We start from the raw sequence: 140,307 nt of genomic DNA, 5'->3' as shown, positions 1-140,307 counted from the left end.
TTCACACACACACACCCCTCAACCCTCTTCTGCCTGACTGATCTGGCCAGTACATTGGCGACCTGGCAATCACTCCAACCAGTGGAAAACTGTGGCATTGTGTCGGGGCTTGGGACAGGCCTGTGTTCAGGTTTCCTCCCCACCGTGGATTTACACAGGCGGGGTGGGGGGGTCCCCACTGCCGTGTGCCTGGAGTCCACCCAGAAGCCTAGCACCACAACTGTGCATTCTGCTTTGTGCAGCGTGGGGACACCCGTCCAGGCCAAGGGATGTCAGAGGGGCATAAACTGCTTCCTGGTCACCACTCGCCCGCCTAAGGGCCAGCCACAGCATGGCTCCATCCTGTACCCCAAGGCTGCCAGGGCCACCCTTAACCAGCAGTTCTGATTTGGGTCCACTGGCCAACCACATCAGGGTTCTGGACCCAAGTAAGTAGCAACACAGGCCTCAGCCTGGTGAGCCAGGGTCTCCCTGGCTTTTTATGCACGTGCCTAGCCAGACACAGGCCAAGAGAGGCCCCTGCTGACTGTAGGCCTGTCATGAGGGCAGGAGGCATCCAGGACTTCAGATCAAAGCTTCCACCTTGTCCCCAGCTTTGGGCCTGCGGTTGTCCCCAGGGACATAGCACAGGCCCTACTAGGGCCTCTCCACAGCCACAAGGGTGCCGAGTGGACTTGGGAGATCAGAGCCTCGGTCTCCCTGACTGTAGAATGGGCACCACCTCCTGGCGGTGCGATGACATTGACCAGGACTGGGCCACACATTTCTTAGCAGTGAGCACTCCTTCCATCCTGGTTTCTCAGTGGGGTTGCCATGGCTTTGTGTTCTTAGGGCAAACACTTTGGGTGCCCCAGGATAGGAAAATGGCAGGTGGCTTTCTGCCTCCTGAAACTGGGGCTCCCAAGTAGGGAGAGAAAAGCCTTGTTGGCAGAGAAAGCCTGGGCCTTTGTACAAGAGACAGGGAAACTAGGAAAGGGTGGAGCTGGGTCTCGGCAAAGCTGGAAGGAGTGGGGACTGCTGCCTGGGGCCACGGGCCCATATCTGTGGATCTCACAGCGACTTGGGAGCCCAGCACCCGGGCCAGCTCTGTGTCTTGACCCACTTCACACAGGGGAAAGGCCCTCCCTCGCAGCCTCAGGGTCTGGCTCCCAGCCCAGCACCTGCCCCATGCACATCCGGCCTGCTCCCACGTTCCCTGGCTGGCGGCTCCGTGGTCAGGGGTGGCAGTCCATGCTGTGGCCAAGAATAAGGCACCCTTGTCATTAGTGGTTTGCTAAGCACAGGCTGGGCCCAGGGACACCGGGAGGTCAGATAAGGAGGGCAGTACCAGGGCAAGGGCAGAGGTCTGCACCCCATGGGGGTTCTGAGATGGACAACCTCTGTCCAGGTTGGTCCTCACCAGGATGCTGGTCTTGGGTAAGGGGCAGACCCCACACACACACGGACCAGGCAGACAGAGGGGCTGACCATTCAGAGATCTGGGGTGGGCTATTCGACTTGAAGGAGAGGGCATACAAGGATCCTCGGGCGGAAAAGTGGTTGATGGAGCAAAAGGAAGATAGTGGAGGGGGCCAGTGCGGTGGCGTAGCAAGCTAATTCTCCACCTGTAACCTCAGCATCCCATCTGGGCACTGGTTCATGTCCCAGCTGTTCTACTTCCGATCCAGCTCCCTGGTAAAGGCCTGGGAAGGCAGGGGAAGATGGCCCAAGGCCGTGAACCCTGCAACCACGTGGGAGATCTGAAGAGGTATCTGATTCCCAGCTTTGGACCTGTCCAACTCTGGCCATTGTGGCCATTTAGGGAGTGAGCCAGCAAAGGGAAGATTTCTCCAAGTCTTTCAAGTAAAATAAATAAATGTTTAAAAAGAAGAGGGAGGAGGAGGAGAAGAGAGGAAAGGCTGGGCGGGGTTCAGAGTGAGTGACCACACAAAGCTGGTCAGTGGCATAGTGTGATTTTTTTCAAAATCGGATTCAGATTGGATGGGAGTAGTAGGAAAAAACAAAATCGCAACAGGTTTAACATAAGATAGCTTTCTGTAACTTCGCTGCAATCCCCTACCACCTTGCACTTAGAAATCCAGAGGGAGGCCTGTGCTCCAAGTGGTGGGGATGCACCTTTGCCGGACTTTGTCTCCTCATGCCCAAAATGTCTCCTCATGGTCCAAAATGGCTGCTGAAGCTCCAGCCATTTATCCGGTTTCCATCTAGTAGGAATGAGGAAATAAGAAAGAATGGCGCACCTCCTCTGTTTAAGGTTCCTTCCCCACGTTGCACACACTTCTTTCATTATCAGAAGGCGGCCACGAGGCATGCATTGCTGCGTGGGAGACTGGGAAATACATCTCTAAATCTGGAAGCTGAGGTAAAATTGTCTGTAGCTGAGAGAGAGAATGGGGTGACTACTCTCTCTGCCACCGTGCTGGGGGGGCACAGGCACACAGAAATGTGAGGTGGCATTGGCTCCCTGCCTGAGCTTCAGGAAGCTAGGGGGAGGGGGAGGAGCTAGAGCAGAGCCAAGAGCAGACAGCAGCAAAGAGGGAGCCGGGAGAGCTTCCCGCCCCTCTCTCCTCTCTGTCCACACAGCCAGCTGCCCTCATTCAGCCCCTGGACAGCTGCAGAATGCTCCTGGTAGCCATGGTTATCACCCCCTGGGCTGTACTGCCCCCCCATGGACACCTGCCTGATCTGCTGTCCTGCCAGCAGCCCTGCCCGTACCGCCTCTGCGCTCCCTGCTCTGGTGGCCATCGCAGTGGCATCTTTAGAATGGAGGTGATGGCCTGGCACCTCTTTTTTTTTTTTTTTAAGATTGATTTATTTATTGGAAAGTCAGATATACAGAGAGGAGAGACAGAGAGGAATATCTGTCCGATGATTCACTCCCCAGGTGACCGCAACGGCCGATGCTATGCCGATCCGAAGCCAGGATCCAGGAACTTCTTCCAGGTCTCCCACACGGGATCAGGGTCCCAAAGCCTTGGGCCATCCTTGACTGCTTTCCCAGGCCACATGCAGGGAGCTGGATGGGAAGCGGAGCTGCTGGGATTAGAACCGGGGCCCATATGGTTCTAGCCCCAGACTGTTTCCAGCCCCCTCCTCCTGCCCTGGTGGCGGGCTTGTGCGGGCAGCTGCATCCACCTGGGCCACACGCCACCTCCCTAGCCTGTTCTCCCTTCTGCGCTACCCAAGTGTGGCTCTATCTGAGGTCGTGACAAGGCGGAAGGCTGTCCAGGTCTGAGGCACCTGTGTCCACACAGACCGTGCTCGGTGTGGCTCCTGGGGCGGCAAGGGTGCAGGAGGGGCCTGGTCTTGGGGTTCATCCTTGGAGCCTGTTCCCTGCCAAGGCCTGCTTAGTGGGAGGGCCTGTGCCAGAGCCTGCTGCCCTCCCAGCCTGCTGGGAACCCGTGGGGTGCCCAGGACCACGTGATGTGCCCGGCTTCTCACTCTGAACCTGCTCCATCCTCCATCCGAGGATGGGCCAGGAGGGAGGCCTGTGCCACTCACGTCCTCCGCCTGGTGTTCCCAGCTCACAGACAAGGAAATCTGCAAGCAGGTGTACAGTGGGACCCTGTGGACTCTGTCCCTTTAAGACATGCCCAAGGCTGGATCCAGTAGAGGGCAGCCAGTGAGCAGCCCTGAGGCCCTGGGAAACATTTCACAGCAAAGGGAGATGACGCAGCAAGCCTTTGGGAAGTCTCCCGCGCAGGCTGCCGAGTAGGGGAAGCCCCGCGGGCCCAGGAAAGCGAGCAGCTCCAGCTTAGGCAGCCACACCCCGGCAGCCAGCACCCAGTGGTGGACTTCTCCGGGCCGGTTTCCCAATCCTCAGCCACCGGCTTCCTGCCTCGGGAGCAGCGGAGAACAAGACTGGGGTGGACTTGTGTCCACAGCCTTCCCATCCAGTACGCACACTTCCTTCCAAAGCGTGCTCTCATCCCGCTCCCTGTCCCCAGCCCTCCAGGGCCAGCGTTTGTCCCAGCTCTGGACAAGCACAGCACAGGGACCTGGGGGAGCAGGACAGGATGGGCTGGGCTAGCCTGGAGCTGCCCTGTCTCATCTACCCCCAGGGAAGGCTGTGCCCGCCCCCCAACACCCCACCCCTACACTCCAGAGCCCAGACAGGTACCCCAGGGAGGAACAGACACAGAAACCCACAGGCAGCCCCAACCCCCCGGGGGTCCTGAGCCTGGACCAGAAGGTCTCTATTTTCTGGGAAATTGCTCTGGAAGGTTCCCAGAGATGGTTCTGGGAGGAAGAGGCCTCCCAGCCTGCTTCAGGGCCCTTCACCCCCCTCTCCGGAATTACAGAAAGAATGCCCAAGGCTGGGGGCTGTGGAGGAGTGTCTGGGGAGACCACACGGAAAACGCACCGCGTGTCGATGCCCGCGACCCCGCCTTCCCAGGGAGATAGTGTTCCCTCCCCTCCGCATCCCACCTGGCTTCCCACGCCTCCAAGAGGCCCCAGGGACACCCTGGGGAACAAGGGCCCATTGATGCAAGGGCTGGAAGAGCCCCGCTCTACCCCTCACCCTCAAGGAAGTAGTCTGGCCGCTGCATTAAGGGGCCCCTCCGGTTCCAGAGAGGGCTGCTGCCGCACCAGGCTCGGGGCCGGTCACTGCCACGCCGTTTCTCAGGCAGGAAAACCAGGGCTCAGGCAGCGGGAAGCCAAGACACAAGATGGCCCAGATACAGGGTGACCGGGTGGACCCTCGCCTGAGCGCTGCTCTGGACAGCTCTGCACCCCCAGGGCCAGCCCCAACATGGGAAAATAAAAAAAAAGGACAGCGCCATTTCAGGTTAGTTCCTGGTTCCTTCTTATAGATTGAAAGTGTCTGTAGCGTGGGGAGGGGGTGCTGCACAGGTGCTCTGCTTTGCTCATGCAGCCATGCATGACCATGCAGACCATGCAGCCAGCATGCCGGGTGGCCTCCAGGTCGGGCTGGACCCGCCCCGGCGGAGGCGGAGTTGTGTGGGGGCGGAACGGCCGCGCAGCCGGGACCTGAGGCCGGGGCGGAGGCGCGGGCGCGCTCAGGCGGAGGAGGCGGCCTGGAGGCCACAGCATGGACTCAGGCCCCGAGGAGTACGAGCTCAACGGCGACCCGCGTCCTGGCTCCCCCGCCGCCTCGGTAAGAACCCCCCGCGCAAGCCAGATCTTGGCCAGCCCTGCGGGCAGCTGTGCACGCCACATAACGAAACTTGGGCTGGCGGCGTCGCACCGAGTCCTGCCCGACCCCTCGGGGAGCAAACGGGGACCGAACTTGGGTGGGTTACGGCCACTCGGGGGCGAGGGAGAGGCGCGGGATCCTAGGCTGCTGCTGCTGCTGTGGCATGCGCCCCTGGCCGAGCGCCGAGGTCTCCTTCAGCAGCCTGCCTACCTCCCGCGCGGTTTCCTGTGCGCCCGAGGTGAGCAGAGCCCAGCACCGCCAGCCTCTGGCTGCTGGCCAGCGGCGGGCAGACAGCGACGTCAGCCGGTGACCACACGGTCCGAGCCTGCCCGCGGGAGAACCGCTGTGCTGAGTTGCCTGGGAGAAATCTCACGCCTCCAGGCTGTCCATCCACAGGCCCCGAGCCTGTCCTGAGCCTGCCCTGGCTCCAGGCAGGGCTGGCAGAGGCCTCTGTCCCCCACCTCGGAAGTGGGGTACCTCCTCCTGTCCTCCTGTCTTCCTTCCCCAGTGCTGGTTCTGAGGCTGAATCTCCGTCCCAGGACCCATGGGTTTCCAGGGCTTGGCTATCTCCACGCCAGGACCAGCGCACTCCCCAGGCCTTGGCATGGCCCTCTGACTTGTTGACTTTTGAACATTCCTTCCTTTTCCCACCCTGGTGTAGGGGGTGGGGACTGGCAGTCCTTGGAGATGTCCTAGGCTGCGGGTCACAGTGGCCAGGTGGTGACTCCAGGCCTCGGCTGCTGAGGGAGGTGGGGTCTGGACTTGGAAAGCCCGCAGGCAGCGCAGCCACACAGGGCCTGTCACCTGGGCAGACGTGAGGTCCACTTGTCACACACAAACGGCCAGCCAAGCGTGGGAGACGTCAGGGTCTGCCTGCCTGGTGGGTGAGCACTGTGGAGCCGGGCATACCCCTGGTGTGTGGGCTTGGCAAGGTCGCCTCCCCTGTCTGGGCCTTCTGCAGTGGCCTTACACTGACCCTTGCCTAGAACTGACCCTTGCCTGCCTCCAGGGCACGGGGCAAGGCAAATCAGATCACAAAGGGACAGGTGGCTCAGAAGCTGTTGGAAAGGAGGGTACCAGGCCCCACCTTTGCTCTTGCCCAGCTGTGCCCTCAGCACTGCCTCTGCTCACCTGGGCAGGCAGCTGGGTGGGCGGGTGTTCTGGGCATATCTCAGGCCATGGGAGGGAGATTGGAGGGGAACTGCTTGGGGGGAGGAGTGACAGTCTAGGCTCTGAGGCCAGAGAGAGGTGCTGCAGCCCTCTCCAGCCCTGCCACCCCTACCTGCACCCAAGCTGATTCAGGGAGCAGCCCCAGCCCTGGGTGGGGAGGGAATGGGCAGCCCCAGGGGGCTGGCAGGCTGCTGTGGGAACAGCATCTGGGCAGAGGGAACGGCAGGGCACCCCTCTCCAGGCTGGGGTATATCCCTCCGGGGGAGTCTCTGTTCCCAGGTAGAGGCTTCCTGGGGAGGTTGCCAGCCCCCAAGGCTGCTCGGTCCGGTCCCTTCACCTGCCCGATGCCCCTCATTGTCCCCTTCCCCCCTCAAGCCCTGTCCTGCTGTTTCTCGGGCATATTGTGCCAGCACCGTGGGCCTCAGTTCCTCACCTGTGAAATGGGGATGACAGCAGCACGTTCCAGCAGTCAGTGAGGACAGAGGCTGCCGGCTGGAGGGTGCTGGGAGTAGGACCCGGCACGTGACAGTGACATCATGATAACTGTCTCCCAGGGTGACACCAGCAGTGGTTCAGCAAGGGTCGCTCTTTCCCCAGAGAGGGGCCTCCGTGGACTCTCATGTCCAATGAGAGTGGCTTACCTGGGCCAGGGCCGTGAGCAAGCTGCACCCACACTGCCTGAGCCCGGGGCCGGCTGAGTCCCATTGGGGCGAGAGGGCAGGAAGCCCCATGAACTGCCCCCACAGCACTGGTACCGCCTGTGGTGGTAAACATCAATTTCCACTTGGAGATGGTCCACAGCCACGGGGCATCTCTGGGCACTGGGCACAGTGGAGGGTGAGATCTTACAGCAGGAAGTTTGCACACAAGCTGAGAGAACCACCCCCCCTTGCCAGCCTCACCATTCGCTGACCCTAACAGCCCCCAGGGCGAGGCTCCTGGAGCCACAGCTTGGTCACATGCTCTGGAGAAGAGAGTGCCGCCCTGTGCTCTGGCTGGCCTGACCATGCGTGCCCGCAGCTGCTGGGCGTTTTCCTGTTTTCCTCACTTCTGCTTTCCTTGCGGGGTCTTGGCCAAGTCCTGATGTTGACGTTGCTGTGGACTTGAGGGCCTTTCTGCCCATAGGAAATGGGTCTGCCTCGCCCCACCCAGCCCTGCCAGCCCTGGCCCAGCTTCTGTGGGGATGCCGCTCCTGGCGGGGCCTCTCGCCAGGCACACAGGCCTAACGCTGGAAGGTGTTTTGGTGCTTACCTTCCAGGTGGGTGGAGATAGAGGGGACATGATGACAGCATGGGACTCAGAAAGGTGGGCTTCCTAGACCCCACCTCTGGCCTGGTTGTGGGACCCACGACAGGTTGTTTCAGCCGAGCTGAGCCTGAGGCTGGGCTCATGCTCTGGGCAGGTCCTGGCCTGGGGGTAACGGAAGGACTCAGTTCTAGGTCTTCCAGTTTCCATGGTGCCCAGCTGGTGACCTTGAGGGCCAGGGTCGCTGAGCAGACAGTGCTGGAGTCCAAGGCAGAGGCACATGGGTGCCAGGGCCTGCTCAACGTGAAAGAGCCATGCCAGGGTGGCTGTTTCTGCCCTTGCTGCTGTCTGCAGGTGCAGCAGCCCTGACTGGTAGGGTTTGCTGGGGTGGTGGAGTCTTGCAGTAGGGAGACATGGAGGAATCTCCTCTTACTGCTGTCCCCTGCCGTGGCCCTGGATGGTTCTGGTGCCATCTGAGTCCCTGGCTGCCTTACTGAGGAGACTGAGGCACAGAGCGGTCACCTGCTGGCTGCTGCTGTGGGCACATGGGCCACCACCGCTCCCAGCCAGCCCCAGTCCATGCAGGCCTTGGGGCAAGGACAGCTGCTGTGGTTGTGGCTCCCCAACCCCCCACCCTATCTATTCCCAGGCAAACCTTGATGGGGATGGGCCGCCTGGCTTAGTGCCTTCTCCTCCCGCCTGAGCTGGTGTGCTCAGCAGGTGGTCCTGGAATTGCACCGACTAAGACTGCTTGTCCACAGGAGGCGGCAGGGAGTGTGGGCCCTGCCGCCTTCTTCCCAGCCCAGCTCCTGGTTGCTGCTGAGGTTCAGGAGAAGGCCTGCTGCCTCTGATGAACATTAACCAGGGGCTGTGTTCCCTCAAGTACCGGCGCCATGGCGCTGTGTTCTTGGCAGTGGGTCAGGCCGGAGAGCTCTCTGGCCCATGGGGCTGGGGCCACTGGCCACATTCCTTGGGACTCACCTGTGTAGGGATCAGCTTCAGTATGGCCCCACTTCCAGCCTGCACAAAGCCTCCTCCAGGACCCTGACTGGGGACATGAATAGTTTGCATCGTGTGGCTTCAGGGCACACACAGGCCTGGGCTACAATGCGGGCCTGCTCCTTCCTCAAGGTCTTCCAGGTCGGTCCTAGCTAAGTCTCAGTTTCCTGGTCTGTAGGATGGGAGAATGACATATGCTGTCACTCAGTGGATGGGTGGCTTTCCACAGGAGGCCTGAGGTGTGAGGACAGGGAGCCTGAGGGAGTGAAGGGCATCTGCTGTGTGGTCCACAGAGTCAGGCTGCGGGGGCTGTGGCTGACCCCAGGCACAGTCCTGCAGCCCAGCTGTGCTGCTTATCATGGTGTAGGTCCAACAGGAAGCAGATGGCCGGAAGAGCCAGAAGCAACCTCACCACAAGGGACACTGAGTCGCTGGGGCCCACCTTCAGTGACCCCTGCGGGCAGTGGTGTCATTCAGCAGGACTCTGGCCCCCCAGGGCCTGGAGTCAAATCCCAGGGCAGCTCTCATTTGTTCCATGGCTCCAGAATGGGTAGCCCCCCGCACCAAGCCTCAGTTGCCCACCTTGGCATGCAAACAGCGGGTCCACAGACCCTGTGGCTGGGGGAGCCGAGAGCTGGGGCTGTGCTGCTGCTGCATGGCCACAGGCCCCTGAGACCAAGGACTCAGGGCTCTGCAGTCTTTGCCGAAGGCCCGTGACTGGCAGGTCTTCCAGTGACTCACAGAGCCTTGGATGAAAAAGAATTCTTCCTCTTGCCAGAGAGCACCATAGCTAGCCTGTGCATTTGTGTGTTCATGGGCATGTGTGTGCCTGGGTCGTGTGTGTGTTTTTTTGTGTTGTAGGTGTAACTGTGTGGACACATGTGTGTTCAGGATGTGCACACATGAGAAGGCATTGTGTAGTCTGGGTATCCATGTGTGTACATATATGTTGTGCTGTGTGCATACTTGTGAATAAATTGTGTGTTTCTGGATTTTCATGCACATGTAACTATAGGCACACGTGGGTTATATTGGTGCATGCCTGTGTGTTTCTGTGGCCGTGTGTGTGTGTACTTTATTTGTGTGTCATGTAAGCAAAGTGTAGTTTGTACACTTTCCATGATTGTGTGGGTGTGTTTGCCTTTGCATATGTATGTATGTGTAGATGTGTCCACAGGTAATGTCTCCGCAGAGGGTGGGGCCTCCCCATGGCGTGTACACCCGTGTTTCCTCTCACCATCAGGTCCTGGGGTGGGGACCAGATGGGCATTAGGGTGGCTTCGAGCCATGGCGCTTGGGCACTTCTGGTTTATGCAAGTAGGAGCAGGTGCCCACAGTGGACCAGCAGCCTCCAGCCAGGGTGTGGCCAGCCAGGTGGCTTTGTAAGGACTAAGGACAGAGCTGGGGCTGCACGTGGGGCCAGGCTCAGGCTCCTGAGGGGAGGGAGCAGCTGTGCCCTGGGCCTGGGGGAGCCCCAGGGTCCTGGGGGGCAGCAAGTCTGGCGAGCGTCGGGCTCCTCTGTGTCTCTGTGGCCCTTGTTCCCTTACTCCTGGGCATGGCATTTCAGGTGACCATGAACTTTTTTTTTTTTGTGGGTTACCCAGATTTTGATTACATTGATGAAATAATTCAAGCACTTTATCTATAACCTGATTCGAATATGCCAGATGAGAATCAATACTGTACAGTTTTTTACATAAAAACTTTACATCTGCACCATATACAGTTTATCTATGTGAAGACATTTTCTCCACTCACTGTTAATACGGAATGCTTCACACGCTTGTCTTTAACCGTCCGAGCACAGTTCACAGTATGAATGCATTTCTACTAAATCTAACCTCTGCAAACCATGCCAGATTCGAATATATTCAACAATAAATTCTGTACTTAGTGTAAAATTCTACATGAAGCCCAGCCAGCCACCCTAAAGGAAAAGCCAAACCCAAACAAAAAAACTCAACCAAACCAGCAACCTAGATTCATTTTGCAGCAATTCAAGTTTCAGCCCATGAAGGATCGTTCATTTCAATGGCTCATCCTGAAAAGCCCTACAAGAGTTTATTACAGGTGTCACTGTCAGGAGGGTTATTCTCTTTGTTTTTGTTTTGTATTCCTCTCCGTGATCTTGACAAGCCAGGACAGCATCCAGGCGTGCCAAACCCTCAAAATTACCACCCTCTCATTAAGGCAAAACCAAAAAAAAAAAAATCCCACAAAGTACACAAGACAGTAAGTTCAACCAAAACGCTTAGTGCATCTGACAAAATATTAGGGGTATTTAAGCAAGTAGGTAAGAAAAGAAAGCTATAAACCAGTGCAGGAAGGAGTCAGTGTTCACGACTTTGCATCACAGACCTGCATCTCCGTGTGTTTTCACAGAAGGATGATCACCAGTGTCTCAGGCAGCCTGAGCATGAAAATCAGAATACCATAGTTACTAAATATTTATTTTTCCATGAACAATAAGCTCTTCTTCCTGGACTTTCTGAATTAGAAACATTTTAGCCTTCCAAATACAGCTTCCCTGAGTTGTACTTCCTGTAGTGGTTCTGCCTTTACATCTGTCTGGTTCTTTGGGTGGGTTCCGCTTGTACAGCCTGCCCTCACCAGGTGGGATAGGGACAGGACAGGAGCATAAACTGACACTTTTTATTCATTTAATTAAATTAATTAATTAATTTATTGGAAAGGCAGATATAGAGAGGAGGAGAGACAGAGAAGATCTTCCGTGCGATGATTTTCACTTCCCAAGTGGCCGCAACGGCCAGAGCTGAGCTGATCCGAAGCCAGGAGCCTGTTCTGGGTCTCCCATGTGGGCGCAGGGTCCCAAGGCTTTGGGCTGTCTTCGACAGTTTCCCCAGGCCACAAGCAGGGCGCTGGATGGGAAGCGGGCCTGCCAGGATTAGAACTGGGCATATGGGGTCCTGGCGTGTGCAAGGAGAGGACCTCAACCACTACGCCATCGTGCTGGGCCCACACTGACACTTTTTAAACAAGCTTCCTGTTTCCCCCAACACAGGGACTCCATCCCATTTTTAACAGGGATTGAGCTGTTTAAAGTTTACCAGTAGCCCTCAGACCTTGCTAAAGCCAAGCTCTGGCCCCCCATCTGTTCTGCAGAGGTTACCCCTGGTATTTTTCCTTGTGAGCACTCGCAGCCTGAACAGCAGCAGCCAGATCCCTGGGTCTGCCCCTCCCTGCATCTTTCATGAGTCCCGAAACAGGAGCTCCTGGAGTGGCTCCAAGAGGCTGGCCGTGCACCAGGCCCTAGCGCTGCCCGTGCTCTGACCAATGTCCCAAGTGGTTTCCGTTCAGGAACTGCCACTTGGGTACTCTTGCACAGAAGGCCAGGATGAGGGGGCAGTAGATTTGTCCCAGGTGCCTGGGTTGGGGCACAGTGGTGCAGCCTGAGATGGGGGCTGCCAGGCGTGGTCAGGAAAGAACCTGGGGCAAGAGACAATTGTGTGCTGCTAGGGGAAGTCTTGGGAGGCTTCATGGAGGCAGTGGCCCACAGTAGGGCCTCAGAGCATGGGAGTATCTGACAGTGGGGCAGAGGGCCTGGCCAGGCTCCCCATGACCAGCTGGACTGGTGGGCTGGGAGCAAAGTGGAAACTGGCCTGGAGCGTTGGGTGGGGGCTGGGAGTGCCCCCAAGGCAGGGGATGCTGTGGGGCCAGAAGTGATCAGAACTTTCCTTGAGGTGGAGGGAGCAGCTGAGCCCAAGGGCTCTGCTGAGTGCCCACTATGTGCCATGGATGCCCAGCAAGGTGGCTGGGTATGTACAGTCGCTCAAGGATGGGATATGGCCCGGGCCGGTCAGCCAGGAAGAGCTGGTTTCAAGCACTGGCCTGTAGTGCTGTGGGGGAATTCGTCACTTCCCTTCTGGCCAGCGAGAGGGGAGGCTTGCAAAAGGACAAGTGTGCCCCCTCAGCCGACCCCCACAGCAGGAGGGCAGGGTCCTGCCCACTGGCCTAGCTGTCTGTGTCTCCTGTCTCTCCAAAACTTTATTCTAAGGAAGTTTAGAGAGAGCCAGCACCCTCTGTCCTCACGAAAGTGAGCATTTTCCCCAGGTCTGGGCGCGGGGAGTCCCCGCCCTGGTCCCTGACCGCCCTGTTCTCCACAGCCGTCCCGCTGGGGCTGGAGGCACCAGCCCATCAACGTGAACCACTATGCCAACAAGAAGAGCGCGGCCGAGAGCATGCTGGACATCGCGCTGCTCATGGCCAATGCGTCACAGCTGAAGGCCGTGGTGGAGCAGGGCCCCAGCTTCGCCTTCTTCGTGCCCCTGGTGGTCCTCATCTCGGTGTCGCTGGCGCTACAGATTGGTGTAGGTGTGCTGCTCATCTTCCTTGGTAGGTTCCCCGGGCACCCCTTGCCCACCCCTGAGGGTGGGTGCCACCCTGCAGCTCTGCTGCTCCCCATTCCAGGGCCACCTGGGTCAAGGTCATCAGACTAGGGATCTTTGGTCACCTGGCTCTCCCTGCTGCCTTTGCTGGCCCTGGTGACCAGCAGCAGCTGCCCTACAAGGAATTCAGAGTAGCTGAGTTACCCAGGAGGGGAGTGAGGGACCCCTAGACACTGTCCCCCCAAAAACCCTCCCAGTGGACAGGGACCAGCCCTGCAGCCCTGCTCTGCTGAGTGCAAACCCTGAGCCTGGCTGCTGCCTCCAACATTGGTCTCCGCCAGGCTAAGACCTGGGGGTCTGCACCTCAGATCTCTGGTAGACAGAGGTTGGTAGTGGGGCAGGGCTGATCTCCCCTCCTGCTACAGAGAACCGGGGACCCCCTGGCTGCCCATGCCCAGCTGTGAGAGAGAATGTGGGCAGCTGGGGGATCTGGAGGTGCAGGGCGACACTGTGGTTAGCCTGGCCCAGGGCAGTTTCCCATCTAGGAGGGCGTGAACTCTGGCCCCTGACCCACTGGGATTCCATTCATGGTGGAGAAAAGGGGCTATGGAAGGTGGGGTACACACATTGGACTGGGCCACCCCTGTATGCAACCCCATTGCCAGATGAGGTGTCAGTGTCCCCATCTGGGGTCTAGGCTGCCTCAGTACCACCTGTTCCTCTCTCACCCACAGTCAAGTACGACCTGAATAACCCAGCTAAGCACGCCAAGCTGGACTTCCTCAACAACTTGGCCACGGGCCTGGTGTTTGTCATCGTGGTGGTCAACATCTTCATCACAGCCTTTGGAGTCCAGAAGCCGTTGCCAGATACAGCGCCCCGGCAGTAGGTGAGCCATGATGGCCGATGGTGGGGGGCTCTGGGGTGTGCCAGCATCCACCAAGCCAGTCCTGCCCCAGCACTGATTGCCTGGGGTTTCAGTGGTCTCTTGTGGTTGGACAGACTGCTGACATACCCCGTGAGTTCACACAAACATGAGATTTGGGGGCTCCCCTCCCCTCCTCAACCCCATTCTCATGCAGACTCCCCCGCCGAGCTGCCCCACATCTCTTTCTTTCTGGGCCTTGCAAGGTTTGCATTTGCTTCCTGCTCTGAGATGGACCCTGGCTCTAAGTGGGGCAGTTTCAGACTGAGTGGGAGGCACTCACACCATGATCAGCGCTGCTGCCAGCAAGCACCTGGCAAGGGATGCTCAGTGCAAGCACAGGAGCCAAAGGCAGGCTCTGGTGGCTCAGTCCATGTGGCCGTAGGCCAAGTGCGTCCCTCGGCTCCTTCTGTATGTAGGCATGCCTAACAGATGACATCACAGCAGGTTAGAACATGAGCCTCGTGTGCTCAGGGCAGAGTGCCTGTGTTGGGGAGGATGGCAGAGCCAACACTCCAAGTGGCCACAGTGGATACTGGGAGGTAGGCATGCAGCTGCACAGCTGTGTTGAGAGTGCCTGGCTCCCCAGGCACCCATGCCATGCGTGGTAGCTGAGTTACACAGTTACACAATCCCTGGTGCCTTGACCATGGAGCCGTAATGGTAGGATCTGGGCAGCCCCACGTGGCATTTATTGTTGATTGCCTGGTTGCCACCTGGCTTGTTGTTGAAGCCGCCTCCTGCAGAAGCCTGGTGCCAGCCCCTTTGTCCCTCATAGCTTGACCAGGCCTTTTATCATCAACTGCTGTGTGTCCTCAATGTCAGCCTCAGGTGCCTCAAGTGCCGTTCGCCTGCCAGCTGGGAAGAGAGTCCAGGCTTGTGGGTACATGGCCTGCATCCTTGGAGACCCTGCAGTGTCCTCAGGGTGGTCCTCGGGGTGGGGTACTGAGCTGGAAGCACCAAGGAGCAGAAACCTGGGCCCCATAGGTGGCTGTGGTCACAGCTGCCTTGGGGCCTGGCCTTTAAGTGCTGGCCAAAGGCATGCTGTGTTCATCGCATTATCAGAGAGAGCCTGAGACTGGGAGCCCAGGAGATGCCCCCCAGCCGGCAGGCTCTTACTCTGGAGTCTGAGTGTCTGCTGGACCCCCAGTGGTGCAGGCTGCTTGCCAGGCAAGCTCAGGAACCCGTCTGGGTCCTGCTGTTCACACCTCTTCCGCCCACCTTTCAGAAACCTGGATTGTGCCTGCCCAGCAGTCCGCCCACCCAGCCCAGGTGGTCACTGAGCTCTTGAGGCGTCCATTTATGGTATACAGCGCTCTGCAGGACCTCTCGTGCCCAGGGCCCAGCTGCTGCTCTGATTGGACGGCGTGCAGGAAACCATCATGGTGTGTGGGGCCCAGCAGGAGGCCCAGAAGCTCAGAACTGGAAAGCTGCAGAGATCTGTGTCCAGACATGGGTCACGGCCCCCCTGGAGACACACAGCAGGTCCATGGACAGGCCAGACCAAGGGCCCCGGCCAGCCACTATCTCAGGACATTCCTGAAAGATGAGGAGCTCTCCCTGCTCCCACCTGTTCACCAGCATCCCCCTCCTCCAGGGAAGTCTGCTGCCATCTTCCCCTTAAGCCTCAGTGCCTGGGCTTGGCAGCCATCAAGAGGGAGCCGGGCCCAACATGTGCTTCCCTGGCAGTGCTGGGCAGAGCCTCTGCCCTCTACTCGGCAGCCGAGTATCACCCTCCCCATTTCTAATCAGGAATGATGAATAAAACCACCACTCCCTCCCTGCTGGCCTCCATGTGCCCCAACCCTTGTGGGCAGCCACAGGCATGGGAGCCTTCCCCAGATGCACTTTGTTTCAGAGTGTTGCCTGGGGGAAATGGGGGCAGGAGGGTGAGCTGGAGTTATCTCAGATGCCCAGAGACTCCCTTACACATCTGATAGTGCCTCATCTGGGTTCCTGGCCATCTTGCAAGTGCCTGTTTAGAGGTACCCCTTCCACCCAGCCACAGGGTCAGAACTAGGGAGACCTGCAGGGCACTGTAGGGCAAGGGCACATGGGTTCCTCACTGATCCAGCCCCAGCTGGCAGCTCAGTCCTGATCCACATAATGGGGACCCTGTGGGCCTCACCACCCTGCCCTGGTACCCTGGTGCCTTGCTGTGCCAGTTAGAGCAAAATAACTCCCCACACTCACCCCTGGCCACCTGCACCGCAGATTCTCGCTCCTCCTTGGGCTCCTGTGGCACGAAGTGAAGCAGTTCCAGGACTTGGGAACCAGGGGCCTCCTTGCAGGAGCCTAGAGGGCAGTCTGGAGTCTGAGGACTCAGGGCCTTGGCCATCTGTTTCTGGGTCCCCTCTGCACGGAGCAGCAGCGTGAATGAAGAACTGGGGTGGGGAGGCAGCCATGTTGGAATGCCCAGGTTCTGCAGCCCCTGGCCTGGACAGGAGTCACATGTGGAGCCTGCTGTGTCCATTCCATATGAAATTTCTGCTCTCAGCAATCATTCCCGGATGTTGAGGTCCTGGTCCACATCTTGGCTCGGCCCTGAGTCTGATGCTCCCCCGACAGCAGGGTCTGGTGTAGGGACATTGTCCATGGGAAGGAGGTCAGCTGAAGGCCAGTCTGGGAGCCACCTTTCTGCAGCCCTCATCCAGTGGAAGCCCAGCTCCTAGACCCAGCCTTTAAGTCTTCATTCTCTCCTACATGTTCCCTTTCCCAGACCCCAGCAGCCAACTTGTCCTCCCCACCACACCTTCCAGGCCATCCCTGCATCTCAGCTTGTGCTGGCCCTTGGGGGCCTTGGGTGGAGCTGGGGTCAGCCCTCTAGCCCGGCTTCCGACTTTGCCTCTGCATCCTCTGCAGGTGCCCCCACTTGGTCCCCTCTAGGAGATAACTCTCACAGGCTTTTACTCCTCCTCAAAGCCTTCTCCTATTTTCCTACTCTCCCTCTGGCTGGCTGAGCTGTGGGCCCTGTTCACCTCCAATTCTTTCAGGTGGTTATGCATATCTTCACTACTGCCCTTAGTGTATGTGGCTGATCCATCCTTCCTGGCTTTGCTTTGGACTAAAGGGAGAGGTGGGCCTTTGGCTCAGTGGTTTAAGATGCTGCCTGGGACACTATATCCCATATTGGAGTGCCAGGGTTCAAGTGGTGGCTCCACTTCCAATTCCAGCTTCCTGCTAAATGCACGCCCTGGGAGGCAACCCATGATGACTCAAGTTGCCTTCTGGGAAGCCAGATTGAATCCTGGGTACGTGGCCCACCCCAGCTATTGCCGGCATTTGGGGAATGAACCAGCAGTTGGAAGCATGCTCTCCCTCTACCCTCCCTGTCCCACTTTTAAAATGAATAAATATGTAGATAATAAAGAGCTGCAGGGTGAAAGTAGGAGAAGTTCTTCTGAGAGATGTTTGTAACTGTGGAGCCACATGTTTCCATGGCTTTTGTCTCTTGAAGCTTTATCACAGGAAATAAGAGCTCCATTTGGCTAGAGGAAGCGCCCCAGTCTGAGTCTAGGCCAAGGATGTGGGTCCCCCATCCTGTGGCTGCAGTGGTTGGGGTGACAGCAGTGAAAGTGACAGATGGGGCTGTTGCTATGGCTCAACTGACCAATCCCTCACCTGCAAGTGCCAGAATCCCATATGGGCGCTGGTTCATGTCCTGGTTGCTCCACCTCCCATGCAGCTCCTTGTGTCTGGCCTGAGAAAGCAGTCAAGGATGGCCCAAAGCCTTGGGACCCATACACACATGGGAGACCTGGAGGGGGCTCCTAGCTTTGGCTCAGCTCACTTCAGGCTGTCATGGCCCCATATGGGGGGTGAACCAGCAGATGGAAAAAATCTGTCTCTCCTCTCTGTAAATCTGACTTTGCAATAAAAACAAATCTTAAAAAAAAAAAAGGTGAAAGACATTTGATGAAAGTTTCACAGTTGGTGAAGGTGACATGCCTGTGTAACACAAACACTTAGTGAAAGTGATATGGCAGGTGCCTGGGTGAAGGTGACACCTTCTGAGGGAACAAAACACTTGGGTCAAGGATGTAAACTAGAGTTGGGCCTTTATGACACAGCAGGTAAGCTGCCATTTGTGATTCAGAATCCCGTACATCAGTGCTGGTTCAAGTTCCCGCTGCTCAACTTCCTCTCTAGACCCCTGCACCCATGTGGGAGACCAGGATGGAGTTCCAGCTCCTGACTTCACTCTGGCCCATGCCTGGCTATTGGAGGCATGGTGGGAGTAAATCACAAGATGGAAGACTCTTTTACTGGTTTCGGAGTAAGTATATAAAGTCATCTTAAAATGGTGTGTGTGCCAGTACGCACAAGATGTGGCGCAGGGAGAGGTTCTGTTGGAGGAGCTTGGGAAACTCCTCTGTTGGGACACAGTCCCTATGGATGAGTGCAAGAACTATGAGAGGGAGCAACCCAGACCAGGCCAGAGAAAGATACCCACCTGCATACATATGGCATAGGTGGGGGGCAGACCAGGTTGAACCCATTCACATCATCCACTGGATAATCTGAGCACCAGAATAGAGTGTGGGTCAGGCCGGGTTCGGTCGCGACACAAACCAGTGCATATTACAGAATGCCAAGGTGGGATGAGCCGTACCAGATGTGGTCGCATTGCCAAAACAGCACACATGAGAATCAGGGAGGGAAGGGGCAAAGCTGGCAGGGAATGTGGGCTCTCCCCCTGCTGGACAACCACTCCCACTGGAGAGCGTGAATTGGGATGCGGGCAGACCAGACCAGGCAGGGCTACAACACCTGTGGGCCTCATGTGAGCTAGATCAGGGAAGGGCCAGGCTGGGCTGATTATTCCTAGCAAAAATTAGAGTGGGTGAAGGTTGGTTGGGGCTTTGCTGTGATATCAGCTGGCAGAAGCTGGCACTGGGTGCTAGTTCTGTCAAGTCAAACTCCAGGACCACCTGGAGAGTGCTTAATCAGAGAGTGGGAGTAGCCTGGTAGGGAAAAAGTGGGCATCTTCCTCTTGCGTTACCAGTCCCACTGGAGAGCATGAAAACCAGGACAGGAGCAGGGGTGGCTAGACAGAAAGGCACCCGCCAGTATGTGTGTGGGTTGGATAGTAGGGTTGGTTGGGTTGAACTAGGCTTCAATGCCCATTGACATGTATGAGAGCTAAATGGGATGCAGGACAGACTGAACAAGTCTGCGGTACATACTGGCAAGCATGGGAACCAGGGTAGGGGGTAGGCCTGGTAGGGGTTATGGAGAGTTGCCCAGACTAGGTTGAAGTTCCCACTGGCTGCTGTGAGGGCTGAGTATGAAATGGGCAGGTTCTGGTTGGACTACAACACCCATCAGTTCGAGTGGAAGACAGGGCTGGAAACAGAACTGACCAGAAATTGCAACGACCAGCATGTGCATAAGCTGACTGGGGCAACAGACGTGCCAGACCCTGTACTGGCAAGCACACACAAGAATCAGGTCTGGGATCACCTTAGATGAAGTTTCTTTGGAGATCCCTGCAATTGAACTGCTGATCTCAGAACCCCAATCATGAAGAGCTTATGTCAGCCAGTGGATTCTGCATAGATTTCACGGTGAATGGAACAGCAAGATTGGCAGCAATTCAGAACTATTGAACTATCAAAACTGCTTGAGCAGGACCCTCGGAGCATGCCTCACATACGGGATCCGGGATGAGTGGGAGGCTGGGTGGGGCTTCTCCCTTTGTTTCTCCCCTGACTCCAGATACAGGGAAGAAAAATTGATGACATTAGTGTGGAAACAATGGTATTACCCACTTTCCTGTAGTCCTTGATCCTTTGTACCCTAATCAACTAAGTAAGAATATATACATATATATAAAAAAAGGTGTGTGTGTGGGAGAGAGGTTTCTAGAAGGGTCAGGAGGAGCCGCAATAGGTGTCCACACTCCATCCCTGCCAGGAATGTCCACAGATGGTCTGGGACCAGTCCCTCCTGAGACACTGCCTGGGATGAGCTGTGATGCTGAAGCCCTGGATCCCTCAGGCACAGTATCAGCCTCCGTATCCTGGGTATGGATCCTCATTCCTCCTGACTTTGTCACCATGTGCCCACCCTGGTCCTGCCCTGAGGTCCACAGGCTGATCAGGCAGCTGAGAGGTCTTCCAATCCTGACCACAGCCAGATACCTTCATGTCATCTACCTCCTGGTGCTGGGAGGTCAGCACGAGGTCCCTCTCCCCTGCCTGGTCCACTGGTGGCTGTGCCTGGGAATGCCTTGGTCTTCAGGGGAAAGCAGCCACCACAGGCCACATGCACCCGCACTGCCCTATGGGCCACCTAGGCTCCACAACAAGCACAGGGCACCTGCTACAATACTGGTGTTCATGAGGGCCCAGGCCATAGGCCACCTCACAGCCACCTGTCACACTGTGGGTCCTGGGTAAAGGACAACCTGATGATTTGAGACAGAACAGCCAACCCCTCCAGAGCCCTTGAGTTGGTAGTCCTGGGTGTATATTTGTGGGAAGTGCCGGTCAGGCAGGGGCTTCCACCAGCAGAGAAACAGTGGGGACGAGGGACAGGGGCTGTGGAGTATTCTGATGGCAAGTGTGATATGGGAGGATGTCAGAGGGGTAAGGGTGTGTAGGCTAGCAGCGACAGACGGCCACATGCACCCAGAACCCGGAAGCTCAGCTGTTGAGTTGTACAACACAGGGTGACGAACATGTTACTCCGCAGGCTCAGGGTCAGGTCTAGGGCGCGCCGACACTACGTTAATGGGGTTTCACTATTTCTGGCTTTTGCTAGTCAGTACCACTGGGCTGAGCTCTCTGACCCCTCGCAGACGACCTTGCCAGTGTCCACTGGGGCTGCCACTGCTGAGGTCTTGTCTGTCACCTGGGATCCCTGCCTATAGGTCTGCCCAATGGCAGAGCCTGGCCACAGGGCACAGTCCTGGACCCCTTTCCTGTGTGGATGGTGTGAGGGCCCATATGGGGCGCAGCCTTCAGCACCTGAGCACAGCTGTCGGGTCCCCTGGGGTCCTGTCACAGCTGAGCTTTGGTCTCCTAACCCATAAGGTGGGTGTGAGAATGGTGCCCCTTTCCAGGCACAGTGGTGTAGGACATGCCCCTGATGAGAAGGCCTGGCTCTGGGAAGCCCAGGCCCAGGTCTCAGGGCTCCTTAGATCCCAGTTCTCCGGTATGCCACCCTCACCCAGACATCTGCCACTTAGTGTGTGCTACTTCTCCCAGGTGTGGTGTCAGATGCACTTTCTAACATAACAGTTAGCTCACAAAATTGCTGTGGGACCGGGGCTCCACCTAGTTGTGCTGCTCTGAGCTATCCTACGGGAGGGATCCTAATTCACAGATGGACAAACTGAGGCCCAGCAACTCAGAGGTGGAGGAGTCAGTGGGATGTTCCTGGGGGCTGTCCACAAAGCCGCCCTCATGCTGGGGTGGTGACTGGCATGCCTGCAGGAGGATGTGGAGGATCTGTAGTCACACAGGAGGTGGCTGTGTGGTGATGAGAATGCCCCATCCCTGAGTGCCCGCTCTGCTTCCCAGCTCTGCATGCTCCAAGACCCTGGGCTGCAGTAGAGTCTCTCCTGGGAGGCCTGGCCCATCAACAGCGTGGGGCCTACCAGAAACCTTCTTGGAAAGCATCCACGAGCCTCTGAAAACTCCCTGCAGAAAGTGCATACTCATGGTGATTTTGCAGGTTGGCAAACAATCTTATTTCCCCATAATCAGGCCAGTGGGAGGAGGTACCAAGGAAATCACTGGGAGAGGGACCTAACGCTGGGGTCTTGTGTCTCTGTGCATGTGCTGTGACTATGCATGTAGTGTGCATATATGCACATGCATGTGTACTTGTGTGTATTTGTGCACATGAGCAGAGCCCTCTGAGCTGCCCCCTTGCCCCGTGTCAGCCCCTTTGCCGTGGTGCAGTCTTAGGCTCAACCTCAGCTTCCCTGTCCAGGAAGTGATGATAATGATGGGTCCCGTTGGTGGGGAGGGTCAGTGTGACCACTGGCATCAGCCTGGCACAGTTTGTGCCCACCATTGGGCCACAGAGAGGGTCTTAGAGCAGACCTTGAGGCTAACGGAAACGAAGGCTGAGCCAACTCGGCCAAGGCAGCAGGGTGTGGTCCCTGATGGGCAAGAGCCAGGACCAGGATGTGGAAGGCTCAGTGCAGCTTTTCATTTTCAAGGATTCTGGGGCTACCTGGATCCCTCTCCACCTGGGAGGGGTGGCCCTCATAGGTGACAAGGACTTAATGCTTAATCTTGCCAAGGCTCTGGCTGTGGCTGTGCTTGGCATGGCCAGCATCCAGCCCCTAGGCTTGTACAACCTCAGCCTCTGACTCTTTGGCCATCCTGATTCCTTCCCAGCAGGTAGTATGTGGCCCTGAGGGGGTCCTGGTGGGTTGGGATGCCCATTCCCAGCACACAGTGGCTGTCCATATGGGGAGCAGCTGAGAACTTGGGGGCCCAGGAAGAGACCTGGTATGGAGGGGTCACAAGTCTCCTTGGACGGTCAGGGGAGGGGAACAGAGGAGGACTGACCCAGGCTCAGACCAAGCCCACACTGGCTGAGGCCCCAGGAGCACTGTGCCCTCTTGGGAGCAGTTTTCCCATCGGGAAAATAACAGCCCCGCCCGTTGGGGGTGGTAGGGATCAGAGCTTGGAGCAGCTGCTTCCCCATGCGAGTCCCATGCAGCCCTGCCCTCCCAGCGCCAGCAGCAGCCTGGGCCTCTGGAGAAGGGCCACAGGAGCTGCCCAGCTCAGGCTGACCACCTGAGCCCATCCTGGCCACTTGGGGGTGGGGAAGGACCCTGGGCATGGATCAGCAGGGAAGGGTCATTGGGAAGGTTTAGGAGGGGACTAGGGGCAGATACCACAATGGGGGAAAGAGGGATGACACGCTGGGGGAAGAGGTGCTGGTGGGGGCACACAGTGGGAGGGTGGATTGTGGGGCGAGTGAGTCCCCATACTGGGTATCCTGCCCCAAGGGCTGGACTCACCAGTGACTGCTGGATCAGTCACGTCTGGAAGCATCTAGAAGACTATCCTGAAGCAAGGGCAAGAGACCAGCTGAAAGAACATGAACATTTAATACATTAAGCACCTTACAGGGTAAAGGTGATAAGCTTCTTAAACAAGTTATAAATAATGAAAAATACACATTTAGAAAAAGAAGTACTGGGCCCTGGGCAAGTGGCCTGGGCCCTCTTTGGTTGAGTGATGAGTGGGGACTGGCATCAGGACCTGAGTCTGGGTCCGTCAGAACCCCCCCAGGTCATCTGCCAGGAAGGCCAGCAGGTAGCGGCTGACGTGCCTGTCGATGATGACGGGCGAGAAGCCGAGGATGCGCCGGGCGCCCGGCAGCCCTTTGGAATCTGAGAGACAAAAGGGGAAGAGAAGATTTAAGGTGGACTTCTTCCTGGCCTGGTCGGGACCCCTGGGAGCTGGGGCAGGGTGGGTGTTGGCACTGTTGCCTCCATTTGTTTGGGTCAAGGCAGGAACTGGGGCAATCCCACGGACTCCCAGTGAGTGGTGTGAGGCAGAGGGTGGAGGCTCCTTCTTGCACGGACCAGTACCCTACCCCTAGCACCCTTCCCAGCATGCAAAATCTGATAAAAGGGAAGTTGGGGGCAAGTGGTGGGGCTGTAGGCCAAGCAGTTGCCCCCCCTTCAGAGAGACCAGCGTCCCCTCCACCACAAAGAGATCTGCACAAGGTCACAGTCATGGCTCAAGGTCACAAGTGTGGCAGGCCTTTCTAACCCCAGAGCCTTCCTTCTCTTCAGAGAAGTCATCATTTCCAAGCTCCAGGAGCCACAGGTTCCACAGAAGGCAGGGAGCTCTACCTACGCTATCTCCCATGATCCCTGCAAGGTGGGCCAGATACTATCCCACCACACAGGGCAGAACCCTGGGATTCAAACAGGTCCAGGGGTCATGCTGTGTGGAGTTCAGGGACCTCCCTTGGCAGCCCTGGCTGCCTTGGGCAGCAGCTCACAGTGGCACCTACTCTGCCGGGGCCTGGGGAGGGTCCACGTGTACCCACCTGGTGGGCAGCAGTAGAGGAGGAGCGCCAGGCCTGTGGCCAGGCCCAAGCCTGCCAGGAAGCTCATGGGTCCTGAGGAGAAACAAGTGTGAACAGGGCCTCCCCACCCCTGTGCCGGCCAGCAAACAACTTGGGGGAGGCTCTCCACCAAGACAAAGGCAGCAGAAGCCCAAGGCAGAAGGAGAGAGAGAGAGACAGAAAAAGAGAGAGAGGGCAGTGGGGGCGTTACCCCTGTCACTCAGCTCGTAGCTCTCGTGGCCCCAGTCAAGCTCTGTGGAATCTGAGTTCTCTGGAAACAAAATCACAGGGCATGGTTAGTTGTGGGTTATTAGGGAGCCAGGGGGGTCATCCTGACAGGAAGCCCAAGACTGCTGCCACCTCCTGGGGCCATGGGGCTCCCATCCAGTCTCCACATGGATGGATGGACAGGGACGGACACGGACATGGACACACACACACACACACACACACACACACACACACACACACACACAGGGCTGGGCCAGCCAGGCTTGGCATTCCGTGCCCCTGCAGTTTGGGATGTCCTCCTGTGGTCCAGCTCCCACACTCAAAGAACACTGGCACTGGGAGGAGACAACCTTATTCCCCAGGGGCCACAGGGCCCCATATGCAGCCCACACTTCAATCTTGAGGGCCTGACTGTTGCTAGCATGGTGGCTGCCTCTGTAGCTGTGGCCTAGGAGGGCTCCTCCTCCTAGGCTCTCCAACAGGGACATGGTATGACCCCAGGAGTACTTGGGAAGGGCTCATGGAGCAAAGCCCGGGGAGGACTCCTTGAGGTCCTTGGAGTGGCCTGACTGGAGCCACCCATTTCTCTGGTCCAGAGCAGTGGCCCCTCCTCTAAGAACTGAGCACAGAGCTCTTGGGCCTCTCTCCCAAACTGCTGGTTCTCTCTGCTCCCAGCAGCTCAGAGGACCCCAGACTCTTAGGACCCACACTTTTGGGGTCTATGGTGCACTGCCCAGGGACAGGGCCCTGCCACCCAGGCCTGGAGCAGCCCACATGCACAGGCCAGCCACGGGGCATCATGGGGGCGGTCACTCGGCTGTGCAGTGTGTTGAGGACAAGGATGTGGTTGCTGTCCTTGATGCAGGGATGAAGGGGTTTGTGAGGGAGGCTGTGGAAGAAAGACAGGTCCCACAGGTGCATGGGATTCCATCTTCTTTGCAAAAGTGACACAGGAGAGAGACAGAGACACACAGAGGTGTGTGAGAGATGCCTGCGTGGTCTGTATCTGCTTTCCTGATGCTCAGGGAGGGGCTGAGGCAGCCGCACAAGCCATGCAGGCGACACACATGCACAGGGCTGGAGGACAGCCATGTCACTGAGAGCTGAAGTGAGGCCGTGTGGACTTACGCAGAGCCTGGCGGCTGGGCAGGTGGCTGTGCAGTGTCTGGGCATGGATGTACAGGGCACGGTAGAACTCCTGGCAGTCACGCTCACCACTGTGCTGCAGGTGGCTCAGGAGGTCACAAAGCCGCAGGCGGAGGGATGCCTTGGGGTTCCGGAACTGGTGGGGTGCGAAGGGGTCACAAGGGAAAATCAGGTTGGTGTGTGTGTGGGGGTGATGCAGTCAGGCTCTCTGGTCCCTACTTTCTCCTCGGTGGTCCACCACTTTACTCACGCCTGGTCCCCATTCCCTGTGGGATGGGAAACTGGGACTTGGACAGGTCAGAAAGCATGGGGCAAGGGGACATCATCTGACGTGCTGCCACTAAGCATGGCATCTTCTGTGTGTCACTGGCAAGTTATTTCACCACCCAAGGACTGGCTTGGGAATAATGAATTACGGTGACAGTGTCGTTACAGGGAATTGATAAGGTGATGGTGTAAAGGAGAGCTTCTACAGAAACACGATTTAAGTATTTAAAAGTAAGCGGGGAAGCGAACAGGCTGTTCTGACGTGCCTGATATATAACCTCCGTGGTTCTGGAGGTCAGTTGACAGGGCACTTGGCATTGACCCAGGGGATCAGGAGGCCGGATGGCTGCTGCCCCCTGGTGGCAGTATGCCACTCTCCATGGCTGCAGGGAACGCGAACTGACCCACAATAGCACAGAAGCTGCAGGTGCAATGAGGAAGGGGGTGTTCAGTTCCTCTTTTATTTTTTTTTCTATAAACATCTAATCTTGTGACTGCTGCCAGGGAACAGGTGGTTGGGTGTGGTGGCACAGGCAAAGCGAGCCAGGGGCTGGTGGGATGGGCAGGGCCAACCCTCTTTCCCAGGTCCTGAAATTTGAAGCCTCTCAGGCTTCCCCGGCACTGAAAGGGAGGACCGGATCAGGCAGCCTGGGACGGAACCCAGAAACTGCATCTCCCATGCCATGTCCAGCTTTGGCTGGCAAGGTGGCAGCTGTCCTGCACCTGCTCGTGTCACAGCATGGGCTCAGCACATGGCCTTAGCCTGACTCAACAGGAACCCCCTCTGCCCTACAGGCGGGGACTCAAGGTGGGCTTGATTCTAGCATAGCCTGCTCACAGGCTCCTGGGCCTGTGGCACAGGTGGGCACACTGCCTCTCCTAGCACTGAGCCTCTCTCAGCATGGCTTACAGGTCAGATGGGGGACAGGGTCAGTGCCTGACAACCTGGGGCCTTCTACCCACCTGTCAGTGCCTACCTGTCAGAAGCCCAAGGGGCTCCCAGTGAGATGCCCAATAAATGATTCCTAGCTAACAGTTAAGGAATGGCGGGCTCCAAGTTCCATGCTCCCTGTGGGCCGTACAAGCACAAAGCCTCGCCTCTTGGTGCGGAGTGAGTGGAGATATCCTTTCAGCCATGTTTGCGCACCCTAATTCCCGAGAGGCAACCCCATGTGAGCTGCCTTCATTATCCCCATCTTCTATGGAGTTTCCTTCTTCACTCTGTGGACACACGAGTCATCCTCCCTTTGGGGGACTTTCTACCCTTCTTTCCTTTCCAGACGTGTCTGGAGCAATGAAGACAAAGAGGAGCAAAGTCTGCTGGGTCCACTGCTGTGGGGCGAGCAAGGCCCAGGCTCAGCTGCCCCTCTGCGTCTTGTACTGCCGTGTGCTGTGTGTGCCATCTGCTGTCACACGTGGTCTCCTGCGGCCTTTCCACTACTCCACAAAGGGCCAACAAACCTGACGATCTATGAAGAGCCTGGGTGCCGAGAGCTGACACCATGCATTTGTTTTGGGTTCCCCCAAAGAGGTCACCAGCTTGGGCACCTCGAGTGCCTGGGCCTAGGCGTGTCACCTGTGAGCATGCCATGCCTGGAGAGGCATCCCAGGTCCCCCCCCTCACCTCCTCAGCACCTTTTCCGCCTGCTTGTCAGTGAGGATCTGCGGGTAGTAGCGGTTGAGCTGCAGGATGATCCTGTCCACCTGCTGCTCGCTCAGGCGCCCAGAGCCCATCAGGAAAGGCGCATCCTGGACCAGGCGATCACAGTAGGTCTGATCTGAAACACAGGTCAAGAGCAGCGAGTGAGCCGCACCTGTCGGGGTCACTGCAGCGGGCACATGCAGGGGATCACAGACCTCCCAGCCTACATGGGGCACGGCACACGGCCCCCTCCTTGGGCCTCTCACTCACAGGGGAAAGGATCTACTTTCCATGGGCCAGCTGGCAGTGAGGAGGGGCTGGGGAAGTCGGCAGCTCCCACAGCCATGCAGAGGGTGGCAGGGCTCAAGAGCCTGTGCTGGCATCTGGAGGGACAATGCCCAGCAGCAGGGTGCTGGCGCTCCCAGTGACAGCTAACCCTCCTCAGGAGGCCTTTCCCTTGCAGGTCTGTTTTTCAGAATTACGGTAACATATCACTAGTACACTCTTTCCCATATGATTGTTCCTAAGGAGGACAGCTCTTTGAGGCGGACACTAGGATGGAGTGGGTAGGCACAGGGTCCCGGTGGAGAGCAAGCAGGTGTACTTGCCTAACAGGACTGAGCCATTTTCCTACGTATGCAGTAATTTTAGGAAATTGTATGTAATGTCCTCATTAAACACAAGGAATATACACATAAAAATATTACTACAAAAAATCTACTTGGTGTCTGGCATGCTAGCTTTCCACCTTTGGTGCCAGCTTCCCATATGGGTGCTTTTTTATGTCCCGGCTGCTCCACTTTCTCATCTAACTCCCTGCTAGTGGTCTGAGAAGGCATGAAAGGATGGTGTTGGGTGCCTGCACCCACATAGGAGACCCAGAAGAAGCCCCCGGCTCCCAGTTTTGAACCAGCTCAGCTCTGCCCATTGCTGCCATTTGGGGAGTGAATCGACAGATGGAAGATCTGTGTCTCTCCCTGTAACTCTGACTTTCAAGTTAAAAATAAATTCGTCTTAGGGGGAAAAAAATCAGCTAGGGGCAGGAGGTTGGCTCAACAGTTAGCTCACCACGTGGGATGCCAGCATCCCATATCGGAGTGCTGGCTCAAGCCACATTCCTCTCCTTCTGATCCAGCTTCCTGCTAACACACACCCTGGGCAGCACAGCGAGGCTCACGTACGCAGCTCCCTACCACCTGTGTGGAAGACACAGATGAAGTTTCTGGCTCAGCTCTGGTTGTACACTGGGGAGTGAACCAGCAGATGAAAGATTTCTCTCTGCCTACCCTTCCTTTCTCTCTCTCTCTCCCTCTTTTTTTTTTGTTTTGTTTTTTTTTTTAAGATTTATTTTTGTTATTTTTTTATTGGAAAGGCGGATATACAGAGAGGAGAGACAGAGAGGAAGATCTTCCGTCCGATGATACACTCCCCAAGTGAGTGCAACGGTCAATGCTATGCCGATCCGAAGCCTGGAGCCTCTTCCGGGTCTCCCACACGGGTGCAGGGTCCCAAAGCTTTGAGCCGTCCTCAATTGCTTTCCTGGGCCACAGGCAGGGAGCAGGAAGGGAAGCAGGACTGCCGGGATTAGAACCGGCGCCCTTATGGGATCCCGGGCGTGCAAGGCGAGGACCTTAACCACTTGCGCCACCGCGCCGGGCCCCCCTTTTTTTTTGTAAAGATTTTTTTGTTTTTATTATAAAGACAGATATACAGAGAAGAAGAAAGACAGAGAGGAAGATCTTCCCTCTGATGATTCACTCCCCAAGTGACCGCAACGGCCAGTGCTTTGCCAATCCAGGATGGGAACCAGGAACTTCCTCCAGGTCTCCCACACAGGTGCAGGGTCCCAAGGATTTGGGCCATCCTCAACTGCTTTCCCAGGCCACAAGCAGGGAGCTGGATGGGAAGTGGAGCTGCCGGGATTAGAACCGGGGCCCATATGGGATCCCAGCGCGTTCAAGGCGAGGACTTTAGCTGCTAGGCCACGCCGCCGGGCCCTTTTTCTCTCTTTTAAAGTAACTAAACACCAAAGGTGGAGATTGGAGGTACTGGAGAAAATGGAAGTACAAAAAGCTACAAGATTGAAAATAATCAGCAAATTGGAAGAAGTAAGTCATTTTTTAAGTGGGTAAGACTATTATGTCCATATTGTTTCCTTCATGTATCAGGTAAAGGGGGATATTAACGGAGAAGTCCCACCCAGTCTCCCACCAACCCTAGGTCCCTGATATGGGGCATGCTCCGAGGGTCTTGCTCAAGTGGTTTTGATAAGAAGTAAGTCATTCTTTACCAAAATTATTTTCAACATAAATAAGTTAAACTTATCATTCAAAAGGCAAAAATTGGCAGAATGCATTTACTGTCTATAAGACTGACTTTAAAAAGTGAAAAGTGGGCCTGGCAGCGTGGCCTAGCAGCTAAAGTCCTCACCTTGAACGTGCTGGGATCCCGTATGGGCACTGGTTCTAGTCCCGGCAGCTCCACTTCCCATCTAGCTCCCTGCTTGTGGCCTGGGAAAGCAGTGGAGGACAGCCCAAATCCTTGGGACCCTGCACCTGTGTGGGAGACCTGGAGGAAGTTCCTGGTTCCCATCCTGGATTGGCACAGCACCGGCCATTATGGTCACTTGGGGAGTGAATTCACAGAAGGAAGATCTCCCTCTCTCTCTCTCCTCCTCTCTGAATATCTGACTTTGCAATAAAAATAAATAACTCTTTAAAAATATAAATTTCTTATGGAATCTACTCTTCATTCTTTAATTTAATTTTAATCGGAAAGTCAGATATACAGCAAGGAGACACAGAGATCTTTCATCTATTCACTCACTCCCCAGGTGGCTGTAACGGCTGCAGCTGAGCTGATCAGAAGCCAGAAGCCTTTTCCAGGTCTCCCACACAGGTGCAGGGTCCCAAAACATTGGCCCATCCTCGACTGCTTTCCCAGGCCACAAGCAGGGAACTGGATGGGAAGTGGGGCTGGCAGGATTAGAACTGGCACCCATATGGGATCCTGGTGCATGCAAGGTGAGGATTTCAGCCACTGGCTAGTATGCTGGGCCCTTCATTTATTTTACTATTTTACAACACAGTTGCACAGGTTCTGAGATTTCCCCTATACTATTACATAGTGTAGTCTTTCATAGACAGTCATAAGTCCATCATTGCATTATATAAATGTATCCTGACATTGTAGGCATAGAGTTGGCAGAGAATCCAGTATCTGGATATATACTTAACAGTTTCACCGGGAGTTCAGCTTTAATTTAGAAATGGAGATGCATCTGGATATGATAGTCTCCATTGCAGTTACTATAAATCCCTTAAGCCATAAAACCAAATCAACAGGAATAAAAATAGAAAATTAACAACATGAAGTTAAATAACATGCTACTGTATGACCTATGTGTCACTTAAGAATTTCGTAAAAAAAAAAAAAACTTTTTTGGAGAAACGAAAAAACAAAACTATCAAAACCCATGCAATATAGCAAAAATAGCATTGAAAGGAACATTTATAAAATCAAATACTTACAAAAAATCAAAATAGCTCAAATAAGTTACTTATGCATATTAAGGACTTATTAAAATGAAAAAATGAACAGGAGACAAGAAATAATAGAAATCACAACAAAGGGTCCAGCACAGTAGCCTAGTGGCTAAAATCCTCACGTTGGACATGCTGGGATCCCATATGGGCACCGGTTCTAATCCTGGACACCCCACTTCCCATCCAGCTCCCTGCCTGTGGCCTGGGAAAGCAGTGGAGGACAGCCTAAAGCCTTGGAACTCTGCACCTGTATGGGAGACCTAGAGGAGGCTCCTGGCTCCTGGTTTTGGATCAGCTGGGCTCCAGTCACTATGGCCACTTGGGGAGTGAATCAGCAGAAGAAAGATCTTCCTCTCTGCAAATCTGACTTTCCAGTAAAAATAAATAAATCTTTTTTAAAAAAAGAAATCATAGGAAAAAGAACTACAATTAAAAATAGAAAACTACAAATTGCAACAAGAGCCATTTTAAGAAGATGAGCAAAACAAACTTTTAGCCATAATAGCAAAGACAAACAAGAGAGGCAGCACTGAACGAGGTAAATATAGTTTCTTCTAATGATTAAAATTTACCTTATTTATTTACTAGTCTTCTCACTAAGGCATGTGTTATGTAATTATTCTCTTTAATGTATGATATTTCTATAAAAATGTCCTGTTTCTGGCTTTTTAGTTTGGGGCTGTTTTTGATTAATGCAGTTTCCCAATTTTTTTTTTTACTTTTTTCTAACTTACAAAGTAAAATTAACTTCTCCCATGGGTGTTACTATTCTTAGATAGTTCTAGAACAATGAAACCACTTTTTGTTGCTTGGTATTTGGTCATGTCTTGGATTCCTTGATTCTAGGACACAGCCAGCCTGAACTACTCTGTTGGTTTCATCTCCACCCCAACAGTGTTGTTACGTAGAAAAATAGTTCACCTGTGTGATAAGCCCTGTATGTTTTGTCGTGAGAGATATAATCATCCTCAAAGCTTGTTTCATTACGTGGATTAATTAGTTTTCTCTATCACAGTATTAACAAGTGGATTTATTGCAAATACAAAGAAAATATATTGATTAATATTCTTTTTTTTTATTGGAAAGGCGGATATACAGACAGGAGGAGAGACAGAGAGGAAGATCTTCCCTCTGATGATTCACTCCCCAAGTGAGCGTTACAGCCGATGCTATGCCAATCCGAAGCCAGGATCCAGGAACTTCTTCCGGGTCTCCCATGCGGGTGCAGGGTCCCAAGGCTTTGGGCCATCCCCGACTGCTTTCCCAGGCCACGAGCAGGGAGCTGCATGGGAAGCGGGGCTGCCGGGATTAGAACCAGTGCCTATATGGGATCCCGGGCTTGCAAGGCGAGAACTTTAACCACTACGCTATCATGCTGGGCCCTAACTCCCATAACTCTTATGTTCAGCCTTTTAACAGGGTACCTTATTCTTCAATACTTTTCTTCTCCTGACTCAGTTCCTCTTCCAGCTTTGTGATTTTTTCCCCCATTGTTGAAGGAAATGTCTTCAATTTCTAAGATTCTTTCTTTTGCATTGCTCATTCTATTATTGAGACTTTTCACTGAATTTTAAATTTGCTCCTTTGTGTCCTTCAGCTCAACATATTTTAAAAGACTAAAATTACATAAAGGTTCTTTTCCTTTGCTCTATATATTTGTTTGAAAGGAAGGGAGAGGTGGAGGAAGAAGGGAAGGAAGGCAGACAGACGGGGAGAGAAAAAGTGCCTTTAGCTGCTGTTTTATTCTGCAAAGTCACAACAACCTGAGATGAGCTCAGCTGACGCTAGCAGCTAGGACTCCATCCAGGTCTCCCACATGGGCCATTTTCTTGCTTCTCCGGGTATGATCAAAGTGAAGCTAGAATCGGAAATGAAGCCAGGACTTGAACTCGGGAATTATGATATGAGTACATGTGTCCCAAGCAGTGCCTTAAGCTCTGCACTAAACACTTAGCCCCAAAGTATTTTTCTTTTCTTTCTTTATGACATCAAAAAACTATATTAATTTGGCCAGGTGTGGTAGCCTAGCAGTTGGAGTCCTCGCCTTGAGCACACTGGGATCCCATATAGGCGCCAGTTCTAATCCCAGCAGTCCCACTTCCCATCCAGCTCCCTGCTTGGGGCCTGGGAAAGCAGTCGAGGACGGCCCAAAGTTTTGGGACCCTGTACCTATGAAGGAGACCCAGAAGAGCTCCTGACTCCTGCCTTCAGATTGGCTCAGCTCCAGCCGTTGCGGCCACTTGGGGAGTGAACTATCAGATGGAAGATCTTCCTCCCTGTCTCTCCTCCTCTCTGTACCTGCCTTTCCAATAAAAATAAATAAATCTTTAAGATAAATAAATAAATAAAATACAATATATAATGCACACATGTCCTGAGTTCACAGTAAACCCAACTGTTAATATTGTAATACAAAAATAATTAATCCACCTTATGCAGTAGAGACCAGCTTTGAGGACAATTCCCTCCACAGTAAGAACAGTAAGGGCTTCTCACACAGCTGCAGTACTTTTCAACACAGTGACAGTCCCGGGGTAAAGATAAAATGACAGAGTGCTCTACACTGGGTTCCTTCTAGAATCAAGGAATCAGGAATCACAGCCACAAACCAAGCAGCAAAAAAGTAATTCCATTTTCCCAAATCTATTTTAATAAAATAGTTACCATGTAAGAAAATTAATTGCTTCAATGCCCATTGACATGTATGAGAGCTCAACGGGATGTGGGACAGACTGGAGTAGTCTGCTATACATACTGGCAAATCAGGGCAGGTGGCGGGCCTCGTGGGGGTTATTGCGGGTCGTTCCGACTAGGCTGCAGCTCCCACTGGTTTATGTGAGTGCCGAGTGTGTGCTGGGCAGCACCAGGCTGGACTGCAGCACCCACTGGTTCCTGTGGAAGACAGCGCTGGAAACAGAACTGACCCAGCAATTGCAACCACCAACCCATCGGGGTGATGGACTGTGCCGGGCCCTGTACTTGCAAGTACACACAGAACCTGGTTTGGGAACACCTCAGACAAGGTTTCTTTGGGGATCCCCCAGTTGAACCGCTGTACTCAGAACCCTAACCATAAAAAGACAGGATAGAACAAGTCAGTCAACTACCTCAGCCATATGTTGCAGTAAAAACCTGGGCAAATGGAGACTCTAAGACGGATTGTGTCAATCATTGGATTCTTCAGTGACCTCATTGTGCTTGGAATGGCAAGATTGGCAGCAATTCATAACCGTTGAACTATCAAAACCACTTGAGCAAGACCCTTGGAGCATGCCCCACATCAGGGACCTGGGATGGGTGGGAGGCTGGGTTGGGCTTCTCTTCCCCCCCCTTTACCCCAGATATGTGACAAAAACAATATGGAAATAATAGTCTTACCCACTTTCCTGTAGCCCTTGAACCTTTTTGCCCTAATTAACTACATAAAGAATGTCAAAAATAAAGAAAAAAATATGAAAAAAAGAAAAGTAATTATACTCAGAAAAAATGCAAAAAACATTAATAGAGAAATTGCGTTAATCAAAAGCAGCCTCAAACCAAAAAGCTATCAACAGATATGAAATGACTAGGTAGGGGAGCATATAGCAGAGTGGGCACCAAGTCCAGAAGAGAAACAAGAACCCAGGCTGGCGGAAAGGGACAAAGGACCCCAGCTACAGGCAATGGAACAGGCTGCCTTGTACCCAGGCACGTGTTACACTGCTGGGAGAAAAGCAGTCAGTTGCTGGCAGGCATTGTGGGCCTGGTTAAAACCAAATCTGTGTGAACTATACCAGTGTGCCAGCAGAGTTGCTTATTCCTCTTTTTTTTTTTCTTTTTTCTTTTTTTCATTTAAAGATAAATGGGGAAGGTGAGGAAGTCCAGGCCAGGACACACCACCTGGTCCCCAGGCTGTAGATTCCCTAGGGAAGGGGTTTGGGGACACTGGAGTGGGAGCAGCCGAGGGCATGCTTGACAGGGGAGGAACAACTCCTGGAGTCTTTCACGGACTGGGCCACTACACTCACAGGTAGGCAAGGCAGCTGAGATGGAGTGTTTTAAAGGGAGCAAACCAGATGGCATGCCCGGGTTTAGGGCAAGGCACCTACCTATGTAGGAGACCTGTGTTGGTCTAAATAGTATCACCTGCTGTTTGCTGGTGCTTGCAAAAGCTGAGACTGGGGGTCATTCCTGGCTGGACTGGCCACAATACCTGCCCATAAGTATCTAAGTAGGGGGTGGGCCACCTCAGGGTGGGCCGCAGCACTCATCCAGAACATCAGAGAAATGGATCTGGGGATACATTCTATAGGGGACTTTTGGGCTCACTTCTGTGGGACTGTAGCACCTACCAGTTTACACACAGAGCTGGAGTGGTATTGGGTCAAACCAGGCTGGACCACGGGACTCACCTGACAGAAACTCACCTGACACCCACGGGGTCTGGGACTGGGAGAAAGCTGGTATAGGTGACAGATTAAATCTCACCTTGCACTGGCTGGCACACAGAGTTAAGTCTGAGATTATCTCAGGTGAGATTTCTTGGGGGACTCCCCAGCTACAGAGCTGGACCCAGACCTTGGCCAGAGGCAAAATCACAGGCTGTGTAGTCCCACCTCAGAGAGCATGTATCAGGACTGGGCCTCCTAGTGGCTGATGCCTGTGCAGTGGACAGCACATCCAAATGCCCACAGAGGACGTGACAGCCAGCTCATCTAGGCCAGTGGAGATGGCCACTGCCTTGTCAGAGGGTAGAAACCAGAACAGGTTGGACCACTTTCCTGGCCAAGCTTTGCAGCCTTTGCAACATGTTCCTGGGTCTGTGGATGCACTAAGGTGGACTTTGTCAGCCAATAGATCTTGGATTTCTCAATCCTGGAGCAGTGAAACCAACAACTCTCAAAACTATCAAAATCACTGAAGTAACACCCTCAGAGCACTTTTCCTCATGTGGGGTTTGTTAAGATGTCATCAAATGACCCTCCCCCACCCCAGGTGCTGATGTAGTTTGATAGCAAGGAGTAGTTCCCTTCCCCTCCTCCCCTGTGGACATAGGAGAGAAAAAAACAAAACAAAATAAAACAAAAAAACTGAAACATATGTCCCACCCACTTTCCTTGGTACCTTAAGTTTCCCATCTTAATCAGAGGACCACATAGATGGGGGCACGCCTCTGATGGGCTGCAGCTCTCATGTCAGCACAAGAACCAGGGCTAAATGAGGGCCTGGCTGGACGAGCACTGGCATGAGCATGGAATGGATTAAGGGGGTTGGTCAGGCTCAGCTAGGCTGCGGTACCCACTGATGTGCATGAGAAGCAAATGGGATACAGGACAAACCAGACCAGTCTGCTGCACATACTGGCATGCGTGGGAACTGGGAATGGGCCTAGTGGGGGTTACTCAGAGTTGCTTTGACTAGGCTGCAGTTCCTGCTGGTGTGTGTGAGCGCCAAGCACGTGGTGGGTAGCGTTGGGCAGGGTTGGGGTGGGCAGGGTTGTGGTGGGCAGCAGCATCCATTGGCTTGTGCATGAGATAGGGTTAGGGACAGAACTGATGGGGCAACTGCAAACACCAGTGTATGGGTAGGCTTTTGTAGGTGGTGGACTAAGCCAGATCCCCCAGTAGCTGGCACACACAGGAATCAGGTCTGGGTTCACCTCAGGCAAGATTTCTTTGGGTATACCCCTCAACTGGATCACTGGAAGAGCTTCAACCACTAGGAAAACCATAGGATATGTGGTCTGACCCTAAGAGTGCATGTGTCAGAATGGGCCTCCTTGTTTGCTGCAGCCCGGAGTGGACAGCATGCCCAGATGTACACAGAGGAGATGACAGGTCATTGAGGCCTGCAGAGGACATCAAGTACCATGGAGGGCAGAACGACTCTCCTGGCCAAGCTTTAACATCAAGTATCTGGACTAGTGGAAACTCTAAGGTAGACTATGTCAGCCAGCAGACCTTGGAAGGATTGCTTCAACCTTGGAGCAACAGCATCAACAGCATCTCAGAACTACTGAAACCACATAAGCAATATCAGAACGTGTGCCACATTGAGTACCCTGGGATGACATCAAGTGGCTGTCCCCATCCCCAGGTACTGATGCAGTTAGGCTGCTGGGAGCAGCCCTCTCTTCTCTCTCCTCTTCCTCCAGATACAGGAAGAAAAAAGAAAGTGGAAGCAATGTTTCATCCACTTGCCCCTGTTCCTTGACTCTCACTACCCTAATCGGGGGTCCACGTGGGCATACATCCTTCTCAACTATGTAAACATCATCAAAAATAAAATAAATTGGGCCCATAACAGTAGCCTAGCAGCTAAAGTCCTTGCCTTGCACACCACAGGATCCTATATAGGCACTGGTTCTAATCCTGGCACCCCACTTCCCATCCAGCTCCCTGCTTGTGATCTGGGAAAGCAGTTAAGCACGGCCCAAAGCCTTGGGATCCTGCACCCGCATGGGAGATCCGGAAGAAGCTCCTGGCTCCTGGCTTTGGACTGGCTCAGCTCCAGCCACTGTGGTCACTAGGGGAATGAATCATATAAATCTTTTAAAAAATAAAATAAGTAAAAATAAATCTTAAAAATAATTTTCAAAAGAGTACACATGGGCACATTTCTCAACCATGTAAACAATATTAAAAAGAAAAATTTTTTAAAAGTTAAAAAGAAATGAAAAGCAGCTGAAAAGAAAGAAATGGAAAATTTCAAAAGCATGTACGTCATAAGGGATTAATACCCAGGCTATATAAAGAACACCCACAACTTAACCAAAAGGCACAAGCAATGCAATTCAAAAGTGCCTGAAACTACTGAACACTTCTCTGAGGACATACAGCAGGCCAAGAAGGACGTGAAAAGATGCTCACATCATTTCTCATCAGGGACCTGCAAATCAAAGGCACAGTGAGATAACCCTTGGTACTCAGCAGACAACTCTATATTAAGGTGACCAGCGTAGGTGAGAGCCTGCAGGAAGCAGAGCTCTTGTGCCTGGCTGCCAGAAACATATGACAGCACAGCTGCCATGCAAGAACACACATCAGCTCCCTAGCAATGATCACATACAAGTCCCACATGATGTGGTCATTCCATCTCCAGGGGCACAGCCTAAACAACTGCAAGCAGAAGGTCAGGAGCCACAGGGAGATGGGGGCAAATGTGTAATGTCCCATCTCTCTAGTGTCACTGTCCCGTCGAAACTCACAGAACATACAACAGGGCAAGAACTCCGCTAAACCATTAACTATGGATTGTAGTTAATTATGATACACGAATGCGCTATGTTACTAAAGGGAGGGGGGCACACTGAACAAAATCTGCCATTGATTAAAAAGAAAACCTGGGCTGGGCCTTGTAGTTCCGCGTACTGTCTCTGCTTGGGATACACAGCCGGCGTAAGTGTGCCTGGTTTGAGGCCTGGCCATGCTGGGTTTCTGAACCAGCCTCCTGCTAATGTGCCTGGGAGGCAGTGGATGAGGTCCCCTGGCATGAGGAGACCCAGAGGGCGCTCCTGGCTCAGCCTGGCTCAGCCCTGGCTGTTGTAGCATTTGGAATGTGAACCAGTACACAGATGATCTCTCTTTTCCTCTGTAAATCTTCCTTTCAAATAAATACATTTCACAATTTTTGTTGAAAATCTCATTATTGAATTTTAAAGAAAATATAGGTTTCACAGAAGGCAGATCAACCCTTGGGCTGGGATTCCCTAAGAAGTGCATGGGGGAACTTTCCGGGGAGAGAAATGTTCTGTTCTGATTCTGCCATGCTTAACGGAGTGCAGACATGATCAAAACCTTGACAAATGTGCACTAAGAATGAGAGCATCTGCTTGTCCACACGGTGACCCTCACAATAACCTTGTCTGTGTATAAAGCAGGGTCGTTCCCTCCTCCCCTGGGGCTGGTTTCTGAACTTTCCCACCCCAAGCATCAGAGCCCCCTCCCCAGGGGCTCTTGATGTGGGAGAGGAGGCTGTACTCTCCTAGTGACCCCACAGAACAACGGGGCTGTCTGATTCATGCTCACTGCCTCCCAAATCCACACAGAAGCTCTCCAACCACTAAATCAGATCATCTACTTCAGGCCGTCACCATAGTCACAGGAAGAGGTGGCAGGGCCTGGGCTTCCCACAGTTGATGGCAAAGGCAAACTTGCCAGCAGCCCACCACTGCCTTACAGGGCTGCCCAGCAGGTCCGCTGCCTCCAGCCTCTCTTCTCACAGTCAAATGCACACAGGGCAATCATGTGCCAGGCACTCAGTGGGCTCAACACTCTGCTTCTGCTTGCCAGCTCTGCATCCTGACCACCACTTCCATTTTGAGATGGAACCTAAGGTATAGCAAGACAATAAGACCATTACCCAACACTGCAGTCGGCTAGCAAAGCAGCAGATCCGAGGCAGGGACCAAGTACGGCAGTGTTGCAAGCCTTCCGTGTCCTTTTCACCAACCCATGGATTACCAGGTTGTAATCAGCTCAGAGAACCAAGGCTGTCCATCCAGCATGCACTGGGCCATATGCACAGGGCTGGACACATAGTAGGTGTTCACTCAAGAATTCTGGAATAATTTGTCTCAGGTCCAAGGCTGAGGACTGCTGGAGGCTGACAGCCAGCACCCCGTGGCAGCCTGCTGCTTTCCGGGAACCACCAGCCCGGTGGGGCCTCCGCTGCCCACAAGCTGTGAGTCACTGCAGCCCTGAGTCACCACCGCCCTGAGTCACCTGGCACAGGCGGCACAGCCCAGAGCTCTGTACTTCCTGGAGTTCCTGTGAGCTGCGCTAGCAAACTACACACTGGGCACTGCAGGGCACAAAATTCAGAAGCAAGGAACCAGCCTTGGTGCCAGGCTGACTGCTCACCGCGCCAAGCCACAGTCTCTCTGACAAGCCCCAAGTGCCCATTCTTGCCTAATTAGCACCAGAACTACGACCCCGGCCCTATTCCTCCGCCCACACTAAAGTCCTCAGCATGGCACTGGGGGCCCTGAAGAAGCGGCCCTGCCTGTCCTCACCTGGCCTCCCAAGCCACTGCGCCTTCTTAGCTGGCACCTTCAATCCTGCCATACTGCCTGAGAGCCCCACCTCGGACACAGATTATTAATTCCTGCTCAGCCGCTGTCTTCCCGAAGTGACCTCTCACTGTGGCTTGGGGGACACTTCCGCACCAACCTCCCCTCCCCAATCTTTTCCACAGGGTCATCCTGTCCCAGCTCCCCAGCCTAAGACAGCCAGCACTTAGTGAACACCAGCCCGTGTGCTGGAGGTGTCAGCTTACACAACTCGCTGGCAGTCAGAGCCTCAAGGGGCAGGCGCCGACCCAGGAGTCTGCAGCCTGGGGGGCTGCCCAGCGGACCCTCCAGGCCTGCATTCTCTGTGCCTGCTTACTATCTGAAAATAAATGTGAGCAGTGTATAAAATCCCAGCAAGTGGACAGCAGGGAGAAAAAGTAGGTGCATTGTTTTCAAAGTCTGTGTCCACAGGACCCTGCCAGGCAGTGGCTTCGCAGCTGAAGGAAGCCTTCCCTGACTGCCAGCTTCTCTGGGGTGGGCTTGCCTTAGGTCCCACCGACATCCAGTCCCTTGGACAGGCCTCCTTGGGGCTGGGTGATGCACTTGCTAAGGGAGTTGTGGCAGCAGGGTCCCAGGCAGGGTGCCTACCACCAACCAGCCAAGTGACAGGGGCACTTGCAGCAATGTATGCAATCCCAGCCCTGGTGCACGGTGCACAGTGCATGTTCAGAACAAGCAGCTGCAAATACAGACGGTTTGGAGAGAGGACAGGCCAGCAGTGGCAGCTGGGACCTCTTCTGCCTGGAATCCTGGAAGGTTCTAACCCAGCAGGACCTAAGCCTAAGCTACAGTGAGCACCAGGGAGAGGCTGGGGAACTTGTGGGACCATCCTGGCCCCCTGGACCACCTCATGGTGCAGAAGTCAGGCTCTAAGGAGGTGAGGCTTCTGTCAGCTCCCCACATTCCTCAATGGAGCTGCCATGGGGTTTATCATACATCACAACAACCTTGGAAGTGCACTCTGTCCCATGCCCCCAGGTCTGTCTGGGGTGCCCACAGAGTGGGAGTGCAACTTTTGATTCCTTCCTGGCCCGGAGAGGGCGGGAAGGAGCCAGATTTCAGGCAAACGCAGCCGGCATCCCCCGGGTGAGCTGTGAGGGTGCGCCTGTGTCGCCCCGCCAGAGTCCTAACAGTCCCTGTCCGCTCCCGGATCTCACCCACTCTCGGAGAACAACCAAGCCCCACCCACCTTTACCTTCCCGGGTTTTAAATCCCATTTCGAGCATCCGCACCACGACACAGCTCCTGCTTCCTCAGGTGTATCCCACCCTCAGCGGACCGGAGCCCTGCAGCCTGCGGCGGAGCCACCTGCAGCTCGGCGTCCTGGGACACACCTAGCGCCCTGCCCTGCCGCGCAGATCCCCGCCACTCCGCCTACAAGAAACGGCCAAGGTCACTCAGCCCCTCCGCCCCGCTCAGCCCCGTGCCCACCTGTCATGGCGACGACGCGGCACAGCCCCGCCGCCCCGGCTGTCCGCCCCTCCGTCAGCCGCCCGCTGGGCCTCCGGTGACCGCCGCCCGCTCGGGGCCGCGAGCCCCACCCCTTCCCTCAAGTCCCCTCCCCGGCAGCGTCCGCTGCGTCGCCGCCGGGCTTCTAGAACCCGCCCCTCACTCCGGCGTCAGGGCGACGTGGCCGGCAGGGCGGTGCGTCACGCCCCGCCAAGACACGCCCCCTCCCAGGAAACACACCCCACCCAAGACACGCCTCGCCGGTGTCGTCATCAGGGCTCTGCGCCACGCCCCCGCGAAGACACGCCCCCGCCCAGGACACACACCCCACCCAAGACACGCCTCGCCGGTGTCGTCATCGGCACTTTGCGCCACGCCCCCGCCCAGGACACACACCCCACCCAAGACACGCCTCACCGGTGTCGTCATCGGGACTCTGCGCCACGCCCCCAACTCAAGACACGCCCCGCCGACGCATCGTCAAGGCTCTAAATCCCGCCTCTTACCGCTGTCAGCTAGGGCGCCTCCTAGCGAGTTCCGCTCCTCACTCAAGCCCCGCCCCGGAAAGCTCCTCCAATGACTGACGCGCGTCTCTCGGGCGTCGCGTGGTGAGCCCGCCCCGTCTGACTCGGCCGGCTGAGGGCCTCCTTCCATGGTCCGTGCCCGCTGCAGGCGGGAAAGCTGAGGGTCGGAGCGGACGGGACTTGCCCAGTCTTGCGGGACAAACGGCCGGTGGGGGATGCATGTTGTGCCCCAACAGGTTGATCCGCGGCTTGAGTTCCCAGCATCTCAAATATCACAAGCGCCAATTGGAGTCCCTCACTGCCTGCCTTCCCATCCACTTTCTTGCTCATGCGCTGGGGAGGCAGCTGATGAGGGCTTGCTTGGGGGTCCCTGCCCCACACATTTTTGTGGCCATTGTGGGAAACAAGTCAGTGGTGTTAAGTAACTGAACATGGGTCAAGGGGCTGGGGCCAGGGCCAGGGTAGGGATGCTCCCCTCACCCAGAGGAGAAGTGACTCCACGGACCTCCACTTGGACCCAGATGCCGCCTAGGGTGGGGGTGGTGGAGGATGAAGCGCTGAGAGGCAGGGCTGGGCGACCATAAAGGCCTGCTGAGGTCTTGGCCACAGCTTCAGGTGGGCGGCACCAGCATTGCCCACCCATTTTTCTAGCTAATTAAGAGACCACCAATGGGGAACATCTTACCTGTAGGTTCCCCGCCCAACAAGGAGAGGCCAGGCAATGTTTAAAATCCTAAGACTCTTTCTCAAACCTTTGGTGTCTCTCTCTCTCTCTCCTCATCCCATCTCCCAGTTTTCTCTTGGGAGGTCCTTCCCCTTCTTTCTCCCTTCCCTGCTCACCTGGTCCTTTCGCAAATAAACTTCTGTCTGCAACAGATTCCCGGCTTTTTATTTCTATACCAAGCTGAGGAATAACAGGAGTTCTTGCCAAGTTGTGTAGGGAGGCTTGGATTTTTGTGCTGGTCTGGTGAGCCACCCACAATAGCCTAAAGAATGGATGAATAAGATATGGCCCTTTCATACAGAGGATACTTAGCCCAACCTTTAAAAGGAAGCAAAATCTGGAGGTGTTAAGATGTCCACATTCCATATTGGAGAGGCTGGGTTTCATTGCAGGCACAGATTACTTATTTGAAAGGGAAGGAGAGAGAGGGAAAAAGAGAGTGAGGGAGCCCCCATCTCTCTCCCTGTACCCATTGGGTCCCTGTGACTCCACTGAGCGCATCCAGCAGGATGTAAGGCAAATCCAGGACAGATGTCTTGCCAGCATCATTTCTTGGTCCTAGAGAATACAGTACCAGTAGAAGCTGCTGAGTTTCCAGTAAGAAGGCATGGAGGAAGTGGCGGGCTGGCAAGGGCTGGCGTACCAGGCAGAGGTGAAGAGCAGTGCTTGGGCCTTGGTGGGATGAGCTGGGTGTGTCCCAGAAAACTCGAGCTGGAGGCAGTCACTCCTGCTCCAGTGCCAAAGCTCCGCAGCTCTGACAATCCTGGGGGGATTTGGGCTCTCCTCTCCAAGCCCGCTTTAAGCCCCAGCCCCTGCTGTTATACAGGCAGCTCACGGCCCACAGCTTTCCTGGACATGGCTCTGCCCTGCTAGGCCTCAGCTCCTTTTCTCCACTTTGCCACCAGGATGCCCATTTCTGGAACTCTTTGCTGCTACTCCGATTTTCCAGTAGCCCAGGGTGAGGCGCCAGGGAGCACACCCCCCATCTCTCCTTATATCCCCAAACCTTCCAGGCAGGCCTCTGAACCCCCTGGCCTGCCCTGTGCGTCTACAGCTTGGCTCCCACCTCACCTCAGTGGGGGTCTGGGTGGTGGAGTGGGCCCAGGGAGGGCTGGGTTTACAACAAGGATGCAGTCTTTTGTCCCTACTGTACCTTGGCCAGAAGTTTCCCAAGAGCAGAGTAGAGCAGCTTCTCACCGACACTGTCACTCAGATACTGTACTCAGACCGTGGCAATGGCAGGGCCTGCATGCACCCACAGAACCCTCAGGGCACCCTTTCCTGGGCCTGCCAAAGAACCTCAAAAGACAGGAGCTGCTGTCCTGTGAGGCCTGTGCTTTGCAGGTGACCACGTTCCCCAAGCATGAAATGAAAAGTCAGACTCACTCTTCCACTCCAGAAATGGCAGCCTCAAAGGGCACCTGCTGAATCTGCCATGTGACGGCCAAGAATATGAAATGCCTTTGGCTGGGGATTATGCCATGAATTGTGGGATGTCTGATAAATGTCCCCTTTGTGATGCCTGCTTCAGGAAATCGGTTGTGAGTGACACCATGGCAAGCCCAGCTTCAACAGACAAGGGAATACATGGGGCAGGGTTTCTTCCTCAATGCCAGCTCCGTCTTACAGCCCCAGTGTGGCTCCCAGTCCTCCAGGCAGGAAAAATCAAAGGGAAACCTCAGCCCTTTCTCTATGTCCTGAGAGGCCACACTGCAAATTATTGAGGGCTACAGGTATCTATTATGTGTTTATATCAAAGGCAGACCTACAAAGATCAGGAGTGGAGCAGCTGGAACTCAAAGCGGCACCCATTGGGCATGCTGGCTTTGCAGGCAGCAGCTTAACTAACTGTGCCACAACACTGCTCCCCTGGTACACACGTATGCTTTAAACTGGCCCAGGACAACCATGAGGCTCAGAGGTGATAAAGGGGGGCCTGGAGCTATAGTATGAGGTCTGGGTTTATCTGAAGTGGCAGCAGGCACAAATGTCTGAGACCAAGTCCTGAACATGCGCACACAGGTCTGCTCTGTGAACCAGTCCTGAGGGGAGTTAAGTTTCACTCTAACAAGTTCCTGGGTTTTATTTATTTTTAAGGATTTTTTTTTTGAAAGGTAGAGTGACAGAGGGAAAGACAAGAGACACAGGGAGAGCTCTCATAGCCGCTGGTCTAACTCTGTATGTGACTACAACAGCCACAAGAAGGAAGCCGGGCCCCCAGTACTCCATGCGGGTCTCCCACACAAGGGACAGGAGTCTAAGCACTTAGGCCATCCTCTGCTGCTCTCCCAGGCACATGATCAGGGAGATGGGTTGGAAGCAAAGCAGCTGTGGCCCAAGCAGGTGCTCCAATACAGCGACTGAACTTTAAAGCAGCTCTGCCAGCTTTTTGTCACTCCTCCCCTGCTCTGGTTTAGACGTGGCTGGAGTGTCCCTGAAGTTTTGGGAGCTTAGCCCCAGCATGGTGGAGCCTTTAAGAGCTGTTGAGGTCACTGGGGCTGCCCTGGAGAGGGACAGGAAGGTAATTCTAAAAGGAGCCTGAATCACTTCACATGAAAGGGAGTGGGCGTTGTGGTGCAGCTTAGCCACCATAGGACACCTGTATCCTGTGTGACAGTGCTGGGCTCAAGTCCTGCCTCTGCTTCTAGGCCAACTTCCTGTGCATGTGCACCCTGGAAGGCAGCAGAAAATGGCTCAGGGATTGGATCCCTTCCACCCATGTTGAAGATCCTGGCTTTAGTGTGGTCTGGGACTGGCTGCTGAGGGCTTTTGGGAACTGAACCAGCAGACAGAAGGTCTTAAGAGGTTAAGAATATCTTCATAAGTAGCTTGCTTTGGTATGTTGTCATAGTAACAGAAACCAGACCCAGGACCCCTACCAGGCAGTGAAGTCCAGCATCCCCTCCATCATTGGAGTTTACTTGGTTCCTGATGAACAGAACACAGCAGAAGCAACAGGGTATGAGGGCCAAGGTCAGGGTCTCGATGGCCAAACACAAGGCCTTCAGCTGGGGCGTGCCCCAGGAGTCTCACCTTGCACACACGAGGTCACTCCTGGCAGCCAGGCACAGCCCCGACCTGAGCATGGCCCAGCTTCAGCATGACCCACGTGTGAGCCATGGGCTGACAGCAGACACGTCGAGTGACTACTGCCCAGTGGGGCCTGGGAGACCCAGTGTACTGATAGAGTAACAAGCAACTGCACCGCTGTGTCACTACGAGGTTGGTTAGGTGGAGGACTGGACACTCAGGCCAGCGACCCCCTCTACCTCTGCATCTTTCAGCATCAGAACTGCACCATAGGCCCGACGCGGTAGCCTAGTGGCTAAAGCTCTCATGTTGTATGCACCGGGTTCCCATATGTATGTATTTCCATGGCTTTGCTTCCCATCAGGCTCCCTGCTTGTGGCCTGGGAAAGCAGTAGAGGACGGCCCAAAGCCTTGGGACCCTGTACCCACGTGGGAGACCTGGAGGAAGCTCCAGGCTCCAAGGTTCGGGTCAGCTCAGCTACAGCTGTTGTGGCTACTTGGGGGAGTGAATCAGCAGATGGAAGATCATCTTCTCTGTCTCTCCAATAAAAATAAATTAAAAATCTTAAAAAAAAAAAATCTTAACAGGGTGCGTGGAGCCCTCCGTGGGTCTCCAGTTCCATAGCGGCATGTTCTGCTGAGGAAGAGGCCAAGGTCACCACCTACAGTTGCTGAAAGGAAGTTTATTGCTCTTAATCTACTATGCAAAAAACTAGATCTGATTGAAAAGTCTCCCAGTCTCTAAGGAACCCTGGTTAGAGGGAGGCTGCACCACGGTGCCAACCCAAGCAGGAGCTGCGAATGAACCACTATAAAATCACTGTAGCTGGGCTTCCTCGGGACCGACCACTCCCCGTTGGGCCCCCAGCACTCAGCACCAAGGCAACCCCGGGAGGCCTTCCACCCAAAGGCTGACTTCTCAGACCAGTCTCTAGCTAGACACGCTCCGTTGCGGGTGATCAGCTGGGTGGTCCGTCAGCCTGGTTCTCCCAGTGTGGATGGTGACACTGGCCCTGGCAGCGTGGTCATCCTGGAAAGTGAGCTGTGCTTGGCCCAGGTGCAGAGAGGGTCTGTCCAAGTTGTTCTGTGTGCACCATCACACAGGCGTGGGAGCTGCTGGAGGGGCCGCTGGGGCTCACAGCACCGAGTGCAAGGCTCCCGAGGTCCTTGTCCACGCTGCGGGTCACACCGTCCAGGTCTCGGATGCCTTCGAGCTCTCTGTGGGGAGAAAAGACGTGAACTGGGGAAAGCGAAAAGGTGCACCTGTACGGGGATCTGGGCATCAGGGCAGACCACTGTCCCGAGGGCTGGAGGTCCTGCTGCCAACTGGACCCTGTGTCCCTCCTTCACAGGAGCAGGGGGTGGCCAGGGCCCCAGATGCTAGAAGGCAGGAAGGGGCTGACAGGGCTTATGCAGAGGGTATGTAAACTTCCAGCAGCCTGCTGCTAGGCCTGGCGTGTCCGAGGAGGAGGATCCATCCTCCCCCCCTGCCAGCCCCACCCTGGAGTCAGCCCACCTCCTTCAGCACCCTCTGCATTCCTGGAGCTCCTGCAGTCCCAAACACAAATACGCCACTTGTCAGGCTCACGGGACCCTGGCTGCACTAGGACATCTGGTCACTCTGCCCCACCCGCCCAGGCTCTCACGTGCTCCCTGTACCCTAGTGCCTTTCCCTCAGGTATAGAGGTTTCCAGGAAGCCTTCCACCCACACCGAATCCTCAGAAAACAACACAACACAGAAACAACTCTAGGCATAGGGATCAAGAAATGACCTGCCAGGTCAGAGAGTAAGTTAAATGGAAAGGAAGGCAGAGAAGGGAGGCGCCGGGTGAGTGAGTTGCTGGACTAAGGGAATCCAGACTATAGAGTTCTTTACCAGCAAAATGAGGTCCTCTTTAAGAGTGAACGTGTGCGAGGGCCTGGCATACCACAGGAAAGGGTTAATGAAAGAAGAGCAAGCGCAAAGGGCAAACCTGCCCTCCAGAAGGACAACCGAGGACCCACTGGGCAGCCTGGGCCTTGCTTGAGAGGCGGGTGATGTACCACGGTGGGTAGAGCTGTAATGGCGCGCCCCCATTGATGGCACACATGGCGTGTCAGGTTAATTGACAGCAAACTGAAATGGAGTTTCCAGACCGCACCCTTCCTACCTCCTCTGGCACCATTCAGGTTAACTGAAGGCACAAAAAGTACATCCTGCCCCTCCTGTCTTCTGCACCATTTGCAACAACTGACAGCATGGAAATTGCTCTGGAGGCTGGGCACACCGGGCTCCTCCCGTTGTGTTACCTTAGGTGAGTTAACTACAGGAAAACTTTGGGCTCTGGTAACTCCCTTCCTGTTTCCTGTACATGGAAACTTTGTACTGTGTGGCTCTCAATCTGGTTGGAGGATGAGGGTTTAAAAACCCCTGACTCGTGTTGCTCAGTGCAATGGCTCCTGGAGTGTAGTGGGAGCTGCTGTCACCAGGCTTGGGCGGTAGACTCCTCCTAACATCCTATACTTGGGTTCAGTGTGATCTCTCACACACCCCACAACAGAGCCAGAATCAAAGTCCCTACCGACTTGAGCAGAATGCTAAGCAGGGGTCCCCACGTGAGGGAGAGCTTGGGAGAAGTCTGCTCCAAGCATTCCTTGCTACTCCCTCTTGGCCTCACTTCTACTTCCTGTTTCTTGAGCTGGATGACTGGAGTAGATTCTGAGTGGCCTCTGGACTTGCCTCCTAAAGCCCCTCTGGGCACCCTCAGGCATCCCATCCTGAGACCTCTCCCGCTCCACAGGAAGGGGCCCATCTGTGTACAGCACACGTCCTCAGGTCTAACAGCTGGCACCCCTGGGTGCGTACCCCAGGAATCCCTGAACTTCCCATTCAGGCCAGCCACAGCTGGGGCCAGCAGGCAGGACACCACGTTGCCCCTCCCTGAGGGACTTTCCTAGTGGTGACACAGGTCAGTCCTGTTGCAGCTCTGTACTGAGGACAGGATCTCAGAGGGGAAAGGGAGAGGCTTTGGAAGCAGCCTAGGAGATGTGACTACACACAAAGGCAGGCGTCTAAAAAGCCCCGGGAAACTTGCACCAGATCTGTGGGCTGGGTTCTCCCCTTAGTCAAGGAGCCCCCAGTCGCTGGGAGGAAAGCATCAGCAGGTCAATTCCAGCACAGCCAAAAAGTGACTCCTACTGGCCAGGTATGGAGAAAACAGGCCTCCCTCCACAGCAAACACCTGCGGCACTTAGAGCTGCTGCACAGATAGCAGCGAGCAGGCACAGCAGGAATACTCACAGGCTCCATGGCTGTGGCAGGAATGGAGCTGAACTCGCTTGTCCTGGAATCCTGGACAAAGACCTCAGCTCTTTCCTAGGCTCTCCCAGAGGTCTATCAGCATGTGGCTCAGTGGCTAAGATGCTGTGCGGGGACCACAACTAAGTGTCTGCGTTTGAGTCCTGGCTGTTTTTTCTTACTGTTTCCCCCTTGCTAATGCATACCCTGCAAGGCACTGGGTGATGGTGCAAATGGCTGGTCCCTGACACCCATGTGGGAGACCTGAATTGTGTTCCCTGCTTGGGTCTGGTCCAGCCCAACCACCGCGGGCATCTGGGGACTGGGTCACTGGATGGGAGATCTCTGTATGTCTTCCTTTCTGCAATTCAACTAAATAAGATAATTTTCTGAGAGAATGAAACAAACAATAGCTTGAAGCACAAAGACACACCCCCACAGCCTGACAGGTTCCTGGCGGAGATCTAAAGGGATCTTAGAACATCTGAAATAGTATGAGGTGCTATGGTTTTGAGCAATCCCATGTTCACACAGGTTGAAATGAATCCCTCTGTTAGAGAAGCACAGTGGAAGCTTCAGCTGATTGTGGTGTTTGGGGCAGGGAGGGCAACCTTTGGGAGGTGATGGTGAGTGGATGAACTCATCATGGGGGAAGCCCTGGACAGCCTGTAAAAGGAGATCAGAAGAGAAACACACAGGGGCACACACTCCCGTGCACACTCCACACACATGTGCTCACTCTGCACAAAGGTGGACACACACGTGTATACTCCATACACAGGTGCACACACGCTCACTCCACACAAAGGTGCACATGCCCAGTCTCTGCCCAGACAATGCCCTGCCATCAAGGCCACTGCTAGATGCTGTTCCCCCATGCAGCAGAGCTGGAGCCACATAAACCTGCTTCCTTTACAGCTTAGCCAGTCTGTGGTTCTGAGCGATTAACAGCAGAGGACGGACCAAGATAGGTAGCTGCTAAGAATGAGAGGGAGGTGGCCTCAGGCCAGGCTGTAGCCAACTGTGGCCAGAGGCTGCAGGTGGCGTGTCTGCTGAGGCCTCTATGACCTCACAGGCACTTGGGGCTTTGGGTGGGGCAACAGGAAAGAGGACTGATTTCCCGCAGCCACTGGCTGGCTCCAGCACGTCTCTCATGCACACAGGATGGCACAGGCCATGGCCTTTGTCCCAGTGTCCTGGCCCACACAAGGACAAGAACAACAATGACCTTGGTGGCCAGTGCTCCTTGAGCTCTTCCTTGGGCGGGGAGCAGGGGCACACATGCAGACTTAGTGGAAGCATCCGGGCAGCACTGGCCCCTGATCCACCGTATGAGTAGGGCTCCTGGAACAGTGCTGACTTCAGGGTCCCCCAGAGAGGGAGGACACAGGCCTGGGACCACCACACAAGGTGGCATGTCAGGGGACACTAACTTGGACTTGCAGCCCATGGAAAGCATGCAGGGTAGTGACATGGCTGGGCCTACAGGTGACTGTAAGGTGGGAGAGAGCCAGGGAGTTCCACACACTGTTCTTTCTACTGTGTATTTATGACATGTTCCCAAAACAAGTTTTAGGTGGGAGAAAAATCCAAGAGTTCAGAGTGATGTTAAGACAGCAAAACAAAAACAAAACAAAACAACAACAACAAACAAAAAAAAGAAAGAAAAAAAGAAGAGACACAGAAAGAGCTGATGCCTTTTCTGTAGAATCGTAACAGAACGGCCAAGGCCACGGTGCCTCAGCTCCAACCCGAGAGGCCCAGCAGGACCATGCCGGATGCTGAGCCCTTTTTCACATACTGATAGTAGGGGACCTGGAGACTTGTCTCAACCAAGAGACCACAGCAGCATACCCAGCAGGGACAGCCTGGCCAGTGTGTAACATCTGCATGTACGCCTGCTCAGAAATGTGTAACTCAGCTTGGTCAACACCAGACAGAGTGAGGTGGGCATCTCTGTGCAAGATCACCGGCCAGAACTCAGAAGCCCATGCCAGGAAAGTCCCTCTACGGTGGTCCAGGATTGCACATGATCCTGGACCGCAGGTGTCCAGCCAGCGTTGACGGCAATACAGGTGTAGGTGGGGAAGGAGAGGGGGTGCAGACCATCAGGGCCAGGACATCATAGTCACATCAGGGGACTAGAAGGACCACCTTTGGAGGGTGAATTGGGATTCCAAGGTGCAGTCACTCCCATCCCAGCCCCTGCTCACCTGGTGAAGCTGTGATTGTCATGCGCTTGAGCACGCTGGTTCCTCGGGCTGCTGTTGCTGTTGTTGAAGTTGAGCCCCTTGATGCCCAGATACGCAGCCTGCACTGTCTCCAGGTCCTCACCTCTCAGCTGGTGCCACAGCTGGGCTGACCTGTGCAGGAGTCAGGAAGAAGGGCCCTGAGCATGCGCGCACCCCTAGCCACAGTGCACGGAGGCAGCTGTGTGCTCCACAGAGCCTGGGTGCTGCCCACAAGGTGCAGGGTATGTGTGTTGTGTGTGTGTGTGTGTGTGTGTGTGTGTCGTGTGTGTGTGTGTGTGGTGTGTGTTGTGTGTGTGTGGTGTGTGTGTGTGGTGTGTGTTATGTGTGTGTGTGTGTGTGGTGTGTGTGTGGTATGTGTGTTGTGTGTGTGTGGTGTGTGTGTGGTGTGTGAGGCCTGGCAGTCAGTTTCTTATAAAGCCTGCACTGGCAGCTGGAAAGCAGCAGAAAGATGGGTCATGTTACCCAATTCTACTTTTGATGGCTGTACCACGCTCTGCACAGGCTGAAGGGTCCTCAGTGCCCCACTGCCTGGCTAAGCTCCTCACAGACCTGGGCATTGCCCTGCCACGACTACCAGTGTACCACTGGGTTTGCTTGCTAACTAGGAGGCCTGGATCAGAACTGAAAGTTCTGTGAAGCCTGTGTCTGTTCCTCCCATGCCAGGAGTGCTCCCCCAGGCCCAGCCCAGCCCAGCCCAGCCCTGGGCAATGCCATGTACCTGTTAGAACGCCGCTGCTCACTCCTCTTCATGCATCTAAGGAGACAGCAGGTGAGGAAGGCCACGGACATGAGCAGGATGATGGCACAGCTCACGATGGAGGCAATCACGGCCACCTTGAAGCCCAGGGACTCCTGCAGTGGCATGGCTGGGAAGGACACACCATCGAGCTCCTGGGGGGCAGCCCGGCTAGGCCTGGTCCTCAGCAAGCCCACCCCTAGGGGAGACCAGGAGGCACTGGCAGCAGAGGCAGGGGTCTGTGGCAACTACATCTGAGGGTGGGGCTATCAGGGAAGGCTCTCCCCAAGAAGAGTACCATTGAAGCAGGGTTTTCAGGGTGTGTAGCAGCTGGCAGAGTGGCAGACTGGAGAAGCTGTGACCAGAAGTTCAGAAGGATGGCCCAGTTCTCCCCACTCAGTGGACACAGCTGCTTCCCAGCATCCAGAACACAGATGCATTTCCTCGGGTCACAGGTCTGCTTTCCAGCACTGGTGCCCGAGAACATATCCTTAGGCTCCTGGGTCCCTCACCCACAACCACTGCTGGAACACAGCTACTGCCACCCTTGATCACACACTGAAGCCATACTGGGTGGGGTCTGGGCCCCGTGAGGGAACGCCCCGGAGCCTGGCTGTCCCTCCTGGGAGGGAGGACTCCACCTTGGAATTTGTGCCTCCTAGGACCTGACCCTAACAGATACCCTTGTTCTCAGAGACTCCCTGAGCCTGGGAACATTTTACAGACTCCCAGGAACCCAGCATCACTGTACCATAGGGTTCTGACTCGGGAGGGGGCTTAGCATGCAAAGAACACAACAGTGTAACACTTGGGGATCCTCTAGGAAAATGGCCACAGGGCACTCAACAGTGCAGTCTCACCAACCTTTCCACACCTTGTACAATAAATCCAACCCTTCCCCAGGCAGGGGGCGCCAGGGTCAGGGACACCGGGGTCTTCCATGTACTATGCTGCTAGGTTTGCTGCATGCATGCAGGTGTGAAAGAAAGAACGAATGAACATTTCCTGCTTAAGCTGCAGCTTGTGACACCAGCATCCCATAGCAAAGTGCAGGTTCAAGTCCTGGCTGCTCCACTTCCGAACCAGCTCCCTGCTAATGTACCTGGCAAAGCAGAAGAGGACGGCCCAGAAAAGGTCAGAGCTGGGTCAGGCTGAAGCCAGGATCCAGGAACTTAACCTGGGACCCAAGCACATGAAGCCATCACCACTGTGAAGCGGGCAGGCAGCAGACGGAGCCAGGTTATCAAACCTAGGCACTCTGAAATGCGATATGAGGAGACCTGACAGCCAGGCAAGTCTCCAGTCCCAAGAACGTTTATAACACAGTAATGAGAGCAGCTGGCACTTAGAAGAGGCTTACTGGGTACAGGACACTGCTATGCATGTTTTACAAGTGCTACCTCATCACTCTGCATGCCAACCCACCACATATCACTACAGCAGACAGATAAAAGCAAACGGGGGAGGAGGTGCTGTCACCTACTGAGGCCACACAACGCACCCACCGCAGGGCAGAGATGCAGAGTCAGTGTCACTTCCTCCCACACACTGCCACAGGTTTGCACGTGATCTGGCTCTGGAATTCATGCAAGACTCGCAAAGCCAAGTCTTAAGTGGGAGGGCCTTAGAGCATTAATGGCATCCCCCCTACCTCCAGGCTGAGTGTCACGTGACCCTCCACACACACTACCACCACCATCTTCATCAGATGCCAAGGCAATGAGTTTCAACTGTCAGACCTTGGATTGGAGCCTCTCTTGAGTTTCCTCATGCTCTGTATCTCATGGCAACTGGCTCCTTCTCTCAGCACCAAAGCCCTCCACTGAGTGAGAGGCCTCCAGTCTGACCTGCTGTCCCTAGGGCCAGGCACTGGAGCTGTCTTCTAGATTGTAGAGTATGTGATGACACTGCTAAGCCTCTAGCAGGTCTCCTGGTACCAGGACGCAAGGAACTCCATGACACAAACCAGCACACCGACACAGAATGCCAGCATCTCAAGCAGCTCCTTAACCTGCTATGCCACAAAGCTGGTCCCTAATTAGATGTTTCTCATTTTTGAGCACTGACTGCATAGGCCCAGCAGGTTGTACCAGTGCCCACTACGTGCTGAGACAAAGACTGACCAGTAGCCCGCAGCAGAGGCAAGCCTGCTGGCTTTGTGCCTGCAAAGACAAGATGATGGAGACAGAGGCTTGGGCACACAGAGTCCCATGGATCCCAACATTTCCCACCAGCCCACTGTGACCTGACCAACCTGACCTTATACTCCAGGCTTGACACCTCCAGCCAGGACTGTCCTGTCCCCTGGGGGTCAGGCAAGGATGTCTGGCTGCTCAGTGAGCCTCATGTGACACAGCCAAGCTTCCCAGCTCCTCAGCTGCCCTTCCTGTAACACTTGTCACAACACCACGGGAGCAGAGGGAAGAAGCCTTTACCACTGCAAGCTCAGAGCGGTAGGCTGCATTATACATAGAACAGTCTTACAAACTCTCTAAAAACTACTGTGACCTAAGTAGTTAAACCAAGTTATATAATAAGCAACCACAGGGACTGGTGTGATATAGTGTGATAAGCCACCATGTGCAAAGCTGGCATGCTCTACTGGAGTGCTGATTTCCATTTCCAATGCATCACCTTCCTGCTAACGCACTTAGGAAGCTGATACAAGATGGTCCAAGTGCTCAGTCCTCTGCCACCCAGGCAGGAGACCAGGATGGAGTTCCTGGTTCCTGGCTTCAGTCTGGCCCAGCCCTGGTTGTTTCAGTCATTTGAGGAGTAAATCAGTAGATGGAAGATCACTCTTTCTCACTCTGTCTCTACTTGTGATCCAACTTTCCTGGGCGATACTCAGGGATGGCTCACGTGACTTCCTAGCATCCATGTGCAAGACCTGGACAGGGCCCTGGCCTCCTGGCCTGGTCTTGCCTGTTCTCTTTGTTTACACTGTTCACTCTGGGGAGTGAACCAGGGGATGGAGAATCTGCCTGTTTGTCTATGCTTCAAATAAAAAAAAATAAAATAAACTTAAAAAAATGATTACAACTCAACTGTAACAGATGACCACATTTAAAAATGGGCCAAGCATCTGAATGGACATTTCTTTAAAGACATTCCAAAGGCTGCCAAGAGGCATATGAAAAAAACTCAACATTATTAACCTTTGGGGAAATGCAAATTAAACCACAATGGCTGCTACTTCACCAAGTCACCCATACATGAAGAAGGCAGTAGAAAGTTTGGGGAGAATGAGGAGAAACTGGGACCTCAGGGGCTGCCAGACTGTCAGAGGGTGGTCTGTCAAAGCCGGGGCTTTGGAAAAACAGTCTGGTAATTTTCCAGAGCTATATAAAATTCCTCTACGAGAAGTGAAAATACACGTCCTCACAAAAACTCATACACCAGGGGGAAGGTGTTTGGTGCATCTCACTTCAAGAGTCAAGGTTCCCAGTCCTGGCTCCACTTCCCATGCCACCAACCCTAGGAGGTGCCAGGTGATGACTCAGGCCGCTGGGTCACTGTCCCCACGTGGGCTGGGTGGACTGAGCTCCTGGCTCCCAGCTTCAGCCTGACCAGCTCTGGCTGCTGTGGACATTTGGGACTAAATCAGCAGGTAGATTTCTTTTTCTGTCTCTGCCTGCCAAATAAATAAAAGCTGTAAAACAACAGCAATAACAAAGTCTCTCAAGAATATTCATTGCAATATTATTTATAGTAACCAAAAAGTTGAAATACCTAAATGTCTGTCTACCCATACATACATGGATCAACACAGCACAGTCCATCTATTCAATGGAATACTCTACAACAGTACAAAGGAAGCAAGCACTAACCCACAGATGAACCTTGAAAACATTTCACTGAGAAAACAAACGGGTCCCAAAGGCCCCATGCGCTCATTTGCATCCCATTTGTATACCACACCCACCACAGGCAAACCCAGAGATCCAGGACGCCAAAGGCTGGTTGCTGGGAGAGCTGAGTGGTGACTGCTCAGGGTGGTGGTGTCTTTTTCAGGGAAATAAAACTACTCGGCATTTGACGAGGGTGAAAACTGCGCATGTCTGTGAGTGCACTCAAAGTTACTGAGTTGTAGACTTCAAATGGGCGAACTGTATAGTAGGTGAATACTTCAATAAAGCCATTAAAATGGTTTCTATTTGAAAAGCAGAGCAACAGAGACAAAAGAGATCTTCCAGCTATTGGTTCCTCTCTGAATGCCTATGATAGCCAAGGCTATAAACAAATCTTTCAAAAAAAAAAAAAACACTAGGGCCTACATTGTGATGTAACTGGCTTACTGCCACCTACACTGCTGGCATCTCATTTGAGTGCTGGTTCAAATGTCAGATGCTGCAAAAATTCTGACCTAGCACCTTGCTAACACACCTGGGAAAACAGGGGAGAATGGTCCAAGTGCTTGGACCCCTGCACCCACGTGGGAGGCTAGAAGAAGTTCCTGGCTCCTGCGTGGCCCAGCCCCAACCACAGAGACCATTTCAGGAACAAATAGGTAGATGGAAGATTTCTCTAAGTCTGACTTTCAAATAAATTGATTAATCTTAATTAAAAAAAAAAACCCTAAGTTTGTTTTTTTTTTTAACCTTCTACTGGGTCAAGATAAAAACATGCCAACCCCCAGGTTGGTGGGAGTACATAAGAAACAGAAACAGCTTCCAGGGGTCAGGGTGCTGAAAAGGGAGGGTCTGTGCAGGAGGGGTCAGTGGGCTAGCATTGCCTAAGGGTCCTGTGTGAAGAACAGTTCTGAAGCCCTGGACTCAGCTACCTTCTGTAACCCAGGCGCACCAGTCAGCTTGCCCATCACTAAGGAACACCTGCTGGCCTCATTTGGCTCATGGCTTTGGAGCGTTGCATCCAGGACGAGGCAGCCCGTGTTTGAGCTCTGCACAGGCAGGAGATGGTAATGGCAGAACACATGGAGGGGGTCATGTGGTGAGCAGAGCCTCTCCTGACGACCTTCCAGCAAAACTCTGACGGCCACAGAAGGACCTTCCAAGGTCACAACCGTGGTGAGTTCAGCACCTCCCATCAGGACCTATATCCTATGAGAGCACCTTTAACCCAGGAGCCTTTCACCCCCAGACCCAGAGCTGACCTGCACTGGCCACGGTCATGCTGCTCCCAGCAGGCAGCAGAGTCAGGCTTCAGGCTTCAAGATCTGACCCCTAGCTCGGTGTCTGTAGACATCAAGGAAGTAGTGAGTGAAGGCCCTCATAGGGGACAGTCACACACTGCTCCCCGCCAGGCTCTTCCAGGGCACTCATGTCTGGCTCGGGACAGCTTTGGTGGTCAGAGCTGTGGGTGTGGGGTCTTGCAGCATGGGCAGCCGCAGGCCAGCCACATGATTCCTCCTAGGATGCCACAGTGCTACTACTTCCTGGTCCCTGATTTAGAGCAGTGACTTCCTCATTTTTCTGTTTTGGTGGCCCTCCAAGAGGGGCCCTTTCAGGGAGAGGTTTGGAAGCAGCTGTTGGGGAGAGGCAGTGAGAGGTCAGCAGGAGCTGGGGTGGTGGTGCTGAAAGAACTTGTGGCCTCCGTTGGCACCTACCTCAGTGCCTGGCTGGGTCCACGGTCCAGCCTCTAGGCACAAATTCACCCTTTGAAGCTGAACAAATATCTGGAGATGTGGACAGAGAGATGGAGGAATGGGTACAAGTGACCAGTTGGCTGGGCCAGTGTCACAGGGAGAATGCAGTTGGGTGTTAGCTATAAACACTTGACACCCTTTGGCCCGGTGTGGTAGCCTAGCGGCTGAAGTCCTTACCTTGCACACACCGGGACCCCATAGGGGTGCCGGTTCTAATCCCAGCAGCCCCACTTCCCATCTAGCTTCCTGCTTTTGGCCTGAGAAAGCAGTCAAAGATCACCCAGAGCCTTGGGACCCTGTACCAGCATGGGAGACCCGGAAGAAGCTCCAGACCCCAGGCTTCCAATTGGCTCAGCACCAAGCCTTTGCGGCCACTTGGGGAGTGAATCAACAGATGGGCGATCTTCCTCTCTGTCTTTTCTCCTTTCTGTATATGTGACTTCCCAATTAAAAACAAAAAAACTTGACTTCTGCTGTCCCAGAACTGACTTGTGGCAGGTGCCCACACAGAACCAAGCCACAGCAGCCACTCGGGGCTGGCTAGAGAAGCCTCATCTTCCACCTGCCTGTGAGTCCTGGCCAGAACCACCCCACCTGCACCCAGACAGTGGGGGGACCCCTGGTCATGTCCCACCCTGGGCCTGTGTCTCTACCTGCAAACGCAGTCCCAGCCAGGCAGGAGTAGGGGGCAGGGCCTGGGTGAAATGACATCTCCAGTAAGGAAACCGCTAGACTTCCCCTAAGTGTATCTGAGAAACAGCCACATGGATGGCCGGGTGGGGAGAGGGTGGGGCATGGAGAGGGCCCGTCTGGGTTTGCACTTGGTCTGTCAACAGCCACATCCTGAGCTGTCGCCTCGGGTTCCGCTGGGGGAGGGCCACAGTTCTCAGACAGCTGCACAGGCCCAGCGTGCGTGCGCCTAGGAGCCCAAAACCAGGCTGTCCCCAGGATGCCCGGGGCCTGCCCCTCTCGCGGTACTGAGTCTCACCAATGAACATAGGATTTGAAGGGTGAAGTCACCACCCACAAGGGACTGCCACCAGCCTATGACCTGTCATCCAGTTCAATAAAAGGGCAGCACAATCTGGAACACAAACCCAGCAAAATCAGGGCCAGCTCTGTGTGAGGGCCTGAACAGAGCATGCAAAGGGCTCAGAGAGGGAGGGGTGGTAGATTCTGGGGGCACACAACGGGGGTGGGGACGACATGAAATGCAGTCCTGGCATCAGATGTTATCTCTATGCAGCCACCAGCACACAGGAGGCAGAAAGCCCCAACTGCCATGGCTGCCATAGCTTTTCCTTTAGAAGTAAAGTGGAAGAGGCTGGCTGCGGTTCCGGAGCCTGATTCTGACACACTCGCTCTCCTGCAGCAGGTCCCAGGCCCAAATTCCTCATTTCACTCACCTTCTGCTTCCCCATCTGTGAGATGGGCAAGAAGGGTGACTGCCCTGGGAAGCCCAAGGAGCAGAGGCTGGCATCCAGGACTACTCCCTAGGTGGGATATTAACAAGGCCACATCCCCAAGCACCCCAGGATTTTAGCCTCGCAGGGGACCCCAGTCCCCAGACTCCTACTCCATGGGTTCAGAAGAGCTCAAGCCCACCAGGATCCCACCCCTCAGCCCATGACACCCAGAGGATTTCCTTCACACACAAACCCCAGGCCAGATGGGGTCTCTTGCCATCTCTTCCTTCAGGATGACTCTACTTCCAGATGAGCAAGCTGAAGTCTGCTCATGCCAAGTGTGAGCTTGCCCTGACCCTCTGCCCCTCCAGATGGCCCTTCTCACAGGAAGAGGTGGGCAGTATGGTGCCAGGGGCTCTGGCCAGTGCAGGTTCACCCATACCCTTACCCAGGCACATTTCATACCATCACCCAGCAGACAGGGTCAGCAGGATCTGGTCCCCACGTCCCCAATGGCTGCAGAACCAGGCCCACCTGGATTATTCAGACAGGTCTTCTGACCGCCAGCCTCTCCTTGGCAACCCTCCAGCCGAGACCCTTGCCATCTGCGCCTGCCATCTTGACAGCCCTGCACTGTAATTGTGCCTAACAAGGCAAATCCACCTGCCCTCCATGGCTGAAAATCTACCCGCAAGAACACTGCTGCCACCCCATTCTCCCTTCTGTGCATGCAGCACCTGAAGAGGAGATGGGGAACCATGCTGGAGGCCCTGCCAGCCCTGAACCCTCGCCCTTCACACCCAGTGCTAGGACATTTTTTTTTACTGCTTCCTGGAAGCCCACTTTTCCTTATGCAAATAAATCTTAAAGAACAGGGAGAACATCAACAGAAAAAAATTAAGTAAATGAATTTGACGCAAACAAGTACTAAAGTCACACAAGGGGCCAGCATTGTGGTGGGGCGGTCAAGCCACCGCCTGTAACTCCAGCATCCCACCTCGCAAGACCAGTCCTGGCTGCATCACTTCCAATGCGGACCCCTGCCCTAACGTGCCTGGGAGAGCGTGTCCCTCGTGCCTAGGTTCCTGACAACCCACACGGGACATCCAAATGGAGTTCCTGGCTCCCAGCTTCTACCCGGCCCAGATCTGGCTGCTGCAGCCACTGGCGAGTGAAGCAGCAGGTGAAAGCCGAAGGAAGATCTCTCTCTGCTGTTGTGCCTTTCAAATAAATCAATCTTCAAAATCTAAAAAGCACCCCCCACCCCGACTCCCCTGTGCTCCTACAGATCCCCACATCCCCTGCCGGCCTACCTGACAATTCTGCTCAGCCCACCTCACCCTGGCACAAGGAGGAATGCAGGTTTGGCCTGGGTGGGGCCCTTTCAGCCAGGGCCTCCCACTGCCAGCAGAATTAGAACGATTCTCAGAGTCAGAACGATTCTCAGAGTCAGAACGATCCTTGCTTGTTAATCTTTTATCTGGAACCTTGGACCACAGGCCAGTCCCTTCTGTCCTCCTTCCTGGCGCCCACGCAGCCCCCACACCCTGACCTTGTAACGCTCCCTGCGGTGCTGGCCAAGGATCTGAGAATGGAGCGGAGGCAGTTCTGGGTCCCAGCCTCACGAGGCCTTGACAGTGAGCCCCTGTGTGATGTTGCCCAAGCTTTCTGTTTCCCTGGAGGTCTAAGGGCAACTTACACACCTACAGGTCCTTCAGGGAGCGGAACCCCAACAAGACCCCAGCAGCAGGGCATGTGGCCCCAACACCTTGTCCGCAGGCAGGCTCCGTTCCCTCAGGGGGCACTGTCCTCCGGAGAGCCTGCGCTGCTGCCTCACTTTGTGGCCTCCCCTCCAGGACAGAACTGGGCTGGTTCCAGGGGAGGCCGAGTGTGCCCCCACCTCCCCATCGCAGTCCCTCCAGCTTCCAGAGAGGTATGCCTCCTCCAGGAGTGCAGCCAGCAGCCATGCATGAGGCTACTGCCAGGTCTCAGGGACCCACAGCCTTTCTTGCTTCACACGAGCTCCAGCTGAACCTCATTCTCCCCCTCTGTAAAATGGGCACAGCAAAGCTCAGTGGTGGAGCTAGAGAGGAAGCCCAGACGAGGCCCACAGAGCAAGCCCTCCCTGGTCTAACAGTCTCCTGCTGTGCCCTGCCCCCCTTCGAGGAGTTTCCCCCAAGGTCCATTCTAGGGGTGACATGGCGGTCACCTTAGGGGATGTGAAAATGTCCCCAACACCCACAGCCTCCTTCCATCCCTTCATAGGGAGAAGCTGGGGCTGGTGCCAGATGACCACCCTGCCTCAGGATTAAAGCCCTCGCTGAGCTCCACACAAGCCTAGTGGCAGGTCCACAGGGTCCACCACAGCAGAGCACACAGGGACACTCAGGCAGGGGGTAACGAGGACCCCAGAACTCCCCAGCAAGGGATCCAGTGCCTAGTCAGTGCTCACATAGCAAGATTGAAAGGCTCTGGGGCCTGAGGAGCAGAGATGAGCCAAGCCAGGTCAGGGCAGGCCAGGGGCTGAGATCCCCCACTGAGGTGCCTTTCCCAAGCAGCACTTTGTATGCAAACACAACAGAACCCTTGGCACTCCCAGGCCCTCCCTCTACCACTGGGGCACTTCTGGCAAGTCTCCCTCAGGCAGCAACTCACAGGCCCTCCTGGAGTGTGGGAGCAAAGGGATCCGGACCCCAGCACCAAATTAAGCACCACATGCATTATCAAAACAGACCAAAGTCAGAGTCTTGGCGGGGACGCTGCCAAGGTCTCTTAAGTTTCGGTGCCTCAGTTTCCCCACCGACCACTTCCCCCTACTCCAGCCGGCCCCCGTCCTGGGGAACTGCAGGCTCCCCTGGGGCCTGACCTAGCCCCCGCCCTCCAGACCTCAGCTTCCTCCTGGTGCAGAACGCTAGAACCCCGCGCCCAGGCCCCTGGGGAGTGGTGCCCACGACCTTGGAGGCAGCTGAGACCGGGTTCCGGTTTGGTTTCTGTTTCTGAAGTGCTCAGACGTGGAAACAGGAATGCAAAGCCCACGTTCGAACCCCCTCGCCCCCCCCCCCCCCCCCCCGCACTGCAGGTGTAGCCTCTTCAGCACATTGTCGAAACTAACACTTTAAAAGTAACTTAACAGCCTGCGTGCTCCTCCTTCGGGAACGTGGGACTGGGGCTCAGCCAGAGCCCCGCGAGGACGCGGCCGCCGCCTCCTGCACCCAAGCAGCCGGCCCCTACCCACCTCGCGCGAGGTGCCACCAGGTGAGGCCGGTTCCCACTCGCAAACGGAGCCGCTGCTGCTTTCAGCGGCTTGCGTCCGGCTTCCGATCCGTGCGCGGAAGCCCCAGAAGGGTCCGAGGTCTCCACAGACAACCCAGACAGTGCCTCCCGACCTCCGGCAGCGCCCACTCCCCCCTCTCCTTTCCCGTCTGTAGAATGGGCTCAGGGCCCCAGGACCTCACCTGCGCGGCTCCACGGGGGCGCGGTGGTGACCCAGGCCCGCCTGCGGGGCCTAGCCCTGCCACGGAGGGTCGCGGCAGCCCCGCGCATCCTGCGCGCTCCGCGCCTCGGGCCCTGGCCTTGCGGGGTCGGGGCGTAGTCATGCAAGGGGCGGGGAGGCCTGGGCCCCGCCCCGGCAACCCTACAGCCGCTGGAAGGGGGGCTCCCCGCAGCCCCACGCGCCCCTCCCATCGGGTGCCTCCTGCCCAGATCTTCTCATCCTCACCACCAGCGGTTTCGCTGTGTTTTTTTTTGTGTGTGTGTGTGTGATTAGGGTTTTGAGTTCTCAGGGTGTACAATGCCGCAGGTACCACAAGACAAAAGAGCAAAATCCTTCCACCCCGATGGTTTGGGTCTGGACTCTGACCTTTGCCCCTACCCCACGCTGGGGGGTGGCAGCGGATCCAACTCCTGGGGCCTGGCTGGGCCCTGCCTGCTTCTGACTGGGCGCTCCTGCTGAGTGCACCAGCAGGGGCCTCTACTGGACCGCTGAGCCCAGAGTCCAGCTCGCTCTTCCCTCTGGCCCCACCCAGCCCAGGCCGGAGGAGGCCGGGTGGGTGCTAATCTAGACTGCCTGCCATTGGTTTCTGCTCACTGGAGCCGCCTTAGCAAGTGAAGTTTGGGCTGGGGCACGTCCCTACCCAGCCGAGGAAAAGCAGGTGCGATGCCCTGGGCAGCCCCTGCCAATGCGTTCGGGCTCCCAGAAAACAGAGTTTGGTGTGACAGGTGGGAGACCCTTCTACCTTTCCTGTCCTTAGCTTGTTCCCAGGAGCATACACAAGGTCTTTCTGCAGTTTCCCTGATGTAAAACTAAGGCCGTGGGCTTCCCAAGCAGAAGCATCGGCAGAGCCCACTCCAGCCCAAGCTAGGACCTGAGAAGTCCTTGCCAGACAGCCTGGAGCCCACCTCTGGGTTGGCCCCACCCCAGGGGCAGTGGGGGGAAGCAGAGGGCCCGCTGGAGCTGGGGGGAGGCGACTCCTCATGCAGCACGCTGAGGCCCCCCACTCCAGGACTCCAGCAGTGCTGGCCACCCGGCGGTAAAGGGTGTGTATCCTAGCTCTCCGTGACAAGGGACCGCACTGGACCTTGAAGTGACCTGGTCTCACAGTTCAGGGGTCAGCTCCTGTCAGGTCCCGGGGAGCCCTCTGGCTCCAGCCTTGGGCAGCGCCCCAAAGTGACCAGCCTGTGGCAGTGTGACATCTGTGCTCACCAGGCCTTCTCCTATGTCAGCTTCCTGTCTGAGGCCACCATTCCTCTTGGATCAGAGCGCACCCCAATGTTGTTTCTTGATTAGATGCGTGTGGCCTTTCCCCATTCTTGGGCACTGGGATGGTTGGGAGGCTGGTTATGGCTCTCCCCTGATGTCTTCCCTCTCCCCAGAAATAGGAAGAATAAATGGAAAGTTTGGAAACCATGATCACTCCCACTAGCCCTGGATCCCTTCCCACCTTATCAACTATGTAAACATCATCTAAAATAATAATAATAAAAAAAAGTGAAATTAATTTTTTAAAAAGTTGTGCAAAGACCTTATTTCCAGATGAAGTCATACCGACAGACACTGAGGCTCAGGGCCTCAGCATGTGCATTTTGGGGGGGCACAGTTCAGCTCATAGCAGGTGGTGTCTGGGGGGACAGAGCTGTGGGAGGCTCCCAGGGTTGCTTCTGGAGGAAGACCTGTGACCTCCTGCATCATGCCATTACCCTTTCTAGGACCTTCAGGCAAGACTCCCTGGCAGCCCAGCATCTCTGTGGGTCATGTGCAAGGAGGGACATAGGGATAGGAGGGGGGAAGGCACCAGACCATGGGGCAAACAGATGGCCTGGCTTGGGCTGCCTTCACCCATGGCATCCCAAGACAGGATCAGACTGTCACACAGTCACCCTGCCACTTTCCCGGGGCCATTGAGAGACGTGGGACATGCAGCCTGGGGCAGGCCTCTCCCTAGCATTCTGACTCCCAGCTCTCTGCTCTTCAGATGCTCGAGTCCCCCAGTTCTCCACAGCAGCCCCAGCCTGGCAGCAGCATCCAGGCTATGCCTGGCTCTCTGTCTCCTCCTCCTCCAGACCTTAACTTCCTCCTCCAGGGAGACCTCCTTGATGATACTGTGACCTCAAAGAAGTATTCGTGCCACCTTGTCCAGAAGGCCCACCCCATGTCCTGTTGGTGAAGCTGAGAAGACACACAATCAGCCCTCGGCCTTCTGGCTGAGATCGGGTGAGAGGAAGGGAAACATTACTGGTGTGGTAGAAGCAGAGGAGGCTGGAGGAGGCAGGGGAAGAAGTCCTGCCAGGTACACCCACTCAGAGCTGGCCAGAGCTGCAGCCCCTCCTCCTCCCTGCTTGCAATTGGGAGCACGTGGGACGCCTGCAGTGATGGTCAGATGGATGGACTGGCTGGGAGGCAACTGGGAAGCAGGAACATCTTGCCTGTGCCCTGAATCTCATATTCCACCTTGTAAAATTGGTGTCTCCCGTGTGAGCTGCTAAAAGTTCCAGAAGATCAAGATCTGCCCCGGGGGGGGGGGGTCTGCTCTTCTCCCAGAGAAGCCTCCTCAATCTCCCAGAGTCCCTGGTGGCTCCGGAGAGGTTGGACATGATCTTGGTGGTGACACTGGGCTTTTGATGCGATGTGTTCCCTTGGAATTGGATAATAATTGAATAAATGTAAAATGCATTTTGTGACCTGGGCCCTGACCACTGGGCTATTCTACCTGGTCATGCCTGCATAAGCAGGTGATGGCCCAGGTGACAATGAGCCTCTCTATCCTCAAGCTGGGACATGATGACTCAGGGACAGGCAGCAAGGCAGCCTGCAGGGAAGGGGGGTGATAGGTTCACAAGGTAGGTGCTGTGGAACACCTGCTATCATGCCAAGCAGGTCAGGAGCAGGGACAGAGCCAGACACAGTTGGGACAAGTCCAGAGGAGGCTGTTCCTGGTGTGGATGCTCTTTCTGCCTTTCTTTTGGCTCCAGTTTTCTGAGCTTGCTACAAAGAGCGAGCATCTCCTCTCTAATCAGAAAACAGGAAACAAAGCCACTCTCCCTTCTGTGAGTGTCAGTGGTCCCACGCAGTCCTAGGGCCCTCCGGATCTGCCCTGGCCAGCAGCTCACAGCTCGGGGAGATGGAGCCTCAGCTGAGAAGGTGGTCCTGGGGATTCGTCTCGTTATCCAGATCTGAGGAGCTCCCATGGAAGGCTGGAGATCCAGGAAGTGGGCCTGTGCTGTCACTGGCTGAGATTGCGTGTAGCTAAGCTGAGAGGTAAGAAGGTGCACGGGTGGGTCAAGGACTCCAGGGCCTTAATGCTCGTGAGTCTGTTAAGCTTCTTTAGGCCTGGCACTGCCTTGTAAGCAGAGAAGGCCTGAGAGTCACTGGAGAAGTGTGAAAACCCTGTCCCCCACCTGCACGCTTCCCCCTGACGGCCAGCCCCTGAACTCTGAAGGTGTGTCCTGTAGCCCTAGTCTATAGTGGCCCCAGGGAAGCCTGCCCCTCTCTCTGGGCTCTTTGTCATTTCCCGGGGCGACAGCCACACCTGCTAGTAGTCAGGGGTCTCCATCTGGGCCCCCTTAGAAGCCCAGGCTCAGAGCTGGGTGCACACCTGTTAAGAAGGCATTCCTAGGCCTCCTGCAAGCTTCTAGGAAGGGCCCAGTTACAGATGGGGAAACTGAGGCTGGGGGTGAGGCTCAGCCCTAACTAATGCAGCTTAACTCAGACCTTCTCGCTGTGGTCTGGGCTTGGGCCCTGCCATGGGAGGCAACCTGGTTAAGCCTGTTACCTGGGTTCTCCATGCCTCAGTTTCTCCACTTAGGAAGTAGGCATGCAGGGACTCCTGACTCACAGCCAGAGGAAGATGAAATGGAACAGGAAGGTGCCAGGCAGAGCTCTCCCACCTCTGCGTGTGTGTGCCCTCTCACTCTGCGTGGGCCTGCAGCTCCACCATTTTTTCTGTTTCTTCCTCTTTTGTTTAAATTTATTTATTATTAGGAGAGGAGAGAAATCTTGCATCTACTGGTTTACTTCCCGAATGGCCACAATGGCCTGGTTACTAAAGCCAGGAACTTTATCTGGTTCTTCCATATGGGTGTGGTGGTCATCTTCTGCTACGTTGCAAGGCCCTGAATAGGGAGCTAGGTTAGAAGTAGAGTAGCCAGGACACAAACTGGTGCCCGTATGGGCTGCTGGCACTGTAGGTGGTGGCTTAACCCACCATACCACACACCAGCCCCTCTTTTTAAAACCCTTCTTTTTTTTTCTGAAGCTTTATTTATTTATTTTATTTGAAAGGCAGATTTAGGGCCTTGCACATAGTCTAGTGGCTGAAGTCCTCACTTTGTCTGCTCCAAGACCCCATATGGGCACCGGTTCTAATCCTGACAGCCCCACTTCCCATTTAGCTCCCAGTCTGTGGCCTGGGAAAGCAGTAGAGGACGGCTCAAAGGCTTGGGACCCTGCACCCATATGGGACATCTGGAGGAGGTTCCAGGCTCCCTGCTTCTGCTCAGCTCAGCTCTGGCTGTTATGGACACTTGGGGAGTGAACCATTGGACAGAAGATCTTCCTCTCTGTCTCTTCTCCTCTCTGTATATCTGCTTTTCCAATAAAAATAAATAAATCTTTAAGATAAATAAATCTTCAAAAAATGATTTATTTATTTTTGTTTGAAAGACAGAGACAGAGGGAGACAAAGATCTTCCATCGGATCATTCTCTCCCCAAAGGACTCCAGTGGCTGGAATTGAGCCAGACTGAAGCCAGGAGCTTCTTCTGGGTCTCCTACATGGGATAAAGTGCCCAGTCACTCGGGCCACTCTTCCCTTCTTTCCCAGGCCATAGCAAAGGGCTGGATGGGAAATAGAGCATCTGAGATTCAAATCAGTTCTCGTACGGGATGCTGGCAGTGAAGGTAGAGGTGCTATACCACAGTGCTGGCTGCCCGATTGTTTCCTTTGCTGTGCAGATTCTGTTGTAAAAAATTTTTCTGTTAAGATTTATTTATTTTTATTGGAAAGAGATTTATTGAGAGAAGGCGATACAGAGAGTAAGTTCTTCTAACTGCTGGTTCACTCTCCAAATGGCTGCAATGGCCAGAGCTGATCCAATCTGAAGCCAGGAGCCAGGAGCTTCATTCTGGGTCTCCCACACAGGTGCAGGGTCCCAAGACTTTGGGCCATCCTTGACTGCTTCCCAGGTCACAAGCAGGGAGCTGGATGGGAAATGGAGCAGCTGGGACACGAATTGGTACCCATATGCAGTCCTGGCACTTGGAGGTGGAAGATTAGCCATTCGAGTCTGTGTGCCAGCCCCTGTAAATTTTATTTTTTGTAAATTTCTTTTTTTTAAATTTTGTTTCACTTATTTGAGAGGTAGAGGGAAACAGAGGTCTTGAGCTCCTTCCACTAGTCCACTGCCCAAATGCTCAATCCCATTAGAGTCCTGCGCCAGGTTGGGCCACAGTTGGTTGCTCAGAACTCAATCCAGGTCTCCTATGTGGATAGCATGGACCGAGCTTCACAGGGCACACTTTAACGAGAAGGTAGAATCATTGGCAGAGCCTGGATTTAAACCCAGGCTCTGATAGGGCACACAGGTGTCCCAAGCAGTGCCCCAACAGGCCTGTCCCTGTGTAGCTTTTCAGTTTGGTGAATTCTACTTGTATGTTTTTGCTTTGATATATATACGCATATGTAGATATAGATATAGAGCCCAATTCAATGTCCCGGAGCATTTTCTCTGTTTTATTCTCTTTTTAAAACAGATTTATTTTATTTTTATTGGAAAGTCAGATATACAGAGGAGGAGAGACAGAGAGGAATATCTTCTGTCCAATGATTCACTCCCCAAGCAGCCACAATGGCCAGAGCTGAGCCAATCCAAAACCAGGAGCCAGGAGCTTCTTCCCAGTCTCCCATATGAGTGCAGGGTCCCAAGGTCACAGGCAGGGAGCTGGATGGGAAGCGAGGTCACTGGGATTAGAACTGGCACCCATATGAGTTCCTGGCACGTACAGGGCAAGAAATTTAGCTGTTAGGTTACTGCACTGGGCCCTGTGTTTTCTTTTGTTTCATTGTTTAGGTTTTCAATCCATGTTGAATGGATTTTTGAATAACTGTAAGAGAGGAACAAGTTTCATTCTTTTGTATGTGTATATCCCATCACTATTTATTGAAGAGACTTTCCTTTTTTCCATGTATATTGTTTTTTCCTTTGATCAAAATCAGTGGCTGTGAATATATAGGTTTATTTCTGGATTCTCTATACTCTTTGGTTTTGGTGTCTGTTTTTTATCAGTACCACGCTATGTGGTTGCTGTAGTTTTGTAATATGCTTTGAAATTAGATATTGTAATCTTTTAAGGTTTTTTTTAATTGTTGTTCAAGATTGCTTTTGCTAAATGGGGTATTTTGTGATTCCATATGAATTTTAGAATTGCTTTTTTCCCATTTCTGCAGAGAACATCATTGAGATTTTCATAAGGTTGCCAGGATTAGAACTGGCGCCCATATGGGATCCCAGTGCATTCAAGGCAAGGACTTTAGCCACTAGGCCACGCTGCAGGGCCCCTACTGCTACACTTTTTCTAATCATCATGGCTATCTATCATGGCTTTTCTATCATGTGGCTACCACTGATAAAGATGTCACTGTCCCCCTTTTACAGATGGGGAGCTGAGGACTGGCCATCCTGCCACACATCTGCCAGGTGGCTGCCTTACTTGGCCACAAGGAAGATGAATCCAACTTAAACTGGCCTGATGGGAAAGGAGCCAGGACCCTTCCTCCGGGTTGCAGGGGCTACAAGGCTCTGCTTGTCCTTGCCTCTCCCTCCCCACATCTCTTTTCTACCCCAACAGTGTTCAGGAGACATTTGTAATGTGTGGGCCCCCTGCTACATCGTGGCAGGGGACGTGGCCGCCAGGGACTTCACGATTCTGAATAAGGCCCTTGTAGCTCACTAGTACATCTCCCAACAGCCTAATCCCTCGGCCAGGACAGACCATTCCTCACTCACGGTCAGACAGGAGCATGGAGATGAGCCAGGGCTCCAGGACACATCACTGCACAACCACCGACTTTCCTTAGAAGGCAACGGTCTGGGGCAGGTGCTGTGGTGTAGTGGGTAAATCTTCCACTTGCAGCACTGGCATCCGTATCTCTGCTGTTTTACTTCCAGTTCAGCTTCCTGCTAATGGCCTGGGAAAGCAGCAGCAGATGGAGTAAGTGCTTGTGCTCCTGCCACACAACTGGGAGGCTGGGAACAGGCTCCTGGCTCAGGCCTGGGCATTGTGGCCACCTGGGGAGTGAACCAGCAGATGTAGCATCTCTCTGTCTCCCCATCTCTCTCTCTCTTTTTGTAACTCTGATGTTTAAACAAAGAAATAATTTTAAAGTATGTATTCATTTTTATTAGAAAGGTAGACCTTAGAGAGAGAAGGAAATACAGAGAAAGATCTTCCACCTACTGGTTCACTTTCCAAGTGGCCACAACTGCCGGAGCTGAGCTGATTTGAAGCCAGGAATCAGGAGCTTCTTCCAGGTCTCCCATGTGGGTGCAGGGTCCCAAGGCTTTGGGCCGTCCTTGACTGCTTTCCTAGGCCACAAGCAGGGAGCTGGATGGGAATTGGAGCAGCTGGGACATGCAAGGGGAGGGCTTTAGCCACTAGGCTATATGCTGGACCCAGGTTATTATTTTTTTTTTCAAGGATGGCAACAGTCCTCTCTTTAGGCAGGGCTTGGCATGGATGTCTGTTCATGGGAAGCTCAACTGGAGCAGAGGGCCCAGGTTAGCTTGACATAGGGCTGAGAGGTTGGCGCTGGGCCTGGACTCCTTGCTCACAGCATGGTGCTGGCTCCCAGGAGTAGCCGGTACCCCAGGACAGAAGGTGGAACTGCCAGCGTCCTCACTTTCATTCTCTTAACCTTCGCCAAGTACAAAGTTCAGATTCCAGACAGGAAACAAAGAGCTCACCTTTCAATGAGTGGTGGCATGTTTGAAGGCCCCTAAGGCCTGGTTGTTCCCGCCTCTTTCCAGGGCACCCAGAGCCTGCTCAAAATTAGAAATCAAGGTCATGTTGAGATCTCAGATCTAGGAATGACTCCTTTTTTTTTGTAAAACACAGATGCATACGTGGCCTAGCACAATGGCTCAATGGTGAGATCCTTCCTTTTCAAACGCCAGGATCCCACATGGGCGCCAGTTTGTATTCCCACCGGTCTACTTCCCTCCCTGCTCCCTGCTTGTGGCCTGGGAAAGCAATGGAGGACGGTCCAAAGCCTGGGGACCCTGCACCTGTGTGGGAGATCCAGAAGAGGTTCCTGGCTCCTGGCTTCAGAATGGCTCAGCTCTGGCCATTGTGACCATTTGGAGAGTGAAACGGTGGATGAAAAGATCTTTCTGTCTCCCCTCCTCTCTGTATATCTGACTTTCTAGTAAAAATAAATAAATCTTAAAAAAAAAAAAAACCCAACCCATAAAGATGCATGCAGACAGCTACAAATACAGGGAGAGTCCCTTGGGCATGAAGGGACAGTGTGACTGTTGGGTGGAAGCGTAGATAACATGTGTTATTGTTGCGTATCTGCATTTTCTAAACCGCTTAGGGGACTGTACACCTGAGTTTTCAGGGTGAGGGGAGCCCTGAGCTGCACCAACAGCCCGAGAGGGCAGACAGGTGGAACCAGTCCCAGAGGCAGGATTGTCCCAGGAGCAGAGCAGCAGGTCTCGCTTGTGCCTGGAATCTTGTTAAGGATCCTTCCCTAGGAGGTCTGACCAACCCACGTGCTCCAAGGTCAGTGGCTCTCCCTTCACAGGGAGAGACAGGGAAGAGAGCTCTACATGGTGGGTCATTCCCCCGTATGGGTATATTGGTCAGAGCTGGGCCAGGCCACAGCCTGGGATTCCGTCAGGGTGTCGCACAGGAGGGACATCTTGTCCTGTTTTCCCAGGCACATTACCAGGGACTGGAAACACAGGAGCCAGGACTAGAACCAGTGCTTTGAAATGGGGTGCCGGCCCCTTCCTTCACTCCTCTCTCCCACTCACTCCTGTCCCTTTCTATCCCCGTGGTCCTGGGTCCTCCTCAGTAACCACCTCATCCTCGGCCTCTCCAAGAATGAAAGAGGGCAAGAGAAGCATCAACGACCATGTGGTGACTGCAAATTCTGGGAAGGCCACAGCCATGAGGGCAGTACGTGGGCTTGGCTGCCATGTCTTACGGATGTACACTGCAGGGCCCCTGTGTGGCGAATGAGCTGCCCCACTGAACCTGGCAATGCTCCAGGGTGAGCATGTTACTGCAGCTTTTGCACTTGCTGGAGTCCGGCAGAGGGCAGCCACAGTGTCCCCAGGCTGACACCCCCATACCCCAACTCTGGGAAGCCAGCTCATGGGGCAATGCTGATGGATGGCTCCCTGTCCGGCTCTTCCGCAGGGCCAAAGCTCTCTCTTTGCTGCCCAGTTTTTTTCATTCCATCATTTCATCAAGCACCGCCCATGTACCCTCTGACCTCAGAGGCCCCCGGGACCTGGAGGACACACTAGGAAAGCCCTGCGTGTGCCCACAGGGTACCTGCCTGTGTTTTCCACATGACTCAGGCACGGCTTTCTCCGAGAAGGACTCTGCAGCCCACTCCAGTGGGACCAGGGCCCACTGAGAAGCAGAATGCCTCTCCAAGGCAGCAACCATGCCTGGCTCACCTCCGGCCTGCACCCCTGTTCAGCCTGCCACAGTGCAGGTGTCATTCACAGCCTGTACAACTTTTGGTAGCCATGCGAATACCGTTGCCTATGCAGCTGGCAAACTCCTGCTGCTCTTATTCACTTACAACATCAAACTGGCTTACAGATGAAGGTGGCATCAAACATCCTCTAGTTCAAACCTTGGTGACCCTGGGCTGGTCACCCTATGCTGTCTCTCCAGCCCTGGCCATGCCTGACTGGCCTGGTGCCAGCTGCCTCAGGCTCCTGTTGGGTTTCCTGCAGCTGATGTGTTCTTGATCCCTGAAGGTTGGCTCTTTAGGACTGAACCCTCACGTACAAACTAGCAGGGCCACCGTTCACATGCTGGTTTACCGTTTCCTGCCTCATTACCCTGGGGACAGCTGCCTGACGCCCCAAGAGAGCTTCTTGTCCCCAGAGCTCATCCAAGTCATTCAGTGTGGCCAGTCCTCTGCTGCTGCACCTGTTTCTTTCTGTGCAAACCACAGTAAGGGTTCCTGTCCACGGTTCCTGCCCCCTCTGCCTGCAGAGCATCCCCACTCCTCTGGGTGGAGGGGTGGGACCCCCGAGGAGCAGACCCGTCTGCTGCAGCACTTGTTTCCTCATTTGCCTTGCCATGCTAAAGCTATACTAACACCTGACTCATTTACAAACAGGTTCAGTTCCCACTCAGGGCAGGGTGCCTCCTGGCCCCCAGAAACCCTTGGCTTGCAGCCGTATTCCCTGAGCCTCCACCTGCATTGTCCCATGGTCTCTCTTCTTACAAGCACACCTGTGTTGGGGTTTGGGGCAAGCCTTACGTATTCATATTCGTGCTAGGGCTGCCTCGCATCCACCGTGCTGTCCTGGTTCTGGCTTGGTGCACTTGACCTTCGCCTCCTGAGGCAGTCTGCATCCAGTTCCCCTTTTTTGTTCCTGCTTAGATGAAGCCGCATGCTCTGAACCACTGAACTACCTGATACTTCTGCTTGACGTCTGGTGAACCCGATAGCACAACTCTGAAGTCCTGTGCAGCTTTTCTTTTTGATGAACCAGCTTGGGAGCCTCACCCCAATGCTGGGATGCTGGTCAAGACTTCGGCCAATGGGACCCTCTTGTCTCTTGCTCCTGACCTGCTGGTTGAGTGCGCAGGCATCCCTCCCCTTGCCCCTGACCAGTGAGGCTGGCTGCCCTCTGTTCTCTGTCTTGGGGCCAGTGTAGAGTGTCTGTCACTGTGCCATCTCTGACTGCACCCGCCTTCACGAACAAATTAGAGACAGGGACTGAGTGGGAATGTGACTATTTCTGCTGAGTCCTTCGTTCCAGGTAAGCGCACACTTGGAGGACACCAGAGGTGGCTCTGCACCTCTGCACCCTGCACCTGTAATGGCTGACATCCTTCCCTGCCACCCTCTCCACCCACCCCTAGTTTCCTGAGACACCTCCCAAAGGAGCCCTTTGTAATCAGATCTGGGTAGCGAGGCGGGAGGGGCTTCCCCAGGCAGTGTGGTGGTATCCTTCTCAGCCTGTGGGGTGTGGACGGCAGCTCCTTCCTGCATTTTTGTGAGGGTAGAGGGGAGGCGTCTGGGTAGTCCTGGGTTTGGGGTGTGTGCACTGAGGCCCTTCCCCGATTCTGTGGTGGGGTCTGGGATGAATCTACAGGGACAGGCATGGGATTGGTGCCAGCAGTTTCTCATGTCCTTGGCTGGGAGATGCTGGTCCTTGAGGGAAGGTGTGATAGCTTATCACTTGGAGAAAAACTGAGCTGCTTTCCTGAGGAGGGGTTGTGCGGAGTTGGGCATTTAGGGCTGGGAAGAGGGGGTCTGTGTGCCTCACAGAGATGCTGTGAGTCTGGCATCTGCAGGGGGCGATAGAGGACTTTTGCGAAGGCACAGACTGGTCCCACACAAGAGGGTGCTGAATGGGGCCACAGGGCAGGGCAGGGCACAGCTGCTGTGTGGCTTTGCCATGGCCACCTTGGATTGTATTTCCATCCTGCTCCAGCCCCTGTAGCCGAGACAAAGCCAGGGCTGACGGATCCCACCCCTCCCTAGGGAAAGACAGTCTACTTTTTTGTACAGCTTTGTTGGTTTTCCAGAATTTTGGAGCCTGGGTAATTCTCATCCAGCTCTACTCCCTGGAGTTGACCCCATCAGCTAGAGGTGATTCTGAGCGCTGATTGGGTAGAGGGGGCCAGCGCCAGGCAGCCATGGAACATTGTATCCAGGATGGCATCAGGGTAACTGGGCTTCCTTGTGGTAGGTACCCCACAGTGGGTAACCCAGGGGTTTGGTGGAGACTTCAGGGATCCGAGGGGGTTGTGGCCAACGTGGCTAAGGTGTAAGTTTCTTGATACCTGTAGGGGCCATGCCAGAGGTTCCACTTAGGAATGGGCCTCAGCCTGTGAATGCACCCAGTGGCTGGGGCCAAGGAGGCCTGGGTTTTCCAGATGGAATGTGCAAAATGTGGGGTGAGGACCAGCGGCTCCCCACAGACTGCCTGCTCGGCCCCACCCACCCCCCTTTCAGCCCACCCAGCCTGGGCTTGATGCCCTAGGATGGAGGGACGAGCCCTGCATGGGGAGGCCTGTGTGATCTCCACCCAGGCCCAGATGATCTCATGAGAGGCGCTGTGGGCAGGAAGCAGCTGGCTAATGGGAGGGCCAACTGGTGCCCTCAGATCACCTGTCTCCCTGCCTGTGCCAGGAACTGCAGCTGCCTCATTCCAGGGGCAGGAGGGAGACGCTGAGAGGTAGGCAGGCTTGGACCCATCTGTCTAGTACCAGGTGCTGCCCACACGCAGGCTGCCTTGCAGCTTTGGAGCTGATCACTGGTCCTGCCCACTGGGAACTCCACAAGGAGGGCATCGTGGGGCTAGTTGAAGGAGCAGACCATGCTATCCCCATTACAGAGGTGAGCACAGCTGGAGTCAGGTCCCTCTTCCCTCCCCACATGTACATGTCTCTCTGCCAATCCTGGGGCCAGCGGCTTCTCCCTGTTGTCTGAGGATGCCCTCTTGAATCCTGACTGACCTGCAGCAGGTCCTTCTATCCCTCAGGCTGCAGGGGACGCAGCCAGCACCCCAACCCCAGCCCCTACTGCAGTGGTGAGTAGGTAAGCCGATCCTGCCCTGCCAGGAAGCTCCAGGAGCCACCTCCCCATCCAGCTTCCCCAGGGAGAGACTGCTGTGCCTGTAAGAGGAGTGGGAGGAACCAGAGCTGAAGCATTTAGCAGGTGACCGGGCCTCACTGTCCTGTGGATGGGCAGTGCCCTGGACGCAGGCTTGGGCTTGGGGCAGGAGGAGGGGAGGCCATGCTAAGCAGCCAGCCACAGAGGTGTGGCAGGGGTGTCAAGCTGCAGGGCTTCTGGGAAGGATGGCTGCCCTGCGAGGCAGTTCCATAAGCAGAAGCGCCTTACTACTCTCAACTGGGCCTCAGCTTCCTCTTCCAGGAGAGGTGAGAACAGAGCATACACACGCCCAAGCCTGGGCCAACCCTTGTCCAGCAAGTCCCTATGGGAGGTGACACGGTCTGGGGCCATGCCCTGCACTGGACAAGGAGTTAAGTACACTCAGGGACTTACGGCCTAGTCTTCTGGGCCTGCTCCAGGCTGGTTGGAACCACTGTGGTTTCAGCTCAGGGCATTTCACAAGAGCAGCTGGGTCTCTAGCAAATGCTAGGAGCTCTGTCCAGGCCTGGGCAAGGACAGCGGGCTGAGGCTCCCCACATCATCACAGCCTCTGGCTTCTTCCTCATCCCTCTCGCAGCTGTCCACATGACCCTGTGGGGACAGGGAGCCCTGTCTCTCTCTCCACTCCTCCCTCTCCAACCCTCACTCCACTGGGCTACCCTGGGGCATCAGCTAAGATGGCCAGTCCACCTGTCCCTCTTCTATTTACGGTCCCTCTCCTGCCCGTGGCATGCTGAGTGAGAGGAGTGTCCTGAGGCCACTGAGACCTCTCTGTAGAGAGAGGAGGACCTTGTGGGGACCCCAAACAGTCAGCCCCACCAGAGTCACCATGTCTAGTGGGCCAATTCCACTTGGCACTCTTGTTCCAGATCTGTGGGGCTCACAGGAGCTGCCTGCGACTCAGTCTCCTCAGCTGTCAAGTGGGTACTTCCTGGGGGTGGTGGGAGGTGAGTGGCAGGAGTGGAGCTCTTGGGGAAGGCAGAGGCCCTGTCTAACTGGACAGAAGCTCCACATACTTTGAGTGGGGTGGGCAGGGGGCTTCAGCGCTCTACCTGGGTCAGGTGTCTCCTGGTCCAGCAGAAGGCCTGGCCTCTGTTGTGTACTGTCTGGTGTGGAAGTGCACAATTGGTTTTACCTCAAAGCCTCAGAATCTTCATGTGGAGCAAGACAAGAAAAAACCCATCAGGACCCAGTGAGTGGCGAGTGTGTGGTGGAAACCCAAGAAGACCTGGGGTTAGGGTGCCCCTGCAGTGGGCACACCATCTCAGATAGCCCAGCTGGCTCTTCCACAGCTTACTTTGGCCCCACATCACCTGTGCCTTTGCTCTCCGAATACATGCCTCTGAGCTGTCCATGTCCCCTCGTCTTCGTCGTGGTCCTCCTCTGCTCTCTCCTGTGAGCCGCTGTCCACACCTGTCCTCCAAGGCTGCCTGGATGCCCCCTCTCAGGGCTGGGGGTCCTTGGGCCACCTCTCTGAAAGGTCCCTGAGCTCTGGGACAAGCAGCCCCTTCACGTCCTTCCTAATGTCCCCCCAGGTCTATCTTCAGTGTCTTCATTTCCAGAGCACAGGCTGGCCACTAGGTACCGGGGCAGGGTGGGGATGCAGATCTGCCCTCAAGACAGGGCGTATGTGTTGCGTGGTTCAGGCGCTTTACCCCTCCTCCACCCAGGCTTGCCTGCTGCTGGGGGACTCCGAGGGACCAGTAAGGAACACAGCGGTCAAGCACGCCTGTGACATCCTGCATTTATTCCTGCAGATAGGCACTGCTGCCTGCAAGGCCCAGCTACAAGCCTCCATGGTGGCCACACAGTCCAAGGTGGCTGTGTAGGAACAACAGCCAGAGGGAGCAGGTTGAACCCCTGCCTCTCCACGGTGCACTGAGAGTGGAAACTCACAAGAGGCAGAGAAGGGAGCCGAGTGGGAGAACAGGTCACAGTCCAATTCTTAGGTGCTGACGGATGGGCAGAGGTGTGTGGCTTTGCCTGTCCTGGGGGAGACAGCCAGGAGCCTCCTAAAGCTCTGTCCGCCTCCCTGGAGGCAGCATCCTTGGTATAGCCCACTCCGACGATGGCATTCCTCTGGGAGTGCCCACATTCCCTGCCCTGCCACACCGCTGGGGCTGCAGCACAGTCTGAGCACTTGGCCTTGTTGGGTTATCCTGAGCAAGTGGCTGCTCCTCTGGGCCTCAGCTTCCCTTCTGTGCCGTGCAGAGAGCCTCGGGGATCAAGTGCCCTAAGCTCTGGGCCGTTGGTCCACCTCCAGCAGTCCAGGGTGCCCTCTGTTCCCTTGTGTGGTTTCCGACACCACTTCCTGTGTTATCACAGGCCTGGTGTGGTGTGGCGGAGCTGGTAGGCTGAGTTTATGGAGCGGCTGTGCCCAGTGGTGGTTAGGGTTCTGGGATACCTGAGCTGTCCGGGGCTGGGTCCTTCTGTGCGGCAGTGCTCAGGGCCTGCAGCCAGCGCTGCTGCAGCTCTGCAGAGGGCACGCTCAGGTACCAGGACTGCTGGCACCGTTGCAGCTTGCACAGGTACCCCACCGTGCGCCCCTCCACAGGGTCTGGCACACTCACTGTGCAGCCTGGGAGATGGATGGGGCACAGTTGTTGGCCATCCTGCAATGAAGGGGCAAGAGTTAGCAGGGCCCTCCAGGCAGATACCCCCAGTGTCAATGCCAGTACCAGGCCGGACAGGCCTCGGGGGGTGAGAGGGTTCTCTGTGCTGCTCTGTCAGCAGAGGGATGGGTAGGCTACCCCTCCACCTCCCAACAGCAGAAGATGCAGTGGTCACGCTGATTTCCCACCTCCATCAGCCCCTCTCAGGCTCCTTACTCCAGGAGAGCTGGGGGAGGACAGCCCTGGCCAGATGACTTTCTGTAACCCCTGGGTTGCCCAGGATGAACGAATGCACATACATGAGAAGGAGGGGCTGGTCCTCCATGCAACCTGCCTGCCCTGATTCAAACCCTGCCTGCCTCTGGGGTCTTCTCTCCTACAGACAGAGACCAGGGGTTGCTTCTGAGGATAACTGGGGTGCTACATCACACTGCTCAAGTAGGTTGGCCCCACACAGGGGCCCTGGGTCACCAAGGTCGCTGAAGGCCTGAGGCTCTGGGCTGAGAGAGCAGAGTGGACCCCCAGCCCACAGCCTGGGGTAGAACACGCACCTGGCCGCCTCCTCTCAGCTGCAGCACTTGGGGGCCCAGCAGGGGGATGGTGGCCCACACCTCACTCCAGGTCGTCCCGTCCTCTGACAGCCGAAGAGGGCCACAGAGAAGGCTGGGCTGGGAGTCCGCAGCAGGCAGCTTCTGGTGACACAGGAGACAGGTTAAAGAGTGGTCACTCCGCCTTTGGAGGAGGTGGGGCAGGGCCAGGGCTGAGGCTCCAGAGGTTACTGGACCCCCTGCCAGGGCAGTCCTGGGAGTGGACTCAGCTGAAGCCGGGGTCGGGGCACACTCACCTCTGCTGGGCTCTGCTTGGCCTGGACAGGAAGCTCGGAGCTGGGGCTGGCAGGTGCTGCTGGCTGGGTCAGGAAACACTCTCTGCAGACACGGCTCTGCCTGCTGTTCTCGGCCTTGAACTCAGAGCACTTCCCACAGATGACCTGCAAGATGCATGGTCTCTGAGACCCCAGCTCTCAGAGGGAGGTGGGGAGGGGGCAAGCCCTGCCTGAAGGCAGGGATTGAGGCTGGGTCCCTGGGCACCTGCCATCCCCCAACCCCTAGTCCAGGGATCTGTGTGTATAGAAGAAGAGCCCGGTGTGACAGCTCAACTGACTTATGCTCCACTCCCAAGCATCAGGACTTCATATGGGCACTGGTTGATGTCCCAGCTGCTCCACTTCCCATCCAGCTCCCTGCTTATAGTCTGGCAAAGCAGCTCAAGTCCTCAAGACCCTGCACCCACATGGGAGACCTGGAAGAGGCTCCTGGCTCCTAGCTTTGCATCAGTTCAGTTCCGGCCACTGCGGCCACTGGGGAGTGAACCAGTGGATGGAAGATCTTTCTCTATCTCTCCTCTGTAAATCTGCCTTTCCAATAAAAATAAATAAATCTTTAAAAAAAAAAAAAAAAAAGAAAAGAGCAGGAGCAGCTGCCAGACACATGACATCCATGTCGGCAGTCATCAGCGGATGACCGGCAGAGCCTCAGCCCTCGGGGGGCTGTCTCCCCAGAGAAGGAAGCACATGTTGGTGAGGATGAGGAAGAGCAGAACCCGTGTGCTGCTGCGGGGAGGCTCTGTGGTGCAGCACTGGGGGAGTCATGTCCTCAGAACACTGAACACCATCACAGTGGGACCAGCCATTCCACTTCCGCACACTGTGTTTACTGCTGCCCTGCTCACTAACCAAGGTTCACAACTCTCAATGGAGGCCGGTGCTGAGGTACATCAGGCTAAGCCCCCAGCTGCAGTGCCGGCACCAGCTCATGTCCTGGCCACTTCACTTTCCATCCAGCCCCCTGATTACGGACTGAGAAAGCAGTGGAGGATGGCCCAAGTCCTTGGGACCCTGCACCCACATGGAAAACCTAGAAGAAGCTCCTGGTGCCTGGTTTCAGCTCAGCTCAGCTCCAGCCACTGTAACCATTTGGGGGTGTGAACCAGCAGCAGGTGGAAGATTTTTCTGTCTACCTCTCCTCTCTAAATCTGCCTTGCCAATAAAAATAAATAAATCTTTTTTTTAAAAAAAAGAACTCGCCGTTTACTCATGGGATGTGGTACGATCCACAAAAGTGCATGGTGTGCGGAAACCAAGCCAAGAGGTGCTGCCCACTGGCAGCCAAAGCACTCAGTACCCAGGCCCTTGCCAGCTGCAGCCCATCCATTAGCTCGGCCTCTTCTGCCTCAGTTCACGGTCCCTCCTCTGCCTGGCAGGACCCCCTCTCTCATCTGCCAGTGGCATTCATGTGTCCTTGGCCAACCTTGGCCTCCTCGCTGTGAGTCTTCCCACTTGGCCCTCCTCTCCTGAAATGCCGGTCTCTCCCTGGACAGCCTCCCGGGCCTTGCTGACCCCACGTGCCCTGGGGAGCCTGGAGATCATTGTTGCCTCTACCTTGGGCGCAGCCAGCTGAGTCCTTCCCAGCCTGGCCAGTGTACCAGCATGCACGCAGTAGTTTCACCTTTTAAATAAATACATACATTAATGAAAGAGAGAGAGAAGTCTTTTGTGCACTAGTTCACTCCCCAAACAGCCAGGGCTGGGGCCAAGCTGAAGCCAGGAGAGCAGAGCTGCTTCCAGGTCTCCCATGTGGGTGCAAAGACCCGAGAAGATGGGCCATCCTCCACTGCTTTCTGGGGTGCACTGCCAGGCAGAGGGATGGAAAGTGGAGCAGCTGAGATTGGAATCAGCAATCACAAGATGCCAGCATCACAAGCCCAAGACAGCCTGCTACGTCACAACACCGGGGCACCTCAAATAATTTTTTTTTTAAGTTAACATCTACATAGGAAGTAGAGATGACAAAATGTTAAAGACGGTTAAATCTTAAATTTTAAAAATGATTCTAGGAGCACAAGAAAGGAGAAATGTCACACTCATCCCACAGTTACGTGTTAACTATGTGTTAGTAAAATGTTTTGAACTAAAAGGAGCAATCACACTGCACTGAGCTCCAGCCGAGGCCTGGGCTGCTGGTGCCCTTTGGAAAACGGCTCTGAGGCAGCTCTGTGCTGACATGCGTGCGCAGCGCAGATGTCTGTGCTGAATGTCAGCCTTAAACACTGGGATGCTCAGCGCGCATGGCTGCTTTCACACTGGGTACTGAGTAAGGAGTCAGGACTGGGAGGCCGACTGCGGAGGAAGGAGGTGGCCTGTGCCTAGGGGACAAGTTGGAGGCAAGGCCTCATGCCAGGGGAACTCCAGACCAAGGCAGACGGGCAGGGTGCACCTGCTGCAGCCACATGGTCACCGTTGTGGCCTTGTCTTCCAGGTTATCTGCTGCAGCCTTGCGGCCCTAAACCCAAACATTCTCAGCAGCGGTGTGAGTTAGACAGCAGAGCTGACCCAAGAAATGCGGCCTGTGTCTGTCACATCCAGGGGCCACCTGGCACAGACATGGCTGCCTGTCCCTCTGTGCCCCACCCTCCCTCCCTGGCCATGGACTCACCGCTCCACACAGCTTGCAGTGATGCCTCCTCTTGGTGATGGAGTTGAAGGTCTCCCCACAGCTCTTACAGCTCTGCTTCTCCTTGTCACGTCTGCTCCTATTGGACAACTTTCTGGGATCCGGCTACAAGGGAGCAAAAGCTGTCATGAACTCTGTCCTGCCCTGTGATTACCCTGGTGACACTCGCTCAGGGTCAGAGGGCTCCATGCCAAAGGGAATGAGGTCAAGGACCAGGCAGCCCATCCCTTCCCAGCTGGCCCCTGGAAGTCATGCCCAGCCAGACTGCAAGTGGACCAAGACCATGTTTGGAACAACCAGGCCAACGGATTCATCTGAGACAAAGGGAATGAGGAAACTGGAGGACAAGGCACTCGGGCAGCAAGTGGGCCTTGCTGATGGCTCAGCTCTGAGGACCAGGGTGCCAACCGAGCTCCGTCTCTCATCATGTGTGCCTGCTCTGTGCTGGGCACCTGGGACATCTACAGCTTGCCCAGAACGGCATCTGTATGAACACACGTGTCCACCCCATGCCTACAGGTAGGGCCATCCAGGCAGTGAGCTAGCCCCCATGTCCCATCGTCTCCCATGCTGCTTCAGGAACCCCTCTAGCAGGGAGCAGGCTCCCCTGGGGCTGCTTGCCCTGACTGTGAGTGCTGTAAGGGCGAGGACAGAAGAAGTTCCTGCTCTGCCCACATCTGCCAGAAGATCCCAAATGAGCTGCTTCTCCTGAGCCTCAGTTTCCCCATCCATAAAATGGAGTGAGTAACTGCTCCATGGGACCTAAGTCTCATTCCAGTACATGAAATCCTAGCCATTATGAACAACCAGCTAGTTACCCATTCCTGTTAAAATGGAATGTGAAGGCTCAGAGTTGTGGTATAGTGGGCTGAACTTCTACTTGCAGGGCTGGCATCCAATATGGGCACTGGTTTAAGTCCTAGTTGATCCAATTTAGATCTAGTTCCCTGCTAATGTGCCTGGGAAAGCAGAGGAGGATGACTCAAATCCTTGGGTTCCTGTACCCACGTGGGAAACCCGAAAGAAGCTCCAGGTTCTGGACTTTAAATCAGCCCAGCTCCAGATGTTACAGCCATTTGAGGAGTAAACCAGCAGGTAAAAGGTGATCTGTCTCTCCTCCTCTATGTCTATGTGAAAAGAAAGACAAATGGCCTCTGAACCCCCAATGTACCACTGTGGACAAAACTGCTTCCTAGTCCACTCATTCCCCCGTCTCAGTGTTGATCTCCCCTTCCTCTTGGGAGCCAGGCCCTGCTCCAGGCTCCTCACCGTGCACACGCCAAACAGCCCTTACAAAGGTTTTGAGGCAAGCCAAAGGTGTTTATCAAATTCCCCAGGATGAAAGAGCCAGACCTGCCCCGCAGCACGCTCATCTCAACCTCTCCAGGGCACAGGCCCAGGGATGTTGTTTTCTGTATAGAACCAAGCAAGCTAAAACAGGCTGCTGACCAGTAGTATTTCATAGCAAAACAAGGTTTTGGATTTGTTTTTTAAAATACTATGGGCAAGAAAAAGTGTGTGTGTGCTGGGGTGGCAGACACGGACCAGCAGGAAGGTGGAGTTTTTGACGTAGAGATGTGCCCTGTCCTGTTACCCTGTCCCCGACTCCCCATGTGAATCCAAGTGTCCACAACCCAAACGCTCAACCAAGTGAGCTATAAGCACATGTCTCATGTGAGCTTTGCAGCATTCAAGAGGAAGAGGCAATGTGGTTGACTCCCACCCCCAACCTAAGCCAGAAAAGGGCTTAGGGTCATTTGGGGGTTGAAAACTGAGATGAACTGAGCTGTGTCTCTGCCCCCCTCCCCACCCCCAAATTCATGCTGCAGCCCTCACTCCCAGGACCTCAGAGTGAGAAGCATCTGGAGATGGGACCTGCAGAGAAGTGATTAAGCTTCCATGGGGTCTTTAGGGTAGATCCTAACCCAATGTGACTGGCATCCTTAGGAGCAGAGGGCAAGGCACTCTCTCCGAGTGGAGGACAGAGGCCTCCGGAGGCCGCAACCCTGCCCACACCTGGCTGCTGGACTTCCAGGCTCCACAACTGCAGAGGAGGAAACATCCGTTGTTTAGGTCACAGGGTTTTTGATAAGGTAGGTGGTCTCAGCAAAAAGATCTAAATGCCTCAGATGCAAATTCTGTATCCACTAGGGGCTCCACCACTGTGCAGCATGAGGAGACCCTGGGAGCAAGGCAGAGTGACAGGGACCCTGGCTGAGGACATGGGTATAAGATGGGCCCCCTTGCAGGTGACCTCGTGTTGGAACCACAGTCCAGGCTCCAAGATCCCAGGTGGACCCAACAGGCAAATCAGTCACCTTCCACGTCCACATCTTCCCCACGGTCTCCAGCCCTCACATTGCTTCTCCCTTATGACTGCTTTGCAGGACTTCTTGGTAGGACCCAAATGTGCCTGAGAAGGCAGAGGGTGGGACCAATGAGAAGGAGTAGGTTGGAGAGGGAAGGAGGCCATGGTGATAGCCTTTACCTTGCCTACCCCCAGGGCACTCACCATCTTTGTTATCCTGGTAAGAACTCTGGAAGCCTGGGAGGGAGAGCTGGTTGGTAACTGGGACCCCCAGGTGCCATTCTCAGGAACCAGGACAGAGACCCCAGCACTGCTGAGTGGATGAGGACATAGGAAACCAGGGAGGTCACCAGGGTGTCACTTCAAGGCAGGAGCTGGTCCATAAGAGCAGGGAGAGGGTGGAGGGAAGGTTTTGATGAACTCAGGCATGTGGACCAGGGCTGGGTTCTCGAGGACTCATGGGGCCTGTTCTTGGCCTAAGGCCAGTGGGTAGTTCTAGGGGCAAAGGGGTAGCATATGGCTGGATATGGCCTAGATCCTGTGGCTGCCTTCCTCAGGCACGTCTCCTGCAGGTGGCAGCAGAGCTGAGCACTCAGAAGGGTTCTGCACAGGTGCCCAGGTGCTGAGCACCACAGTGCTGCACCCATCCCAGGGTGGCTTTGTCCCTGACTATGCCAGCTACTAGCATCAAGGTCCAACTACATTTGTATGCAGCAGAGAACAAGGAACAGAACACATGGTTAGGAACAGGTCTCCAAGCCAACTGCCCTCGGTCTGTTACGCTTTTCCTGGAAGGAGGGGATAGCATGATGGCTGGAAGGTCAGGCCCTGTGTTTCCAGGAAAAAAATGGAAATTTTGGCCTCTGCAGTGATTGGCCAAATGAAGGACCATCCCAAAGAGCCCCAAATTCCCAATGCTGCTCTTTCAGGGTGAGGGTTTTCCAACCCAGCAGGTGAGTCCTGGTCCTTAGGGACAGCTCTATCTACAGCCTGAGCGTGGACACAGAGCAGGGGACCTCATTCAAGAGAGGCAGCTCAAGAGTCGCGGAGCAGCCTTGGCTCAGCCTGCTGGGGGCCAAGGCTGTTGTCTCAGTGGCTCTTGGGAATGTGTGTGCATCGCCCAGGATGTGTGGGCATGTGTGCATGTGACCCAGGGTGGGTCTGGGACCCTGGAAGGCCCACTGGCTCTGGGATCTTGTACTTCTGCTAAGTATGACTTGATTTTTGCATAATGGGGAAGTCTTTGAAATCTGTGATGCCCCTTACAAAACTTCCTGATTGGAGATGAGCTTCTCTTGGGAAAGAGGGTCTTACGACAGCTGGATGCTGAAGAAATCAGGGCTCAGGAAATGAAATCATTGCACCATGGAGCCATCTACTTTCCACACTGAAGATGTTAAAGCTTCAGTTTGTCGTCATGGAGCAAAGATCGCTCTTTTCAGCATCTGATTTGAAACTTGTTTCTGTGCACCTTGCGTGAACTAGCCTGCGCTGCTTACCCTCTGTGCTCAGCAGATGTGAACTGAGGTGTCCTGTGTCCTACCAAGTTCTGAACCCAGCTCAGCTGTGCTTGGGGCAAGTGGCCATGGTACATCTGGCCAGATCAGGCAGCCAAGCCCAGGGGGGCCAGAGAGACCCTCCAGAGCAGCAGGTCTGGCGGTATTCAGCTGTTTGTGGATAGATTGGTGGCCTTGCTTGGTGTGGGTGAAGGCACAGAGACAAGGAGACCTGAACTTGAACTGGGACCCCAAGTACCCAGCTACAGAGTGCTTCACATAGTGTAACCTGTGCAAGGCTGAGACACTTGGCAGGGAAAGTGCCAGCATGGGGGTGGGACAGTGGGCGGAGCACAGCTGGATCAGCCACGGCAAGTGTTCAGGAGGCTCCAGGTACCTTCTCACCCATTAATAGGAGCAGCCCCTGTGTGACTTGCAGGCCCCTGACACAGCCTCTCTGATCCTCCTGTCCAGGGCCAGCTCTAAGCCTCTGTCTTCTCTCAGAGTAAATGTTTTCAGATGTGGCTTTCCAAGTTCCTCCAAGAGAGAAAGTTCTCTAATCTGGTCATCAACCATTCCCCACCCCCAACATCAGCCTCTGCCGTGGGATCCCTGAGGTTCCCATGTGCTACACACAGGTTCCTTGTGCTGATTCCGCTGGAGCCCCTGGCTCCTACAAAAGGCCCAGAAACTTCTTTCCCTGACCTGGGATCCAGCTCCTGCAGTTGTCCTGCATTCCCAGGGCCTATGAGCTAGGTGGGAAGTGGGGAAGAGGGTCAGTGGACAGAGTCCAAAGGCACTGTCACAGAGATGGGGAAGGGAGTCCACCCTGCTTGCCTCATTTCCTGTGTGACCAAGGTGTCCCCGGGAACCTGTGCCCCATGAAGCTCACATCTGGCTCTGTCACTGTATCCATGAGCACAGCTTATCCTGTGGCTCCAGAAGAAAGGAGATGGCAGAAGCATGTGGGTCTGGGGCACGGCCAGCCTTGATCATGGATTTGCTGAGCGCATGGTTCATGTAGCGGCACTGACCCTTGGCAGGGGTCATACGGCATGTACCAAGGTCCTGCGGCCTGGTGGAAGGGAGACCAGGGCATCGCTGGGAGGGTACAGGAAGCAGGCAGCCAGAAGGAGCAAACACAGGAAGTCATGTAGGAGTTCAGAGTTTTGCTTCAGTCAAAGGCTGCCCATGCTGCAATCAGACTTCCTGGCTCTCAGTTTGAAGGAGGTCTGGCCTCGGGGCACTGGTCTCTTCCGCAGAGGCTGGGCAGCGGCCCCTCCTCTGGACCATTGGGAGCTGACTCTGAAGGCCCTCCCTGAAGCCTCATTAGCCCTGTCTGGGAAAGCTCAGGCTGTGGAAGGGGGCAGGCAGCACCACCCAGGCCCATCCAGACACACCCACTTGGGAGAATGACCTCCTGTAGATTACAGATCACAGATCCTGGCAGCAGTGTTGCCCTGGGACTGTGAGATGGCTGTAAAACAGGGACAGCCACCCAGCTCCCAGGCCCTTTGTCACCCCAGGACAGCCCTATCACCTAGCCAGCGTCCCCCTACCTCCTTTACAATCTCCAGGCCAGTTCACATCAGTGCCTTAAACCTTATCCCTCCTTCATGAAATAGGGTGGCCAGGAAGAAAGCCCCGAGTGGCTGTGAGAACAGGGCAGGGGGCACATGCACTGAGAACTAGTGATTGGTGGAGACCTGCTGGCTGAGGCAGCAGCTGTCCTAGGCCTTGTCCAGCTGGGTCCATACTTGCCCAAGACAGAGCAAGGGTTGGGAACATGTGTGCACGGGTGCATGCCTAAAGGTGAGAGAAGAGTGAGCCAGTACAAGAGAGGGGCTTTGCGAAGGTCCTCCAGCGACCCATGGGCTGCAGGGTGCTGTTACTGGTCCTTAGGTCATTAGGGGTAGGCCTAGGCAGTGCTCACTTGACCTCTTGAGTACTCGCGTGAGGGAGAGCCCCTTTGGCTATAGCACCCTCTGCTTCCAGGCCTGCCTCTGGAGTCCTCTGGCCATTGTCTCCATAGCCACCAGGGGCTCCTGGCCAGAGCCAAAGACTGTGCCAGGCCATTCGGGCCTTGAACCTCCGAAACCGTGATCTAAATAAAACTTCTGTCTTTATACGTTGGCTGCCTCCACTGCTCCCTTATAGGAACAAAGCAGCCGGCCTATACAGAGAGACAGTCTTGGACGAGAGAACATAGGACTGTGCTGCAAAGTGGGATTCCCAAGAACTCCTGGGGAGAAGCAGCCCCTGCGTGTGGTGTGGCACTCAGGGCAGCTAGCCCAGGAAGGTGTCATGGTGCACGTGGGCACAGCAGTTGCCCCTAGGTGGAACAGCGTTTGGGTCTCCATCAGTGTTGGCTCTGAGAGTTGACAGGGACTAATGCTCACACGCCTGGCAGCCATGTGGCTCCCCCTGTTGGCTCTCCCATGTCACAAGGATGATGGGCCTCACTGAAGGCCTCAGAGCCAGTCCCTGGGGGGCGGGAGGTGGGATGTGGTTCTGCTTTGGAAGGCTGTGCTGTTTGAGATGTTGAGAACACAGATGGAGGCAGGTGGGAGGCGCCTGTATCTTGCGGATACAGGGGCTGGAGGCTGGAGGCTGGGGCTGGACTTGTCTTCTTGGTACTATTGCCCCACTTCAGGAGCTAGTGCCTCTTCACCCGCGCAAGAGCAGAACCATGCATGGAGACAGGGAAAGTCTTACAAGTGCACTCCTGGCCCAGGTATGATATACCTGTAGCCATGGGCTCCCATGAGCAGCAAGCCTAGCCAGGCCTGAGTCCCCAGGGTCTGATCTCAAACTCCTCTGTCCACTCCCACCCCTCAGACTCCCAGGCACTCACCTGTCCTATCTCTGCTCTCCTCTCCTCCCCTACCTTGCCCCTGCCGATTATTGGATGTGACCACTCACCCCCGCGGCACTCCTGCTGCTGTTGATGGCTGCTGTCGGCTCCACGGAGCTGGCACTCGTCATCTGGAAGGGATGGAGAGGCACAGTAAGAAGAGGTCCTTGGCCACATTGACCTCCCTGAGTGCTGCCAGGTGACACCTGCTGCATTTGTCCCAGGCACGCCCCTCCACGCGGAGTCTCTAAGTCACAGCCTGCCTCACAGTGACAAGAGCCCTTGGGGACCTCCCTCCTGGAGCCCTGGCAGCCCCAGCTTTCCAGTGTGAGGAAGGAGTGTGCAGCTTCCTGGCAGAGCAGGCCCCGTGAGTGAAGCACACTCCTGCTCACTGTCTTCATTCCCACAGCAGCCCTACTCGGGGAGGCCGTGGGAATCTTCCTCCCACGGACTATGCACAGTTTTCTTTCAAAAGTCATCTGTCCAGGGAGCAGGAAAGGCAAGCTGATGGTGAGCAAGATAAAGCTGTGGGCAGAATCCTGTGAGGCCTCAGCGAGGGCAGAGCCAGCCTTGGGCTGGGACCTGGCTCTGCTGGGCCAGGCTGGGCTGGGTACAGCGAAAGAGGCAGGAGGCAAGAGACCTTCATCCTCAAGTTGTGCTCAGGGCTCACACAGGCTTGGGTGGGTCACCTTTCCTGGGCATCTGCCCCTGGGTATCCTTGCTATTACCAATGTGCCATCTGTTCCGTTCCCACAACCCTTCCATCTTCTCTCTCTGGCTGCCCAGGAGCCAGGGGGGAGGGTGGCCCTGGCTTGGCAGGAACCTGCCTCATGTCACAGCCATGTCTTCCTGCAGAGTATCCCACCTCCGGGGGGACCCAGGGAGACTCCACAGGTGATACAGCTACTCCCCCAGGGGGATCTGAGTTGATGTCTTAGGGATACAGGGGCATTTGGAGAGAAAATACAACTGTAGAAAGGCACCTGCAGCTACAGCCAGACTAGACAGTGTGCAGGCAGAGCTACTTCCACAGGGAGATCATGTGATCAGGGCCCTGCATGCCTGGGGCTTTTGTGCAGGAGGCATCAGATGTCAAAAAGCAAACAGAACAGCCAGCAGAAAAGCACTTCTTTCACACTGAGTTCAGCCTCTGGGTGCCCAGCAGTGCCCACTCGGATGCTCAGAAAGTGGGGAACAGTGACGGTCTTCACATCTGCATGCGTGCCCTCTGCTCGTTGGCCAACAGGGCAATCCAGCGTCCCTCCCATCCTTCCTGCGGCAGGCTGCTGACTCACAGGCAAGTCTGGAGCAGGGCTGGGGTCCTCGTCCAGGCTGCAGGCACTGCTGAAGGCCCGGAAGGTCTCGCTGTTCTGCCTGTGCTTCGTGATGGTGGCCTGGATGACCTGAGCCCAAGGCAAAGGCATGCTGTGTCATCATCAGGGGGCAGGGGGCAGGGCTGGGGGCACAGCCGGCCAAGGCAAAGGCACGCTGTGTCGTCATCAGGGAGCAGGGGGCAGGGCTGGGGGCACAGCCGGCCAAGGCAAAGGCACGCTGTGTCATCTTCAGGGAGCAGGGGGCAGGGGGTAGGGGGCAGGGGGCAGGGCTGGGGGCACCACCTGGACCCCTGGCCATCTTAGTTGCCCCTGGCTGATGACTTAACACTCCCTAGGAGCTATCCAGAGGAGACCCAACCGGGGATGGGATATACACCCTGCCTCCGTCTCCACCCCGCCACGTCTATTAATAAAATGCCTTGAACAGGCTAATGGATAGGAAAGACCATGGTGTCTGGAGGACACTTGGAGCCCTCTGCCTCACATCAGGGCACAGTGCCTGGGTGGGCGAGGCTGGAGTTGTGGGGCCATCCCTTGTGTATTCTAACATGATGTGGCCACAATGCCCAGTGACTTGGTCATTTGGCTATTTGGATGCTTTAGAGGCTTCACCTGAATCCATTCTTTCTTCTCTTCTTCAGTGCTGTAAAAACAAGACAGCATGTTGGCAATCCAGTTGTGGACATGGACTACAAGTGCGCTCTCACCTCCATGGCACACGCCTCACTGCTCACTGGCTCAATGCTTGAAGTAGCTCCTGGCCAGATGAGGCCAGGTGTGGGCTGCAGACCCCCCTGTAGCAGAGGCTGACCACAGCCTCCCTGCACCTTTGCAGGCAACACACAGCTCTGCCATCACTGGAGAGAAGTGAGATCTCGGGCAGAGGGGGAATCTGGCGGACACGATGGCACAGATGTACAGAAGCCCAAGGGCATGGCGGATGGGCAGGCAGGACTGGAGTCATGGGGTCAAGGGCTGCTGCGACACCACGATGGAAGACACAGCAGAGCCATGATGCTGGCTGCTTCTTGTGAGGGAGTTATGCTGCTTTAGGATAAGGTGCATGGATATGGGGTGACTCCTGGTGAATTAACTGCAAAAAGCCAAGATGCAGAGCAGTCCAGGAAGCAAACAGCATTTGCTATTTTAGATGCAGCTCACATGTTTGTGCATAGAAAACTCTGGAAGGAAACTCAAGAGATTGCTAGAATGTCTGCCAGGCCCAGGGAATTAAGAGTGGGCAGAAGTCCATTTTTTTCTTTAATTGGTTTCCCTTGGCACTGTAAAATATTAAACTTAATAAATGAATAAAAATGTGTCACAAGGGCATCCTGTTTGGAAAAAGAAGCTGCTTGCTAAAGTCTCGGGTCAAGGGTGTTCACCCGTCAGTGGGCACAGGGACAGCCACACCTACCGAGCCTGCAGCTCTAGTGACCTGTTCTTCCCCACGATGATGAAGGTATGGGCTGCATTTGGCTTCACAGTGTCTCGCACCTGCAGGACAGGATAAAGGCCCAATGCAGAAGAAAACAAGCTGGTCACTTTAGCAGTCCCCTAACTCTGGCCTCTTGTTCTCTGCCTCCCAGGGAGCTGATGTGGGGTTGGAGTGGCCCTCAATTCCAAGTTCAGGGTCATAGTGCAGGGTAACGGTTGTATCCACCACATGAGCTGCTCCTTGTGGGGACAGCAGACCATCTGACCAGCCCAACAGAGCCTGGATCTCTCAGCCTGTGCTTGGAACTCTATTGGCACCAACTCTATTGGGTTTTCTGCAGGAGCAGCCTCAGTCAGCTGCCATTAGCCCAGACCTTTCCCTGCAGGCACCATAGCCTTGAAGCAGTTCTTTCCCTCAGGAGAAACGAGAGTCTGACAAGAGAGGTCAGGATGGCCTTGGCCGCCCTGCAGGTGTCTGAGCGTCCAGGGATGGGTGTGCTTGGAGCCACAGCAGAATCAAGGGCCTTCTGAGATTCTGTCCTTGTCCATCAGGATAAGGACACACACATTTGGTGGGCATTGCTCCTGAGGGTCCCAGGGCGTACCATTTTCAGAACACCTGGCCTGGCTTGACTGTTGGATGCTGGAACTTGCCAGAAACTCTGTACTTTCCCTCTCCTGAGAACTTCTGCATTAGCACATCAGGTCACTTGAAGGAAGACTTCCTACAGAGAAACTCGCACAGATGGCTTCTTCTAACCATGGAAGAGGTATGTTTTCTATAGTCATTACTTTTAATGGTAACATTTTCAACCTGGATTCAGAAACTTCCAGGGTAAGAAGGAAGTTTTCTGATGCTATTGGGAACAGCACTGACAAGGGTCACTCAAGACCCACCATATGGTGTCTTAGAACCTTCCTCTGACTCCAAGATGGCGCAGGAGAGGGGAGGCCTCGGGTCCTAGGAACAGGCAGGGCAAGCAGACCTACACCCCAACTCCTGGCTTCAACTCTCTCTGCAAACAGGGGCCCTGAGGTCATCACAGCTCAGCCCCATCCTGGCTTCCTGTAGCCCCCTGAGGTCATTCTTGAGCAGGCTGGCAGCAACTTGACAGGTGTGTCAGGCAGAGAGGGACATTCTGGCCACCCAGTTGAGGATGCCAGGGCCAGGTGATGCTTTGACACTACCTCAGTCACGGCCAGAACCCGGGCAGCGTCATCCCTGTGCGGTTCCCTTTCCATGGATGGGTTTCTGAGGAAGGGGCTCACCTGTAGGCCAGAGATGTCCATCTTCTCCCGGACACTGAACTTCTGACCCATGAGTCGCAGTCTGGGCACGCAGTAGAGAACCATGCTGTTGAGCTGCAGGGGAGATGACAAGGTGAGTGCCCCCGCCCCCGCCACATGCAGGCCTTTTTGGTTTATTTCAAGTCACAAAGGGAAGTATATCTTAAGAAGATGCACATGGCCATGTTTACTATGGTCACATTTGAGTGGGGAGTTGCTAGATACGAGTTTTCTGTTCATCTGGTTTCTGCTTTTTAGGTTGTCTGCTGTGAACGTGGCCTAACTGTGGAACACGAAGACAGCTGTAGACGTGTGCAGCAACACGGCAAGCCTTAAGTACGCCGTCCGTGCTGGACCTACCTTGTGGCTTTCTGGGAAGGACAAAATGACAGAAATAGAGAAGAAAGCAACAGTGGCCAGGCAGGGGCTGCAGGGCTGCAGGGGCTGAGCCACAAACGGACCAGACAGGGAACTGGGGGAGGGGAGGGTGGCGACTGAGTCATTCTGTAACTCTGCGGTGGTTGCAGTGACTGCGCCTGTCAGAACTCAGAACTCTAGAGCAGATGTGGCTTCTACTGGATATAAACCTTGAGAACAACAATCAAAACAAATCTCTCAAAGAAAGAACAGGGCCCAGTACAGTAGCCTAGCGGCTAAAGCTCCCCCACCTTGCACATGCCGGGATCCCATTTGGGCTTCGGTTCTAATCCTGGCTTCCCACCCAGCTCCCTGCTTGTGGCCTGGGAGGGGGATGGTCAGGGTTGGCCCAGGGTCTTGGGACCCTGCACCCATGTGGAAGACCCGGAGGAGGCTCCGGGCTCCTGGCTTTGGATCGGCTCATCTCTAGCCGTTGTGGCTGTTTGGGGAGTGAATTGGCAGGCAGAGGATCTTCCTCTCTTTCTCTCCTCTCTGTATATCTGACTTTCCAAAGAAAAATAAATAAATCTTAAGAAAAAAAAAAAAAAGGAACAAGAACAGATTCTAGGGGAAAACAGAAAAGCCCCCCGACTCCCATGTGAGGTCTCTCCTTCTCCCTCCTTCCAGGCCAGAGCTTGGTTCTGGTCTAGTTGAAATCCAAACATGTGTGTGGCTACAGTTCTCTACTCTCTCCTGGCTGCTATAAGCTGGAGGTGGCCAAGTTCCAATAGAAGCAGATGCGGGAGAGCAAGGATGTTGGATTTAAGAGAGAGAGTAGCATGAGACACTTTTAGCACTGTGGGCAGTACTGCCCATCAAGGTTTGTTGTGTAGTTATGAAGGAACCAGGCTATATGTGACCTCTCCCAGTGGGTCCTGGGGGTCTCTGACAACCATGAAGAACCATGTCCTTAGGCTGTCGAGCTCTGTAGGTGCCACCATGGGACAAAGCAAGGAGCAGGGGCACTCGGGCTGGGCCGGCAACCCAGCTCACCAGGAAGAGGTGGCGGTCCTGGGCTGTGCCGTTCTTGGCTGACAGCTTCTGGATGTGGCCCTCCTTGATTAGCTCGTTGGCTGGGTTGACGATGTCTTCCTCTCCACCCAGTTGCTCGTACACCTCCAAGAGCTTGTGCATTTTCTCCTGCAAGAGACACACAGGACTCAGTCTGAAGCACAATAGCAGCAAGCAAGAGCTGATGGGAGCTACTGAGAACCCAGTGGCTCCTGGAGCCCTGCCGTAGACCCATGTCCTGAAATCCTCACAGTGCCATGAACCAGCTGATACTGGAGTGAGACAGAAACACAGGGCAACATTCTAGTTGGGTACCGAAGGATGCAGAGCAGTTTGCCACACAGGGAACAACAACATCAATAACTACCTCTGTTGTTATGAGGCAGGTGCTGTTCAACATGTGATGTATGCTTAACTCATTTGATTGTAACACCAACCCCATGAAGTATGTATCGTAATCTCAATGTATAGACAGGAAAGTCAAGGCATGGTGAGATCAGCTCAGTGGCTGTGGCTTCAGCTCCACCAACCTGTCAGTCACTACTCTTGGCCATGGCGACTGGTTGGGTGGTGACATGACCAGTTAGCATGCCGGGTGAGATGGGACAGTGTTGGCAGTCCACAGGTCATGCTCTGAGCCAGAAGGCAAATGCAGCGGAAGGCACTGATCTAACATCAGCAGTGACACCAAACGAGTCAGACCTGCTGTGCCCCGGCAAGCCCTGTCCATGAACTTGAGTGATCTGAGCTCACCCTCCTGGACACAGGTTGGGGTCACGCTGACCTGGCTGTGACGCAGGCAGATGCAGGTGGGCCCCCGTGGACAGCACAGGGGGTGGGAAGCACTAGAGAAGCAGGCTGGTCATCCCTGAGGGGAGCCCAGGGGAAAGGGCAGGTCCCAGGTATGTTCACAGGCAGGCTGGTTGAACACTGCTGTGTATTGGTGATGGTGGGGTGTGCAGCTGGCACACTGAATAGCTGGGAGTGGAGGCATCTGGTAGTGCAATGGAGAGGCTGAGCATGCGCCTTATACCTACTGGAGGACTCCAAAGACACACAGAGCCAGTGCATGAAAGAAACCAACCTGGCTTCAAGAACAAATGAGTGAATGACACCACCACCAAGAGATCATTGTGCCAGGTATTCTGGGCATAGCATGCAGATTCCTTCAAACCCAGTTCGGATGACAGAGGGTCTGTTGGTGCTCCCACTGCTCAAAAGCAGAAACTAAGGGCCTAGTGTGGTAGTCTAGTGGCTAAAGTCTTTACCTTGCATGCAGCGTGCAAGGTGCACCGGTTCCAATTCCGGCAGCCCTACTTCCCACCCATCCAGCTCCCTGCTTGTGGCCTGGGAAAGCAGTCGAGGATGGCCCAAAGCCTTGGGACCCTGCACCCGCATGGGAGACCCTGATGAAGTTCCTGGCTCCTGGCTTCAGATTGGCTCAGCTCTGGCCATTGTGGCCTCTTGCGGAGTGAATCATCAGACAGAAGATCTTCCTCTCTGTCTCTCCTTTTCTCTGTATATCTGACTTTCTAATAAAAATAAATAATAATAACAAAAAAAAGCGTGGAAACTGAGGGATGCAGAGCACCCTTACTGAGGGCCACGGGCCTGGCCACACCAGCACAGGGTGAGTGAGGGTGCTCATGGCTGGGCCCTGCGGCAGAGGTGCTCATAGAGCACCTGCCCTTGTTCCCGGGGCTTCCCGGTTCCTCCAGGGTGCACACTCACCACTTTGCGGATGGCAGCATTGGAGTGGTCCGCAGCCGTGGAGATGAGCTCCAGTGATCCTGCAGGGGAGGACACAGTCACAATCAGCCTGGGCTGCAGAGACTCGAACCTCTTCCTCTCAGCACGGCTCAGAGGCCCAGTGAGCTGCCCTGGTGGGAGGTGTCTCAGTTTTGCCCCTTGGCTTGAGGCCTAAGGCCTGATCAGAGGAAGAGGGCTGCTGGGGTCAACACCAGAAGGGACCTGTTATTCTCCTACGGACCACACCTCCCTCAAAGACACTGAGCCACGTCCTGGGTTGTTAGGGGACTTGTCTTTCCATCTCTCTGGGATCTCTGTCCCCCCTCTCTCTGTCTGTGACTCTCTTCCTTTCTCCCTCCCCATCTCTACATCTTCTCTCTCTTGCCCCAGCTCCATCCCCAGGGATCCCAGCAGGTGTCTATCCCTCCCCCCGGGCCCCAGAGGCCACTGTGCTCACTCTCTGCATCCTTCCTGTCCGGGGCATCTGCTGGGAGCCTCTTCAGATAGTCCTTGAGCAGCAGTGCGTAGCGGGGGACCCTCTGCACGGGCTCCAGCATGTGATGCTGCAATGTCAGGTTCCCACACACCTCCTGCTTCTGTGAGGACAAGGGACAGCAGGGTCACCTGATGAGGCATGCATGGCCAGCGCAGCCTGCCTCAAACTGACCACCCCCGGAGATAAAGAACCATGCTTCACAGCTGGGGAGGCTGAGGCTCAGAGCACCAGGAGGGCCAGGCCTAACCCCACAGCTCATTCTATTCTATGAGCACACATTCTTGTTGGAGAAAACAAGGCTGGGACCAATACTTCCTCCTCCCTCGAGAGTGTTTTTCCCCATTCATGTTCACCTGTGTGAGCACATGTGCTGGGAAATCCGACAGCACTTTGCCCAGTTTTCCCTACAGAACTCAGACCCATATGTGTGTCCTTACGCCTAGAGGCCACTGGGCATTCTTGTGCAGATTCCTGCCACTGTGAGTACACAAGGAGCGGACGGGGGAGCCCGTCAGGGAGGCCTTCCTACATGCAGCGTGGGACAGGGCACGCATCAGGAAGATGGCTCCCTTTTGGGTACCACGATCATCTCCCCATCCACAAACTGGGAAGGTTGTTTTGTCTTGGGAGTACTGCAAGGTCTGGTATCAGCCGAGCCTAAGGACTCCTCCCATAATTTTCTCTGATCCAAAATTTCAATAATGTCCTTTCTTAGTTTCGGAGTTTAAAACATTTTTTAGAGAGAGGATGGCCTGGCTTAGTGGTTAAGATATCTGTACCCCTTTTCCAAATGCCCAGGCTTGATGCCCATCCCAGCTTTCTGCTGATGTAGACCAAGAGGGAAGCAATAGTGAGTGAACCGGTACATAAGAGCTCTTTCTTCCTGTGCTTCTAATGATTAATAAAAATTATGGTTTTATGAAAATACCCCTGGTCCCTGCACCTGAGAAGGCCCTAGTCGTTGCCATGGCCACCTTACCTGGATGCTGTGCACGACGTCCTTAAATGGCTGTGAGCGTTGGGTCCACGTGCTCACCAGGGCCATCGCCCTGTCGAAGTTCTTCACGTATTCACCGTACATCTTCAGGAATGGCGCCAGCTTCTGCAGGATGTCCCCCAGCCGGGGGTTTGTGTCCCTTCATGGAGAATGAGATCATCAGACACACAGCTCAGGTGCTGGGGCCTGAGGTCAGTGGACATGAACTTCACAGGGGAGCTGTGGGTGGGCCAAGGCCACGGCCCAACTCCCAGGGCTGTGTGGTAGCAGGTAAACTAAACTGCCTCTCCATGCCTTCATTTCCTCCCTTATACAAAGTACAGTAGCAGACTACATATTACCAGGAAGTTAAGGGAGAGGCTGCCTAAGAAGCACCTGATGCTCAGGTTCGGGGCTCAAGCCAGGAGCCATGACTTGTAGCATGGTGGCACAAATAATGGGCCACCATCAACAGAGAGGATCCACAAAATGCTATTTTACTTCTCTTTTAAGTGAGCCAAGCGTGCAGGAAACAGACCTATTCAACATTGGCAAAGCCCTTGGGGTAGCAGCACTCAACAGTCCTGAAAATGAAAGTTCACACTACTTCAGACAGGACTGCAAACACACTTCAAGAGGCAGAAAAATGCGTAACCGTCCTTGACCTCAGAACTCTTCACAGGAGATCTATTCTAATCATGAACACAAAGACGGAAGCCTCAGACACAAAGCTGTCCGTGCACAGCCCCTGGGAAGGGATCATGTGGGTTTGAGTTACAGGTCGCCCACCAAGGAGGGCGGGCAGGTGGCAGGACTCCTGTGCTACAGTCAGGAAGGGAGCAGCAGGGGCCTAAAAGAGAAAGCCTGTCTCCCCCACTGGGTCATGCACTTCGTTGGTTAGCAGTCTGTGCCCAGCTCTGACTACCCTGGGGGACACTGTGTGACCTGCTCTGCTGACAAAGTGACCCGATCCCACCCTGAGTGATCCCTATGGTCTCAGGGCTGCAACTTGGAGAACAGGCGTAGAGGACACCGAGGGGCAGGTAGGCCAGCCAAGGGACAGCAGGGGCCCTAACTCCCAGCAACTCCTAGCACCACAGAGTGGCAGGAACATGTGGCGAGAACCGGGACTGGAGACCCCTGTTGGGGCATTTGTTAACTGTGACTATGGCCACACCCTCCCTTGCAAAGAATGGACTAGAACAGCAGAGGAACAGAGGAACCAAATGTAAGGGCAGTGGGCAAGGCACAAGACCTATTTTTTAAGGGCAAAAAAAAATATCTCTCCTTTTAAAAGTCAGAGGTGGAGTATGTGTCCAGGGGGAAGATATAACCAACTAGCACGGTTTGTTCACTGCTTGGTGTTTGCAATGTCAGACCTCATTCACATCCCGACGAGCCCCGAGTGGGGCATGAGAACTCCCTTGTTCCATGTCATCTGCTTCCGCAGAAGCTAAGGCTTAGGGACACTGGTCATGTTACCACCCAGGGAGGAGTGAGTCAGAAATGGATTCAGGATTATGCAGGGAAGGGAGGTGCCCAAGCCATCAGTCCCCCAGTCCTCTGCCTGGCTCTGAAGCATGCAAATTCTAGACTCAGAGCCCTCCCAGAGTGCAACTCACCATTCCTCTGAGATCCGGGCCCGCAGCTCAGGCAGCAGGAATTGCCCGTGGAAGCGGTAGATGGAGGAGATATTGGAGAAGATGCCCGTGGTGACCTCCGGGGGGATGCCTGCTTCCATCAGTCTAGTGCAGAAAACCTGGGCAAAGAGATGCCTATGATGGCCAATGACTGTACCACAGCATGGACACTGTCACACCTGGGCACCTGCTACGGGGGGGAGGGAGTGTTTGTGGGAGGAGGCTGCCACCACTCTGTGTTATCAACACAATTTTTTATCAAAATGGTTAGGACAATCTCATGGTCTTATTAAGGCCAGCCTGACTGAGGCCTAGGCAGGGTCCAGCCCTGAGGAACGGATGTAACATCTTTCCCTCAGGTTCCCCGTATGGAAAGGAGGGTCCAGATGGTCTTCTCAGGCTTGTGACATGCAAGTTGCAGTGTCCACTCCGTCAAACCCTGCTATCCACTGATGCTTTATTTCCTGTGTCAGAAGCACTGAGCTGCCCAGCAGACAGCACTCACTGTCGCACCTACGCAGAAAACCATCTAAAAGTCATCAGCACACTCAGAGGTCGGCAGGAAATGTCCCAAAGGTGACAGAACAAAACCTCTTCCCCGGGACCACAAGCACCAAAGGCCAAAAATATGTCTCTGATCCTGACGTAACTGTCTTGAATATCAGTATTGAAGTCTTTCATAACCCCCATTTAAGGCCAAATTGGTGCTAAGAGACGAGGAGTCTGTCTTTGAAACTTTGCACTGAACTCTGAGTGGCTAAAGGCGACCCTGGAGCCATGCAGATTACCTGGTCCAGTAGGTGCAGCCGTCTCACGTAGGTCTCCTCGGTTTGCAGGAGCTCCTGTGCAATGTGGAGCAGCTTCTGGGGGTTGGAGCACTGCAGGGAGAAGGAAGCATTTCACTTGCAGGAGATGAGCCTGGGGGAGGCGGTGCCCACCAAGGTTGCCCGCTGTGTGCCAGGATGACCAGAAGCGGGGGAGTGTTAGAGGGGGCCACTAGGACTGTGACAACCGTGATGCTCAGTGTTCATGTGTACACAGGCAGGGGTAGGAAAAGCACCACAGACAGTTTTTATCAATTCCCCAAGATGACGCTACCCGCCCAGTGCTTTTTCTTCACAGCAGCTTTCAACACTGCTGCTTGGCCTGGCGGCTAAGAGATCCACGTGTAATAGCGGAAGGTCTGGGTTTAATACCTGGCTCTGGTTCCTGCAGACTCTGGGACAAAGGGTATTGCTTCCCCACAGGGGATCTGATTTTGACCCCAACCGGGGGGCCACTGAGAATATTTAGAGAATAAGCCAGAAGAAAAGCAACAAAAAACAACAAAACAAACAAACAAACAAAACCAGGTGAGAAGTTAAAGCACCATGACTTTCAAACAAAGAAAGGATTCCAGTGACGGGTGAAGGAAATTGGCGGTGTTTGGTACACCTATCTGGGTCCACTTGTGCTGCTGTAAGATGTCTGAGACTAAATCATTTACAAACAACATAAATGTACTTCTCATGGTTCTGGAAAGTAGAAAATCAAGACATCTGCTAGTTTGGTGTCTGTTTCCAAATTGGCAGTCACAGCACGATGCCCTTGTGTGATGGAGAGGACAGAAGGCCAGATGAGCAGGAAAGCCTTGTCTTTGCGTGGTGGAAAGCGAAAGAGCACTCCCTCTCCTAAGGACTCTAAATTTCATCCTTGAGAACTTCATCTCCTAAGAAGCCAACCTTATTTTTAAGATTTATTTGTTTTTAATTGAAAGGCAGATTTATAGAAAAAAAAAATGAGAAATCTTTCCTGGTTACTCCCCAAATGGCCAGAACAGCTGGAACTGAGTCCCACGGACCCAAGGAGGTGAGCTATCCTCCACTGCTTTCCCAGGCCATACGCAGACTGCTGGATTGGATATGGAGCAGCCAGGACTCGAACTGGTGTCCATATGGGTTGCCAGTGCTTGTGGGCGGAGGAGTCGCCTATCCTGCTGCTGTACTGGCTCCGAGTCCCACCTATTAATACTGTCACAATGATGATGATGCTTCAACATACGAGCTCTGGGGTATACATAAGATCATGCTCACCTTCTTATCACAGCACAGCATCCTGAGAGGAAACCTCCCAAAACAGGACTGCACCAACAGGGCAGGAGCACAAGAGTGAACTACACGTCCATCAGCTATTGTCAGAGGACTGACTGTCCAAGGAATTGACTTCTTCCTCTTTCTCCTGCCTAAAGTGCTAATGGCACTGACAGCAGAACCTGGGAGTCAGTGGTAATAGAGAGTAGCAGCACATACCAGCTCTGTTCTGTAGGAACCAAGAGGACACGGCAACAAAGCAGGGCTGAGGTCCTACAGCTCCACGTGGGCTAACTGGAGCTCCTCCCCTGCCTGAAGCCAGTATGCAAACAAGTGATTCCCTCCTCCCCTGTCCCAGCATGCCCAAATCCAAGAAATCAATACAAAATTATAAAGACAAAGACACAAAGAGGGAAGCATGATTCAATAAAAGGAACAAGACAAAACCCTCAAAAGTGACCCTAAAGCAACACAGTTAAAACCTGCTTGAGAAAAAAAAAAAATCTAAATGCCTACAAAAAGATGATTGATGAGCTAAAAGAGTAGACAAAATCAGAAAATTATGTATGATAAAATGATGACACTAACAAAGAGACAACTATAAAAAAAACTGCAATGGATATGAAAACCACAGAGCGATTCAATAACAGGGAGAAGTAAGAAACAGAATTTGAAGAGAAGTCATTTGAAATAATACAGTCAGGGTCCGGCAGCATGGCCTAGCGGCTAAAGTCCTCGCCTTGAATGCGCCCGGGATCCCATATGGGCGCCAGTTCTAATCCCGGCAGCTCCACTTCCCATCCAGCCCCCTGCCTGTGGCCTGGGAAAGCAGTCGAGGACGGCCCAAAGCCTTGGGAACCTGCACCTGAGTGGGAGACCCGGAAGAGGTTCCTGGCTCCTGGCTTCAGATCAGCGTAGCACCGGCCATTGCGGCTCACTTGGGGAGTGAATCATCAGATGGAAGATCTTCCTCTCTGTCTCTCCTCCTCTCTGTATATTTGACTTTCTAAATAAAAATAAATAAATCTTTAAAAATGCATAAAAAATACATAAACATGTGCATGAGGGAATCTCAAAAAGAAGAAATGGACAGAGGCTATTGGAGAAATGGCTGAAAAACTCTCAATCTGAGGAAAGAAATGGAATCTCCAAGAACTCCAATTAAAACTAAAAGAAGGGGCCTGGCGCAGTTGCGTGAGTGGTTAAGGTCCTCGCCTTGCACGCCCGGGATCCCATATGGGCGCCGGTTCTATCCCGGCAGCCCCGCTTCCCTTCCAGTTCCCTGCCTGTGGCCCGGGAAAGCAGTCGAGGATGGCCCAAAGCTTTGGGACCCTGCACCCACGTGGGAGACCCGGAAGAGGCTCCTGGCTTCGGGTCGACATAGCATCGGCTGTTGCGCTCACTTGGGGAGTGAATCATCAGACGGAAGATCTTCCTCTCTGTCTCTCCTCTCTGTATATCCGCCTTTCCAATAAAAAAATAATAATAAAAATAAATCTTTAAAATTAAAAGAAGATATCAAGACACATTATAGGGGCTAGACATGCAAACAGGAACCTCTGCTCCATCAGCCACTTTTGGCTGATGGTCAGCGGGTGCAGTCTGCTCCAATTGCTTAAAAAGCAGCCAGCGCCATCTTGGCTAGGGCAGCCAGAGCACCTATTGGCACCAGGCTTTGCCTGCTGGCCACCCACTGACGAGCTCTGGGGCTTGGTGTTGAGGAATTACTGCCTAGGGACATCCATGGATAAGACCACCAATGTGTAGGTGAGCAATGAATCCTGAGGGACCCCCAATGTCAGGGCCACTGTGCTTGCAGGTAAGTGAGGGGACTGAGACCTGGTGGTTTGGAGGGGAGAGATTGGAAGATCTGTGTGGGTCAGACTAATTCACCATCCTACATGGGAGTCCTGAGATGGGCTTGTTAGCGCAAAATATTGCTGATTGCCACATGCCAGCCCACAAGAAAGCTAGGGCTGGGGGCCTGTTTAGGGCTAGACATCAGTGCCTGAGTGTCAGAACAGGGACAGGTCACTCACATCAGACAGGGCCATGACACTAACCAGCACTTGAGAGAAACAGGTCTGGGGATACATTCTGGGGGGGGGGGGGGATAAGTGGGCCCAATCCTGTGGAAATACAAGTCCTGCAGGTTAACTTAAGAGTTGAGATGTGAAAGGGCTGAACTAGGTGTGGTCATGGAACCCACCAACACTCATGGGTACTGGCCAAGAATAGGCTGGACAGGTCCAGGTTGCAGCACCCACATGTGCATCCTAAAACAAGGTGTGGGCCTAGCTGCAACATTCACCAGCTCATACAAAGGCCAAGGGCATAGCACCTGCTGGCACATGTGAGATTTGGGTCTGGAAGTGGGCTGACTGGGGAGAACATGGGAAACTCCCCTACGGGGTCATAACTCCCACTGGTGAACATGTGGTCCAGACTTGGGGGTTGGGCAAGCTAGGCAAGGTAGCTCTATCTGTTGGCAAGTTTGTGGATTGGTTTTGGAAGGGGGCGGACTGGGTAGGGCCAAGCAAGCCTTAGCTCATTGGCCAAGTGCAGAAACCATGCTGGAATGCAGGTCATGCTAGGATAGGCTGTCACACCTGCCAGTTTGCATGAGCCAGGGATGGGAGCAGACTGAGTAGGGCCAGGTCCCAGTACCGGCCAGTGAGAGTTGGGACTGGAAGCAGGTCAGGTCAGGCCAGGCTACGGCATCCAAAGACAAAGGCCAACACAGGTGAGGGACTATGCCAAGCTGAGTCAGAGCAACCACTGGCAAAATGAGAGATCCGAGGCCGAGAACAGGCCTGGTTGGGGAGGTAAGGGGACACCCGGGCTGGTTTGTGGTTCCCACTCGGTGAGTACAAGGACTGGAATGGGGGCTTTTGTCTGGTCTGGACTCGGCTGCAGTGTCCCTTGGCACAAGTGTGGACTGGGTCTGGGGTGTGTCAGATTGAGCTAGAATATAGCATCCACTGGTGCTCTGGAGGACCAGGGTAGGTATAGGATAGGCTGGACTAGGTCTTGGCACCTGCTGAACCATATGAGAGCTGTGTCTGGGCATGGACCAGATGAGGCTAGGCTGTAACACTCAACAGTAAGAACTGGAATGGTTGAAGGCCAGTCATGAAATGCTACTGTTCCTGCTAGGACAGGAGGTGGACTAAGTAGGGCTGACCCATGGACCTACCAGTGAGTGCGAGATCTGGCACTGGGAGAGATTATGATGGAGGAGCTTAGGGAACTCCTCTGTCAGGACACAGTCCCTGCAGGTGAGTGCAAGAAGCACGATAGGGAGCAGCCCAGACCAGGTCAGGGAATGGTACCCACAGGTATACAGTTGGCTTAAGTCAGGGGCGTACCAGGCTGGGTCAGTTCATATCACCTGCGGATGAATTTGATCACCAGAATGGAGTATGGGGCAGGCTGGATCAGGCTGCATCACAAGCCAGTTCACATGTTAGCCAGGACTGGGGGCCGGCTAGGTTGGGCTAGGCTGTAGCCCCAACCAGCGTGAGCTGGGACTGGGGGGTGGGCTGGGCCTGGCCAGCCTACAGCACCCACTGGCAAATGCCAAGGTGAGGTGAGCCATGCTAGCCTGGACCACAGTGCCCAACCAGCACACATGAGACCCAGTGGGGAGGGAGTGAACATGGCAGCGGGGCTGCATGCAGCTCCTCTGCTGGCCAACCACTCCCATTGGAGAGCATGAGAGCTGGGATGGGAGCAGATCAGGCCTGGCGGGGGGCCACAACACCTTTTGGCCTGCATGTGAGCTGGATCAGGGGAAAGCCAGGCTGGGTTGCCTGTTCTTACCGGTGCTTATACAAGGCAGTGTGCGTGTGGGTTGGTTCGACTTTGCCAAAGCATCAGCTGGCAGAGGCTGGCCCGGGGGGTAAATTCTGTCAAGTTAAACTGCAGAACCACTTGGAGAGTGCAAGATCTGGGAGCGAGAATGAGCCCAGTTGGGATATAGTGGGCACTTCCCTCTTGGGTTGCCATTCTGAGTGGTGAGCATGAGAACCAAGACTGGGGCAGGCATGGCTACACAGAGTGGCACTCAGTGGCACATGTATGGACTGAACAGTGGCGCTGGTTGGGTTGAACTGGGCTTTAATGCCTACTGACATGTATTAGAGCTGAATGGGATGTGGAACAGACAGGACCAGTCTGCTGCACGTACTGGCAAGCATGGGAACCAGGGCAGTGGGTGGTCCTGGTGCAAGTTATTGTGGGTCACTCCAACTAGGCTGCAGCTCCCACTGGTTTACATGAGGGCCAAGTGTGCATTGGGCAGACCAGATTTGTCTCCAACACTCACTGGGTTGCATAGAAGACAGGACTGGAAGGCCTGGCACAATGGCCTAACAGCTAAAATCTTTGCCTTGGACACACGGGGATCCCATGTAGGTACCGGTTCTAATCCTGGTGGCCTTGCTTCCCTTCCAGCTCCCTGCTTGTGACCTGAGAAAGCAGTCAAGGACAGCCCAAAACCTTAGGATCCTGCATCCATGTGGGAGATCGGGTAGAGGCTTCTGGTGCCTGGCTGTTGTGGTCAGTTGGGGACTGAATCATTGGACAGAAGATTCTGCTCTCTGTACATCTGACTTTCCAACAATAAATAAATAAATCTTTAAAAAAGAAGAAGAAGACAGGACTGGAGACAACTGACCAACTGACCCAGCAACTGCAACTACCAATGTATGTGACAGACTGTGCCAGACCCTGTATTGGCAAGCACACACAAGAACCAGGTCTGGGAATACCTCAGATGAAGTTTTTGTATAGAGTCTTCCAACTGAATCGCAGGATTCAGAACCCCAACCATGAAGAGAATTACAGGTTCCATGGTCTGACCGTGGAGTGCATGTGTCAGAGCTGGGCCTCCTCAGTGGCTTGGATGGAGCAGTAGACAGCACATCCAGGTGCACATGGAGGACATGGCAGTACACCAAAGCCTGCAGAGGACACCTGGTACCACATCAGAGGACAGAGGACAGAACAAATTGATCAACTATCCCAGGTAAGTGTTGTAAGTGAATATTTGGGCAAATAAATACTCTAAGGTGGACTATGTTAACCAGTAAATTCTAGAAAGATCTCTTCACGTTTGGAGTGGTGAAATCAGCAGTACTTCAGAACTGTTGAACTGTCAAAACTTCTTGTGTAGCAACCTTGGAGCTCACACCACATAGCAGACCCTGGTATTGCACTGGGTGCTGTCCTCCATCCCAGGATATGGAGGCAGTCGGGAGGCTGGGTGCAGCTTTTCCTTTTGTCTCCCTCTTCCACCCCGCGCCCCCAAGAAGCAGGATGGGAAGAAAAAAGAGAATGTGGAAATGGTGGTCTCACCCATTTCCCTGTAGCCCTTGACCCTTTCTCTGCACCCTAATCAACTATGTAAAAAATCATCAAAAATAAAAATATTTAAAAAGACACATTATAATCAAATAACCTAAAGTCAAAGACCAAAAAACAAACAAACAAAAAAATGTTGAAAGCAACAAGAATAAACTGCAATTTATCTTGTTCAAAGGAGGGTGTTCCATAACGGAGTGGGAAGATACATTCAAAGGGCTAAAAAGAAAAAGACTTTCTCAACCAAGACTACTGCTGCTTTTAGCAATCCTTCAAAAATGAAGGAGACATAAAGACTTTCAAATAAAGAAAAGCTGAGAGAATTTACCTCCACGAGACCTGATCATACAGAGAGCCCTTTAAGGGGAAATAAGACCAAGGTAAACAGCAACACAAAGCTGCATACAATATAAGGTTCTCCAGGAAAGGTAAACGCATGGTGAAGTACAGCAACCTTTCCTCTTACAGTTTTGGTGTGCAGAATTTAAATCATAAACACACAAAAAGTGACATTGCTTAAGACCTGTAGTTTTTTTGTTTGTTTGTTTGTTTTGTTTTGTTTTTGCATTTTATTAGGGGTTGGGAGGCAGAGAGGGAGAAAAAGAGGAAAGGAGGGAGGGAGGGAGAGAGAAAGGGAAGGAGAGGAAGAGAGAGAGACGACAGAAAGATAGAAGTCTACTCAAATACAAGACAGCTAGGGCTGGGCCGGGCCCAGTGAGGTCAGTTCAGATATGCAATGCATTCCCGAGCTGTGCTCCCAGAACATCACAGGAGGAGCAGGCACTCGGATCAGGCTTGACAATAAGACATGCAGGCATTACAAGCAGTATCTTTAATCACTGTGTCAAGCATTCACACATGGCCAAATCTTCAAACCTATGTTAATCAGCATATAATCTATCAAGATGATTGGTGACATCAATAATACGAAGCAGAAAGAACTGTACAGAAGTAGAGTCGCGGTATGTGATTGAAGTCGGCATCAATTTTTTCTTCATTTTTATTTGAAGAGCAGAGAGAGAGAGAGAAACAAACAAAGAGAGTAAGAGATATTTTCCATTGGTTTTTCATTTTCCAAAGGTCTGAATACCCGGGGCTTAGTTAGGCCAAAGCAAGGAGCTAGGAGCTCAGCCTGAGTCTCTCGGGTGGGTGGCAAGGACTCAAGCACTGCTGCCTCCCAGGAAGCCAACTCAAGAGCATGGCCAGGACTCAATTCAGACTCGCCAACCTTGAAGGAAGGCATCCCAACCACTGCATCAAAACCCTTACATCTACAGTAACTGGTATCAAATCCTCACATGATTGATGACATGGATATTACGCCACGGGGAGGGAGGAACCAGAATTGTAAAGGAATAGAGTCTTTGTGTGTGACTAAAATTGGCATCAAGAAGTTGCTATAATTGTAAGATGTTTTATGAACTACAACAGAAACCACAAACCAGCTAAAAATATATATACAAAAGAAAATGAGAAGATCAGAATATCAATCAGTAAGAAGGCAGTCACAGCATAAAGCAAAAAGGCTAGCAGACACACAGAAAACAATAGCAGAAACAGCAATCTTTCCCTACCAGTATTTAAATGTAAATGAGTTTAATGCCCCAATCAAAAGACATAGATTGGCTGAATGAATTGAAAACAGCAGCATCCCACTTTAACGCCATTCACAAGAAACCCTAAACCCAAGCACTTATATAGAGCGAAATGAACTAATTGAAATATTCCATGCAATGGTGACCTAAAGACTGAGTATCCACACTTCTATCATACAAAAATAAACTTTAAAGAAAAAACTGACACAACAAGCAAAAGGCATATAATGTGAAAGTGTCAAGTCAACAAAGAGGTATCACAATTGTTCAGGACAGATCACATGTGAGGCATAAAACAAGTCTTAGCAAATTAAAGAAGGCAAAACATACAAAGTACCTTCTAGTTTCAATGGGCTGAAACTAGAAAATACCACAATGAAAACTACATGGGGCTGGCACGGTGGCATGAGTAAAGCTGCCACCTGCAGTACCAGCATCTCTTTTGGGTGCTGGTTCAATCCCTGGCTGCTCCACTTCCGATCTAGCCTCTTGCTAGTGTACTTGAGAAAGCAATGGAGATGGCTCAAGACCTTGGAGTTTCTGCACTCACATGGGAGACTCCTGCCCTCAGCCTGGCTCAGTCCCAACTCATACAATCAGTGGATGCAACATCTCTCCCTCGATCTCTCCTTCTCTCTCGTAAGTCAGCCTTTAAAACCAATCAATCTTTTTCTTTTTTTGAAGAGACACAAGAAAATCCACGGATAACATGCAAGTCAAACAACATACTCCTTAACAACCAATGGGTAAAAGAGGAAGAGAGAAGTTAGAATATACTTTGAGACCAACTGAAATCAGAACAGACTTAAGAAATAAGGCAAATACAGCGACAGGAGGACAGCTAAGAGAGGAGCAGGCATTTGGCACAGAGGTTAAGGTGTTGCTTGAAACGCCATCTTTCCTCAGAGTTCCTGACAGTAATGCAGACTTGAAGAAACAGCTCAAGTTCTGTATCCCTATAACCCTCCTGAGATTCCAATCCAGTTGCTTACTCTTGGTTTTGCTCTGTTTCAGTCCTGGCTATTCAAGGTATTTGAGGAGTGAACTGGCAGATGGGAGATTCTCTCTCACTCCCTACCTCTTTCTCCCTCCATCCCTCCCTCTCAAAAATAAAGAGGAAGAAGAGTAAGGGGAAAGGAGAGTAAGAAGGAGATGCAGAAGAAAGGTCTCGAGCCAATAACCCACCTTTATTTGTCAAGAAAATAGAAAAACAGGAGCTAAACCCAAAGCTACCAGAAGGAAGGAAATAGAAAGATCAGACCACAGATAAACAAAACAGAGAATGAGAAAAAAAATTAACAACACTAACAAGGCGCGTTTTTAAAAGATCAGTAAAACTGGCAAACCTTCATCCGGATTAACTAAGGGGGAGGGGAAAGAAAAAAAGAAGACTCAAATAATTAAAATCCAGAACGAAAGAAAAGACATTAAAATGATAAAATTCAACAGAACACGGTGAACAACAAATTTGATAACCCTAGAAATCCAAGGAATATAAAATCTATCAAGATTAAATCTTGAAGAAATTTTTAAAAAATCTGAGACTGAATCAGCAAACACCTCGCTCAACAAAAAAACGTCCAAGACCACGTGGCTTCGCTGGAGAAGCCTCCCAAACATTTAAAGGATAATTAATACCATTCCTTCTGAAATTGTTCTCAAACAACAAAAGAAGGTCACTTCCAAACTCATTTAATGAGGTCAGCAGCACCCTGGTTATCACAGAGCCTCCCAAAGACATTATAAGAAAACCGCAATATCCCTGATGAATACTGATGCAAAAAACCTCACAAAATATTAGGAAACCAGATTCAAGAGAACACTGGCAGGATTACATGAGGCCAGCGCGGTGGCAAACTGATTTGATTCCCCTGTGGGTGCCAGTTCAAGTCCTGGCTGCTCCAGGTACTTCTGTCCCAGTTCCCTGTTCAGGGCCTGAGAAAGCAGCTCTGAGGATGGTCCAGTGCTTGGACCCCTGCACCCATGCTGGAAACCTGGAAGAGGCTCCTGACATCTGACTGCGGATTGGCTCTGGCCATTGCAGCTAATCATGGAGTGCATGGAAGATAAATGACATGTTTCTTTCTTCTTTTTTTGTTTTAAGTTTTTTTTTTTTTTTTTTAATCACAAAGTCAGATATACAGAGAGGAGGACAGAGAGGAAGATCTTCACTCCGATGATTCACTCCCCAAGTGAGCACAACGACCGGTGCTGCGCCTATCTGAAGCCAGGAGCCAGGAACTTCTTTCCAGGTATCCCACACAGGTGCAGGGTCCCAAGGCTTTGGGCCATCTTCGACTGCCTTCCCAGGCCCCAAGCAGGGAGCTGGATGGGAAGTGGAGCTGCCGGGATTAGAACCTGTGCCCAATAGGATCCTGGTGTGTTCAAGGTGAGGATTTTAGCCGCTAGGCCACCATGCCGGGCACAGCCATGTTTCCTTCTCCAACTTTTTAGGTAAACAAACAAAAAAAATTTTTTTTAAGAAAGGATTACACATTGTGAGCAAGTCTGATGAATTCCTGGAATGCCACTATGGTTCAACAGATAAAAGTCAATTTGATACAACACATTAACAGAATGAAGGGGGAAAAACAAAACAAAACAAAACAAAAGCTACATGATCTTTAACTGACACAGAACAATACAAACAAAGGCCATAGAGGAAAAGCCCACAGCTAACTTCATTCTCAGCAATGAGCAAGTGAGAGCTTTCCCTCGAAGGTTAGGAACCCTTGATACCCTTGATACTTCTATTGACACAGTACTGAAAGTTCCAGACAAAGCATTTGGGTAAGGAAAAGGCATCCATATTTGAAAGGGAAGGAAACATAAAACTAACTGCTCACAGATCATATGATCTTCCACGCAGGAACTCTAAAGACTCCACACACACACACACACACACACACACACACAACATGATTAAGAATGGGCCCGGCGCAGTGGTTAAGGTCCTCGCCTTGCACGCCCGGGATCCCATATGGGCGCCTGTTCGTATCCCGGCAGCCCTGCTTCCCACCCAGCTCCCTGCCTGTGTCCTGGGAAAGCAGTCGAGGACGGCCCAAAGCCTTGGGAACCCGCACCCTGTGGGAGACCCGGAAGAGGTTCCTGGTTCCCGGCTTTGGATTGGCATAGCATAGGTCGTTGCGGCTCACTTGGGGAGTGAATCATGGAATGGAAGATCTTCCTTTCTGTCTCTCCTCCTCTCTGTATGTCTGACTTTGTAATAAAAAATAAATAAATCTTAAAAAAAAATTGAATCAACCCAGGCTGGTGCTGCAGCATAGGTTAAGCTGCCACCTGCTCTTACCAGCATCCCGTAGCATGGTGCTGGCTGGAGCCCAGCTGTTCCATTTCTAGTTCAGATTTCCGCTGATGTACCCGGGAAGGTCATAGAAGATGGTCTGAGTGTCTAAGTCCTGTCTCCCATGTAGGAGACCAAGGTGGAGTTCCTGGCTTCTGATTCTGGCCTTGCCCAACCCCAGTGTCATGACCAGCAAATCAGCAGGTGGAAGATACTTTTCTTTCTTTAGCTTTCTCAATCTTTCTCTGCTTTCTAAATAAAAAACAAAAGACAAACAAACAAACAAATAATAGAGAACCAGTGCTGTGGCATTTACAAGCCTATCACTTTTGCCTTTCAAAGAAAAAAACTTTTTAAAAAGATCTTTAAAAAAGGAGTAACAAACTAAGAAGCTTCTGTGCAGCAAGGCAAACAATCAACAAAGTTAAAAAGCAACCCACAGAATGGGAGAAGATCTTTGCACACTACATAGGTGATAGGGGGTTAATCTCCACAATATACAAAGATCTCCAGAACAACCAAAATACCAAAACAAACAAACCACTCAAGAAATGGGCAGGCATTTCACAAAGAAACAAACTCAAATGGCAAACAAACATATGAAAAAATGCTCAAGTTCCCTGACAATAAAGGAAATCCAAATTAAGACAACAATGAGGTACCACCTAACGCCAGTAAGAATGGCTCACATACAAAAAACCACCAACAACACTTGCTGGCGAGGATATGAGGAAAAGAGAACTCTTCTCCACTGCTGGTAGGACTGCATGTTGGTACAGCCTCTATGGAAATCAGTATGGAGAACACTCAAACAACTCAAAATCTGCATACCATATGATCCAGCAATAGCACTCCTAGGAATATATCCAAAACACCTGTTTCACAACAAACCAACATGCACCCCTATGTTCATAGCAGCACAATCAATAATTGCAAAAACTTGGAAGCAACCAAAATGCCCATCAACAGAAGATTGGATAAGAAAGCTATGGTTCATTTACTCCATGGAATACTACTCAGCTATTTTAAAAAATGAAATGCAGTTTTTTGTGGCCAAATGGTCCCAACTGGAAACCATTATGCTAAGGGAAATGAGCCAATCCCAAAAGGTTAGATACCACATGTTTGCCTTAAATTAATATGAAATGATGTCAATCTGAAAAATAGTACCTGTAAATTATAATATTATCTCAACCTTAAACAGCCTGTATCACATGCAATAAGACACTGTGATATAACCAGTGAACCAACAATCAATGTGAGTCAGACTACTTATGAATTAAAGAATCATAAAACCTAATATACTTTGAAGATCCTATGCTAATCAGGAATGGGGCGGGACAGCAGAGAAATCTTCCATCTCCTTAGAAGGTGTGAGGAAGACGTGAAGTATAACCTATCAGGAACATAACAGGTAACTCATAGACAATAGACTCGAATCAGCATTAGACAATAATAAAACTACAAAGACATACAGGGGAAAGCAAGAGCAATCCTGACAACCTCTTAACGGGAGGTCATATTCACAGAGCAGGGGGGACCCCAGAGTGGAGCAAGAAGACAGGACGAGGCTTGTATCCCAACCCTGGAGACTCCCGGATTCTCTCTAAGGACTATCAGTATGGGCACCAAGGACTACATCCCAACTGCCAAGGACACCACGGGGAATTGGAGTGCCTTCGGAGGCCAAGAACTCTGAGGTCATCCACCCCCATTTGGATCTACTACATGGGATGGAAGAAGCCCAAATACTTCCTCGCAGGATCCAAGGTCATCGGAACAACAGCCAGGAGCCCTGAGCAGTCTGCAGAAACAGAACAGTACACTTCCTTTGGGACTCCACCCTATCTTGCATTAACCATCAGGGTTGCTCCAGAGCCCCCTCCCCCAAAAACAAACAAACAAACAAACAAACAAAAAACTAGACTAGATAGAGAACAACAAGGAAAGCTTAGAACCAGACAGGAGTCGGTCAGCGTGGATTCACATATATCTTACTAGATGGGACACAAAGATTAGTTACTCCTCACTAAGGTATTGAAGATTTCTCTGCACACCCCTCCTAAAACTGTTCTGTACCTCAACTGTTGACATATGCCTGTTAGAGTTATAAGCCAAGTTCAGCAAAATTATGCTTCAACACTATAAATTGATAAATACTAAATGAAAATAGACATGAGACAGCTGAATAATACCCTATAGCCATTTTAAGGTGGATAGAAGCCAGTAGTATATAAACTAAAATTGAGATGTCAATGAAGTAGTCACAGGATGTGGTTAAGAACTTGCATTTTTTTTTAACATATTGGTCACTCAATACCATGTCAATTAACTCCATAATGTTGTAAATTGTTGTTGATGTTGTATTGGGGCTTTTAATGGATCGGGATGCTATTCTGCCAGCTCTACCTTCAGACCAGAGATGGTCTCCCCAAGAAGCCGTTGAATTTATCTAGACAATAAGATGCTGGACTCTATGCTTGGCATATGCTTGCAATGAAAGACTCTTGACTGAATTTGAACTGTAATACTGCAGCAAGGTGGAGGAATCCACTGTGGGGGGAGGGCATGGGAAGGGGTTAGGAGAATCCCAGAGCCTATGAAACTGTGTCACATAATGCAATGTAATTAATTAAAAAAAAAAGGAAGTAACAATTAGCTGACCCAGTTGTAGGATATAAAACAAACACACAACCAACTAGGCCTAAGAACATGGACTTCAAATCCCAGTGGTCTGGCACAGTGACTGGGCATACATCCTTTTTGTGCTCCAGTCTCCCCATCTCCAGGGTACAGATAAGGGCAGCCCATGGCCGTCTGTGTTAACATCTGAGCAGAAGCCTCGAGAAAGTGAAGGGAAAGATATGTAGTGTCTCAGTGAAGTGGGTAGCTCTTATTCCTGGACTCCCAGGGGTGGCCCCTTCCTGGTTTGCCCTCTGGCACTCTTGCCCATTGTTCACCACACATGTCTCTGGAAGCACCTGCTGGTCACCAGACGGAGCCATATCTCCTCACTCCAGGTGTGGATGTCACCCACCCCAGCTAGTAGTGTTCAAACTCATTCTTATAATCATTGACCCTTCTCCAACCTGTATGTGGAAAAAATGTTTTTGTCTCACACTTGCATTTTTCATCTTGCTGGGCCTTTTAGGCTTAACTGGCTCATTTCTGCACTTGCTGATTCGGTTCTGAGTCCTTTCTACCTCCAGCTGGGAGATAGCAAGACCCCACTCTCTCCTTAATGCAAGTTAGTGGGGACATTGCCCAGGGAAGCAAGTAAGGGTGGATCCCCAGAACAGAATAATTTCAGGGGAGGGCAACCCAGGGCCATGGGAAGAGAGAGACAGTTAGGGAGGGACAAGATAATCTCCCAGGATCAGGGACTGGGTACGCTCATAGGAATAGCTCTCAAGATCAGAGAGGCCAGGAATATCTCCAATCAGCCATGTAATTAAGTTTCTCTGTGAATCTTGATTTCTGATTTAATTTTAAAAAATACTTTCTTGTTCCTTTTCCCTTTTTAAAGAATTTATTTATTTAGGGCCCGGCGCGGTGGCGCAAGTGGTTAAGGTCCTCGCCTTGCATGCCCGGGATCCCATATGGGCACCGGTTCTAATCCCATTAATGTGCGCCGCTTCCCATCCAGCTCCCTGCCTGTGTCCTGAGAAAGCAGTGGAGGACGGCCCAAAGCTTTGGGACCCTGCACCCGCGTGGGAGACCCAGAAGAGGCTCCTAGCTTCGGATTGGCTCAGCTGAAGCCGTTGCGGCCACCTGGGGAGTGAATCATCGGACGGAAGATCTTCCTCTCTGTCTCTCCTCTCTATATATCCGCCTTTCCAATAAAAATAAAATAAATCTTTTAAAAAAAGATTTATGTATTCTTATTGCAAAGTCAGATTTACAGAAAGAAGGGAGACACAGACAGGAAGATATTCCATTTGCTGATTCACTCCCAAGTGGCCACAACAGCTGGAGCTGAGCTGATCTGAAGCCAGGAGCCAGGAGCTTCTTCTGGGTCTTCCACATGGGTGCAGGGTCTCAAGGCTTTGAGCCGTCCTCCACTGCTTTCCCAGGCCACAAGCAGGGAGCTGGATGGGATGTGGGGTTGCTGGAACACGAACAGGCGCCCATACGGGATCCTGGTGTGTGTAAGGCGAGGACTTTAGCCACTAGGCTATCTTGCTGGGACCCTGCCTTTTTTTAAAGATGTATTTATTTGAAAGGTAGAGGAAAGAGAGTGAGTGAGACCTCTTTCATCTTCTGGTTTGCTCCCCAAATGCTTACAAAATGGCCAGAGCTTGGGCTAGTCTGAAGCCAGGAGCTTCTCTGGGTCTCCTACAAGAGGGCAAGGGGTCGAACAGTTGGGCAATCTTCTGCTGCTCTCCCAGGTGCATTGACAGAAAGCATCATTGGAAGTAGAGCAGCTAAAACCTGCTATACCACATTATAGCCCCAATTTCTCTGTTGAGTCGCAGTCACAGGCACATGCCTTGAAAGGACACACCAAGCAGCAGGGCTTCTCATCCCCAGCTAACCTTACACCACCAGGTGCTGTCACAGCAATTCAAGGTGCTAAGTGCTTAAAGCCAATCAAGCTGTTTGCTTAACCACGGAAGACAACTCCTTTCAAAGTCACTGAAGGATGGGTGGAGAATCTGCTTCGGAGCTCTGCACTGGGAAGGAGCTCAAGCCCCCCGGTGTGTTCAGGGCCATCAGCCCAGCCCCACCAGGCTCTTTACACTAAGTTGGCTTCATGCCTAACCCATGTGCCCTACAAGGGCTGGGCGATTTGGGGCCCAGGAAGTGCACCACTGATGTACTCGCAGCTTCATTACTACTAGTTAATTCCTCATGGTGCAGAGCCCAGCTCTCTGATATACATTTATTCTTGCATTTCCTCCATATCAGAACCCTTACTACACCTCCAGGACTGGCCAGCATGTGGGGAACAGCATTCTAACCAGGTGCTTGGAGGCAGACAGCCTGCTCCCATCAGTGACAAAAGCATCAGAGACTTCCTTGACAGATTTGGGCCTCACTCAGAACGAGTGGCCTGGGCTTGGGCACCTGCACTTCCCTCCCAGCACCTAGGAGCTCCTGGTAGCCCTAGCTGATATGGCACATGTCTACCTTGTCTTTTATTATCTTCTGAATCTGAACCTGGGACGTTTGGGCCTTGCTGACCCTGGATAGATGGCTCCCCAGACCTTGGGAGTTCTTACTCACCTGTGATAATGTCTATTAAATATATACAAAATGGCCAGTCGAGAGGCCACATCCCACCCCCTCCATTGTGAGGTCTCACTCCCTGGACCACTGACCTGTCACCTCACGGCCCCAGTGCCAGGCGCAGACACCCAGGGAACCCCACTGAAATCAAATCACATTGGCCAATCCATACCTGTTTACCCTGCTTCATCCATTCTTTCCTGTGGAAAGCAAAATAAAGTCTCCCACAGTGTTCTCCTCCCCTCCCCCCTGCACCCTGACCCACCCGGTGCTTTCCCCTGGGGTGGCGGCCATGGTCGGGGCTGGAGCGTCCTGGCCTCTTGGGATACGTGACTAACAAACTGCCCTATGGCGGTTGTCTCCTGATTCACAGATCTGCTCACACCCGAAGAATAAAACCTGTGCAGCTTCTCTCACCCATTGATTTGCTTTCCGCAGCTTCAGTAACCTGAGTGATATCTGCAATATCTGTCCTGATTCCTCCTCGAGAGAGACTATATTCCCGCAGCTTTTGTTACAATATATCTATATAATTCTATTTTATTAACAGTTATTACTGTTAACCTTTTACTGTGCCAATTTGATAGATTTAACTCCAGCACAGGTATGTGTGTACAGGAAAAAGTCGAGCCTGTGGCTGCAGGCATCCCTGAAGGGTGCAGGAACTTGTCCCCCGAGGATAAAGGAGTTAATGTCCTAAAACTGGGCCCCAGCCGTCTCTCCACCAAGAAAGCACATGATGGTCCAGACACCTGACTCTCTGCCTACCAGGTCTGACTCCTGAGTCTTGACATCAGCAACAAGGTCACCCCAAGGAGCCAGCAAGCCCAACCTGGTCACTTGGCAGCTTACCCAGCCTGTGCCTCCTAAACACATGTGCTTTCTCTAACTCCAGGGCCATCTGCTGTGTTTCTACCTCCCCTTAGGTTCCAGTACCAAGCCCAAAGTCCAATAAATGCCAAAAACACTGTGTGTGGGCTTTCCCTCTAGGAGGGTCCCTCTGCTGGGGACACGGCTCAGGCCTACACCGATGGTGCTGGGCTTCACGGTTCCTGCCCACGTCCTGAGCACAGCATAGCACCCAGCCTGTGCCACTTCCTGTGGGTGACTCCAGGTAGGTGCCATACTCCTTCTACCTGTTTATGAACTGGACGGTGCTCATGCTACCTTGCCCAAGAGGGTTCTGCGAGGCTCCCAGCAAGCACTCCACAGAGGGCGGCTTTGCGCGGCCCTATTAAGACTAACTCTCATGCCTTCTTAGGGTGCAGATTCAGTGCATCTCTTAGCTATGGAGACTGAAGTTCAAGTGAAGTCAGGTGGGTCAGGTTAGTTCTTCCCAGCACTCTATTCCCCTTGTGCAGTGGGAACTGTGTGCCTCAGTCCCGAGGTTTGGGTGACCTCCAACCCCTCCGACAAGAGGGCCTACCTGGGCCACGTTGGCTTCCTCGTCGATCCCTGGGGAGCTGTTCCTGGGGTCGGCCTCTTCACCCACGTCACTGTCAGCCTCCTCCTGCGGAGTCTGGCTGCCTGGGGCCGTCTCGGGGTGCAGCAAGGCAGAGCCTGGGGACAGTTCCTCGCAGGGGAAGTTCTCACCGGCCACGCTGGAGGATGGGCTGTCAATCCCGCTATCCCGGTTGGGGATCTTCGTGCCACAGTTCAGCTCCCCGCCTTGGCCAGTGTCTGAGGGGCTGTCCCCTGTCGCAGCTGGGCCACTGTGGTCCCCACAAGGGGCACTGGGCCTGACTGGGAGTGCTTGGAGCTTCCCCATGAAAGAGGAGCCAGGCACTGGAATGGGTGCTTCTGGAGAGACAACAGGTCCTGGGGCAGTGGAGCTCTCCCTGCCAGATTCCATCCTCAGGGTTGAACTTGTCAGGCTCCTAGGAAGCTTGGCTGGGGCCTTCCTGTCAAGAAGAAATGAGCCTATTTCAGTGCAGCCCCTTCATGTAGCCCACCCCTCCCAACTGAAAGCCCTAAGGGGCAGGCACAGGCCAGGATAAATGGTGCACCGAAACTCTGGGCAGGTGTACTAGGCTCCTACTGGGCAGGTCTTTGCAGAATGGCAAGTGACAAACATATCATTGTAAAATTAAGTTTTTTGCATACACAAAGAAGCCACTCTACAATGCGAAGCTCTCTGCTGCTCAGTGAGTTCAAAATACAAAATAAGGACCAGCAGCAACCGGGCCCATAGCATCTTGCTGTGTCCACGGTGCTGTTCAATCTATGACATCCCACACGAGGCTCTGCCTCCCCCTCCTCCAACCATAGTGAGGACACAGCCTCTGGAGGCCTCCGCCCAGACCACACCCTCCATCTTCCTGCTCAGGGCCAGGCCAAGGAAGTGCATCCGGGTATTTGTCTCTACCTGCCTGCCTTTCCTACATCTCTGCAGGAGCAACCTTGAGTGCCACTCCCAGTGACCCCCCGAGGAGGGTCAAAGGTGAGACTAGACCAGAGGGGGCCTGACAATCCCTGACATCTTGACCCTCGATGCAGCTGCAAAGGTGTGGCAGCCACAGTAACAGTCACTTACGCCACCTGAGAGAGTCACCTTTCCTGGTGAGCGCCGAGGGGTTGGCCAGCAGAGGCTGAGGGACTCACTGATGATCTCGCCCAGAAGGTCTGAAGTGGAGTTGACTGGGACGTGCTGAGAAAACATGAAGGAGAATGAAAATCCCTTCTTCAACTGGTGTTTGGAGCAGTTGTAGCCCCAGTCCATGAGGCAGACACAGAACAGCCCATGCTTGACCCCTGGTTGACACAGGCAGGGCCAGTGCATGACCCCCCAGCTCAGCTAGAAACTCGGGCCCGGACTGTGTTTGTCCATGGTCACAGGAACTGTGTGAGAGTCACCTCTCAGTTGAGGCCAGTTGACAACCCTCCTCAATCCACACACCACACCTCCCCCTATGGCTCCCTAGCACACAGTGAGAACCCTGGCCCACGCTCTTTCCCTGGGGTCCTGGGCAGCAGACACTCGGGCAGGGCTCAGCACGGTCGGACTCCTGTGCTTCCCCGACGGCTGTGTAGGACCACTTTGGTGCCCCGAGGCTGCCCATGGACAGCCTGTGGCCTGCACAGCCTCCTGTGTGCTTGCTGTCATGTAGACGATGGCTTCTGAGTAGATCCCTTTCAAGGGACTCCAAAGTCGCTCCAGGTGGGCAACCCCTGTTAGTCACCAGTACATGGTTAAAATGCTTAATAGGTGGAAATATTAAGATTTCCAGGCAGAAAATTCATGTTTTGCTGCATTCTTCTCATAGCATGGGAGATAAATGCAGGTTTCCAGAAGTCGGACATGACACAGCAATTAAAACATACCCATGGAATGTGAGTCCTGCTCAGCCCCGAGGCAGCTGAGCAGCAAAGCCCAGCCGAACTTCCACCTCCTCGGGAACCATGCTGGCCGAGATGAAGTTAACAGAAACCAGACTGACTCACCTGCAACACGATGCATGACAGTTGGCAGAGCACCATGAACCCTGAGCGATGGAAACAACTCAGGGAGACTTCCTGGTGCTCAGCTCACTGTCCAGAGGCCACGGAGCTAGGAGAGGGAGACTCCGAGCACAGACCAAGGTGGAGCCAAAGCCTGAAGAAAGGACAATAGTCTACAGAGAGAGAAGGGCCCTTGAAGCCCATCGGCACCAACCAGAGAGGCTGGAGAAAGAGCCATGTCAGTGGACCAGAGGGAGGGTTATCCATTGTCTGCCCGCTTCTCACCAGTCAACCACAAAAGCCTCAAGGCTCGCAGAACATGGCATAGAGCACCCAGGAGGACCTTGCCCTGCTGGCGGAGGGTAATTAATTCCATGGTCCCAGTTAACAAATATTGCCAAATCTTTACAGGAAGTCCAAAGTGTTTACAGCTTAACAGCATCTCTAAGCCAAGCTTTTGCATGCTTAAGAATACAAAAATAAGGGCCAGTGCTACGGAGTATCCAGTAAAGCAGCCACTCGAGCTACTAACAGCCCATATGGGTACCAGTTCAAGTCCCAACTACTCTCCTCCTGACCCAGCTCCCTGTTAATGCTCCTGGGAAAGCAATGGAGGAGGCCCAAGTCATTGGACCCTTGTACCCACATGGGAGATGCTGAAGAAGCTCCTAACTCATGGCTTTGGACCAACCCAGCTCTGGATGTTGCAGTCATTTGGGGACTGAACCAACAGATGGAAAATCTTTCCCTCTTTCTCTGTAACTTTGCCTTTTAAACAAGTAAATCTTCTTGAAAAAAAAAATATAAAAATATCCAGCATTCAGTAAGGTGAAAGGCACAATGTCTGGCATTCAATCAAAAATTACCAGGCATGGGGCTTGGTCAGTGAATGGAACATTTATTTCTCTATATATATAAATCTGCCTTTTAAATAAAAATAAATACATCCTTTTAAAAAAAAGAAACAAGACTTTAAAAAATTAAAACTTGAAAAAAATTGCAGGTGTGCAAATAGATCATTTATCCCCAAGCAGGAGAAAAATCTTGATTGAAATTGACTCATAGAGCCTGGCGGCGTGGCCTAGCGGCTAAAGTCCTCACCTTGAATGCGCCCGGGATCCCATATGCACCGGTTCTAATCCCAGCAGCTCCACTTCCCATTCAGCTCCCTGCTTGTGGCCTGGGAAAGCAGTCGAGAATGGCCCAAAGCTTTGGGACCCTGCACCCACAGGGTGGGAGACCTGGAGGAAGTTCCTGGATCCTGGCTTCGGATTGACATAGCATTGGCCGTTGCGCTCACTTGGGGAGTGAACCATCGGACGGAAGATCTTCCTCTCTGTCTCTCTTCCTCTCTGTATATCTGACTTTCCAATAAATAAATAAATCTTAAAAAAAAAAAGAACAAAAAAAGAAATTGACTCATAAATGACAGAGATATTGAGATTTGCAGACAAGAACATTACAAAGCTACTATGCCTGCATTCTACTATGATCAAATGTTAAATAGAGACATGAAAGATGTAAGAAGACCCACACCAGGGTTTGGCGCAATTGCTCAGTGGATAAATTCCTGCCTTGCATGTGCAGGGATTCCATACAGGTGCTGATTCGTGTCCCAGCAGCCCTGCTTCCCATCCAGCTTCCTGCTTGTAGCCTGGGAAAGCAGTTGAGGACAAACCAAAGCCTTGGGACCCTGCACCCACATGGGAAACCCAGAAGAAACTTCTGGCTCTTGGCTTTGAATCTGCTTAGTTCCAGCTGTTGTGGCCACGTGGAAGTAGAACAGTGGACAGAAGATCTTTCTTTGTAAATCCGCCTTTCCAAAAAAATGTCTTAAAAAAATAAATCTAAAAACAACAAACAAACAAAAAACCACACCAAACTTCTAGAGCTAAGAAAACCAGGTGTGAAAAACACATGGAGGTGGACTCTCGGTCCACTAACCCACAAACCAGAGAATGGGCCCTGTTCTGGTGTGTGTCATATCCGGTTCCTCCAGCATTAGTGCTGTGTGGAAAGCTCTGGCTGTAGGCTGGCGTCAATCTAGTCAAAGTGTCCCAGGCACTGCATACTTGAAGCGGTTTTGTCAGCTGAATTCTCAACATGACCTCCTGCTGACTGGAGAGTCTTCAACAGTAAATCCTTTAAGGACTCAGGAAGTCTGCTCCTTTTTTTTTTTTTTTTTAAGTCAGATATATAGAGAGGAGGGGAGACAGAGAGGAAGATCTTCCATCCGATGATTCACTCCCCAAGTGAGTGCAAGGGCTGATGCTATGCCAATCCGAAGCCAGGAGCCAGGAACCTCTTCCGGGTATCCTACATGGGTGCAGGGTCCCAAAGCATTGGGCTGTCCTCAACTGCTTTCCCAGGCCACAAACAGGGAGCTGGATGGGAAGTGGAGCTGCCGGGATTAGAACCAGCGCCCATATGGGATCCTGGTGCATTCAAAGTGAGGACTTTAGCTGCTATGCTATCACACTGCCAGGCCCAGGTCTGTTCCTTTTTGAAATCAAACCAGCCCTTCGAAGTGTTTTCAAGCCACTTCTCATTAACTGGTGAATATTGATTCAAGAGGGTTAAATTTGGAACCTGTACAAAAACTTCTCTTCACACCTGTGCCATAATATAAGCTTCTACTTTGTCAGTCCCTAACATCTATCTCTTCTGTATTTTCACGAATTTCTACTTTACAAGAGTAATTATTTTATATACAGTGACAGCAGTAGGCAATAAAATGCTTAATATAAGAGTGGAAAATAGTAATATCGGAAGAGATTACTGGCAGATTGGACATGCTAGAAAAAAAATCTGTAAATCTGAAGAGATAGTAATGGAAACTATCCCAAGTGAAACAGAGACGCAGAGATTAAGGAACAACAAGACAGGCACACAGAGAAGCAGGAACAGAGATATGCACAGAGGAGGAGACAAAGGGCAGCAGAGAGCAATGGCCAAACTTCAAACAAGACTACACACGCAGTTAGCACCCAAAAAGGAGTGAGCAGGAAAAATGCTCTTATCTGAGGAAGCGACAGCTGAAGTGTTTCTAAATTTTTGAAAACGAAATTAAGACATGTAAGGACATTCAGCGATTACAGAATATAAGAAATGTTCTCCCACAGAGAAAATTCTACACTTAGAGAGAACTTTGTTGGTAAATTCTACCATTTAAGGAAGAAATGATACCAATTCTAAACATGCTTTATCAGAACATTGGGAAAAGTTAACACAAAAAGGATAACCTGAAAAATAAGTATACTGAGTGAGAGGATCTAGGCAAAGATGGAGATCCGCTGTGCTTTTCTGATTACCTGGGATTCTAGAAAATGCAAACTAGACTACGAGGGAGTCTTCAAAAAATTCCCAGGACGTTATGAACGTAACCATCCATGAATGTCAAGCCACCTTTGCACTAGATCAACTTAACATTTAATTCCATTCTTGCATGGCCAAGCAGCAGACACCCGTGGGTGCTGAAAGGACAAGAGTTTTCCAGGACTGATGGACATACGCTTTACCTTGACTGTAGTGACAGTTGATGAGTGTGAACGTATGTGCAAGCTTATCCAACTGCACACGTTAAATATCTGTGGTTAACTTGTGATGATGATACCTCATAGAGCTATTTTTGGAAATAATCCCACCCCTATCATTTTGAGTTGTGCAGACACAGTGTCATTTTCCTTACTAGTAGAAGGAAGTCTGGAGTCTAAAGGAGGTCTGGATAGTTCAGGCTGTCCAGAGGAATGGGGTTTGCCATGCTGATGGGAGATCCTGCAATCGGTGTCATCCTTGTTTAAGATCAACAAAGAGAAATGGGTAGAGGGGCAGGTGGAAGATGAGCCACTCAGGCAGAGCTGCCCTCGACTCCCACCATTTTCCCCACCCTGCCGAAGTTTCATCTAAAGCCACCTTGCTGGGTTGGCAAGGCCATAACTTGGAGTTCAAAGCTTTTCTTGTATAAAGATGCCACACATGCTCAAATGCAAATACACACACGTGCATACACCTGCACCACACACAAAACATGTAAATACACTCACACATATACACATAGGCAGTTTCTCACACTCATTCACCAACAACCACCCACAGGGTCAACTTGGTGAGGTCAATCCCCTAGGCTTGGGTCACTCGGACACACGCAGGGCCGGGCTAGGTGATCACGCAGCTGTGCGTCAGGTCTCTCTCCCACTAGCCACCTTGCCAACAATGTCCTGAGAGAGAGCGACTCAGTGCTCTCTACAGAATGGCCAAATCACGGCTCCAGACAGCTGAGACTGCCATCACCCAGCACAGGGGAATTCACAAGTATAAAGACACTAGTATCGTCAATATGGCTATGGCTCCATCGTCACAGCCCTGGGGGATTGTTGGGTAATGCTACAGCGGCCATAAAAGATAGGCAAAGGCAATCCCATAGGATGGGCCACGAGTCTGCCCGTCCACTCAACTACAATGTGCCATCAGGGATAGCATGAGAGCATCTACTGCCACTAAAATCCACCACAGTGCTGTCACCTGCACAGGGACACTGAGTACACACTGTCCATTCTCTACAGTGGCCCAGAGGCCCCACACACAGCATGTCCTTCATAACTACACGCTAAGGGACTGCTGGGTTTTTAAGCTTATTTTGTTTTAAAGATTTTTAAAATTCATTTATTTGATAGGCAGAGAAAGAAAGGGGCGGGGGGGAGAAAGAAAGAGAAGAGAAAATTTTTTTTCCATCCACTGATTTATACCCCCAAATGACCATAATGGCTAGAACTGGACTGATCTGAAGACAGAAGCCAGGAACTTCCTCCAGGTCTCCCACATGGGTTAGACTTGAACCACCCTTTGCTGCTTTCCCAGGCCGCAAGCAGGGAGCTGGATGGCAAGTGGAGCAGCTGGGACAAGAACCAGTGCTCATATGGGATACTGACACCACAGGCAGCGGCTTAGCCTACTATTCCACAATGCTGGTCTTCAAACTATCCCCAGATCCCGTGACACCCTCCAGTCTAAGAGGTCTCTGATATCCCTTCCTCAACACGGGCAGCCTCACAGATTTGCTACAACTGGAAGGCAGTGAGGGCGGCCATCTGGAGTGTCTTAGTGGACAGCCTGCAGCAGTCAGACCTGGAGCTGAGCAGGGGGCTTTGGAGATGGACCAGGCCTGCTGACAGAGCTACGTGCTGCGCCGTCAGCTCCAGGATCGCCAAGGAATGAGGACGAGTGCTTATGGCTTCACTCCACTATATTTGGGGGCTGGACACTTTGCAATATCTGGTCCCAATGATTGAAAGTGATGTGGGCAGGTAAGGGACTGACAGAGAGGAGCTGGGGACTAAACATGCCACCCCGTTGCAGCCCAGCCCAGTTTAGCGCACACATAACTGCTTCAGACAAGTCTGGCAGCAGCGTGGCCCTGCAAAAGCCCTCGTTGGCTGATAGCTCAGCTTGGCCCGAAGGACAGTCAGGTTTGCAGCATCCAAACCCCCTTCTCTGTACCGCCCAACCTCCTCTCCCATACACTGCCTAAGCCGCCTTCTGTGCACCGCCAAGTTCCCTCCCACCACCGTCACTTCTGTGTAGCAGAAACGTTAAGCTCTTCAATGTTGTAAACTTGGAACCAGGGCCAGCTGGAAGCGTCCAATACAACTATAGGCTGTGTCCCCCTGGTGACCTCTTGGTTATTCCAATAAAATTATCATGGTTGTCACTCCCAGCATATTCTCGATGACACGACACTTTCAATATTTTCCAAGAAGGGCAAGGAAATTGGCAGCACCCAAGCACTGCCCAAGCTCCATCCTCTTTGAATATTTAACTAAGCCCCACCTCCGACAGCATCCCCAGGCCTCCTGAGACTATGAAAATACAGCCAACCCCACCCGAGTTGCCTGCACTTATTTTTTGAGTGTAAACTTTTCCTCTGCTTTAGATAAACTTTGCTTTCCAGATCTCCTCAATCTGTCTCCTCCTTGCTAGAGAGAGAACATGGACCAAGCCCAGCTAGGGCCATGAGGCATTACCACAGGGGCTATGCACGCATCCTTGCAGCCTGCAGACCACAGGCTGCCTCTGGCCCCTGCACAGCTTCTCCTTGGCTTAGCTTTGGCGCACAGGTACAAACCTACTGAGATAATTTTATCATGCCCCCGAGTGTACAGAAATGCTTGGGAAGGGTGGCCAATGACCAGGGGAAATAAAGCCACCCTGTGACCCAGATACGCCTGCAAATACAAGAAGTGGCCCTGGAGTCTCAGCCTGAGAAAGGTTCTGGTTGCCACCAGGCTGACTGAAGGGTTCCCACGAATGGGGGCCAGGGAAGCATGGGCAGAGTTAGTGGGAATGGGGACACAGTGTTAATTCGAGATGATGAAAGAGTTCGGGATGGTGATAACGGCTACACAACAATGCGAACGGACTTAATGCCACCAAACTGTACACTGAAAATTGTTCAGATGGCAAGTTTTGTGTTATATATCTTTCATATAACTTAGCCTAATGTTCAGGTTTTGTTTTGTATTTATTTGAAAGGCAGGATGACAGACATGGAGAGAGACAGAGATCTTCTGGCCTATGGTTCACCAACCAGGGCTGGCACAGGAAGATGCTAGGAGCCTAGAATTTAGCTGGGTCTCCCAAGCAGCTGGGAGGAATTCAGGTTTAGGCCATTCCCATCGCCTCACAGGTGCACTGGCTAGAAGCTTCATCAGCAATGGGGGTGGGGCTTGATCCCAGGCACCCCAAGCAGTGGCTTAATCTGCAACCAGCTTACCAGAGGCAAACTTACTTAAAAATAAAATAAAATAAAAAGCATTCCAGAAAGTTCTCAACAGAAATTCTGTGACTTTGCGCCAAGTTGACAGATCTCAGAATGGGCATCCCCACCAGGAAGTGAGGCTGGGGTCTATGTGCCTAACACACAGAGTACAAGCGCCATCCTGGCAGCCCTGGTATCCTTACAGGTGCACTGAAGCATGGGAAATGCAGGAACATTTCCTGGTGGTTTGCATTCCTGAGACTAAGGTTTGCATTCCTGTACCAAGTGGCAGACTTGGGGGTTGGGAGGGAGGGAGGGAGGGTTGGTAAAACTAACCCAACATCAAGGAGGCCTTGCCTGCACCCTGCCCTGCTCTGGCCAGAGGCCACCACACACCGAGCCTGGCACACGAGCCCTATTATCTCCACCTTAAAAGCCATGTAGCTATCATGAGCCCCAAGGCTCTGTATCCTCTCTGATCCTGTTTTTACCTCTTGTCTGGACAAGGCAGACAGGCTTGGCTTTGCAAGCCTCATGTGAACGTAATAATGGTCCTGTAAGATGCTCAAACCCTGAAGCCAGCAGACAGCAACTCTATCCCTAAACTGGCTGCTTTGTACAGTGTCAGTGGCTCTGACGTACACAGGCCTGACACTTTGTCACCTCACGGGACAGAGTCAACTGGGGTGCCCCCAGGCCTCCAGCTGAACCTGGCTCAACTGCAGCAGATTAGTGAGACAAAGTGAGGAGCAAGCGCTAGAGTTTTGATCAAAATTAGCATTGGCGTAAATCGGTGAGCAGCAAGCCCAGGCAGGCACAGGAAGTTGCATCAAGACGGGCCGCCTCTCTCCCAGGGTTGCCATGTTGGGGGGCGGGCGGGACCCACCACCTGCTCTGGTTTTGCTTATCTTTCTCAGCTAATGTGTTTATCCTTTGCTTTTATTTACTATTTTTATTTTGGTTTAAAATGTTATATATTTATATTTCTTTTCTGTGGTTGTTTCTGTATTTCTTCAATCTAAGATACATCCGCATCCCACACTGAAATGCCTGAGCTGGAATCCTGGCTCCTCTTTGGATTCCAGCTTCCTACTAGGAGGCAGCAGTGGTGGACCCCTGCCATCCATGTGGCAAACCAGAATGGACTGGCTCCTGCCTTGGGCTTGGTTCAGCCCCAGCTGTTGTGGGTATTTGGGGCAGTGCACCAGTAGATGGAAGATCATGCAGTGTTTCTGCCTCTCTCTGGTTTTCAAATGAATGAAAATAAACACACATTAACCATCAACAATAGTCATATCTCAATTTTATAAATATAATAAACTTCTTCCCTGCATAGGTAGCTATACCCACAATAAAGTAAGTAGAATCCTAGGGGTCAGGCTAGGATGGTTCTCACAGCACCAGGAGCTGGGGGTGGCTTTCCAGCAAGTATTCAAAGGTTGGGATAGTTGGGGAGAAGGCAAGGAAATTGTCAGCAGGCTGCCAGTCCAGGGGGAGGCAGCAGGGCCATGGGGAACGTAAGCAATGGTGATGTGCATGGCCCAGAGGTCACAAGCGTAACCGGTACAGGGTGGAGGAGGAAACTGTCCAGTGGCTGACTCAGGGCACGCTGGGGAAGAGCAGAGGGCAGTGAAGTCAAGCATCCATCTGATCCGCACGTCGGAGGCTCTACAGGCACAGGCACCTGCTCCCACACTGCGGCTGGCTCACCCCAGACCCACAGGGGGCTGCTCCTAACTTCTTGATACCAGTACAGACCCCGGCCATGGCCAGCATTCCACTTCTCTCCCTGCTGGATACCTGCCCATTCATCACCCGCCAGGCCCCACAAGTGTCTGCAGAATAGAGGATCAAGTGTGGACAGGGAAACATCAGGAGTGAGTGAGGGTGCCACAGCTCTTATTTCCTTCCTGGGCTGGCTCTGTCCCCACTGGCTGCCACAGTGTCTGGCTGTGCTCTTGAATCCATCCTTGTTCACTGTTCCCAGCATACACTCATCCTTGAGCCTCCTGTGTGCACCAGAAGGTCCCACAAACTTTTCTCATCTGAGCCTTGCATCTATCCACTGCTGAACTGGATTCCTTGCCTTATCCTGGTATCACACAGTTGCAACATCCCTTCCTGTCCATGGGGATCATGACACGCCCCATCAGGCAGGAATGGATGGTGCAGTGGAGAGCCAAGTGCACAGACCTGCAACTCCTGTAGTTATCATTCTAACCTGTAGGCCGCTAAGGGGCCCTGGGGACCCCAGAGCAGCACAGCCAGGGAGGCTTCCCATGACCCAAGAACTCTGACTCACACAGCCCGTCTCTAGAGCATGGCCCCGTGTACTGAGGGTCCTTGCCCACCTGGAAGTGCTGGCCTCTTTGTAGATGAGGACATAAGTCCTGCCCTTGTCAGTGCCCATACTCAGGAGCGGAACCCAGGCCCCCAGCCCACCAGCAGCAGCCCTGCTGGGGACAAACCACTTCCTTCCCTCAGCACCGACAGGCCCCACCCAGCTCTGGGGGCTGAGTAAGTTTGGCGGCTCAGAAGATTTGTGTTGGGGCTAAGAAGGCTGTGGGGGTGGGAGGGGAAGTGTGGTTGGAGCATCCAGATAAAGGCCCTCTGTGCCTCAGTTTCTCCTCTTGTAGGATGACTGAGCAACATCCAGCTGAGCATTGACAGGACTGAGGTAAGCGTGCGTGTTCCCTCCTCGGTGGGCTGTCGAAGCCCTGCGGCCACCTTTTCTGTCCTGCTAGAGTGGCCAACGGTGACCCCCACTTTGCTCCTGGCATGCACCGACCGCAGAAACATATAAACATGACAGAGATCCTCACCATTCAAACCCCACAGGGTTCTGGAGCTTGGTGCTCTGGATGTAGTATACTGTGTACCCTTGAACATACCCAGTACAATCATGGTGACACTTGGGTTGTTTTGTCACCACCACTGCAACACTGCCCCCACCCACAAGCCTTTTGAGGTGGCCCGTCCACTGTCTCCATTGTCTGAAGAAACCTGGTAGATTCGCTTCTCTTTCCAGGCAGCACTTGCACTTGTTAAGCTACAGACTGCAGGAAGCTCTAGGTGTTACACGGTGGGAGGGTTCTGGGGGTGTGTCTGGGGCCACCTCAGTTCAAGTACAGCACGACCTGTTGTCACCCCTCCTCCCCAGCCCTGGCTGATGCCGATGACCTGAGCCACAGTCCTGCTTCCTGAGGCAGGGGCCCCTACGGGGATCCCTGGGGGCACAAAAGGCTCCACTTATCATCATGGTCAGCAATGTGTAGCACTCAGCCAGCCAGAGGCATCGCACACGGCTGTGCGCTGATGCTCACAGTAACTGCCTTCTTACCAGTAATGCTGAGAAAGCCACAAGACAAGAAGATAGGACAGGACACCACTCAGCACCACAGGGCAGCTTCCTGCCTCAAAAACATCCGTCCCCTAAAAGTCTCTGCCCTGAGCATCCCCTGCCTGCCACAGTCCACCTCACAAACCCAGGTGGGACCCCAGGGTTCAGCCCAGTCCCCAAGAGCGAGCCCCACTCACCAGACTCCCAAGGATGAGTCTCTTTTTCTTGCGGAGCTGAATTCTATGCACCAACAAAACACAACTTCCTTTTTCTAGCTTTCACAACGTGGGTCACAGAACGATGGCGTATTTGCATTTCCGTGTCATTGCGTAGCCAGAGAGGGGCTTGGCTTGCTGCTTCTGGAAGGGCCTGTTCGCCCAGTGACCTGAAAACATCATCCTCTGCCGCTGTGGGCTGGTTACAGTTTAACAGGCAGCTCACAGGGCCTGTGTGATCACAGGACACCCTCGCCCCTCTTGGTGCTTCTGCGTTTGGGGAACAGGGGTCAGCAGGCACTGAGGGGACCTGTGGGAACCAGACAGGCCCAGATGCTCTTTCAGAGGCTCCCCATCAACTTCTTCGGTGCTAGCAGGTGGGGAGACGGGGGAGGGAGCATGCTGCAGACAGGGTATCAAGGTGCTCTGAGTGGCTGAAGCTGGAGTTCCAGGGAGGCCTGGCAATAGAGCCCAGCCCTCAAGCAGACCCTCCTTGTCATCTTGGAAGATAATCCTCAAATGATTAGATGGCAAAACCTGATACTGTTTTGGTAATGCCTTTTTAATCCAACTCTGACTTGTGTGTGTATTTTTAAAGGTGGAGCGACACCAGTACAGAAATCTTTAATCCACTGGTTCACTCTCCGAATGACTGCAAAGGCAAGGCTGGGGCAGGTGGAAGCCAGGGCCCAGGAAGTCCATGCAGGTCTCCCACATGGATGGCAGGAGCACCAGTGCTTAGCCCATCATCTCTGCCTCCCAGCAGGCATTGGCAGGAGGCTGGGTCAGAAGTAGAGCAGCTGAGACTAGAATTAGCACCTGATATGGGACCAGGGCATCCCAAGCAGTAGCCTAATTCATTCACCACAAAGCCAGCCCAGCCTTAAGTTTTTACAAACCACTGATTTCCTGGGGCCGGGAACCCTAGCTATCAAGCTGATAAAACGCACAGCCCCTGGGGGTTCTTCTTCCTGTTCCCAGAGGACCAGGTCTCCCAGGAGGCAGCCCTTGACATCTGGATGCTTCCAGTTCACAGAGGAAAGGACAGACTTGCTGCCACTAACCCCTAGCCACCAGCCTCTTCTGATATTTCCTGAGCCAGGAGGCTGATAGTGGGGGTCCCATGAGTAACAGAGGCCATGCCCAGGACCACAGGGAATACAGAAGAATTGCTCTACAAAGTCAGGATGAACCAGACAGGACACTGCCAGGCCAGGTGTAAGGCTCCAAACTGCCAGAGGAGGACCAGAGCAGCAGGTAAAGAGGAAGACTATGGGGGAAGGGGGAAAAACACGCTCCAAGCAGCACGTCCTAGCAGCCATTCCCTGCCCCCACGGCTCAGGCTTGCCACACCCTGGCATCCACGCCCTTGTGCCGTCCCTCCCCCTACGAGCAGGTGACCATGGACACTAGAGTCCAACAGGGCACTGTAGAAATGAAGAGGGGACTTTGAGGCCTGGTCACACCCTGTGGTGGCTCCTTCCTTCCCTGCTGAGCGATTCGCTCCAGGAATCTATGTGGGGAGGAGATGAGGCCAGTCAACACAGGCACTAGCTGGCCCTAAGAGAGATACCTTGGAGACTGACTCTCAGCCCAGTCCTCGTCAGCTGAGACTGACTACTCCTTGGACTCCACCCAGCTGGCCTTCACGAGACTTGAGTCAAGGCCAAGCTGTTCCCAAATTCCTATCCTGCCAAGAGTAAACTGAGTTCCTAAGTATTTGCTGTGATTTCATTTTAAATATTTATTTGAAAGGCAGAGTAACTCACAGAAAGGGGGAGACAGGTCTTCTATCCACTGGTTTACTCTTCCAAAGGACCACAATGGACAGAGCCGGATGAGGCCGAAGCAGGAGCCTACACATCTGGGTCTCACATGTGGATGACAGGGGCCCAGGGACTTGGACTCTACCATCACTTTAGCAGGAGCATTGACAGGCAGCTGGATCGCAAATGGAGCAGCCAAGACTTGAACTACTACTCATATGGGAGACTAGCATCACAGGCTGCAGCTTAACTCGCAATCCTGCCTCTCTATTGTTATTTTAAACAGGGTTTGGATGACCTACTAGACAGCAATCATAAATGCTTCTCGACACTTGCTCAGGAAGAATCGTGCTGAGGGTTGCAGGTCAGTCCTGTAGGGAGAAGTATCCGTTGGGAAGTAGTGGAAGACACTCCAGTTTCTGTCTTATTTCCTTCATGAATCAGAAACCTAAGTGGGTCTGCAAGGCCGGCAGGCTCTTGGTAACCTTGGAGATCAGCTGCAGCAATGGCCATTTGTGCCCAGTTGTGCACCTTCAAGACGCAGGCTCTGCAGGAGAGGGCTGTCTGCCCACAGCGACCTCTTAGCCTGATGTCCCGCTCCAGGAGTCTGCTCATCTTCCCCAAAGGACAGAGTATCTACTGAGAGTCCCCTAAGGTCCCTGCTCTGCCCAACAGAGCACGAGCCCCGTCTGCCAGGAAGGCCGACTACAGCCTAGGGATGGCCATCTGGACGGCAGGTCGGGGAAGCCCACAGGCAGGACGCTCAGGACAGGAAGCACAGGGCACACTTAGAAGGAGCAAGAGGGGTCCGGCACGGTGGCCTAGTGCCTCAAGTCCTCACCTTGCATGCACCAGGAGCCCATATGGGCACTGGTTCTAATCCCGGCAGCTCCACTTCCCATCCAGCTCCCTGCTTGTGGCCTGGGAAAGCAGTCGAGGACAGCCAGAAGCCTTGGGACCCTGCACCCGTGTGGGATACCTGGAAGAAGTTCCTGGATCCTGGTTCAGATCAGCGCAGCACCGGCTGTTGCGCTCACTTGGGGAGTGAATCATTGTATGGAAAATCTTCTCTGTATATCTGACTTTCCAATAAATAAATAAATCTTTAAAAAAAAAAAAAAGAAGAAGGAGCAAGAGGACGAAGACTTGTCACAGGGAGTGTCCACTTCAGAGCAGTCCTCTCGGCAAGTGTCCACTCCTAAGGACAGAGTCCCCAGGGAAGCCTTTTACCAGGAGACCTTCCCTGGGGCAGTGTCCCTCACCCCGGGGGAAGCACTGGAGGAAGTGTCTTTTCCTGAGAGTGCTCTTCTGTCTGATGATTCACTCTCCAAGCAGCCTCAACGGTCAGAGCTGAGCCAATTCGAAGCCAGCAGCCTGGAGCCTCCTTTGGGTCTCCCACGTGGGTGCAGGGCCCCAAGGCTTTGAGCTCTCTTCAGCTGCTTATCAGGTCACAAACAGGGAGCTGGATGAGAAATGGGGCCGCTGGGATTAGAACCAGCGCCCATCCGGGTTCCTGGTGTGTGCAAGGCCAGGATTTCAGCTGCTAAGCAACTGCACTGAGCCCCACATCTGATATTTCTAAACAATCAAATGTAGTAATAGACTTTGGGTTAGTAGCTTTTGGAGGTTAGGCAAAAAGTGGCAGATGCGACACTGGCGAGGACCTGTGGGATGGCTGTCCTGCAGCCACTACATCAGTGTTGCCCTTGCACTGGGAGGGGGTCTGTATCATTTTTTAAGGCGTCACGATGGAGAGAGGGAAAAGGTTCATCGATTTTTACATGATTTCTAAACTGTATGTGATCACATTGATTTCCACACAAAGGCTTAATTTAAAACAGGAGCTGAAATAGGCATTTAGCCTAGAGGTCAGCAGGCTGGTTTAAGAAGCATGGGTCCTACGAGGCTGGCACTGCAGCATAATGAATAAAGCTGTAACTCAACCAATCTGTATAGGTTCAAATCCTGGCTGTTCCACTTCCTATCTGGCTCCCTGCTAATGCACCTGGGAAAGCAGAAGATGGCCAGTAACGACTGGACATTCAGCAGGAGTCCAGATGGAGTGGCTGGAGCCCTGACGACCTGGCACCTGAGGCCTCCAGGCCTTCTGCCCTGCTCACCTCCGTCTGCCTGCCTGGGTAAGCCTGTCCCTCAGCCACCTGGACAGTCCTTACCAGCCTCAGCTCTGCCTTCTGAGTATGCCGATCCCGTGTCCCATCGTCCTCCATGAACGCAGGGCAGCAGTGCCACAACCTCTGAGCATCCCTTCAGTTCTCCTTTGCTCGGAAGAGGTGATCCAAGAAGCTTGGGGACATCAAAGCCTGGCTACTCAGAACCTACAGGACGCAGCTGGAGGCGCTGGAGCAGAATAGGGTGAGGAAAGCACCTGAAAGCAAGAGTTCCTTCAACGATGAGGAAGCTGAGGTGAGGACTCAGATGTTGTACACAACAGGCTAACACACGCTTGCAGAGCAGGTCCTAGGTACAGAGCAACCTGCAGGCTCCAGAGGCGGCTCCCGAAAAAGGAAGCTTGCAGACCCGTGGTTGTACTCTCCCTGAGCCAGGTGGCCCCTTGTCCTGGCCACTCTGCACTTGTCCAGGTCATGGCCGGTCACTCCAGCCCCACTGGCACAGACGCCAGTTGCTTCTTCAATCACCTGTTTGTTTGGGGGAACCAAGAGCAGTGCGGGTCACTCATCCTTCAGACCCCAAAGATGCGACAAAGTGTCTGATGCTGTCATTCTAGCCAACAACACAGTGGGAAAGCCAGACCTGCGGGGGCAGGAGAGGGGCTGGAAGTGGCCACATCCCATGGCTTCGCATGGGGGTGCCATGCCAGCTTTCAGCCCCAGAAGCAAATCACACTGAACACTTGCCCAAATAACGAGGTCCATCCAGCAAAGGAAGCTCCGCAGAGGAAGGCCCTGAGGACAGCTGACACGGCTATCTTAGCGGGATGAGCTTCCAGGAATTTGCGTTTTTGTTTCTCAATGCTTCTCAGCAACGTATCAATTTCTACAAAGATCATGTATTACATTGGTAATTGGGAGAAAAGCCAACCTGTTTTAAAAAGTGAGCGAACAAAGGCCTCACGCTGCTGCTTGGCTATTCCCAGCCCTCGTTCTTGCGCAATGAAAGCCAGCTGTCGCCATGACTGTTGACGTGTGGAAAATTTAATTTGTACTTAGCTGTCCTAAATCTCTCTAAGGAAAAATGTGGTCAAGAAACTAAAAAAGAAATGTGATTTTGCTTCTGAAAAAAAGTACCCCCACCAAAAAAAAAAAAAAAGTTTTCTAGGTTGCTTTTAACCGAAACTGAATTTGGTTTGAAGATAGAATATTCCCAAAACTGGCACTGCCTTTAATTTCACCTAACCACCTCCTGAGCAGGAAAGGGACAGCCCAGGTCCACAGCCACAGGGGCGGTGGGCGGGGTTGTAAGAACAGGCCGACCCCTTCAGCTTCCCTTAGGCCAGGCCCTTGAGGGCTCCCTGTGGGACACAGAGAATGCTCAGGTATGAGTGGCTAATGGATCATCTCTCTTTCTACCTCCTCATTTAGAAAAAAAAAAAATTGCCTTAAAAATACCAACAGGTTTAGTCATCTTGGCCCCAGGAGCCTTTAGCAAAGAGCCGGGAGGCAGCCCCACCGCCTTCAGCGACCGAGCCAGAGTTTTCCAGACAGGAGGCCCAATACGGGAGGCTGCGCACGCTGGGTCTCAAGTGGAAGCAATTAGTTCTTAGCGTTAACAAAAAGCCCTGCTGTGCCCGCACTGGCACCAAAGGGCTGTGCTGCTTTCTTGCTTTCTTTTTTTCTCCTATCAGAAAAAATTATCCATATGTAAATAGAGAGCAATACAGAAAAAGGAAGGCCAAACAGGGGCCACGCCCCCACTCTCTCCTTGCCTTTGTTGTGGGGCAGCTGCGCTGCAGGGGAACAGCACCGCCCAGAAGCCCCGATTGCAGCCGGCTCTTTACCCTACCCTTCCTGCACACCCCACTCCCGGCAGACAGCACACGCTAACAAAGGGCATTCGCAGTCTTCCGGATCCACCCCTTACAGCTCAGGCCTCAGTGACAGCCCTGATTTTTCAAAGGCAACTCCAAACTCAGCAGGCCTGGTGCACTCAAAGGGTCTGATGCTGAGCTGGCCAGCTCCGGGCAAAGGGGCTGGAGGTCCCTGAGAAGTTAGGAAGCCGGGAGAAGCAGGGAGGAGCGTCCCTTCGTGCAGATCTGAGTGGTGCTGAGGAGGGTGGACTTCAGGGTGGAGGACAAGGAGGCCCCAAGTCCAGTCATCTCACTGATCTTAACAGCAGTGTTTGCACAGACCCTTTGCATGCTGAAGAACAAACAGGCACACTCTGGCTCGCAGCATCAGTCTCGGTGACAGTAAACCAGGGCTTTCAAAAGCCCTCAGCCCACACTGCCACTGGATGAATTCAGGCAGCTAGTTTGTTTTGCAGACAAAAACTTCTGGATCTTATTTAAAAAAAAAAAATCATGCAGAAGGCAAGAGGTTCAGATGTGCTTTGCCGGCGATTTTAGATCTATAATGTCATCCGTCTAGACCTAGGACCTCCACACCAGGAACAAGGTGGCCACAGCCCCTAGACATAGCACAGGCTGCCCAAGGCAACCACAGTCAGAAAATCAGGGTCAGCTGACCAGGATCCCCCAAGCCCAGTGAGTGTCTAAGGTCAGAGCCAGCCAGTTTATTCTTTGTTTCTTGGCCAGTGCAAGCATCAAGTGAGATTAAGAACTTGGTAGCAGGGCCCGGCGCACTGGTGTAGTGGTTGGGGTCCTCACCTTGCACGCGCCGGGATCCCATATGTGCGCTGGTTCTAGTCCCAGCAGCCCTGCTTCCCATCCAGCTCCCTGCTTGTGGCCCGGGAAAGCAGTCGAGGACGGCCCAAAGCCTTGGGACCCTGCACCCGTGTGGGGGACCCAGAGGAGCTCCTGGCTCCTGGCTTCGGATCAGCGCAGCACCAGCAGTTGTGGTCACTTGAGGAGGGAATCATTGGATAGAAGATCTTCTCTGTCTCTTCTCCTCTCTGTATATCTGCCTTTCCAATAGAAATATATATATATATATATATATTTTTTAGAAAAAAGAAAAAGAGAACTTGGTAGCAGAAAGAAGCAATCTCACAGAAGGGAAAGCCACTCAAGAAGCAGTTCATTTAAGCTCGACCTAAAGTTCCCCCCACAAAGAAACTGTTACCATGTCCATCAGGTCCAGCTGGGATATGTGAGATGCAGAGTAATAATTTACTCAGCGCCTATAGGCTAGGGGTGATCTGAAAGACTGAAGATCAGTTACTGGGAAACCTAAGGCGTATGTTCACTTTACAAGCTTGTATTAATAGGTACCTTTGCCCTTTTAAAAATCCTGCAGTTGAATTTCTAGAAGGATGGTTGGACGGTCCTACTGAGGATGCCGGACTTGATCGGGCACTCACACCAGGGTCTTGCCTGCAGAGTTCACCCTGCACCCCACCGCAGGCTGCCACAAGACCTTCCTTACAGCTGGAGAAACGGAGGCACTAAATCCATGATCCCGTGGCAGGCCCAGATGTCCACTCACACCTGTCCATCTTGCAGGCACAAGATGTCAGCAGTCGGTGGACATGTCCTACTCTGCCTCCCTTCTTCCACTCCAGGCTATGGACCACTGGGTGCCCGGAGCAGGCTCAGAGAACTCTGTGGTCATCCAAGAGGCATTCCAAGTGCCGGGGGAGACTTAACCAGGCTCATCCAACAGCATCTTTCTGTGAGTCCTGAAGCCCTGGGGGACACAGCCTGACCCTGGCCTTTTTTTTTTTTTTTTAAGATTCATTTATTTTTATTGGAAAGGCAGATATACAGAGAGGAGAGACAGAGAGGAAGATCCTCTGTCCGATGATTCCCTCCCCAAGTGACCACAACGGCTGGTGCTGCGTCTATCCAAAGCCAGGAGCCAGGAATTTCCTCCAGGTCTCCCATGTGCGTGTAGGGTCCCAAGGCTTTGGGCCGTCCTCGACTGTTTTCTCAGGCCACAAGCAGGGAGCTGGATGGCAAGTGGAGCCGTCGGGTCCATATAGGATCCCGGCGCGTTCAAGGTGAGAACTTTACCCACTAGGTCACCGTGCCAGGCCCCAGACCCTCACCTTGACAGCAAGTCAACCTCGCTGGCTGGGGGTTGCTGCTGCAACCACACACACGCGCGTGCACACATACACACACGCATGTAACACATGCAATCAGTCTTTCCACCTGATACTTGCTCAAGATGCCCGTATCCCCCAGTTATCCTGGAAAACAACTTCTTAACCGCCCTGAGCCACAAACATGGTGTGAGAAAACAAGATAGCAGGAGCAACCTGCGCGCATGTGTCTGGTACACATTCCACCTTGGCGGCATCCAGGGGCCCGTTTTCGCCCAGGTCCTAATGCTGACGGGTAGTTGTACGTTGGGGGTGGGAGGCAGAGAGAGGAACTGATGAGAGCCGCACGGTTAGGCTAGCAAAAAGACAACACGACCCTGGCGTCCCACGGGCTCCCTCGCCCTGGGGCCCTTCCAGGCTCCAGTGCATTTGTAAAGCGCACATTTCCCACACCCAGCCTAGCTGTAAAAGCCACCGACAGCGAGAGGCGAGTGGAAACCCGGAAACCAGCCAGGGCCCATTGCAGCGCCCAGCCTGGTACTGCTTGCTCCACAAATATCCTAGAGAGAGCCCTGTGCCCCAGCCCCGGACCGCTGCTCCACAAATATCCTAGAGAGAGCCCTGTGCCCCAGCCCCGGACCGCGCACCCGGGCGAGGACCACAGCCTAGGTTGGGCGGGGGGTGGAGAGCCTGGTGTCTCTCTCCAAATAGCCCATTGCGCTGGCCCTGGAGGGGCGGCAGGGTCCCCGTCCCGAGGGAGGGCCGGCCCCACCAAACCGGAAGAATCGGGGTCCCAGAGACACCTGAACCAAACCCAGTACACTCACCGGCTTCCCTTCCGGACGAAAAGGCTTCACAACCCAGCGCCGCAGCTCCCCCACGGCCGCACAGGCCAGCTCGGCGTCGGGAGCGCCCGGCCCGCCCCGTGTCCACCCAAGCCCGGTGGTCGCCCCGCAGGGCGAGGGGCAGCCAGGACTCGGCAGCCAGGGCCGGCTCCCGGGCTCGGCCGGAGGAGCCCCGCGGCCCCAGAGCCAGCCCCCCGTGCGGGGCTCGGCTGCAGCTGCGGGAGCGCAGCGTCTGACAAAGCCGCACGTGCGAGCCAGCGGGGGGCGCGGGTCTCCCGGGCGACGCGGCGCGGGGCGGGCCCGGGGCTGGGGCCGGGGGGCGTGCGCCGCGGGGCGGGATCGGCGCCAGACGGCCCTGAGGGGCGGCCTGGGTCCTGAGGGCTCGCTCGCTCGCTCGCCGGGGCCGCCGTCTGGCCGGACGCCGCGGGGTGTCCCTGGCCACCGCGGGGACTTGGCGCGTGGAGTCACTGCTAAGGAGGTCTTTGTAGTGTGCCTGTGAGTTGCGCCTAGTGTGTGAGCTGTGCGATGGAGGAGTTCGGCGGTGTACGCAGGGTAGGAGTGAGCTCTGAGGTGGGTGGTGTGTGTAGGAGCGTATGTGCAGTTATGTGCGGTGTGACTTGTGCGTTTTGCGTGAGAGCATGGCGTGCGTGTGAATGCATGTGCAGTATTCTGTGTGTATCTGTAGTGTATGTGTCTCATGAGTGAATGCACAGTATATGTGTAGTGTGTGGTGTAGGCATGTGTCGTGTGGTACATGTATGGGTAAATATTGTGATGTGAATGAATACGTGTTGCGTATGTGGGGATGTATAATATGTGTGAGTGTGGATGTAGTATTGTGTGTATGTGGTCTACGTGCAGTAGCAATGTGGAGTATATCTGTATGATATGTGTTGTGTGTGAGTGTGTGTCTGTCGGATATTGTAGGACGTTGTGACCCTACAAGGTCAAGGAACACAGCCTTGCTATTGCTAGGATAACATCTGCATGAGAACAACTGAGTGGGTACCATTCCTATAGCTAAATGGATATCATTTGTATGAGAACAGTTGAGCGGACAGCATGTGAAGGAGAACTCTTTTAAGATTTATTTATTTTTATTGGAAAGGCAGATATATAGAGAGGAGGAGAGACAAAGAAGATCTTCTGTCTGATGGTTCACTCCCCAAGTGACCACAATGGCTGGAGCTGAGCCAATCTGAAGCCAGAAGCTCTTCCAGGTCTCCCACATGGGTGCAGGGTCCCAAGGCTTTGGGCCGTCCTCGACTGCTTTCCCGGGCCACAAGCAGGGAGCTGGATGGGAAGCAGGGATGCCGGGATTAGAACCGGCAACCATATGGGATCCCGGCCTGCGCAAGGCTAGGACTTGAACCACTGCGCTATCGTGCCAGGCCCAGCATATGAATGAGAACTCTTGGTGGAATATACAAGAGTTCCAAACTAAAGTGTAGAAACAGTTGATAGATTTTGTTGATAAGCTCAATACCTCCTCCCTTATCCTATATGACCCTCAGTCTATAAAGTCTGAGGCCCCTAATAAACTTTGGCCCATCAGAGTCCACGCGTGTCATTATAGGTTCTGCGCCAAGTCCTTCTCTGCAGGACAGCAACAGGATATGTGTGGTATGTGTGACTGTGCAGGAGGTGTGTGAGAAGAGTGAGTTTCTTTTAATAGATATGTGTGTGAATGTGTGATTGTAGTATACATTCGTGAATTGTGTGTGTGAGTATATGCGATATTTGTGTGGTGTGTATGGTGATTATGTGTGATATGCATATGTGAATATGGACGGTATATGTGAGTATACAGATGGTGTTTGTGTGGCGTGTTGTAAGTATTGTATGTGTATCATGTTGTATGTACTGTAATGTGGTGTGACATGTGTGTGGTATGTAACATCAGGGGGGGTCTCACATTCTCTCCCTGGGCAGGTGCTAAGTGTACCCAGATGTGTGTACAGATGTACCAGTGTAACC

General features: G+C 53.3%; 4 protein-coding genes across 5 annotated transcripts; 1 reads left to right on the top strand and 3 right to left on the bottom strand.

Moving 5' to 3' along the window:
• Positions 1-5,003: 5,003 nt before the first annotated feature.
• Positions 5,004-17,097, top strand: NINJ1 (ninjurin 1). The gene is made up of 4 exons (XM_040963725.1): positions 5,004-5,119; positions 12,697-12,925; positions 13,653-13,807; positions 15,072-17,097. Exons 1-3 carry the CDS (start codon positions 5,054-5,056, stop codon positions 13,805-13,807), a joined length of 450 nt encoding a protein of 149 aa, XP_040819659.1. The 5' UTR covers positions 5,004-5,053; the 3' UTR covers positions 15,072-17,097.
• Positions 17,098-22,900: 5,803 nt separating this feature from the next.
• Positions 22,901-41,291, bottom strand: CARD19 (caspase recruitment domain family member 19). The gene is made up of 6 exons (XM_040963723.1): positions 41,202-41,291; positions 27,170-27,312; positions 25,250-25,403; positions 24,102-24,161; positions 23,873-23,944; positions 22,901-23,204 (listed from the first exon to the last, which is right to left on the bottom strand). The coding sequence occupies exons 1-6, from the start codon at positions 41,206-41,208 to the stop codon at positions 23,089-23,091; spliced, it is 552 nt and encodes a 183-aa protein (XP_040819657.1). The 5' UTR covers positions 41,209-41,291; the 3' UTR covers positions 22,901-23,088.
• A 4,871-nt stretch (positions 41,292-46,162) lies between these two features.
• Positions 46,163-62,355, bottom strand: SUSD3 (sushi domain containing 3). The gene is made up of 4 exons (XM_041004523.1): positions 62,230-62,355; positions 51,746-51,893; positions 50,989-51,138; positions 46,163-46,715 (listed from the first exon to the last, which is right to left on the bottom strand). Exons 1-4 carry the CDS (start codon positions 62,315-62,317, stop codon positions 46,523-46,525), a joined length of 579 nt encoding a protein of 192 aa, XP_040860457.1. The 5' UTR covers positions 62,318-62,355; the 3' UTR covers positions 46,163-46,522.
• A 14,511-nt stretch (positions 62,356-76,866) lies between these two features.
• On the bottom strand, positions 76,867-129,695 carry FGD3 (FYVE, RhoGEF and PH domain containing 3). Of its 2 annotated transcripts, none has more exons than XM_040963652.1 (18): positions 129,561-129,695; positions 118,365-118,478; positions 117,258-117,732; positions 99,059-99,148; positions 98,253-98,389; positions 96,634-96,790; positions 95,616-95,754; positions 95,141-95,199; positions 93,392-93,538; positions 91,964-92,056; positions 90,675-90,754; positions 89,873-89,903; positions 89,222-89,329; positions 87,995-88,057; positions 81,251-81,373; positions 78,604-78,747; positions 78,311-78,451; positions 76,867-77,759 (listed from the first exon to the last, which is right to left on the bottom strand). In XM_040963652.1, the coding sequence occupies exons 3-18, from the start codon at positions 117,681-117,683 to the stop codon at positions 77,535-77,537; spliced, it is 2,163 nt and encodes a 720-aa protein (XP_040819586.1). In that variant the 5' UTR covers positions 117,684-117,732; positions 118,365-118,478; positions 129,561-129,695; the 3' UTR covers positions 76,867-77,534. The 2 variants fall into 2 exon arrangements, with proteins under 2 accessions (XP_040819586.1, XP_040819587.1); XM_040963653.1 differs by having other exon boundaries at positions 118,383-118,478.
• Between the last annotated feature and the right edge of the window lie 10,612 nt (positions 129,696-140,307).

Source organism: Ochotona curzoniae, unplaced genomic scaffold (genome assembly GCF_017591425.1).
Source record: "Ochotona curzoniae isolate NIBS_2020 unplaced genomic scaffold, NIBS_Ocur_1.0 scaffold_3208, whole genome shotgun sequence".
NCBI classification, from domain to species: Eukaryota; Metazoa; Chordata; class Mammalia; order Lagomorpha; family Ochotonidae; genus Ochotona; species Ochotona curzoniae.
The sequence above is the reverse complement of the archived record's forward strand: the minus strand, read 5'-3'. Positions and strand labels throughout refer to the sequence as shown.

Bases quoted from the DNA above. Each gene is read 5' to 3' on its own strand.
- NINJ1 (XM_040963725.1), top strand. From the start codon at position 5,054: ATGGACTCAGGCCCCGAGGAGTACGAGCTCAACGGCGACCCGCGTCCT. The intron at 5,120-12,696 runs GTAAGAACCCCC...TGTTCTCCACAG, and splicing joins CTGGCTCCCCCGCCGCCTCG to CCGTCCCGCTGGGGCTGGAG. The intron at 12,926-13,652 runs GTAGGTTCCCCG...TCTCACCCACAG, and splicing joins TGTGCTGCTCATCTTCCTTG to TCAAGTACGACCTGAATAAC.
- CARD19 (XM_040963723.1), bottom strand. The intron at 25,404-27,169 runs GTGCTGAGGAGG...GCACCCCACCAG, and splicing joins CTGACAAGCAGGCGGAAAAG to TTCCGGAACCCCAAGGCATC. The intron at 24,162-25,249 runs GTAAGTCCACAC...TTTTGTTTCCAG, and splicing joins GCCCAGCCGCCAGGCTCTGC to AGAACTCAGATTCCACAGAG.
- SUSD3 (XM_041004523.1), bottom strand. From the start codon at position 62,317: ATGCGCGGGGCTGCCGCGACCCTCCGTGGCAGGGCTAGGCCCCGCAGG. The intron at 51,894-62,229 runs GTGAGGTCCTGG...TGTCCTTCCCAG, and splicing joins GCCCCCGTGGAGCCGCGCAG to CCATGCCACTGCAGGAGTCC. The intron at 51,139-51,745 runs GTACATGGCATT...ACTCCTGCACAG, and splicing joins GAGCAGCGGCGTTCTAACAG to GTCAGCCCAGCTGTGGCACC.
- FGD3 (XM_040963652.1), bottom strand. From the start codon at position 117,683: ATGGAATCTGGCAGGGAGAGCTCCACTGCCCCAGGACCTGTTGTCTCT. The intron at 95,200-95,615 runs GTGAGCACAGTG...CCTCCCCTGCAG, and splicing joins GGACAGGAAGGATGCAGAGA to GATCACTGGAGCTCATCTCC. The intron at 93,539-95,140 runs GTGAGTGTGCAC...TGTCTCTTGCAG, and splicing joins ATGCTGCCATCCGCAAAGTG to GAGAAAATGCACAAGCTCTT.